Raw genomic sequence first — 128,726 nt, forward strand, 5'->3', positions numbered from 1 at the left:
TTGCGAATTCTGTGGCCCCTTTCCGCTAGCGCTCATATTTTGTTCATTTTCACGACATTTTCAGAAGGTAATATGTTAATTAAGATGTTCTTCAACAAATATGCATTTTTCTGTTTTCATTACGACGACGTGCAATGTAATATTAAATCGTGTTTCAGTAAGCGATTTCAAATTGATAATGTGTGTATGCACTTGCTTACATCTCCCGCCGCTTAGAATATATTAATTTAAATTAACAGGGAACATCAATAAGAAAGAAGTTGCAACTGAATCGCCCTAAGGTCGAGGCATCGATGGTGACACTGGCTCGGTGCAAATTTTAAAGAGATATCACTCGGCACCGCGGACACTTGCTGTCAAAGGCTCAAGTTTTCCACATGCTTGTGATCATACACAAAGACACGGCCGTGAGGGCAACAGCTGTAACAGATAGTAGTAAAAACGGACCGTTCGTTACATATCCTGAACACGAATGGTCCACGAACGGTATGTTTAAACAGCAAGCACTGGAAATACAATTGAAGAATCGCTCAGAAGCGGCCTCCCCACTAAGAAGTTGCTTTTTCGTTCAGGCACTGCCGTGAAGGCCAAACCCCATATACGCGAAAATGCACACGACAGCGACGAGCGACGCGACGTAGATGGTCTTCGCGCAAGCGGTCGCTTGGATGGGCAAACCCCATTCACGCGACGGCCTCGGCGAGCGATCTCCACTGTTGCTGGCATGAGGGCGTTTACTCGTACCAAAAGTGGCCCGTTCTCAGCGGTATGCAATGTAAAATACGATGTTTTGTTGCATAATGGTACATAAAATGTTTATCATTGTCTTGCAGCATTTTTTTCGATCCCATCACTGCTGCAACGTGCTGCCAAGCCGCGTCACAGACGGCGCGGGTCCTAGCATTCGCGTTCAACAACGTCAACATTGCGCTCGTCGCCGTTGGTCATGTTGATGAACGTTGTTGTTGATGTGCGTCGATAAGAAAGTGGCGGCAATCAGCAATACGTCACTGATGCATCTTATTCCGGTGTTTTGCTATTGGCTGCTTGAGCACAGCACTTCCGGGCGACGAGCGACGGACATGCGACGGATTCTAGATATGAAAAACCGAGCGATCGCGCGAAATCGACCACGCAACACGTCGCGCGAACGGCTCGTTTCGTCGCTCACAGCAAGGCGCGCGAGCGAACACGATAAGGAAGGGGAGAAAAGCGAGAACCGGTGCGGCAAACGAACGGAAGAGGGCGCGCAGCTGCAACTCAGTTTCAGATCGCTCGCTGAGCGAGAGCCAATCAGTTCAAACCAGGGGGCGCGCAGGCGCACTGACGTTTAAGCCGTTCAGGCAGTTGACGCATTTGAGGGTCGTTATAAAAGTTCTTGCAGCGCAGTGTGTAATGCCGAAATAAGTTTGTTGCGCGCATGTATTTTCACCACGTTGATTAATATTACGTGCCGGTATCGTCGCTGGAAGTCGCGGAATGGACACGTACTTACACAGCGTGTTGGGACGGACGCATCGTTGTTTGACATGGAATCGTTGACGGCCATGTGTTGTCGTAGCCCCAACGAGCGCGAAGCTTTGAACAAGATCACAAGCGCGCGCCTTTTGACGAGACAGACGCCACAGCGAATATCGCTCTTCGGTGAGTTCAAGAACGTTGCCAAATCGCGTGACTGTGCATGACGACTTTCTGTAGGTAAGATTGCCCGAGCGGCGAGCTGCCATAAGAGAGATGGTGTGCAAGAGGAAGTGTTTGATACGAAAGTATGCGTTGTACTAGTGTCTCTGCCTTCTGTGGTGTTCGTTATACGCTTCCGCGGAGCCGTTGCCGTGTGCGTCGATTAGAGATAAAAACAGCCTGAAGAATACGCGTTGCATTGCGCGATGCTATGCTTGTGTTATGCAGGCCTTGTGTTGTTTCGCCCTTCCTTGACTGTATGCAATGCGGCATCCTTGCATGAAATGACGTGCACATGCCTTGTCACTATTCGCAATGCCCATATACTGTCGCGCCGCCAAGCGGAATTCAGGAGCGTCCTCTCGAGGAGGGTTAGTAGACGACAAAATGGCAGCACTACGCAGTCGCTCCCTTGTTCGGCTGTGCTAGCCTCAGTGTTAACGCGTTGACAAGAAAAGAACACTACGACTTTGCATGCTCCCTGCATCACTGAACAAATCGAGCCCTCCGTGACACGATAGATCTGATTCGTTCTTGCGAGACGCGAAGTTTTCGTGAAAATACGTGGCAACTCGCGCTTTCAATGCTAGCCCACAGCGTACACGTACTATCAGCTTCGCGAGGCTTTCTGTAGCCAGGTAGGTTAGTTAAATGTTATCGTCCGACATATTCAGTTGAAGCTCACGCTGTTTTACTTGCATATAGCATTGGTCAGTGTTTCTTGTAGTGCATGAATCCCATAACAACGTACGCGGGAGGTCGCGCGGGCACGCGATATGCTTTTGTATAACTGAGCGATCTCAAGTTGGCGATACATTAAAACAGGGCCTCTATCCTTTGTCAGCAAAGCGCTGTTACGAATCGTGCGAGCGACGTTTCAATCATTCGAGGACGCGTCTGATCGACACCTTTCGTGGAGCGAACGCTTTCCACGCCGTCCTTCGCCAGTGTGTTGGTTTCATAGCCAGCGCTGCGCCGCTTGTTTTTGTACGTTTGTTGATAGGTGGCAGCACACTGCAAGCGATTTGCTTGTTGACCGGTCTGAGAGCAAAATATTTTTCGCGCCCAGACGTCTCCCTGATTGTAAACGTGGTGACGCGGAGTAGTCGAAGTCGTTCGGCGGAGGAAATTCTTCAGATTGCTTTCAGCAGTGATGTTGAAAGAAACCATCTTGAGGACGAGGATTTTTCACTGGACGTAGAAGACTGTGAAAGCACCGAGAGTGACAGCGACGATGAACGATCAGCTGCTAACTCACGAGGAGCGAGTTGCACTTCACGTCCCCCCGTGCGTTAATGTTCTTTCACGCTCGTAGGTCACTTTGATTGTATTTAATGTATAATGTCCCTGAGCGAGATCGAAATAAAAGCATAGTTCCTCTTGTGCATTGCATGTATTACAATTATTGTGGATATATGGAGCGCCGCATGCCGCCAACACGCTCGAGCTCGACCAGCGAAGAGAAATGGTTAGAGCGATAGAACGTGCAGTCACGGCCACAATGCATGCCTCTCGCTCTCAGCTAACTTCTTTTTTCATTCTTTTCGATATTCATGTTTCGGTCGTGCTGATCGAACCTGCAACACGCGAGTGAAGTGAATTGCACACGGCTAGAGTCTCAGCATGGCTGTGACACAAGCGCTACTGAATGGGATGCGAAATGCTTGTGTTCCGTTGAAGAACTCCGCGTTCCCGACTGCGCAAGTAATGACGACGGCGTATTATGTTTGCAAACCATCACCACGTTAAACGTGCGGTCCCGTGCAGCAGATAGGCTGCCAGCGGACTCGCTGGCAGCCTATCTGCGGCATATCCGTCAGGCAGGCTCGGTACGTACTACCTCGGAGTGCCGTTCAGCTTATACGTCAATTCTAGTTCATGCAGTTTTATGTAGCACGCACAGGATTTCGCAAAGCATCGTTATGCACGGTAACGGAGCCGAAATATAACCTTTCACACCGCACCAAATAATTAGGTGGCGAGTACTTAGCACTTTCCATGATTTCGGAAAGCATTTTAGTCTCATATCCATTTCAGCGCAGCTCATGACTTCATCCGGTGAAAGTGGCACGGGCCGTACGTCCGCACGTCCTATGTTTTTCTATGCTAACAAACGGGTTGACCCTACTCCTGGCGCCATCTTGAAAAGCACGGCGCGCCACCTATAGTTCGTGGGCATTGCGAATAAAATTGAGTCTGCTTTTAAACATTACTGGTCGCCCCGTACCTTTTCTATGGTGGAAATGCAACAGACGTTATCGTTCAATAAGCATAGTTGGTCTAAATATATAGTTGTTAAGGTGCTCGACTGCTGACCCACAGGTCGCGGAGATCGAATCCCGGCCGCGGCGGTCGCTTTGCTTGAGGGCTCGCGAAGTGCTTGAGGCCCGTGTTCTTAGATTTAGGTGCACGTATAAAGAACCCCGGGTGGTCAAAATTTCTGGAGCTCTCCACTACGGCGTCGCTCATAATCGTGGTTTTTGGATGTTAAACCACATCAATTATTGTTATAAGCATGGTTATAATTAACTAACGTGCAAATCAACTTGATAAAAGTAGACGGGTGTGCAGATAGAGACACATGTACACACACGGCGCGGTCATGCATACGCCATGCTGCTCAGAGGCTATGCGTTTGTAGCTGCGTCGCCGCCTACGGTGCCGCGCTCGTTTTTGCAAAGAATGGACGTAATTGTTCTATATTAAAGATTTTAGTCTGTCTGTCGCGGATAGTAGCTCTTGGGTCCCTTGGCTAATCAATCGATTAGCCAAAGGAAAGCATGGCGGACTTTAATTGTTGGCTTTAACTGTAGTGTAGTAATAATGGCCTAAATTGAAATGGAATAAAGTGAACGGAAAATCGCCCTTTGCGTTGATGGTATTTAAACGCCCGATGCTCAACCGATTGAGCTACGACGGAAAGCGCTTCGCCGTACGCTTTGCTGGTTATTTAGGTATGTGTAGTCCCTTGCAGTGTTAGCCAGTGCCACTCGTACTCAAGGCGGTGAGTACGAGTGGCACTCTTCTTTGCCAGAGTTTGTCACGTGACACGCGATCTTTCCATGAGGCGGCAGCTGACCGATAAAACGTCGCATGCGAACTTGAGGCATAAGTCAGCCGGGGCAAGGACTTCGCGGTGAATGAAAGAAAAAAAGGGGAATTTTGGAGGGCCTCGTTTCTTTTTTATACACAACCAAAACGATCGAAAAGATCCCCTTCTTTCGTAGATTCAGCGAGGGCGTCGCCCCGGTAGACTTAAAGCATCAAGTTAGCATGCGAGGGTTTATTGGTCAGCTGCTATGTGGTGCTAAGACCCCGTCGCGGTGGTCTAGTGGTTATGGCGCTCGACTGCTGATCCGAAGGTCGCGGGATCGAATCTCGGCCGCGGCGGCTGCATTTTCGATGGAGGCGAAAATGTTTGAGGCCCGAGTACTTAGATTTAGGTGCACGTCAAAGAATCCCAGGTGGTCCAAATTTCCGGAGCCCTCCAGTACGGCGTCTCAATCATATCGTGGTTTTGGGACGTTAAACCCCAGATATTATTATTATTACGTGGTGCTAAAATCAAGTGCCACGTGGTGTCCTCTGTCAAAAATGAATGTTCCAAACTCGCCACCTGGGCTACGTGCGGTGCTGGCTGAGACTCTTAGGGATAACAAATACATAAGTACCCAACGAAGTAAACGGGGAAGCGCCAGACGCGTAACTAGAAGGTTGTGGATTCAGATCCCACCGACGGAAAGGGTGAGTTTTCGTCCACTGTAATCAATTTCAACGTACGCCATTATTACTACACTACAATTAAAGGGACACTAAAGAGAAACAATGAATCGGTTTAGATCGATAAATTGGGCTCTGAGAACTCTAATGTCGTTAATTTCGCCACCATAGGTTTATTAACAGAGGAGAAAACCAAGGTCAAAATTTCATTTTTAAATTTCGCGCCGAAATCTTCCCGCGTGACGTCACTGATTTCAAAGTGTATTTATCTTATTTTGGCGTCATTTGCTCAGTAAAATTACCCCAAACTTGGTATGTCAAGTCTCTGGCCCCCTCAGAGGACAGTGTACTTAATTTTTACCGATTAGGAACTACGTAGTCTCTAGTAGGCGCCGTCAAAACATGCAACGTCATGGCGAATGGTGTGGAAGCTTCAAGGTGGCGTCGCCACCCACATTTTGTTTTTGCGTATTTTTCGTGCTTACTAAGCATCTTCTCGCAGCAAGCGTGGTGGTTTTGGTGTCGTGAAAGAGTACTTTACTAATATGAGAAAAATCGTTTTGCTTTTCAGTGCCCCTTTAAAGACGACAATTAATGTCCGCTATGCTTTCCCTGGCTTAATTGTCTGTTCGATTAATTTGGTTGTGTCTAACAAAGAAACGAGGCCCTCGAAAAAATTCCCATTCGCTCGTTCATTAGGTTTGTACACGAGGCTCACTGTAAGGCAATTCATTTGTCTGAAACACGTTTTTGAACTGGTAGTAACAGTAAGTACACACATACAACTACAAACTTAATTCATTCGAAGTATAGCACACCACGTATATGTAAATCATCGTTGGTGGATGTGAGCTTCAGTTCAATTAAACTTGTTAAGCGAGTGCATGCTCTCCTTGTTGCTGTATCTGTGTGAGAAAAATTGGGGCAAATATTGGTCCTGCCACTCCATATTTTCTTTGTTTGATGAACCATACATCTTCTGTCTAGTAAAAGTTCTGTTAACGGAGAAGTAGCTTCGTTACATTGTATGCAAAAATGGGTCTGCATTTGTTTTTCGCACATGCTTTGTCGTAAGTTTTTATATTTTTGTATCTTTTTCTGATTAAAGCTCTGTTGTAAGTCAGCGCTTGTGCTTGTCATTCTTTTCTGTGTGCTTTGCCTCGTTTTCTTTTCCAGAATTTATTGGGATAAATTTATACATCACTAATCTACAGGAACTGCCTCTAGGCAATCTGTAGACCACAGTATATTTGTGAGGTAATAAGTCCGTAGACACTTTATATACTGGGTCATAGGAATAGCCTATGGATAATCTACAGACATTTGTCTGTGGATATTTTATAGACAAAAGTAAACCAAAGTAAATTTATATGAGCCTATAGACTTTTGTTTATAGACATTCTGCAGACATCGGTTTAAACGCATGAATTTTTATTAATCTACATACCTTCTATAGCCAATCTATACACTTAGACTTTCTTGTGGACTGGTCTATAAAAACTAGTGTGGTCACTATTCCATAGACTGTCTATAGACCAGTCTAAAGGACTCAGCTATAGAACGTCAATTGATTTTATAGACAGATGTCTACAAACTTTATATAGACTATCTAAACATATTTTTGTAAGGGTTCGACCTTCGCATAACGCGTCCGATGCTCTACCACTGAGCTACGGCGGCGGTCAGGTTCGGTCTCTGCTCGCGGCAAGTTATCTTTCGTCCACTTTACTTTCTTCACTTTATATCCTAATTACAACAATTAACACCCCCTGTACTTTCCTTAGCGTTATTGTCTGTTAGTTTTCATTAATATTGCGTCTAACAAAGAAAAACGAGCCCTAAAAGTCACCTTCTTTCCTTCATACAAGGCTATGTTATGATTTACTCTTTGCCGGCTCTACTCCTCACTCTTTGCCTCCCCCTCACCTTCACGTCGCTCCTCCTCACGCTCACTTCCATTTCCCACTCCATTGCTATGCTACAGTATACTATAAAAGGCAACGCTATGCTTTCTTCTCTCTTTTTCTGTTTGGTTCGCTTTCTTTGTCTCTATCTCTATTTGTTTATGTTTGTTTGGTTGTCTGTGGTTTTTTTCTCCCTCTCTGCTCCTGTTTCCATTCCTTCGGACCGTGGATAGGGAGGTTCGAATCCCACCTCGCCAAGAAATATTTTGTTATTAATTTCTTCCCCTACTCTCCACTTCTCCTCTTCCCCACCTCTCCTTCCTCCAACGCGCTGCTAGGCGGCGCACTCGGGGAAGCCAGGCGCAGCTGTGCAAAGGGGTTGCTCGGCAGCGCGCAGTTGCGTCAGAGCTAGGCGTATTTTCTGCGAACGATTTTCAGCGTCGGACCTCGAGCTTAAACAGCTCCGCTGGTGAAAAATTAAAGTTTGCTATAAATAATACATTTTGCCGCTCAGAGTTGTGGGTACTCATTTCTATGGAAGGTGGCCTCTCCCTTTCTCTCTTCTTTCACTTCCTTTTTCCCAACGGCGCTGACCCTCATTGGTTGCAGATACACGTGTCTGTTATCCTCAAACCACCACAACAGCCGCGAAAAAGGGTGGTGGTTCGCGGTCGTTCAATGAGGTGTGCTTACGTTAGCCAGTGCACGTGTGGCACCACGCGAATTCATTAGGTAAGCGAACGTTAACTGCGATACAGAGGTAATAAAACATATGTAGCCTACTTGACTTATTGACTGCATTCCTATCAATGCCCGAATTTTTACGTAGACTACTAGATTGGTATTTTGCATGCATATAACAGCAAAGTGATCTGACCAAAAAGTAAGCAGCCACCAGAATTTGATGTGGACGAACACCTTTATTTGTACTTCGCAGCGTCGTAAAAACCTAAAAATACATTTGAAAGCTGTAACTTCAAAAATTATTCACAACATGTTGAATCGTTTCTTTGGTGACTATGTGTGGAGTGTTAACGGTGTCCTGGATGTGTTTTGAAGCGTAAATACAGTGCTTACCAGCGACAACTGTAGGACAGCCCAGGTAGCGTCGCATACCAGGTTAGTGCACTTCCCGCATGCACATTAAAGCATGTCATAAAGAACAGGTATACTCTGGCATTCGTTTCTAACATAGCTTTTTCTCCAAATTTTTATGCTTGTTCGCGCATTATCTTTATTACATCCTAACCTGTGATTTGCTGAGGCATTCGGGAACATAAAAAGTTATGCACTTCTCACCACAGTAGAACGAAATACGTACGCTTAATTTTTTATTTCTTCTGCCTGCATCTGCGTACGGTCGAATTACTTGCGTAGTTGCGTATCGTGATGGATAGTTCCAACATCGCAGTTGCTTATAGACACCAGAGACGCTGCTGATAAGGCTCCCATGGGGTTCATAAAACACCACTATACAAAGGACAAAATGGTATCGGAGCATTTGGAACATTACCACAGAATATTTACGCAGATATTTACGCAGATATTTACTTTGTCAAGACATGACTTAAATAAACTGACTACTGCCTACACGTTGTCACATGCTGAAATGAAGTGTCACGGACACTCATGGTACAGGATGATAAGTATCTCAGCTGCGTGACTTACAATCCTGAGAAAATAAAAGAAAGATGAAGCGCCCACAGCCGCTTTTTTATAAACAAATACATACGCTTTGCTAATACTGCTCAAGAACTTATGCAAGGTTGTTTTTTACACTACTTGTGACTCAATTCTTAATTCTGTACACAGCGCACTCCGATTTTCTGGTTTCTAGATAAAGCTGGAAACAATAAGAGCTCTAGATGAACATTTGATCGTGTGTTTCTGCCCTGCTACACGAACAAGACGACTAGCTTGCCACGGCTCCATGAATGAACGAATATGTTCATGTGTACGTACATTAGAAATCCTTATTCAGCGACATCCTACAATGAAATGCGACATCAGTGGCTGCGTCAGAATATCACGCGGAAAGAATACGTCTGAAAATGGCAGCTATTTACGGTAGTATTGGGTGACCTTTTAGTTTAGGATAGACCGTGAAATCAAGGTTTCATTGTTTTTTAAGACATGAACCGTAGTGGCCCGACACCACCACCGAGAGAGGTGGTAAACAAATAAGCACTGCCGTTAGACAAGCACGCCATAAACTTTACGCGACGGTCTCTCTTCCCCTCTACCTCCAATTTTCCATAAAGTCTGAAATCACAAGACGGAGCATACAAGATTATCGCTTTAAAGCAATGAGATTTTTGCGGCCAGTCATGCGCCTCGATTTGTCTGCACCGTTCCCAATAGTTGCGTGCTGCGTTTCTCGCTCACGCAGACTGTCCTTTTTTTCGCATCGCCATAGTCCAGCACGATCATCACAGCGACTTTGAGCGCTCATCGTGGCAAGATGCCAAGTGGCCCGCGCGAATGCATCACTAGAGGAACAGCTTTCCCGGGTTCATGATGCCCTTCGGGTCAACGGCGTTCTTGAGCGTGCGCATAAGCTGGATGCCGCTCTCGCCAAGCTCTCGGACCAGCAGACCGCGCTTGCCGATCCCGATACCGTGTTCACCCGTTGACGTGCCGTTCAGGTCCAGAGCCCTGCGCAAGAGAAAAAGTTGAAAGCCCACGTACAGAACGCCCAACGACGCAGTGCATCTTGTAAGACGCGCAAATGGAACAGAAGGATACGCCATGTCGGGTGTTTCGTTAATTTTTCGTTGCGATACACCATTTAGCCAGCACACTGTTTCATAAGTGAACATTAAGTAGACCGAAAAAAAAGGCAACCCTCGCGAATGGTGAGAAATGCAGAAAACATTAGGTCATTACCGATAGATCTGGAGAACTATAACATACCTGTTAGTTGTTTTGCTAAGACATTCCTAAGGCTGCCAGATGCCCGAAAAGGCAAAAAATTTTGATTCGCAAATAATGATTATTGAACATTTCTTAATTCCACAGAAAACTTTAAAACACTCGCTGAGATGGTTTGATTGAATCAAGTTTCTTCTCGAAATATGCTCACTGCGTAGTGTCTAACACTGATTTCGAGATATACATCATAAGATTAATAAAAAGCACATGACTGCTCCACATGACCATGCCTAACTCTTTTTGAAAAAAAAAATATGTTGCAAACCCCGGCGTGTTACTCACGAAAGCAACGTAATCCTCACCAAGTGTAGGAGCACATTCCTACAGTCTGACAGTCGGGCGAAGCTCGAGCACTGTCAATATTCAAATCTTTAACCTCAGCTTGAGTTTAAATTAAAATTAAAAATAAATATTACCATGTTGTATACTCTGTTGGCAACTCTGACAATACATTAGTGGGTCGCCGCTAATTTTACGTTGTCAAAGGGCATCATATCTCTCCTGAACAGCACTAAAAGTACTGTAGTTGGGTGAGATGCGTGGCAATTTCTAGCTAATGTTTGCTCACGCAAATGTCGGACGGATCGCGCAAGCTTCGCCATGTGCGCATTGCATACTGTGGGCTGTTTTGCTTAATGACAAGTGAGACGCACGCACCGGAAGTGTTGCTGACATTCAAGACGCTTGGATTATCCCTCTGTTATTGGCGGTCATGTATCAGCCACCTTGTGCTTCTCCAAAAGCACCCAGAGCTATATCGAAGACAATGTGATGGGCTCAATTTCGTGCTAGTCATGTCTAACATCGATGCATGACGCTTATTCTATGTTGAATAATAAGTCCAGAACAGTATGCAGATTTGCATATTGTAACGCAAGATTAGGTTTGCATGAGCTGCCTGTTAGAGAAAGAAATCTGTGCGATGACAGGTTATTAGGACCAATGACGAAACTAGACAACGTGTCGATGCGTACGAAGTGATTTCCGTTCCTCTGATTTGTGGTCTCGTTACTCTCTCTGCTCTGAACTCAAGCTGGTTTTTGTTTATGAAAACAATTACACCATTTCCCGCTAAAGGGGACCATGAGGCGATGTGAAGCCGGAGCACTTGCACGATCGCGTTCCGTTGGCGTTCTTTGGGCATGCTACCGACCTCGCGTCGTCGAATGCGAAGAGGAACGCTACGCGCGTCTGTCTTCCCTCTAGCCTGGCCGTTAATTCTCACAGATCGAGCGGGGAACGCGGGGGGCAGGCGTGCGAGAGGGGAGCAGCGTAGGAGAGGAGAGAGAGGGGGAGGGGACGCGCATGCCCTGGTGGTCATCGCGGCGTTGCGCAGGAGAGAATTTCGGCATGTCTAGCCCGCCTTTCAGAGGAAGAGTGGAGAGGGGGAGGGGAGAGGGAAAGTGGAGAGGGAGAAAATGGGAGAGGGTGAGTGGAGAGGGTATGCGCATGCGCAGTAAGGGTGGTCACGCCACACACCACCACCACCACCACCACCACCGGATTGAACGCCGCCATAAGATACTTCGCATCTAAAAGGTTTGCGTACACAGCATAAGCTAGGTGCGTCATACGGAATGACAAAATGATTAAGAGAGCCGCTGGGCCGAAGGCTGATGCAGACGCACCTGCTGGCCAGTTTGTGAGCTACGTCGAAGATGTTGGCGGTATCCTTTGGGTCCTGCGGGTCGAACAGCATCATTGTGTGGAAGTTGCCGTCACCCACGTGACCAACCACGGTGGCCAGGATGCCGTGCTGCTCGATGTCCTCCTTGGCGACCGCCACCAGCGCCGGCAGCCGCGAAATGGGCACGCACACGTCGGTGACATAGCACCGCGTGTTTGGGCGCAGGGCGCACGTGGCGTAGAAGATGGCGTGCCGCGCCTTCCAGAGCTTGCTGCGCTCCTCAGGCTCGCGCGCCCACTGCAGCTCCGATGCGCCGTTACTATGCGCAATCTCGGTCACGATGTCCACCTGAAAAACAGAAGGCAAGTTGAGCATTTCAGAGAGGAGTATATATATATAATCTAAAGACCTCCCCCACTAACGTCACCACCGACGTAAAAACGAAAAATAGCGTCACGCTTACAAGTTCTCAACCATTCCTATATCATGCTTGCGATCTCAATTTTCTGATTGTGCAGTTGTGCTCGTCGCTGAGTGAAAAGTGGCGAACAAAATAGCGCCTATACCTGAGCATGAAGGACATGGCCTAAGATGTAGATTGCTTACAAAAACCTGCAGCATTTGAGCGGAGTTATGAGAGCGTAGCTATTACAGACCTGAAACCACATGCTGGCTAACTGAAGGCAAGTGTTGGCAGAAGTGTTGGTTGGCTAATTTTGAAAAACGACAAATTCCCTTACGCATTTGCCTAAGGTGGCTCGAAGGCGAAAACATGAATTTTCTTCTCATTCGAGTGTGCTGTTCAACCCGCACCCCACACCCACCCCGGAAAGGTTTCTGCATCCAACGTGGCGTTGCACTGCCTCCGGGAGCGGAGGCATTTCAAGCTTTCTGCACCTCACGTGGTTTTACAGTGCCTCAGAGATCGGCCTACCTTCGACCAAGCGAGGATATCATACGACGTCAGCATGTGACGTCAGCATGACGTCACACAACGTGACGTCATGATGACGTCATAATTTTTCCGACCTCTGACGCAATGACGACGTCATAAGGGGGGCGTTATGGATGATGATTTTTCACATCACTCGTGTTGACGCTGCAGCCGACGCTGACGGCCGCCTTTCGCGTTTGATAGGCCGTAATAATTCATGTATTCATCGTTCGAACTAACGCTCCCTTCACCAACCTGCTCTCTGACGGCTTGGTCCGAGGAACCGTGGAACTCGAGGAACAGGGTAGGCGTCACCTTGTAGTTGGTCTTGCTGTACTTGTTGCAAGCCGTGATGGTGTTCTCATCTAGGAACTCGATGCGGGCCACGGGGACGTTGCACTGCAGCGTCTGAACCACGGCCTCGACGGCCGCCGTCGTGGTCGGGAAGGGACACACGGCCGCCACGATCACCTGCGCACGAAAAGCGTACAACGTGGCACCTGTAGTGATGTCATACCTGTGCTCTGCTGTCGTCACTCAAGTAATGTTTAGGTGTGACGTGAAAAATGTATGCTGAAGCTATCAAAAGTTATTGCGAATAATCCAACTGGCGAGCACAAGAGAGCTATTCACTTTACTAGAGGAGTGGTACGCTTGAATGCGGTATACGTGTTGCGTTGATGATAGTTTTGTGGGATTTGATGCTTTATTAGACGCCAAATAAACAGCATATTTATAGCGGCACAGTATGTAGGACTATAGCTAGCTGCACATATGCGATGTGTAACAAATGACGCCCAGTACAACGGGATTTATTAATGTTATTTATGGTAGCTTACAAAACAAAACTGACGTAAATTTGACATGGGCCGTTGTTGTGTCATTACAGACGACTGAAAAAAACAAGACAACGACGAAATGTTTTTTGAATGACACCAAATCCAGGATGCAGCGTTCACATAGTACCCACCACACGATGTGGTATGTTGACCTGGTGCGTTTAGACGAAGAAATGCAGTTTTTAGAATATCAGAAATGTGACGGAAATTACATTGCCCACGTTGTGCGTAGAGCCTGCAGCTGCTGGCATTTTCTTAACAATACCACAATAAAAACGTGGCTGAGGGAGCATTCATAGCTCTGAAATATAAGAACCACATTGAAGATCAATTGAGTCCGTGAGCTGCAGTGTGGTTGCAATGGACAGAAGCATGCTCCGATTGCCGTTGATGGCCCAGTGCGCAGCTTTCCGCGCGATTTTCAGAAATTAGAACCAAGTGGCTCGTTCATACGAGAATCTGCCTGCAGATAGCTACCTACGGGATGTAGCTGCAATCAAATGTCATTTGAGGATATTAAAGGGACGCTAAAAGCAAATAATAATTTATGTCAGAGTAAAAGATCAATGTATGACAACGTATAAAACGACAATATTAGATAGTTTTAGTTTAGCGCGCGCAACGGCCTTGCGCACGCAACGGGTGAGAGAGACCAAGACTGCGTATGCGCTGAACCTAAGAGATGCGTGCGTTTGCGCGCGCAAGAGATGCGCACGCTAGATCTCGGCGCTTACGTTGCGCCCGCTACGGCCGTTGCGTACCTTACGGGCGCTTCTCTCGCGAGATCTCGACCGGTCGAGACAAGCAAAATGGCTGCGTCCGACACAAGCGGCACGGCGTTCATGGAAGCGAATAAATCCCTCGTCCATTTCGGAATTGCCCTCGGTTTGGAGCTCCTTCCTACGTGAGTAGCTTGAATCCGTTCGCGGACCCAGTGCAGTGTACAGTGATCGCTGCAAAGATGCAGGATATATTCGATGTCGTCGAGACTGCAGTCGCCCTTCAAAAGCCACCGCTCTCGGTTTGTGAGCATCAAATCGTCTATCTCTTCCCATAAAAGAGTGGCCAAAAGGCGCTGATTCGAAAGGATGCTGGGAGGCATTTTTCCTCCCTCGCTGCTGCTCGCCTCGTAGAAGTCGTACCAACCGTCACCGTTCACCACAGATCACCTCAACAAAATTTGCGCCATCGTAAAATATTGCCTTGTCTCGTGCCTTGACTTGAGTCAACTATGATCGGCTATTGTAGTTTATTTCTTAGCCACTAGATGGCGCAGAAAAACACGCCGAAGAACGCGTAGTATAACTACGCGTTCTTCGATTCAGTAACGAAGAACAATGTACATGCTGCGGGGGAACTAAGGAAACGATGAAATATGTACTGATTGAATGTGGCGATATTCACCCAGGTATACTTGTGGGCACGAGTCTACAGGAAGCCTTGGGTTTTAGGGACAACATCCGCGATAGAAATATGGAAGAGACGGTTAGAGTATTGGTGGCAGAAAAGTAGAGATAAAGTACAAAAATAAATAATGGGGGGAAAAAGAGAGGTCATTCTGCCTTAAGAGGCAGAGAGATGGACCGTGAATTTATATTTTTTTGGTATAATAACATAGATTTAATCAATGTAGATAAGGTATTAGGCCAACATGAAACAAGGAAGCTTTTGTTTTCCTTTTTTTCTTTTTTCTTCGAGCCTGGTGGCAGACATGTCACCGCCGCGTTTTAAAGGGGACGCTCATAGCATCCATCCATCCATCCATCCAGAAGAAGGTGCTGACGCCTAGAGGCAGTCCACGTTTCGGTTGTTGCGTACGGTAAACTAAAAATGTAGGAGACAGCCTCAACTCTAACGTACGTAGCGCACAGGCCTTTGCGTACGTACAGGTTTGCGCGCGCTAAACTAAAACTCTCTGTTATCAACAGCAGTGCCCTACTTATCGAGAAATTAAGCGAAATGTATCACACGACAAGCGCCACGAGTGGGACATTTTGGAAATGATCCCAATGACGTGAGAGCGTCCGACAACAATTAATCACTAGTAAACTAGCTGCAATAAAAAAAGAACCTTCCGTGCATCAAGAGACGTAATAAAATGCTGCTTGTTCTTTTCTGTTTGATTCATGGAAAAAAGAACCTCTTTGGCGTTGCCATGGAGAACGGCGCACATGGTTCATAGGTTCCGTTTTCGCCGAACTGCGCTTCGCCCGGCTTCGCTCACGCGGTCGCGTCTCAGGGGTATTTTCGATATCGCGTACTGCTGCGTGTGCTTTGCACGCTCGTGAAAGTCGCTTTGGCAGAATGTTCGACAAAATGCCGCATGCATGTGATGTTGCCAGATGCCCGAATGGTGCACGCCGCCAGTACTGCAGCAAAGAAACCGATGTGTCTTTTCACGGGTGCCGCAGAATGAACCCTTACGCTCGAAGTGGCTGAGTGTCATGCCATTGCGCCAGTGTGCTAAACAGTCAAAAACTCTGCGTGTGTGCTCGCTGCACTTTCGTGCTGAGGATGACGAGACCAACCACAACTTGGGCAAGGCTTTCAATGTGCCCTTCCGAGCAAGGCTTTGCTCCAGCGCCGTTTCATCCGTATTTCTCTAGTCCGAGAGTCATGCAGCTCGACACCCTGTCCGAGTTCTGCAGGAGGACGACGCGGCGAGTTCGACATTTGCTCCTCTTGATAAAAGAAGCTGCAAGAGGATGTATGTATGCTGCTGCTACTCTGTTGCTACTAGTGTCGGCGGCCGCGCAAGTTTCTGAAAGAAGGATTTTTGTTTTACTAATTATGGAGATGGGGGTGTTCCTTTTATTACATCCCCTGAGTACATGCATGGTTGAGAGTTGCCCTGTCACGTTGGGCACAGCAACAGTGACGTCAGAAAGACCGCTTTCAGGCAGGTGATTTGAAGTGTGGTAACGCGATGCGGACCACTAAAACGTGATTTTATGTCAAAACTAGCACTACGAGGTTTCTGGACCGCTATTTCAACAATCAACGTCGACTTAATATTTTAGTGTCCCCATAAACGAGAAAGTGAGAGATTAATACAGGTAACCTTTGTTTAGTTGCGCTGAATCGGGTTATATTGTCCTCCATAGTAGAATGGCAGCGCAACCACACACGTACACGGCAAAGAAGGACCACGAAAACACAGCGCTGATGTAGGCTTACTAGATGCCACTATACTACTAGCTGCCTCTTGTAGGATGTCACTATATGTCGCTACTAGATGCCGTACTAGATTCCTATTATATTATTTATTTATTTAATATTTATTTATTTTATTTCACAATACCGCCATTATCTTCAGAGATTATAGCAGGGAAGGCACATGAAAAATATATGTTTACACAAAATCATATGTGGTTAAAATCACAAAAAGTCAAAATGACATACAAAATCATGCATTATACATTGCGATAGAAGACCACAAAATAAAACAATTTTAGTAACAAAATCATGGGCGAGGTTATCGCTAAAAGCAACTGAAAAAAGGTAAGGTATACATTTGTAACATGGTGTAGGTTCAGCAAGTACACATTACTATTGAACACATTATTCAAACAGTTTTATGAACAACAAGTAAATCGAAGAAAATGTCACCTAAAGTAATACCTTCATAGAAATAGTAAAGAAAAACTATGTATTAGTAACATGACACAGACTCATCGCTTAGCAGGTTTATGGATGATTCGATGGTTAGGGTAGGTTTCAATGAGTTCCAATCTTTGATGGTAAGAGAGAAAAATGAATATTTGAAGCAATTAGTGTTGGAAGAGTATTCGGCAAGAGTATGGGAATGCTTATGACGGGTTGGTCTGCCATGAAAATAAGATATATACCTTGAAGTATCTATTTTTATTATGTTCTGTAGTAGTTGAAACATTACTTTTAGCCTTGTTAGTTTTGTTCGGTTTTGTAGTGTTAAGATGCCAGCGTTATTAAGTAGATGTGTCGGTGAGTCTGTCAGTCTATACTAGTTAAAAAAAACAAAAAAAAAAACGCCAGGCCTGCGCTGAAACCGCAGCACAGTCACAGCGAAAGCTGGAAGAGCGGCGTTTCTAGAGGCCGTTGTAAGCTCTCTTGGGGCTACAATACAAGTACACTAGAAAGGTACCCACTACGCCATAAATCACAATTTTTGTGAACTTGGGAAGCACCTACTAAGCCATTATTCGTCATTCTGCGGAGAAACGAGGCACCAGCTACACGTCTGTAAGGCATTATGTGCACTTTGTTGACGCGACGACTGATGACGATGAAGAATTATGGCTCAGCCCTTTGTAATGGGTTGGAAGCTTTAAACGGCCCACCAGTTATGTAATTTGCATTGGGTGACGCCCGATCGCTATTTCCCTCTCCCGTCATGCTGTATAACATACGTTGACGTGGGAGAGAGACGGGGGGGAGGGCGGCGAAGAACTTTACTGAGACCCCGAGGAAATGGATCATGCGCTCATGGGCTTCCTTGCCAACCAATACAAGTGCACTTGCGAGGAACCCACTATGCTATAAATCATTGTAATTTTACTGAGACCCCGAGGAAATGGATCATGCGCTTATGGGCTTCCTTGGCAACCAATACAAGTGCACTTGCGAGGAACGCACTACGCTATAAATCATTCTAATTTTTTAGAAGTAGGGCAGCAGGCACTGTGCAATTTTTGTCATTCTACGGAGAGCCGTCGTACCTGCTAAATGCATGTAAGACATTATGCGCACTTTGTTGATGCTGTGCCTGATGACGATGAAGAATTATAGCAGAGCCCTTTGTAATGGGTTGGAGGTATTCAACAACCTACTCGTTGCGCAATTCGCATTGTGTGATGCCTTGTGACAGAATTCGCGTTGTGCGACGTTTGGTGCTTATTTTACTCTTCTATCACGCTATACTGCTTATGCTAATGTGGTTCCTTCCCGACATGAAGCCTGTATAGGACCTTTTTGCAAGGCAGTTTCAAGCACCGGCATGGCTCAGATGTTGAATACTGGGCTCCCACGCAGAGGGCCCAGGTTCGAATTTCGTTCCATCCTGGAATTTTTTTCTTGTTTCGTTTTTTTTCTTATTTCGAGCGATAGTGGTTATGGACACCGGCGGCGGCGGACAACTACGGCGCCAAAAACGGCCAGTGAAATGATTTCATAACAGCTTTCGCTGTAAAATAAACCTGACTGCTTTTCTTTAAACCGCTTCTATTTTAATATTCTGTTGGTTGGTAAACGGGAACCAGACAGGGCTGGCATATTCTATACAGATCGGATGAGGGTTGTATAAGCTATTAGCTTGGTATTCGGTGGTGCGTGCTCGAGACGTCTTTTCAGTAAGTATAGTCTTTTCAGGGCTGTACTAGTAATGCTATCAATGTGAGTATCCCATCTAAAATCGTTTCGCTATTAGATGGCCAGCAGGTCAAGCCTACTGGCTACTTCGTAGGCGCGACTGAAGATACAGTCTTATGTCCGGATCCTAGATGCGCAGCAGGGTGTCCAAGTCTTCTCAAACAAGATTTTTTTTTACTAATTATGGAGATGGGGGTATTCCTTATATACCTTGAGTACATGGTTGAGGGTAGCCCTGTAACCGCAATGTGTGTACACGGGAAAAATTCTGTCGGAACGTGTGGGACAGAACTACAGCGTTGGAAAAAGAGTCTGTTCGAAACACATCAAACATATTCAAGCGAATTGAAAGCTTCTGTTGACTGACCTGCGAAGCTGGTGTTGGTGGTGTTATAAAAAAAACCCTCCTCACTGCGGCAGCTGGCGTGCACCAAAGAAATAATGAACTAATTTTTTTTTCGGGGCTGGCGTTTGAGCCCGGGTCCTTCCGGTCCGAGAGCGAGTGCCTTGAGCAGTGGGCCACGCGCCCATGCTTGCCCAATGAGAACTGAACTGAATCATAGGAATGAGTTCTACCAATGATGCAAAAAACAATTGAGAAGCAGTACACTTGACATGGGTGCTTCATTGAAATATTACGTGTTGGCGGACTAAAAGCGATCTGCTGGACAACGCGTAAGGTCGTATCAGGAATGCCACATTTCAGGAAAATTCTGACTTGGAGAAAATTGAATTCGTAACCCGCGTTTCCATCGTTTCGACGACCGCGTGACGGTCCTTTCGTTGGGCCGTTCTAGATGCTGACGAATGCTGGAAAGAACGTGAAGAGCCATTGCCGATTCCGCGTGAAAACAGCGTTCCGGTGACGGCCGCTACCTATAATAAAACTGAACGCTTACGTTAGGAAGGAGCATGGCGCAATGCGAAAGAAATAACGAAATAAACAACGAAAGAATGAACAAAAGAAAGAACGAAAGGAAGAAAGAAAGAAGGAAAGAAAGAAACAGAAGGAGCTTGATGTGGGCGAGTTGGTGTAGCATATTGGAAAATTTAACGCTTTGCAAAACACACGAGGACTAGAAAGGAACACTTAAAACAGACAAGAGCAAACTAACAACAAGTTTATTTCAGGAAACACTGATATTTATACATGTAAAAAACACACGTCACATCACATGCTCACGCTCTATCGCGACAAGAAGGTAATCTTTTTCTTGGAGTGCTACTGACGCACGACTGATGCAAGTGTCTCCGGCACGCGCCATCTAAAACGCTTCGAGAATCTCTCTCTCTAATCTATCACCGGATCGTGCCAAGAGTTTTGTCTGGTCAAGAACTGGACGGCAGTTGCAGCGCTGACAGTGCTCCTCGGACGAAAGAAAGAAAGAGAGAAAGGAAGAAAAAAGAAAGAAAGAAAAAAGAAAGGAAGAAGAAAGAAAGAAAGAGAAAGAAAGAAGGAAAGGAAGAAAAAAAAAAGCTGTAGGCTGGGTACGCCAAGCTTCGCTTCCCCCATTTTTCCGCCAGGGAAAGGGATCCTAACTTTTTTTTTTCATGAAATCACACGAGACTGGACATGTCGGTATTCCATTTCAGTATCTATCACACAAAACAAGACATGCACTGAGTGACAACCGACGAAGACAGGTGCCATCTTCGTCGGTTGTCACTCGGCCCTTGTCTTGTGTTGTGCGCTAGGATATTTCACTGGCGACATGCTCTGTGGGCGCGCTGCTTCAATCGCTACGGCGGCAGGCTGTTGAGCACGAGGCGGCTCGTTCGGTGCGGAATGCTCCAGCGGCGTTCCGCTTGTGAGATAGAGCGCCCATGTGTTGTGCATTTATGAACGCCACTCGAACGCTGAGTGGCGTTCATAAATGCTGAGAATCAATATGCTGTTTACCCCTATCGGGTGCTCATATCACGCAGACAAACTATCTGCGTAGCTTCGTTGTAGCGTGGAAAAGGCCGTGGACAACACACAGAGACGTAAGACGCACATCGCTGCAAGGTTTGGGGTCACAGTCAGGGGAAAAAATTTTCCGAGTTCAATTTGCAGTCATGTGAAGTATAGGACATACCAACTTTCCAGCAATTCTATAGCCAAGACCAAATGCCTATTAAAGCATTGTTTCATTATGAGAAAAGCGTGAAATTTGCTTGAAGCCGGCCATATCTACTCGTGCAATACGAGCACTCACTGATGCGAGCAGCCCCGCTGATGCAGCTTTTATCTCTGGCTGCTCCGTATATCAATAAGAAGGTCTGCTAACTTGCATAGCTTCCTGTCCTAACGCTGTCATCAGCGCACGTCATTCAAGTGACGTTCACGCTGCGTTTACGCCTCACCTGGGGTGCCGAGTGAAGTCGAAGTGTGGCCTGCGTGATGATGCCCAGCGTGCCTTCAGAGCCGACGAACAGGTTGGTCAAGTTGTAACCCGCGGATGTCTTGCGCGTGCGACGCCCCTTGCCCGCCGTGTTAACCACCGTACCGTCCGGAAGCACAACCTGTAGGATGAGCAGATGCAATACTGTAAGCTGAGAACAAGCTCAAGTACGAGACCGAATTTAGCATTACTTTGTCACAAACTTTTGCTCCGTGAAAACGGTGCGACGTTGGTTTGAAGGGAGTAATGTAATCGCCGTAATTTGGCTCTTCATGTACTTCGACGTTAGGCTTGGGTTGGCCGTTATGTTATCTTTCAATCGAATATATCGAGCGTGTATCAAGAGCACGCAGTATCATGGAAATAAGTTGCGGCAATGTTTTCTAAACGGAACTGCTGTAAGTGCTGCAGTTCGTAAAAATTTGTAACCTCTGTGATAGGCCGAGGTATGTTTAATTTTTACAGTTCACGAAAATGTTAAATACGAAGCATATCTTGGCGAACCAAAGAGACTTCGAGCGTACTTATCTAGCTGCTACGTCGTCGTGCTATCGCGGTCGTTTCACTGGCATGATGTATACAAAATCGACATAGGCTTCACACATGTGTGTACGACGAACATAAATGATAGGTTATGACATTACTATCATGTTATGCATGTCATGTACGTCATGACATCCGTGGCAAGGTCTTATTGCTCTCGTGATCGTTCCATTAACCTGCTATATGCCAAAATTGGCATGACGTGAAATTAGTGCATGACTTAACATAGATTGTTGGTCATGACACGAACAGCACGATATTCATGCAACTTGCGTCACGACATACATAAGAAGGCACTCTCGTGATGTCATGGTGGTGGTTTCATTAACTTGCTATATACCAATACGTTTATGAAACGTCGTGAGCGTATGACGAACATGAACGACATGTATGTTTGTGGCACGCATGTCATCTGCATCATGACATCAATAACACAAAGGACGTCATGCAAGCGTCGCGAAGCCCTTGCAGTCGCTTCATTAGCATGGTACATACTAGAACGTACATGCATGCATGACAAACATGAGATAACGAATTACACGCGATGGCACGTCTTAAAACCAATGAATTCGGCGTAAGCAGATTCTCGCTGACTGCTTTGCATAACATCGATTCCTAAAGTGCGTGGAATATGCTGGTTGTTTTTTTCCCCTTTGTCTCAACATGTGCGCATATAGGCGTTACTGTTGTTCTTGACAATTATGGCGCATAGGCTGTTATTCGGTGTCCTAGTCGGTGTTCGTCATTGCTTCCATAAAGCGCTGCTGATGGAAGCATATTAGTCATTCAGCGAGTACCGGCTTATTGGGATGCAGTCTGTTATAGTCCGATATATACAGTGAAACCTCGGTGATACGAATGTCGCGGGGTTACCAAAAATATGCGTATCATCCGAAATTCGTATCACCAGAAAACATGAAAAATTAGTATGCGACAAAATAAAGTTGGCATACGTTTTGATTCTGTGTTCCCCAGGGCCGCAGCGACGTCATAAACAGCTCTGAATGATTGACAGTAAAGTTTTTAAACGTCAACGATCACACTTGTACTTGTAAATATACGGTGCATGCGCGCGTGTGTAAATAATGAACCAGATGTGTTGTGCCCCGTGCCCGCCAGTAGCCCCTTCCTAATCTTACTACGATTTTCTGCATCCCACCAGAGTACTGCGGCGAAAGTGACTTAAGAAGCGCTTCGTACGCGATAGATGCCAAGCTCTTTCGCCAAGACCGTCCGCTTTGTCTCTTGGAGTCTTCGTGCACGTTTCATGGGACTTCATGGCGGACGCGCAGCCTAAGTTTCAGTCTTGTTTTATAGAACGTCTGATTCGGGAACATGGCTTGCATCGACGTGACAGGCACGTGTTAACACAGTACAAGGACGCTGCTGCCTCGAGCACATGAGCACGCGTCAACACGTTAAAAAAAAAGGAGACGTCAACGTCATCTGTAATCTAAACGCGAAGGCGCATAAAGGCCTACAAGATTCGCGCGCACTATCTCGGAGGCAACGGCGCACCACTGATGGTCGCGCAGCGCGCATGCCCGCGCCCGCGCGTGACTGCCGCGTCTTCCGCGACAGCGCGGGCAGCACATATTCCTACCTGTGCGCTAGCGTACGTTCGTATCCAACGTCGCGGGGTGCAAATCGGTTCGCAACAACCGTACTCGAATACATTGCAAGCCAATTGGCCTTGGTCGGGACCACAGAAAAATTCGTATCACCCCGCAATTCGCACGAGCCGTGATCGTATCACCGAGGTTTTACTGTATTGACATTGAAATTTAATACCATGCAGCGCTTTACGAGTAATTTGAAGCCTGTCATTCAAAGCTGCGATTATTTTTCCATGTTTCTGAAAAGCGGCGCACACATAGGCCTTTGCGATTCCTGGGATCGCAACGTGACCTTGGACTCACAAGAAACGCATGGAGTGGCACACACGTAAGCGTGACAGTGTGCTTAAAACATTGCTTATGAAAAATTCTTGCATGAATATTATGAGAGCTTTTAGTGTTCCTAGAACATCTGTGTATCTGACAGCTTTTTTGTGCTTTCTAGTTCCGATTTCTTGTATTGTCATCCACGGAGCATAACAGTCGCCTGACGGAGACAAAATCTCTGCAGTCAAACGTTTTTGTATGCGTACAAATTGCATGTGTCTTCATATTGCGGCTTTTAACTGCTAAAATGTGTCGCGCAAAATATTGTTCCATACATACAATACCTGCATTAACTCGATACATGTAGATTCATCATCATCTTGCTGAAGTATTTCTACACTGCACTGTAAATATGTTTTGTGAAGTGCTTGTTCAAAGCAGAAATGAATTGCGTTAGTAGGTGTTAATAGTTTCTTCTTGCACTGTATCCTTGAAGTGACCGGGTCGAGAAAAAATGCAACGAATGGTGCGCAATGTCTCCTCCAGCACGGGCAAACAGACACACGTGCAAGGGGACGTGCGCACGAAACAGTTTCCCCTGAAAAGGTCAGCGCCGCTTGCACTGCACATACTCTGACTGTGCGGCGAAGTCAAACCCAAACGTTCACGCACCTCCAAGTTGAGAACGTTCTCCCGCATCGTCCCGTACCGCACAGCGTTGGTGCCCGACGCGCTGGTGGCGCACATGCCGCCGAGCGAGGCGTCGGCGCCCGGGTCGACGGGGAACCAGAGACCCGTGTCGCGGATCTGCTGGTTCAGGTTGCGCCACGTGAGGCCCGGCTCGACGACCACGTCGAAGTCGCTGGCGTTCAGTTCGACCATCTTGTCCATCTGGGAGACGTCGATGCAGACGCCGCCCTTCACGGCATTCACGCCGCCTTCAAGGCCGGAGCCGCTGCCGAACGGCATCATGGGAATCCCCTTCTGGTAGCACAGCTTGGCCGTCCGGCTCACCTGCACCAGAAGCCGATAATGCATACACTCTAAATATTTTCACGCGTAGTAAGCGTGAAACGCGCCCCTCGGCCTCCTAAAATTCGTTTTATGTACCACGTGACTCAAAATACGCGTTGTTTTCCTCCACCCAAGCGTGACGCCGGTCGAGGACACGCACATTCGCTGTATTTTACGCGTGATGCGGGATTCTACGCGTGAGAACCGGAAAACTCGCGCTGAGGAAAAGTTTGCGACGCCGATCGCGCTTTTCCTAATCACGCGTATATATATCCTGATACAATCGCCAAGACAGCCGTGCGACGTCGCCGTTACTCGCCTCTGATTTGCTGCTGCGATTTGCGCCTGCTTTCATTTATTTTTGTTTTTCACGCGAATGCCTTGAAAGGTGGCGCTTGCTTCGATATATGCTTCTGGCGGGAAAACGGGGTTAGAGTCGTTGGAGTCATTGACTTAGCAAGCTCTTTGTGCATCGTCTCTGCCTGCCCTTCGAGCGTGTACTGTGCGGAGGGTTCGCTTTACGGTGTTGAAAAGTGGTGAAGTCATGAATAACTTGACATCGATTGACCTGCGTGGTGTGCCGCGCGGAAGATGCAAGAACACCGAATGCGACTGCCCGGAGTTCTCGCGCGACACGGCGCCACTCACTGCGAACTCTGCTATTCCGGTCGGATGGTGTGCATACTGCGGGCACTCGCCTGCCATTCACGGCCGCTTGGAATACCTGGGTAAGCAAATATTTCGAAATGTGTTTGCTCATTATATATTTTACAACTGTTTTCCCAACAGTGACGTTTCTTCCTATTGACCTCTGAACTTGACATTAGTATCAGGCCAAGTTCTCTGTGTACAGTATGACGGACAGAAACGCGAAAATTTAGGGCTATGTAATTCACGTACTTTCATTTTGAACATCTCCATTTCGTGTCATAGCGGCGTAGTTTTGGCTCGAACACTTACATCAGAGCCAACATTAACTTTAGATGCCGGATTCGTAGCGACGTGACGTGGTTACCTTGAGTAATTGCTCATGAAAGTATTTGTAGTAAAGAAAGTGATGTCGCATTCAGTCCGAGAGTTTCTGTTTCACTCGGGTCGTGCGATCGACCGGGAAGGATGACAAGAAAGAAGGAAGGAGTGTTGCTCTCGGTGCCGTGGCTGTGAGCCGTTTCTCCTTCGCCGTCGGGTATCCACCGGTCCCCGCGTCTAGCGCTCGTTAGCTTAGGCTTGTCGGCGCCAAATTTCGTGGCCGCGTCGCGGTTCGCGGCGGTGGCCATTTTCGGGCCAGGAGGGGGAACGCCGGTAAAGGGGCCGCCTGGCGCCTCGTGCGGTGAATAAACAGCGCCTGCTTCCCCCGTCCTCCGCAAAGCGCCTCGAAAATGACCAAAAATATATTGTATGCCGTAAATTCATGTAGTCGATGCGTACATTACGAAGCGTTAAAGTTGTGCCATATCCTGCAAAACAGGCGCGTTAAGGCCACAGTAAAATTGTGTGTTTTTGGTGCACATCAAGGCTGAAGTTCGTTTTTTTTATGTGAGTGCCCAACGCATGAGTCCATAAGTATTATTTGAAGCCGCTATTGCCAAGAGACCGCTCTGGTTACAGGCGAACTATTTATGCCGCAACCTCGCCTTTTATAGTAAGATACGATTGCGTCACCTTCAGGGTGAGGCTACTGGGTGAAGTCGCACTTGTGTGCATGTAATAGGGAGTTTTCGAATAGTGGCCCCAAACGTTTGGGGCCCCAAGGCCTCTTGCGTGGGCTCGCTTTGGGTCAAGCAGGAGTTATAGAGTTTTCGAATAGTGTCTGCGGCAATTTGGGCACTCCCCCTATTCTAGGTCACTGTGGTTTTGGCCGAGAGCCGTCGCTTCGAAGTGAGTGCCGTCATGCTTGTTTGACGCAAAGCTTTTGGGGCAGGCTTTGGGGCTCCGCTAAATTGGCGAAATAGCGTGCCCAACCTCAAAACCCGAGGCTGTTTCGGTCTCGCGCATGCGCAGCGGCCTCGACGCTATTTCTTTGGGGCCCCTATTCGAAAACTCCCTAATATTTGCGTTACCGTAAGGTAGCATAAACAGTTTACCTTACCGTCCACTACGTGTAGCCAGTGCCTCGGCGGTCGGTAATGCTAGCTGTCGCGGCAGCAAGAATTGCGCTCTGCTGCAGTCATGTTGTGATCTTATAGCAAAATTATACGGAATTACAGAAAAGCTGTTTTTGTAAGCGCCTCAGGTAGAGCATACGTGTCAAAACAGTCAATTCGAGCTTGCACCGTTTACTGTAAAAGCCCAAAATTGTCGCGAGTACAAAAAATGAAGTGCTTCGTATGGTACTCAGTGGTGTAACTAATAGCTGATATTTTTGAATGCCATTTCTGAAATTCGCAGTGAAATGTGGTCAGTATACGATCCCCAGGTTAACGGTTTTCTTCCTAATGGATGAATATGTCTGAGATACCACGCTGAGTGCACGTGTTCACAATCGAGTTGAGTTCTACTTCCACAAACACTATAATTGCGGAAGAGTGTTAGCTCACCCGGCTGCCAACCGACAAGACAGCGGTTCGATTCCCACCGCGGGCACAAATGTTTTTTTTTTTTCCTGCAGCTGTTCCTCTCTATGGACGAACGGTTGCACCACAATGTTCCTTCTTTGGGGCTTACAGTTGCGCCATACGGGATGTCAAACATACGGTTAACCTCTCTCCATTTAGTCTCGAGAAGGACTAACGGTTCTGCCAACGCAGTTCGTTTGTCAAGGGAACAACTTTTGATTGAAAAACTCGCAAGATCTTTTGGAGTGTACGGAAAGAGGCACTCGTCTCACTTCCGCAATTATATTTATCGCTGTGAAATTTATATTTGTTGATCTGTGCAGACAATAGATGAAGAAGGACATTCTGAAAGCGGAATAGATGCACCTTGCGTGAAGGCACTTTCAAAAGCATCCTTTATCCTGAGGACCACGTCACCAGTGGCGGTATTACCGGCTTATCTCCTAAACGAAGAACTGGTAAGACAGTCCTGTACCTTCTTATGTCCCTCTTTATTTCTTCAGATTGCCATATTTCAGAAGATTTTATTGGCGCCCAGTGTAATCTGAAGCACTCACGTTTTTTTTTCTTTTTCATTCGTGCTCAAACAGATTGCCGGTGTACGAACTATACTTGACTTTACGACATCAAAACCCATTTGTTCTGTTCTTGCTCACCCCCAATGCCACAATAATTAAATCAACAAAGAGCCACGAAGTTTTGCTGATTGTGCGCTGTATTCTGTGTTCATGAAGTTTAACTCCACGTTCTCTCTTTCAGCTTGCCTTTGAAAGTGAACTGATATTTTTAAGCACTATCAAGGAGAATGTCAAAAGCCTCAGCAAAATTCTGCCTGCAGTGGCGACAGTGTCATCCTTAGCGGACCCATCGTACACAGAGGTGGATGCGTACCTGAGGCCAAGGCTCGCGAAAATGGCCCTAATTTCAGAGGTGAGTAAAATAGTTTTTTAAGAGCCAAAGTTTCAGAAGCAATTCATAACGTCATCATTCTTCTGACACTATACTCAATTTTCAGCAGTATCAGAAGATTTAACGCCGCAGTCGCAATGTGAGCTTTGTCGACAAAATCATTTTCATGAATTTGTAGTTCTGCACCAAGTGAAATTGGACAACGGTTCATTCCATCAGGTACCAATTTAATTTCTCCTTTTTATCTTTGCCAGGTTTCACCCGTAGACATTATTGGCCCGTGCATTGTGCGGGGCGACGTGAAGGTGCTTGTATGCGGCTAAGAGCCCAGCGAAACCACGAAGCTACAGCCGAACACGTCGCTGGAAAAAGCACTGGTGCTTTGTTTGTGTGTGTACTACGTCAAGGACCTTGCGTATCCGGCTGCTTTTGGCTAGTTGCTTGGCTTCGTTCAAGCAGTCGTTAAACGTGCCGGCATCGACAAAATTCCATGGGCGCAGAAAAGGCTACGGTATTTGTTCACGAAACTACACTTCGTTTGAGTTAAGTACACAAAGTTTATGTGCTGCTTAAAGAGACATCCAATATTCATCTAGCGCCTATTTTACAGTTCCTGTGTGTTTTTTTCTTGTATTGCTCTTCCATAAAAAGAAGTGTTTTTGTAAGTTATGGTCACTAAAAGTTTTACTCAAATTTAAATTCTTGTAAATATTTCGTTCTACTTAACCCCTTATCTTTGATTCAAAATGTAAAGTGTCAGAGCACTCCGCGCAAGATTCCTCACTCAAATTTGTGGTCTACCGTATATATAAGTAATCGCCTCGAAAGAATGCATGCACATCAGAGGCTTAATTGTAGGATTCGCCAGATGCACCTGTGGAACATGCTTTATGAAAGTTTGAGACAATCGAGAACGCCTTCATTCTGCTAACACTACTAAATTCTGAACGGTGTATAACGAAGATCTAACGCCGCAATCGCGATGTGAGGCTTGTCGATCCGTGACGGGAGGCCTTCCTAATGCTTAGTTAAGGTGTAACAGAGGATTTTTACTTACTTGATGCGGGATTCTCCTGCCCTATAAAATGTGTTTCTGACTGTCAGAAAGTGTTTAAAAATAAATTTGAGAGAAGATAATATTTGTTGTGCTGTATTTGTTGATGCTTGGCGGCTCTTTGGCGCGTATATATGCTAATTGCCCGGCATTACATGGCTAATTTCAAAAATCAAGTTTCAATTTTCATATTGGGCACGGGAACATTCTATTGGTTCTGCAGAACACGAGCTTGCTAGCTGCACCGTAAATACAGACCGCACTGCCGATGTTGAGCTGTGCGTATATATGTACCGTTGGGTATAACATGGAAAGAGTAGCCAGTGAAATAATGAAAGCTTGTCTCTTATTTCTAGCCTACTCTCTGTACTATAAACCGAAATCCATATTTATGTTTCAGCCAGCAAGCTCATTTTACCCTCTCGCAGTGTCGCGTTCTACAGTTTGCACATGTGCAAGATGAAAAGGAAAAATTAATTTTTGTAATGCGCTAATTAATGCCGGGCATCAGTATGTATACTCTTCAAGAAGCCGCCAAGCCCAGACAGTACAACAAATATTATCTTCTTTCAGCTTTCTTTTTGGATGATTTCTGACAGTCAGAAAGGGATTTCAAGGAGCGGGAGAATGCCCCATTAAGTAAGTAAAACTCCTCTCTTACACCTTCTCTAAGCGTGAAAAAGGTTGGCAGTCATGGTTGGCAAGCGTGGTGCGCTTAGCGTGAAAGCGCACCACGCTTAGTACAAGCGTGCAAAAAATCGCCCCCACTCATGCTTCGCAAGCGTTATGCATCCCGCAAGTCACGCTCAGGAAGCGTGATTTTTTCAGCGTGAAAGCACACCACGCATAGAACAAGCGTGCAAAAACACGCCCCCCTCTCACGCTTGCTACGCGTGAAAATATTTAGAGTGTACACACGTTTAAGACATTTTCAAGCGCAGCTGCTCAAAGATGAACGCTTACAGTCCAGAAGGGAGGACAGCGATTCACGTACAAGTGAAAGTTACGGAGATACATTGAGGCATGGACCTGAGACAAAGACCGCATTTAGACGCTGCTTGAATAACTTCATTGCACTTTTTCTTAAAGGGCTATGTGCGGGAAAGGGGGGGGGTTCATCGAAGGTTGTTTTCTTTGTTAGAAGGATCGTATATTTTACTCAATTGATAGAGCATCGGACGCGTTATCCGAAGGTTGTAGGTTCGGTCTCTACCTGCGAGAAGTTGATTTTTCATCCACTTCAGTTCGTTTCCATTTATGTCACAGTTATAGTTAAACATACAGGTAATGTCTCCTATACCTTTCTTAGTTTCATTGTCTGTTGGTTTCATTAGGTTGTGGGGAGAAGTGTTGCACAACAGAAACATTCCAAATTGGTTTGAACGTCGCTACTTACCGACGCACCAAGTTTGTGGTCACTGGGATTTATACACGGTGCCGCCACATAAGCACATGGCGAAAGAGGCGCGTTGTGCAACTCCCCGATAGCTATATCGCTCAACGAATCGCTATAAATGCCTAAATAATTGCAATAATCATTGTAATAGCACAGGGGAGAAACATAGTGCTGGGTGCTGGGTTGGAAAACAAACACGCTTGTTCAAGAGCCCATTCTGACCAAGTAACACGCGTTTTATATAATACGCTGGTTTCTAGTAAAAATGGAAAATGGCAACCAGTAGCCGAATTTGTTAGCTATTCTGCTTGCACACGCTCCTGTAAGAGTCTTTGGTAATTTTCGACCACCGTAGACATTCATCGCCATGCTTTTGAACACGGCTCATACAAACATGAAATACACATTGATTAGGTTGTGTGAACTTAAAAAAGCAGGTCTGCGCACTCTGGCTGCTATGGTACTGCTTAGACACCTGAAACTTGATGACATAAAATGGAGGTCGTATCACACAGCTACCGTATAGACGATTTTCCGCAGATGGTTTGCACAAGTAGAATGAGATGGCGCCACCGGCACATGGTCTTTCAGCCCCAGAACGTGGCCTTTGGCAACGCTGCTCAATAGGTCTCCATCTACGCCGCCTCGTCTGCTCGACGTCCCCATTCTGTGCGCACGCGTTGGGAAGGTAAAAACTAGCAGACGGCAGCGGCGGAAAAAGTTAACAAGGCGGTATCTGTGGATGCGGTTTCCTTCCGTCTCGAATTTATCACGTCGTCGTGCGCTGTGGTGCCCGTAAGTTCGAAACTTTCGCTTGCATTTGCTTTATATTTGTGTCCTGAAGCATCGAGAGCAATGCATTAGTCATTATTTTGCTCTGTTTCCAAGGTGTACTCTCAGAACCTCGGAGACAAGGCTTAGCAGGCGTGGCTAAATAAATACAGCTGATCGCAATAATAAAGATACCGGATGCTTTGTCCCCAGCACGAGATGACACAAAGCGATAGCCGATTTCACCATTTATTTATTGTTGTCGGGACAGTGGGCGAATAGCAAGCACGAGTATGGATCGAAGTGGGCGGTCGCGTCTGCATAGGTACTGTCATGGTGGCTTGTAACTACAACTACTGGTGGCTTCTGATACAGCAATTGATTCAGACGCCACCTATGGAGAACTGTCCAAGTACAGGCCACAAATATGGCTGTTTTTGCGCGAGGAAAAAAAATTGGCCGCGTATCTGCGTGCTTCGCTGCAAATGTCGTGTAAAGACGATAGAAGAGGCGCTGTGTGAGATATGGACGCCATCTGGCAATACGTCGGGAAACATGAATGCTGTGTTGCGTGCTGGTAGTCCCGGCGCAGCAGCAGGCGAAGACCGGCGGTGACCAACGCGACCGGCGGGGACGCCAGCCAGCCCGAAAACGCGGTTTGGCGCGAAGCGCTGAAGCAGAGAAACGTCCGCACTCAACGAGTACTCTCCACACACTCTTTTATTTACACGTCGCCTGGGTAAAACAGGAACGCCAGAGCGGCGCCCACAACCGGCAGCCTGAAGGCCGCCCACAACGCTGCTTTTTCATTTTTTAAATATTTTTTTTCACCTTCTTGGCCTTCTCAAAACTAAAGTTTTTCAACACCAACCCATGGCATTCGTACAGTGCAATACAGAACCGAAACCGAAACACAACAATGAGCTCGTGCGAAGGGCACGGAGGAAGGCAAATTTCAGCGCAGTCGCATTTTCAGCTTTGTTGAAACAGCGCTCACTAGACAACGACGAAGTAAAAGAAGGCACAGGACAGGCAGCGCCTGTCCTGTGCCTTCTTTTACTTCGTCGTCGTCTAGTGAGCGCTGTTTCAACAAAGATGAACGCATACCAACTCGCTTAAGCTTCCATTCTTATGCATTTTCAGCGCAGCTTAAGAAACTAGGGTCCTTAAAATTACGTATGTATGCATTTTCTATTAAAGGAACACGCCACCTAATACTTACCTAGTGATGTTGCACCTCAGATATGCATGATATTTACTTTTTGATCGACAACGTTCACAAGTATGAACAGCCGTACCAGTTCAAGACGGCTGGCCCTTGGGCAAGTGGTTCAACTTTGGCCGAGTGGCTGAATCGAGGGACGTGCCGACAAACAGAAAGACAGACAGACAGAAAGACAGACCAAAATTTCTGCGTTTAAGTTCCCCAAGAAAGACTATCGTCTTTATTAACGAGGGAAGGGGTCCAGGGGAGCGCAAACCTTCGACTGTTGCGCTCCCCTGGACCCCTTCCCTCGTTATTTCCTCGCGCAAAAACAGCCATATTTGTGGCCTGTACTTGGACATGAACCGACTAGCCCAGCAACGTGTACTTCTAGACTATGAAGAACTGTCTGCAAATGCATCAAATTGACACAATATTTCAAGGCACTCGATATTGTATTGCAGCAAAAATAATATCATATTACATTGATTCGTGTGTTTTATAGTAACTAATCAAAATAAGTTCTCATTAAATATCTATTTATCCCGAAGCCATTCATTCTGCGTTTTTGCATATATAGAACCAAATCTCAAGCTTGAAATATAGTGCAAATTCGTTTTTGGTTTTGTTCATTTTGCGAAAAGAAAAATCATACATTTGACATGGCTCGAGGGAAGTGCCACGTCGAACGACTCTTCGACCATGGTAGTGCCTTCAGAAAAGTGATAATGTGCAACAGTACACCGCGAAATGAAGTTATATGCAGACAGATTTATTAGGCAGGAGGTTCAATTCATCCAAACTTCAGTGTATCTTGCTCTTTCTTGGCTAATAGTCGACTATCAAAAACAAGTGATATACACAATTGCGTACAAAACGTCTGAAAAGGTTAAATGCATACGCCATAAATGCGAAGTAGATTAAACATATCACTTATCGCTGTGGCGTAGTACGTGCATAACAAACGCAAATGTCTCAACCTTGTCATCTTTCAGGCGAATTAATAATCGGACTGTCTTGCTGCGCAAGCATGTGAGTTGCTTACACGCTGCTGCAACCAGCTTCTGTGGTACGGCCACGACCGCTTTGCTGGCTGAAGGCGAGTTGCGATCACGTGATCAAACATGGCCGCGTCCACGCGCTACTGCGGGAATTTATCTATATTATTTAGGTTATCGGAGCTCCACATATTCGTCTGTGCATGCTCTGATAAGACTACGGATGCTGCTTGATGAAGTTTTATGGCGCAACGCCATCGGAAGCCAAAGTGCTCTAGAGACCAACGTTATCGCTGAAGGTTTCTTTAGGAAAACGACCCGCAATCTATCGTGACCTGCTTAAACACATGAATCGCACCTTGCCGCTAATAGAATGTATGAAGGCATTACGACGCCGTACACTGCACAACCGCAGTGCAAAGAAATTTGTGTGTTGCACTCAATATGGTACACCTTTTTTCGTGGGAGGAAAGGTGCTTTTAAAAATTTTACCGTACGATGTGCAAGCCGTACGCCACTTCTGAAATTACAGTGAACAGAATGCGCTGGACAGACTGGCAGCTTTGTTAAGAAAGTTCTCTCGGACGCCTAGAGAAGCCACCGCAGATGTGAACATTTTCCTTCAAAAGTTCTGATGCCTAAACAGACAAGCTTCCTCTGCTTGATCACCACAACTGCGGTGCCGCAAAAGGTGTGGCACGAAAGAAGCGCGATCGACAGGCGCGTCATGGTTTGCTGTCGTGCGGCTTTCGTCCTCTCTCGTATGATGATGCGTCGCAGTTTCAGTAAATAACCATACAGCGCTAAGAGTTTCTTGTGCAGAACGACAACTTCTGAACGTACTGGACAGGAGAAAAAAAAAACGTCCATAAAATTGTTTTAAATATTTCAATAAAATCAACCAAAATGAGGTTTAGAAAAGACCAATAATTAAAATCCCCGAGGTGGCGCAAATTGCAGGCACTTGATCACACCGGGTGAAGTGCTTGGAATCTACCGAATAAAGAGCATGACAATCGCTTTGTCAATGCATTTGATAGTCTTTTACATCATTATCAAAGCCGGCTTTAGCCCACCTGGCTGGTGTCCTGGGCGAAGACGACGACGTCCGGTGGTGAGGGCGAGTGTGGCCCTTCGTCGCGGCTGTGCTGCTCCTTGATAGCTTCGGTGGTGCTGACGTTCTTGGGGCCGAAGATAGCCTCGAGCTCCTTGATCACGTCTTGGGAGAACCACCGACGGCCAGACACTGCCGGGCCGCTACCTGCCCCGGTAGCCCGCCGCAGTGCCCCCCGGCACAGCGAGCACCACGGCACCCGCGACACCAGCATGGCGGCTGCGTGGTAAGCAGCACTATTATTCAAATGCTGTGCGCGTGCATCTTGCGACTATGTTTCGCTGCAAAACGAGCCACATTAATGTGATTAAAAGACCAAACTGGTGTTTCGGACCCCATACCGGACATGATGTATACGCTGCTGAGCACGAGCTCCAAGTGTTGAATGTGTTCGAAGCGCTTGTGTTCGTCTTGTACTTCTTCTTTGTCCTTGTGTGCTGCCGCGCTATGCTACTAGCCAGTTTACGATGAACCAACAAGCCCATATTGGTACCCTTGTCCAAGTTTTGACGACGGTGGCGCTATGATAACAGCAAAATTGATAACAAAATCGCTCGTGTACAGAGCAATGGGAGCGCTTTAAAGGGGTACTGACACCTTTTTTTAGAAGGAGAGTTTACTCTGCCATACAAATCTCCTGTATGCAGAGACGGCTCTGAGTAAGTGTGAAGCTCAGCAAATGCTGATAAGATATTTTAATTTGATATTAAAGTCAATTTTTCCATGGCGCACCTACTGACATCAACACCAGCTTGACATCAGGCTACACAGTACAAATTCTGGTCACTTCACGCAGCAGTCTGGCTAGTTGTGATGATGTCAGGTACCAGAACTCCCAGAATGGCCGCTTGTGCATCATCAAAACTTCCAAAATGGCCGCTTGTGCATCACCAACGGAGCCACGGTGCGGAGCGGCCGTGGAAGCGTCACTATATAGTGTGCGATCACGTGACGAGAAGTTCATACCGTGTTGTGACGTCAGGGTACAGTAGGAACCGAAACTAGCTTTTAAAAACATGCTGTAATTACTTTTTCAGGGCACACTCACGCTTAGCACTACCTTTTCTAGGCTCTTGAGGGCCTGACCTTTCATTTGACACAAAAAAACGACAATTGAAAATATTCGTGTCAGTAGCCCTTTAAGGAAATCCAGATGGCCATATTAACACGTGTTCCCTCCTACTACGCTGTGCTTCTTAATCAGACGGCGGTTTTCACACGCGAAACTAGCGAATCTAAATTGCAGCCGTTAAGTGTAGAGGATGTCGGTGCAAGAGAACGGGCGAAGTTCTCAGACCATAGTGTATTGCGCTGCTAAATACGAGGGCGCGAGGTGGATTTCCGGCCACAGCGGCCGCCTTTCGATGGGGCCGAAATGCAAGAACGCCCGTGTGCTTAGATTTCGAACCGCAGACGATTAAAGATAAGTCGTAGAACGTCAGTGCGACGTGTGTGACGTATCTCATGACCGCACGATGGCTTCGGCAGTTTAAACTCACCAATTTCTTTTCAGAACAAAAATTGAACTCCACGCAGAGGAAAAACTGCGAGAAGAGTCCAGTGTTAGAGCACACTGGCTTAAGCAAAGTACCTGCTTTCATAAAACAGTTATGAAAGCAGCACCATTGTTTTTTTTAGCATGAAATCAGCACACTGCACACCTATCGAATGATTGAATGATTAGGGAAGCCGTTGGAAAAGAATAAAAAAATGACCAGGCGAGAAAATAAAATCCAATGTGCAACGACATAGCCTATTTACTAAAGGATCGGGATATCGTCACAAACAGGTATGGCGATAAATTTTACCGGAACAACTTCAAAATGGTGGCAGGGAAAGACCTATAAATATTTCAGCTATGACGACGATTCCAGTTAAACTGATTGCCCTTCAGGAATACCTAAATATGACGCAACAATAAAAGAGAAGACAAGCTTCTAGGGTTATCAGCCGTTTTGTCAAAATAAGACGTGATCATTACTCTGTAAATGTATTGACAACCTCGGATGTGGAAGTTGTGCTATTAGCCCCGAGAACGAACACTGTCGGCGCGGCAATAGCGGCGATGTGACGTCACGGCAAGGACTCGCTTGCTCCGCGGCCGAGGATCGCCTTTTACAGCGAAAGCTGTTATGAGATCATTTCACCGGCCGTTTTTGGCGCCGTAGTTGTCCGCCGCCGCCGCCGCTGCCGCCGCCGGTGTCCGTAACCAGTATTGCTCTAAATAAGAAAAAAAAACTAAATAAGAAAAAAGTTCCAGGATGGAACGAGCTTCGAACCTGGGCCCTCTGCGTGGGAGCCCAGTATTCAACCTCTGAGCCATGCCGGTGCTTGAAACTGCTTTGCAAAAAGGTCCTATACAGGCTTTATGTCGGGAAGGAACCACATTAGCATATGCAATATAGCGTGGTAGAAGAGTAAAATAAGCACCAAGCGTCGCACAACGCGAATTCTGTAACCAGGCGTCACACAATGCGAATTGCGCAACGAGTAGGTTGTTGAATGCTTCCAACCCATTACAAAGGGCTCTGCCATAATTCTTCATCGTCATCAGGTACAGCATCAACAAAGTGGCATATTGCTTTATATGCGTTTAGCAGGTACCAAAGCTCTCCGTAGAATGACGAAAAATGGCACAGTGCCTGCTGCCCTACTTCTCAAAAATTACAATGATTTATAGCGTGGTTTGTTCCTCGCAAGTGCACTTGTATTGGTTGCCAAGGAAGCCCATAAGCGCATGAACCATTTCCTCGGGGTCTCAGTAAAGTTCTTCGCCCCCCCCCCCCGTCTCTCTCCCACGTCAACGTATGTTATACAGCATGACGGGAGAGGGAAATAGCGACCGGGCGTCACGCAATGGAAATTACGTAACTGGTGGGCCGTTTAAAGCTTCCAACCCATTACAAGGGCTGAGCCATAATTCTTCATCGTCATCAGTCGTCGCGTCAACAAAGTGCACATAATTCCTTACAGACGTGTAGCTGGTGCCTCGCTTCTCCGCAGAATGACGAATAATGGCTTAGTAGGTGCTTCCCAACTTCACAAAAATTGTGATTTATGGCGTAGTGGGTACCTTTCTAGAGTACTTGTATTGTAGTCCCAAGAGAGCTTACAACGGGCTCTCGAAACGCCGCTCTTCCAGCTTTCGCTGTGACTGTGCTGCGGTTTCAGCGCAGGCCTGGCGTTTTTTCTGTGCCCGTCGCGTAACCCCTCTTTCGCGATACGGTGGTGATTACTGCTCATTCTTGCGATGCATACTCCCAAGGTAGAAGGTGGAAGTTTGCACTACTATCGAAAGTTAAGTAAGCTGTACAAAGTTTGGATAGTATAGCTTATAATGGGCAAATTCTCGTCCTAACGGAAAACATCGGTGCTAAAAAAATTACGCTAATGGTACCAACTTCATTACAACTTGTCGCAGACTACACGGTTAGAACATGCGTCCTGAAGAATTACAAATGAAATTAGGACGCTTTCAATTCACTAAGTACAATGTGGTTTATCGTGAAAGGTATGTCTGCCTTTGCAGATTATTTATATATTTATTTATTTACAATACCTCAAAGGCCCCAGTGAAGGTGTTTTACATGAGGGGTGTGCTTTTACAACGGATTGAGTGAGTAGATGCTCAATCGCTGCTTTGAAGGTGATGATACTGGAGTGGTGCGCAACGTCAGGAGGAAGGCCATTCCAATCTTGTGCTGTCTTGGCAAAAAAGGATGAAAGGTTCGCAGTGGTGTGAGCAGGTGGCGGGTACACAGCTTTCCCGTCGTTGATGCGGTCTGAATGACGACGAGTTGGCTTGATAGCGGGAGTACGAAGTGATGCATGATAGAACTTGAAAAACAGGCAGAGACGAGCGATACGGCGGCGTAATATTAATGAAAGGATAGCGAGGTTAGCGCGAGATTTAAGTTCGGTTACGCTTGACTGGTATGAATAATCTGAACAGATAAACCTTGCTGCCCGGTTTTGCACAGTTTCAACTGTTTTAATGTTGTTTGTTTGGTGAGGGTCCCAAACAGCGCATGCGTATTCAAGCTTGGGTCTGATTAGTGTCTGATATGCTAGTAGTTTCACAGGGGTAGGAGCTAGATGAAGGTTTCGACGTAGGCAGCAAAGAGCGCGGTTAGCTTCGTTAGTGACGTGCGACCATGTTAAGTCAGAAGACAAATGAACACCTAAATACTTGTATGAAGTTGCAGATGAAATTTCCGTGTTGTTAATAAGGTATCTTGGAGCTGGGTAGTACTGGCGGCGATGAAAAGAGACTAGTGATGTTTTGTTTGTGTTTAGGGACATTAACCATTTCTTACACCATATTTCGATTTTATGAAGGTCGGATGGATGTTTGATGCGTTGTTAATCGGGCGATAAATGACGCAATCATCTGCGAAAAGCCTGACGTTAGAAGAAAGGTTATTTGGCAAGTCGTTTATATATATTAGGAAAAGCAGTGCACCTAGAACCGTGCCCTGAGGCACGCCTGAAATAACAGGACGTAAAGTAGAAGAGAGATTATTGGCGTAAACGAACTGCTGGCGTTTAGTTAAAAAGTCACAAATCCAATTAAAAACTAACGGGTCAAGGTTAAGGATGAAAAGTTTTAAAAACAACAAGCGTTTATGAGGAATTTTGTCAAATGCTTTCTCGAAATAAAAAAAAAAGTGCGTCTACCGGTATATTTACATCAATGCTACCGCTGACGTCGTTAGTAAACAGAGCTAGTTGCTTGTAGCAAGGAACATCTTTCTGAAAACCATGTTGGTTTTTATTAAAAAATGAGAGGTACGAGGAAGTTAATTATCTAGGTGATTTGACAGAATTGCACTTTTTGCTACAGGAGCCTTTAGATGAATCTCTCTATCTCAAACAATCACTTAATACATCCGGGACATTAAACAAAATAATACTGCCACACACACAATTGTTTCGGAAATGCTGAGGTGTTAGTACACTTGGATTATGTAAACATTTCTTCGCAACACTCGTCTGGGATTATGTGGCCGTATAGCCCGATTTGCATGAACTGCTGGTCCGATCAACCGCCGGGTCACAAGCGGTAACGTTAAATTCACGTGGGGGCACTGTTGATAGCAATCGTCTGCAAAACAAACGCCTGAAAATTGAAATGAGCGTTCTGAACTATTTCGATGGCGTTCTCAGCGATGTGGCCCACGTATTAAACGTCCTTCGCCTCAGTGAGTCAATGAATGGTCTGGCACGTCACGTCCGCATAAAGGTTGATGATGCTCAGGAGTATATCAAAAGCCAATAAAAATAGCTGGATCTAAACTAGTACTTATACAAGTTTAACAGCGCCGTTGCTGCGATGCTACATGAAGACACAATCTAACAGCAATAAGAAGTTTCCACAATTAACCTCAACTTGTAGTGAAATGAAGCCCTGAAATTCTTGCGAGGAAAACGTGAAACTAAACAACATGATGACTGAGCGAGTACGCAAGCAAAACAAACACAACAACTGATATTTTGCGAAACTCAGCACTGCATGCATGCGTTTTTGTAATCGTGCGCGGAGCTTGGCACACCGGCAAAAACGCTGTCCGCAGAGCGCGGATCCGTGCGATGCAAATAATACTTGTGGAGGCGAAGCCATCATATTTTTTTTAAGGAATCGCCCGTGAAAACGCAACCTAATAATGTGAATAAGGCATCTTGCATGCCAAGATCACATGATTGTGAGGCACGTTACAGATCAATTTTGACGGCTTCGAATTTTTTATCGTGCTCCTGTATCTAAGCAGAGGGGTGTTGCTTTTCACACCCATCGGAATGAGGCTGCTGTGGTCGGGAATCAGACCCATCCCCGAGGTTAGCAGCGCGACACAACAACAAACCTGATCACCCCTTTCAAAGTGTGCACGACAAAGTGTGCACGACGCAAGCACCGTTGGCGACTGTTAAAAAAAGTATAGCTTTTTGTCGTTTCACTAGGAACATTCTCGATGCTGTTTTCGTCATTCATCTCAAGCTTGAGACAGGCAAAAAGCAAGCGCAAACAGCGGAACAGCGCACGAAGCAAGCGCATGATATGCCGGCGCGTCACGGCGGGCGTCGAAAAGTCCTTGCCGTGACGTCATCCAGGCCACCCGCCAGGCGGCGCCACACCAACTTCTCGGGGCTAATAGGTTAGGCACATACGCACATTTTCTACAGTAAACTTCCGGGTGCCCTGAAGTTCATTACTAATGGCCAAGCTACGCCCAAGCGCCCTTTCCTAGTACCACTGCCTTGCACGCGCTATCCAATCACTGTCATGTAAGAGGAATTGATACAATATTCCTCAAAAATATTACTTTGATAAGCGCGCCGAGATTTGTGCGCGAAATTTTCTGATATATCTCATCTGGAGCGAATACTGCGGACGTATTACAGTAAGGACGCCGCATGTTGCTCATCGCATTTTGTTTTTATTTATGGGTTCAAGAATGATTACGATTTGCATATGGTATGTCATTGATCTCTGCATCAATCCTGCGAGCAACCGCAAAGCATGGGAAAAAGAAAAAGCAAGAACGTTTATGGAGCTCGCTAAACGAGGACGAAAAAAGATTTCTTCATAGCACATACATAAGCCTAAAAAATAAGCGTAAAGGCTTAGGCGCCAATATAAAAAAATATTAGGCACGTTGTACGAGGGAAACTACGTATTATCATTGGTCACCTGAGGCTGTTTACTTGCAAGAAAATTTAAGTACATGGTAATATTCACAATGCGGATACTGGTATCGACCCAGTATGACTAGATTTGATGTGACTCGTGTCGATCCCGCGACGGTACTGTACATGTAAATTTCCTAATGCATGGAGAAGTAGCTAAGAACAGAACTTGAGCTAATTTGGAAATTCATGTTCCGTAGACGCTTCCTGTTCTATGTAATACATGTGCACAAGGTCAGCGGTTAACTTGCGCTTTTCAGGACAACCGTACAAAAAGCATTGCGGAAACTCCAAATTCTCTGTAAACAAATTTAAACACGCCGCAAGTTCAACCATTTATGAAATGCTCAGAATAGCATACGACTGGAAAACAGACACTTATCGCGTGTACTGGCTAAGGACGTCATATCTGCAAAGAACGCGAGAAGTGTCACAGAGAAATGGTAAGCATAGTACGGATGAAACACGTTGCAAGTGTACTGCTATTCGTCGTGTATTGTACATGAGCAGCTTCAAAGGTTTCCCCCCGCTCTACAGTGAGAACTTGAAAAGAATGAGGAAGCAAGTTTCAATGAGGCACAGTGGTCAACAGTGGTCAGCGTAGTTGGTCACTCTTGGAACTCTGCATAGTTCTGAGCGTTTTGGTGGTTAAGAATCGGGTAGCTTAATATCTTTTGCTTCTATCGAGTATTTACTTTCACGTGTGTTAGTTCTGTTTTCAGGGATCGTCCAGTGATTGCAACAATGTCCAGGAACTCTCCTGGGCAAGGAAGTTCGGCATGGTCAGCCTCTCTTCGAATGGATGATATACCCCTTGATCTCTTTCTACGCAGCGGGGTGAGCAGCATTCCCGTTGCGCTGGTGCCCTTGGGTAGTGGTTCAATCCGGTTGAACAACCCTAAGGCGATTCAGGAGCAACTTCGTGCGGTAACTTTACAGTATCAGATCATCACCGATGTGCGACAGTTCGGCCGCGGAGGTATTGTATGCAGATCACCGGACAAAGGTTGTGTAGCGGATCTACTGAAATGCTCGTCATTTGCCTCTATCCCGGTGAGTGCATACATTCCACCTCATCTCGCATGCACCAAAGGTGTAGTACGCGGAATTGACTCACAACTAAGCCCTTCTGAGACGCTCGAGAAACTCTCCATGGCCGGAGTAATAGCTATCTACCGGTGCAATCGCGTGGTAGACAACGTGAGAGTAGCCACAGTGTCGGTGATTCCAACCTTCGCTGGTACATCATGCCCATCGGAAATAAAAGCTTGGCCTCTAATCTTCAGGGTTGAACCGTTAGCATCGCGTCCCCTACAGTGTAGAAAGTGTTGGCGTTTTGGCCATAGTGCGGGTGGGTGTAAATCTGGAATACGGCGTTGCATATGTGGCGAGGGTCACACACACTATGACTGTACTACCCAATATGAGAAGTGCTGCCTATGTGAGGGCGCTCATAGAGCGGACTATTCTAGCTGTCCCGTTCATTTTCAAGAGAAGCAACTACTGGAAGTAATGGACAGAAGACGATGTTCTAGGAGAGAAGCAATGGCAGTTATTAAGGAAAGGACACAAGGTTATGCTGGTATTACCGCTCGGCAAAATACAATGGCAGATGCAAATATCGCACAAACAATTGAGGCCGCAGTGGAAAAGGTAATGTCTAAAGCAATGGATAGGTTATTTACCAGCCTATCGGAATGCTTGTATCAGATAATGAATACTCAACTAACTCAGCTGATAAATAACACAACAGCTCCTCCCCAGAAAAGGTCTTCGCTTTCCGCTCAGCAGGAAACCAGATGTGGCATGAATGAAGATAGGCGGCCTCTCAATGACTTCCGGGAGAGAGAGAAGAAATAGCAGAGAAGGAAAGGCAGGGAGGTTAACCAGTATAGGACAACCGGTTTGCTACCCTACACATGGGGACAGGGTGGGGGAGATTTAAAGATGGAGAGGAAAGAGAGAGAGAGAGAGAGAGAAAGATAGCACATGACACAGCACACCTAGAATCAGTCGGTCACTCTTGCGTGGTAGCATAGCACACATAGAATCAGTCGGTCACTCTTGCGTGGTAGTTGGTCACTTTTGCGTGGTACGCGACATTTCTGTCACAGGCGCTTGGCCAAGTTCGTCGCTCTCAAAAACCTCAGCAGTGCCTTCGTCGCCTTCAGTTGTGATGTCTTCTGTTGACAACATGCAAGTTTTGTTTGAACACACATTTGTCTACTGTCAAGGCGCGCTAGAACGGACGCCAATGACTGTCTCTGAGCATTATATACCGGACAGTCGCACAGGACGTGGTGTAGCGTCTCCTCGCAACGACAGGCATCACAGAGAGCGTTGTCGGCCATTCCATTTCGAAAGGAACAGGATTTCGTAAATGCCACCCCTAGCCACAAGCGATAAAGCAGTGTGGCCTCTCTTCGCCGGAGTCCAGTCGGCATACAGATATGCATCAAAGAGGACAGGTGGCGTTGACGATTAGTCCGATTGGTTTGGCTGAATGACTTCCGGGAGATTACTAACTCTAACTCTACAGGGAGTGAGGGCAGTCCCCACACCCTAGATCTGAGTGTTAATACTGACGTTGAAATAGATTCGCGGGCCCAGAAACGTAGCCGATCCCCCATAAACCCATCGTCTTCCTTGTCGCCTGAGATTAAAACGAAGAAGGCTCCGCCTAGTAAGGTCATAAAGGAAAGTATCCTAGAGAAGATTGTCTCTACGGTTGGCATATCCAATCATTGAGCCTTTGAAAGTTTTACAGTGGAATTGTCGTTCAATTTTTTCAGCTTCCACAGATTTATCGTGTCTCATTGTTGACAAAAATCCAGATATAATATTATTATAAGAAACTTGGTTAGGTCCAGATCAGCATTACCATTTAAAAAACTATCGATCATTTCGTCTTGACCGAAGGTCAAGAGGGGGTGGGTTACTTACGTTAATTTCAAACAGATTTTGCCACAAAGCGCAAATAGCACTTCAGCTTCTGTCGTCGGAGCACGAAATTCTTGTAATTGCATTGAGCCTTCCTTCATGTAGAACATTTTACATAGCAAATGTATTTTATCCGTAAGGGGTTAACGACACAAACCCTTTGGATAGTGTGATCTCTGTTAGCGGTAATAATGTCCTATTGGCGGGTGACTTCAACTCCCATCATATAACATGGGGCATAAGGACAGACTCATGTGGAACTAGGTTATGGGATTGGTCTCAGGGTAATAGTCTGACTTGTCGCAACTCAGGCATCCCTACTTTTATCAGAGGGATGGCTGCCCCTTCTCTAGATTTGACTTTCTCGGGATCAGGCATTCGTATTTCATCTTGGTCGACCGTTGATTCTGCTACTAATAGTGATCCCATTCCGGTGATATTTAAGATTATATGTCCGGTAATATCAGTAACTTCTGGAAGACTCACGTGCATAAATTACAGTACGTTTAAAAAGAGCTTGCGATGCTCCATGGCATCTCTGTCAGAAGCAACGTCAAAACAAAAAGCATTGAGCATGTGTTCTCTTTTACAAGAGTCGCGTAGAAAAGCGGAATTTGATGTTCACTCTGTTGAACAAAAATCGATGTCGCGTTGGTGGAATGATGACTGCACTCGAGATTACAGGCGTAGAAAAGCCGCCTCGAAGAAGGTACTACACAATCAGTGTCCTAAAAACTGGTCAGATTATAAATCCATTGCAGGTACATTTAAACGTACAGTCGCGAAAGCGAAGATGGTGTATGACGAAAAGCATTTTGAATTTCTTTCGAAATCAAATAACAAAAGAGCATTATTTGGCTTTCTCAGACATAAGAAACTAATTCCTCAATCAGTAAATATTGAATCCATAATTTTATCGCCACAGGAATTGACGCAATCATTGGAGAGAATAGCGCAAGGATTGGAAAAGCGCTTTGCGGCTAACGTTCATCCCCCTACATTAATACCGAAATCAGGTGATAGTTTTACTGAAATATCTATGGCGGAACTATCAGAGGTGATAAGGAAACTTCCCGCTGCTGCTCCAGGCCCCGATGGAGTCACGTCGGCATTGTTAAAAATTTTATTCAAAGAATCACGGGAAGATGTTCCTAATATAATAAATTATTCCATAAAAGAAGCTTGGATTCCAACTGAATGAAAAATCGCCAAAATTATACCTGTGCTTAAAAAACCAGGAGAAGGATATGTTTTAGACAACATCAGGCCAATTGCATTAACGTCAAATTTTGTCAAGTTAATAGAAAGAACATTGCTCATTCGTATAGTGAAGTTTGTGGACGGAGAAATGATCCTTCGTCCATGTCAAATCGAATTCAGGCAGGGACGTTCAATATGGCAAGCACATATTGACCTCGAAAGTCGGATACATCTGGCACGGCGACAAGGACAGTATGCAGCTTTAGTTACTCTGGACATTGCAAAAGCGTACGATAGTGTTGAACACAGCGTATTAATTAGTCGTCTGAGAGAAATCAACTTCCCACATTATTTAGAAGCGTGGATTACGGAATTTCTAGGTAATAGGAAATTTTATTGTTCTCAGAACGGAGTTTCATCAAGTAATTATAAACAGGCAAAAGGAGTACCCCGAGGGGCTGTTCCGTCACCGGTCTTATTCAATATTTTATTAAGCTCGATTCCATGTAACGACAACGTACACACGTACGTCTATGCTGATGACATAGCGTTCTTCTCATCAGCTAATGACATTCACGCTCTCTATCGAAACCTGCAAATGTACTTATCTGAAATAGAACATTGGCTTGACGCTATTCATCTCTCTCTAAACGTGAACAAGTGTGCGATACTAGTTTTCCCTATAAAAGACCCAGTGCATTTATCTCTATCATACAAACTTGAGATCATTCCACAAGTTCAAAACATCAAATATTTGGGAGTGATATATGACAGCTCTCTCTTATGGCGAAACCACATAGAATATATCGCAGCGAAGGGTGTTCGGGCATTTGGTATCCTACGGAGAATAAGCAACAGGAGATCAGGAATGCGTAGAGCCACGTTATTATCAATATACCGCATGTATATACGACAGGTTCTAGAATTTGGGACTGTTTTATACTCCGGGGCACCTGCCTATAAGCTTCGTCCCCTTGTTCTTCTGGAAAAGCAAGCACTGCGCATGTGCTTAGGGCTACCTTAATTTGTAGCGAATAATGTTTTGTATATGGAAGCTAGAATTCCCGCACTTGTCACTAGATTTAGAATATTGGCGGTACAAACATATTTGAGGGCATTTGGAATCCACTATTAGGCGTAACCAAACAGTTTTCATTGCGCAACCGGGTTTATTTATTGATTGTTATTGGCCTAGATTTCACACACTTCAAGTAAAATTTGTACAATCTCTCCTCGATCCATTGTCCATCCAAATAAGGCAGGTTATTCCAATTAGTAATGCGACAAATTCTCTTCAAATCTACTTTGATGACATTTTTCCTAACACTGCAAAACACCTACCGAGTAACATGTTAAGAGCTACCCTATAGGACTGCCTGGACAGAATGCAAGCAAACGTAGTCATTGCGACGGACGCGTCGCAGAGAGAGGAAAAGTGTGGCATCGGTATATACTGCCCTGTTCTCGACTGCTCCTTTTCGCTCCGAATTCCAGATTACACACTCATCTTTATTGCAGAATTTTTAGCGATAGTCTTGGCCCTTCGTAAGCTGCCCACATCAATAAATTCCGCAGTAATAATAACGGACTCTTTATCAGTGTGCAGTGCGCTCACGGCATCCGGTGATATGAAAACATTGAAAGAATTCAAATCCCTAACACCTGAGCACTTAACGTATGTTCGTTTAGTATGGGTACCTGGGCATAGAGGTATAGTTCTAAATGAAACAGCCGATACATTAGCGAAAGCGGCGTTAGACGGACCAGCTATTAATATTACCCCTACACCAGCTTTTATAGTAGCGGCTAGATTTCGGAGGCAAATGATGATGCGAGAATTCAGTATATCATCTCTAAGAAATTCCCCGGACTTTAATCATCTAATGACACCCTGGAGAATGTCAACATGTCATAACAGAGATCTGGAAGTTATAATTACGAAGTTGCGTTGCCGTATTCCATCATTAAATTTTTATTTATATAGAGCCGGTTTGGCACCATCACCCCTTTGTTCTTATTGTAGGGAAGACGAAACAATAGAACACTTTCTGATCTCATGTCAGAAGTTTTCTACATTACGAAAGACATCTCTAGAAACGCCTTTACGCATCATGGGATTAGATCTGGGAACCTCAAATTTACTATCTCTAGGTGCAATTACCCTTGGGCACAGCAGCGGGAAAGTATGCGAGGCCATGCAAGATTTCATAGAACAGTCAAAGAGATTTAAGCAATAACCACAGTTCAAAAGTTCCATAGTTAACCAGAAGCAAAGTACAGCAAGATTCGTTTCTATTTTATGTATTTCTTATTTGATGAAAATTAATTCCACCCACCTTTTTCCATTTTTTATTTCAATTATTGAAATTTAAATTTTTAATTAATTTCCTAAAGTTAGATTTGAAAAATTTGTAAATTCTCACAAAATTAACTTGTAAAAAAACTTTTTGTTATACAAAATGGGAAATTATTCTCATTACCAGTTTTTAAATAATTTTTTCTAAGCTACCCGACTCTTGGCCAATCCCCCTGAGTGGGTGTGAGCCAGCAGTACAGGATCTACATCTACATCTACATCTACAAATGAGGCGGTGGTTTCACGTGTTAATGAACTTCAGAATGTCATTGACACTGTACGATTTAGCACTGACCAATGGGAAAATAACTACAAAGGTAGCACATTCAATTTTCATACGATAAATAATGGCTCCTTTCCGTTCCGGCGACACGACTACGACTCGAATGAAGCCACTGCTGACAGTGTCAGCTTGAACGAAAGAAACAAAAAAACAAGAATGAGAGAGACAGCTGTATATTCGACTCCGCGGCTACCCAGTTTACCGACGTGCAAATTTATCGTCACTTACATATCTTTCAAAATAACGTCGATCGCAAAACGATGTCTTCTGCGCACGTCGATTGAGCTGTCAAACCGTAATAAAGGAGGCATTGAACAGATTGAAGCTTGTCGTGCGGATTCTTTCCAGGAAAAAGAGAGAGAGAGATGCAGTTTATGTGCGCACGTTATCGTATGCCCCTGTCGTTATAACGACAGGCTTACGATAATGCCGAGCACGGCCTCTTAAACACGTGGCCTCTCTGGTTACGTGCTTCCGGGTGAGTTGCGATAGCGCGTCGTCCCGTGCATATCATTGTCTTTGCGCGGCTGATAAGAAAGGGTAATTGTTCGCGGGGCTCTCCTGTTCCCGCCACGCTCGCTCTGTCACAGCAGCGGCTAGAAACATCTTCCACTTTGCGAAGTTCTACTACGAAGCATGTGGTTCCAGCGTGAAGGGAGCAGGGAGTCGTTAGTATATCAAGGAAGAATTTTGAATTAGCGCCATTTCTTCAAAAACTCGTTTTGTTCAGAACAGACGGTTAAAAAAAGGGGGAAAATTGCAAAGGGGAGCGCGAAAGCTGTGCGAAAAAAAAAAGACTAACTCTTTAGCGCAACGCTTCTGCGTTACCGTTTGCAAGGTATCAAGTCAACTAGCTCAATAATCAGCTATACTGGCACAAAGTCGTTTAGTAGTGTTCAAGAGAAAAGGTAAGTTTTGAGGTTGTACGTGAAAAACCAAGATATGATTGCGAGGCGAGCCGTAGGGGGGGGGGGGATCCGGGCTAATTCTGGCCACCTGAAGTTATTTAACGTGCACTTAAATAATTTAAAAGCGGTGTTCATGAGCTCGCTTTGCGAGACGTCGAACGCGCGCGTCCTAGAGCTCAGCAATGCAACATTTTAGCCGGGAAGCTACGACGGAAGGCGAGACGTACCTAAATACTGAATCGCACGAATGTTCTGAGCTGGCCTAGCTATGCAGAAACAGGCAGACGACATGACACTTATGCCAGGACGTCGGAGCGAAATGTTTTGCGCTTTGGTGTTAGCCTCGTCTCACCAAAAACTTCCGTTCCGTTTATGCGTCGTACCGGTTTTTATTTGCATACAAAAAATAAAGTAACAATAGAGGCATAGTATTATTTGTGCTCATAAGCGAATTATCAATTCCCTGAGCAGGCTGAATGCTTTGCGTCAAAGGAGTGAGCGTTATCTTAGAAGCAGCACGCCGTCGAGCGCACTCTCTGTTATGCGAGACCGCTATTCTTATAAAAACGAACTTCATCCCCGAGAATGTCGTTTCTTTGCTGGCCTGTGCGGCTGCCACACCAAGACCCACTTAATATTTACAGCTCCGGTTGCTGCTGTTTCCATTCTTCCCAAAATTTCAACTCATTTATTTGCAATTTCTGCCTAAGAAACGCTCTAATACTGTACCCTGAGATATGCATTAACGCTCACATTGCATGACCTCGGTTATTCCGGATTGCCAAATTTTCATTTGCGCCAAAAGCCAATAAAGAATATTTCGGTTTCACTCCGGAACGAAATAATAGATAAAGTTCCGGTTACGTCTTTGTCCCGGTCAAAATTATCGCTCCAGTCGCTTTTTCTTTTCATTCCGACGCACGGGGGAACACAGATTGTCTTGTCTGCTAATTTGTCTCCCCTTCTGCGCTGGCTCACAATATTATGCTAATGAGATCTACATCTCGATATGCTCAAGATCGAGCATCTCGAAATGCTCAAAATTGACAGCTCAATTGAAGCATGCATGGAAACATTTGCCAAATACTTGGTAAGTAAAACTGCAGTGAAAGAAAACTTACAAAATGTTGGGAAAAAAAAACAGAGATTACAAGACACGCCACGGTAGAGAAACGCTAACTCCTAGCGTATGTGCCTCGAATAGTGTGATAAATGAACGATCCAGGAACTTGAGGAAAGCAACCTCGTTTCGTTAGTAGCCATATGTGGACAATCCGAAGAAAGCGATGAGCAGCAAAATCATTTCACCCGCCGTGGTAGCTTTGCGGCTAAGCCGTGGCGCTGCTGTAAGCACGAAGACGCGGGTTCGACTCCCGGCCCCGGTGGCCGCTATGCGACAGGGGCGACATGCAAGAGCACCCGTGTTCTTAAACGTATCTTCTTAAAAACTTAACTTGAACTTAAAAAAAAAAGAAGCGCAAGTGTCAAGAAACTAAGATACTATGATGGGCTAGTTGATTACTGGCTTGATGAAACATGGTTAAGTCGGCGAGAACTCAAAAAGAAAACACTCAAAATACAAACGTTAAAGATTGAAGGAAAGATTACTTTTAAAGGCTCGTTTTTCTTTGTTATACACAATATTAATGAGAACTAACAGACAGCAATGCCAAGGAAAGTATAGGGGGTGTTATTTGTAGTAATTAGAATATAAATGTGAAGAAAGTAAAGTGGACGAAAAGATAACTTGCTGCCGGCAGGGACCGAAATGCGACCTTCGAATAACGCGTCCGATGCTCTACAACTGAGCTACGGCGGCGGTCATCTCCCCGTCCACTTTATAGGGTATATATGTGGATTTAAACTTAGGAGTGTTAGTCAGCGCCAGTCGTAGCCATGGCGGCGAGTGTGGAACTTGCCGCCCTGCCGGCGGCAAGTTATCTTTTCGTCCACTTTACTTTCTTCACATTTATATTCTAATTACTACAAATAACACCCCCTATACCTTCCTTGGCATTGCTGTCTGTTAGCTCTCATTAATATTGTGTATAACAAAGAAAAACGAGCCCTTAAAAGTAATGTTTCCGTCATTCATAGCGAGGGTCTCGTCCTGGCAGACATGATGCCTTCAGGTAGTATGCGAGGGATTATTGGTCAGCTGCCTGCTCGTAAATAGATCACGTGCTACGTGACGCCAAAATAGGCAGAAAAAAGAGTGTTCCACACTCGCCGCCATGGCTGCGACTGGCGCTGACTAACACTCCTAAGTTTAAATCCATATATATATACCCTATAAAGTGGACGGGGAGATGACCGCCGCCGTAGCTCAGTGGTAGAGCATCGGACGTGTTATTCGAAGGTCGGAGGTTCGGTCCCTGCCAGCGGCAAGTTATCTTTTCGTCCACTTTACTTTTTTCACATTTATATTCTAATTACTACAAGTAACACCCCCTATACTATCCTTGGCACTGCTGTCCGTTAGTTCTCATTAAACGCTAAAGATTGGCATTCGTCTCGTGTGTATACTCTTTCTCTATACCGTTGTTATAAGCACCGATTTAACAATCTTTCATCAGGTCAGAAATTAACCCGGAAACGTGCTTCAAAGAAATTGTGGCTTTATCGCGCAAAATGTTTAAAGATCGCCTTAATCGTCCGTACAGTGCCACCCGTGCGCTCTCATCAAAATCAAAGCGCCCCTCAAGGCTAAACTCACTCCGTTATGCCGTCTCCCCTGGCTCTGTTGGCAGCGTACGGGTAATAAAAGAAGGCCGAGTGTTCTTCGGGGGTATTCCCACGCACGCAGCGTCAGCGGTGCATCTCCGACAGACAGCTGCCGAGAGCAAAGCCAATGCGGTCTCGCTTTTTCTTCTTCGTTTCATTCCGGCGAAACAAAGTCTGGGCACGTTCCAGCTCTAATGACGTCACCTTTAGCGTAGATCCACGCGCTGTTCGCCGGTTTCGCAGCAGACGGAATAAGCGAGCAGTGCTTACGTCACCGTATCGCGCGGTCGCTTGTATCGGATGCAATGATGCAATCGGGCGAACGTCAGCTTCATGCGGCTAAAGCGACACCGCGTTTCCGCCTGAGGCTGCATCTGGGCACCAGAGGACGCGCAGTTGTCGCCGCCTTCGCAGCACCGCAATTCGCAGAGTTTCTTGTTGAATCGGATGAACGAGTTTGAGTGAACGCCTCTTAGGTATACATAGAGTGGATTGGCTAACACAATTCCTGGTTTGCCGCCTGCATGTTCCCATTATTCGCATTTCAGTTCTAGCTTTCAAGTGTAGTTCGTGATCAAAATTATAAGAACAAATTCTTTCGCAGATGTGAGCGTTCATACGTGCGACAGCGTGGCGTACGATAAAGGTCATCGTTCCGAACCAAACGGCGCTGTAAGAGCTGCGATTTCATCGACAGGTTTCAAGTAGTGTACGTCGGCAGGCATACGCAGAAGTTTCGGTCGTCACGCTCGAACGCTCTTGTCACAAGGCGTGCAGGCACGGACACAACTGTTTGCACTCTTTACATTATCTCACGATGACTCAACGTACGACACACGAGTTGACATTTCGCACTATGGATATACATTACCGGAAGCTATCAAGTATCTTCATTCACCGACAAAGTTACCTGCCTATACGCAGCAAACGTGCATTAGCAGCTCCTCTGCGAAAATACGAGGTAACTATTGTTGTCCTACAGGCGCATCGCCAGGAAGAAAGTTAAAGGAGTAGTGAAGCGATTTTCGGGCATCGCAAAATGAACATCATTCATTTCCCTGGCATGCAGTGTTCACACCGTCCACACACCGGAGCCAGGAAGCACGTGAAAAATAATTTTACTTCGATTTTAGAAGTTTTGACTGGCCAGGATCCGCAAGCCAGCGCCACCGCAATGGATATTGTCATGACCAGTCAACACACTTCGATTGGGCTGCGGACTCTTCATTCTTTATTCTTTATTCATACATAACCCCGCTTTGCCCGGAGGCGTTACAGCAGGGGGGTTACAAACATGAAAAAAACACATCTTCATTTTTACTGCACACTTGCTCAGACATCAAACCATTCCACTCGTTAATGGTTTTCACAAAAAATGAATTCGCGTACAGGTTCGTCCTGGCCCGGTATGGCCTTATTTTGTGTATATGATCCGTACGTTCTGATATGTACTCTGGCTGTTTTAGGTAAGTGTCTCTCTCAATTCCTGTTTTATTATGAAATATCTGATATAACAACTTCAAACGTAGTTTTTTTACGTCGTGATGAAAGTAACTCCCAGTTTAATTCTTTTTTCATTTCGGTGCAACTGTGATTTCTTCCATACCGACTCAGGACAAACCTGGCTGCTCTGTTTTGAATTTTTTCTAATTTATTAATCAAGCCTACTTGTGACCGGTCCCAAAGAGTACAAGCATATTCTAAAATTGGTCGAATACAGGTGAGGTAAGCCGTGTTCCTAAGCTGATAATCTGCACATCTCAAGTTCCTTTGGATATAGTTCAAAGCCACCGCAGCCTTAGCAACCACATAATCCACATGTGCATTCCAGGAACAATCGTGCGACAATAATACACCCAAATATTTGTACCTACATTTTCTATCTAAAGTGTTTCCCCTTAAATAATAGTTAAATAGCATTAATTATTTTTTTCTTCTTTGAAAAACACACATGGACGCACTTGTTAGTGTTTAAATTCATTTGCCACTTAAGACACCATTGATAAATACGTTCAAGGTCAGCCTGTAATTCACTGACATCATGTTCATTTCGAATTTTTCTGTAAATAACGCAATCATCTGCAAATAGCCGAATATTGGAGCCTATGCCCACATTAATGTCATTAATAAAAATGATAAATAATAGAGGCCCCAGCACAGACCCCTGGGGGACGCCGGATGTGACTTCAAGAAAACCCGATTTAATGCCATTTAAAACAACACATTGGCGGCGTTGAAACAAGTAATTTTCAATCCAATTAAGAATATTTTGTCTATATTTAGCGCTCGTACTTTTCCAAGAAGCAGAGGATGGGAAACAGTGTCAAAGGCCTTGCTGTAATCGAGAAAAATGCAGTCTGTTTGCCCACCCAAGTCTATTTCTGATGCTAGGTCGTTAAAAAACTCAAGAAGCTGCGTTGTACATGAAAAACCTTTACGAAAACCGTGTTGTTTCTTTGTTAATAAATTGTGCTCTAATAAATGCTTCATTATAGCCTTGTATATTATATGTTCAATAATCTTGCAGGATATCGATGTAAGCGAAATAGGTCTATAATTCGCGACGTCTTTCTTTGAACCTCCTTTGTGAATTGGGACTACATTTGCTACTTTCCAATCTTGTGGCAACCGACCAGTACCTAACGATTTTTCAAAGAGAAAATAAAGGTAAAGTGAAATTGGATGAGCACACTGTTTTAGAACTCTTGGAGAAACGCCATCAGGACCCGTAGCTTTACTTTCATCGAGGTTCTCGAGCAAGGCCTCAATGCCACTAACACTAATTTCGAGTGGTTGCATAAAAGGAACACTACTACTTGGCAAAAGTGAGCCTAATGTGGACTTCGGAAGAAAGACTGATTGGAAGTAATTATTTAAGCACGTGGCTTTTTCTACATCCTCAGAAAGAGTGTGTCCATTGAAAATAAGTTCATTTATTCCAACAGGATCGGACCCACATCCCTTTAAATATTGCCAAAAAGGTTTAGGATTTGTTCTCATATTTTCATTTAGTCGTTTCAAGAATTGCTTCTTTGCATCTTCTGATACCTCTTTGTACTCGCGCGTCAGTTCTTGTAGCTTTTCGTAATGAACTTCTCGTTTTGTTTTTTTGTACCTTTTAAATGCCCGCCTTCGTTTCTTAATTATTTTCAGAATACTGTTAGTCACCCATGGTTTTTTACGCTTCTTAAGCCTAGCCGAGTCAATACTTGGTATGAACTGCTCTGAAAATTCAAGTACCTTATTTTTAAATACGTTCCACAAGTATTCTACATCGTGCTCTTCCGCCAAGCACTCAAAAACAGGCAAATAATCGAGAAGTCGTGCGGAAATTGATGTATAGTCGCCTTTATCAAAAAAGAACACTTTTCTACTAGTAAACTTTTTCACTCGTGGAGTTTTTGTTTTAATTTCTGCTACAACAACCTGATGGTCGCTAATACCTGGAATTATATCAACATTACTTACCATATTAGGCGAGTTACAAAAGATAAGATCGAGGGTATGATTAAGTCTCGTGGGCTCCAAGACGTACTGTTTCAACCCGAAAGTATCAATGTTTTTCATTTCAAGATTACTACGGCTGGCATGCAACACCTCGCATGAATCATCTTTCCAGTTAAGATCGGGTAAATTAAAATCACCAGCTAACAATATGGTGTGGTCACATAACTCAGAAATGATATCGCCTAATGTTTCTAATACACTCAAATTTGCGCTGGGCGGCCGATAAAATGTCCCAGCCACGAAAGAAAACCGGTTACCTAGTGTAACAGTACACCAAACTGACTCGTACACCAGTACGCCAAAAATACTCTGCGACCTGCATGCGGCCGACATCGTAGTCAGAATCGCTCGATGACAATTCATTCACCATTGTCTACGTGCACCACGCGGAAAGGACAGCAGACGACCGAACTGCTGCTAGCACGTCCCCGCGTGACCTAGACCTATGTCATACTGCGTTGACACGACACTGTGAAACTAACCCCTCGATATAGAAAGCTGGAGTGTTTTTTTAAGGCAGCGGTGTTATGTCTATGTCCAATGCGTTACAAGGCACCACGATACTATTTTTAGGGTTTTCGACACCAGTGTTTTTTTTTTATTCAGAGCAACAATACGTAGATTTCTAAACCTCGCGTCAGTATTCATACAAATATGCCGTAATGTGTATTGGCAGCGCAGAGTATGGTACAGCAGCCTTTAAGCCCTGGCCCATTGCTCATATGCTCAGTGCCGAGAAAATGCAAAGCGTTGCAGTTGGCTACCTGCTGAATAAATACGACGGTGCAATTTTGTTAAAAAAACAACGAGATCAAAGAAATAATTTTTCTAGGCGTCCTCCGCAGCGACATTGGTGATGTTTGTCGTGCTTCGAGATACTTTTAAAATGAATTGATTGTACGAAGCGAATTGTTAAGATTCAGGACACCAATTGAAAAGAAAAGGAAAATCAGTATATTTCCAAAAAACAGAAGCATCAGGTATCAACTCTAGGTAAACAAAGAACGTCGTTATAATTATCCGAAGCGTTCCTTTAGGAATATATGAAGTGGGAAACACTTTTGTACCAGACGCACTGTAGAGTATACCATTATTTATGACCTTTTCACAGAGTCTCGCAAGCACTGTAAATTATTAAGTAAGCAGGAAACTCACATATATACAATTTGCCCATTTCGGATGGTCAATAGAAGCAGTTCAGAAAACGCGATGCCCATTTTAGGGGAGCGTTACAGATTAGTTGATTTTGTGCACTGATTTTTTATTTTTTGATGTGACAGCATTTGGCAATTGGAATAAAAAGATATAGCCTTTAAATGAAAACTGTGTTGGCTGCACTGCGTAGAATGTAACGTTCTTAACTGCGCCAAAGTTTCTTTGTTCTAATTTCCGCAGCTATGCTTACATTAAAAGCGTTGTCTGCGTTTCACATATATCAGGAATCTTAAATCTACGATGCCTTCGGGCGAAAGCTTCTATTTAAAAATATTAGGCTGTGCACTGTATGTAACAGGTGTAAATGTTTTCCTTAAAAGTGAGCAATAATAAAGTAACCCGGTGATGGCGTATACCTAAAAATAATAGCTAAAGATGTCAAATGTTGCATTGTCGAGGCAAAAAGTGCGTGTCATGGTCTGCTTGTTACTAGCTTTTCTGTGTGTGTGGTGGTTCAAACAATAATGTATATAGTTTCACCCCCTCAGTTTCAACGCACTGGGAACAAAATACGAATGGCAATAAATAAAATAATAATAATAATATCTGGTGTTTAACGTCCCAAAACTACGATATAATTACGAGGGACGCCGTAGTGGAGGGCTCCGGAAATATCGACCACCTGGGCTTCTTTAACGTGCACCTAAATCTAAGCACAAAGGTCTCAAACATTTTCGCCTCCATCGAAAATGCAGCCGCCGCGGCCGGGATTCGATCCCGCCACTTTCGGGTGAGCAGTCGAGTGGCATCACCGCTTAACCACCGTGGCGGGGCAATAAATAAAATAAAATAAACGAATAAGCTCACCGTTCTACAAGAAGTCCTGGCAAATTGCAGCATCAGCTTCGATATATTGCAGTATATATTGCAGCATGAGCTTCGAAAGCCGAGTCAGGCTGATGTGAAAAATTTATGCAATGTGGAAATGCCCCACAATAATTGAAACTCGCTAATGTCGTTAATTCAGCAACCGAGAAAGACAAAATGAATACATGGAGGTCAATTACAGGAGGCGATCTCTCGTTGGGTACCTGTACACGGCAAAGGGGAAGCGAGCTTGGGTGAGCTGAAGAGTGTATGACGTCGCCAGAATGGCGCTGCCACCGTGTAAGACCAATAAAGGAAGGAGGCACTGACAACGTTTATATGTCGGTAAGTTACTGACGCTTCCCTTGTGGTTCTTCATGCCTTTCTCCGAGGGATTGCAACAACGGTTCCGTTTATTTGTTTCCTATTCGAACAGGTTTTGACACGGAAGAAAGACTGAAAACTTGCACGGCCTCATTCTTACTTTATTCAATAAAGAAAACCTGGGTATCCCAAGTTGTCTCGGTTGCTTTATTTAGACCACCGCGGTCAAGAACGGAACCCGCGGCGTTGTAAATGAGTAACAGAACTCGTCATCATACGACAGAACCACAGCGGCTGACTTAGTATTGTCTTGACGTTCAGCGTAAATAAACGACGCAGGGCGAGAGAAGACACGAGGACACAGCGCTGTATCGCCTCGTCTTCGTTTCGCCTGCATCGTTTTTTTTTTCGCTAAACGTCAAGATATGCAGCACCGACTAGCCCATCGGTTCGTTATGTTGTGTGTAGTTCTACGCAGGTGGAACACGGAGGCGATCAAAAGAGTCTGCTTTAATGGCCGACTACAAGGAAGCAGGAATTGCAGACAACGAACTTCGTCGTCCGTTTCAGCACCGATCAACAGAGCGTGTGGCTGGCTAAGGTAATTAGTTATCATTCATAGCGCCGACTTTTTCGCGTATCTTCCTGCGGTGTGAACACCAACATCCTGGTGTCAATATTGAATTTAGCTAAGACTACAGTACCTGATGAATTAAATTAAATTAAATATCAGATTAATTGTCTAAGCGACTAATTGAGCGGCGCTAAGCGAGAAATGCTTTATTTTAGTGTGAATACTTGTAAGGGATGCACTTATTCCGAAACGTAAGTTCGTAGCGGATTTGATTAAAATGTTTTCTAAAGCAATATTATGATGTGGACAAAATAGGAGAAATGTATTATTAATGTCGTAAATATGCAAAGAAGTACATTTTGTTCGGTTCACTGAGTGCCAGCCTTGTGAACAGAGGAAAATGAGCAAATTATTAATGCCACTATAATATATACGTTTTTGTAACAAAGCTTACAGGCGGCATATAAATTTTTATCTCATTTATCTTTCATTCACACTTTAAAAAGACGTTACCACAAACAACTCATTCCATGCATTTTCATAAGGGCAGAACCAACGCTAACATATATATTCGTAGCTCTAAAAATTATACGCGCGAGTTAAAAACAAAGAACGTACCCAGTTGAGTTATATTGTGATGATGATGTGATATTCGATATGTACGTATAGAGCATATCTGACTACTCACCAGAGAGGGGATATACTTGTTCTAAGTCCAATAATATTTCCACACTGTTCTGTTCGACGACGCCAGTTTACAGATCCAACAGAGCGCTGCTCAAACCCGCCGAGAGATTTCCACTCTTTCTCAAAGTGACGCACCTACGCGCGACTATGCAAAGAGACCTAGCTTAGTGTGCCATTCGAGAACCTTTGGGCGCGCTCCAGCTGATGGGCGGACACCGCGCACGCACGCTGCCCTTTATTAGGCGCTTGCAGTACCGAAAGAAACATAAAACGACATCGTTTTTAAATGGGCACTGCGCTTGCAGCATGTATGACTAGAGTGGAGTGCTGGAAACTTGAAACAATGAATTAATGGAGGACTGTATTTGTCTGCAATAAATGCCGGCTGGACCTTTGGGGCTTGGAGACGACAAAGCACCTGCGTGCGGCATGCAGCTCCATTACCTCCACGGCTCAGCGAAGGACGTCATCCTAAAGACCATGCTCTGAGGTACACAGCTTCACACTTCTGAGAGACAGGGGTCACCATAGTTCGTATAAGGCGCTGCGCCACGATAACAGCCGCAGTCGCGAAATATGTTGCGCATAATTTATTCAGGAGTGACGGATTATAATTAGTGATAGCGTGTGTCGTGTCTGCGTTTGTGTCAATAGCATTTCCAATGGACCGTTTCCGATTACAGCACGGAGAGACGGGGCACTATCGAGGCCCTCACAATTGCAAAAACATGCAGCGCCGGCGGAACATCACTTCCAGAGCATCACGCTCTGGAACTCTCTGACAACATGGAGTCAGCCGCCTGAAGGGCCTCTCTTTCAAAAATAGTCATCGGGCCGGAGTCATATTTGAAAGCTCCAGTACTCCGCCATTTCGTCCCACCAAACCATGGCGGGACCAAAAAAACTGGTGGGACCAAATCGTCCCACCATTTCTAAAATCTGTTTTTCACGGTATTTTTTCCTCTGCAACTCCATTGGGGCAGCTAGGATTTCACTTGCGCCTTGAAGGGGCCATGACACGGTCACCCAACAATTTGCAATTTTCAGCGAAAACTAGAAGTAGAGAGTCTATTGTACCTATACATATATGAAAAATGCCCACCGCCGGCGACCGCTATTTCGCCATGGTGTGTGTGACGTCATGTGCTGCGTGGAGTGAAGCCGTCGTCTTCTACCAAAGTTTCAGCCGCTGCCAATCGTTCAATTTCAATGCCAAGCTGAAGAAAGCTGAAATGGCTCGATATCACGCGCAGCTGACCAGGGAACAAAATCGTTCACCGGAATGCAGACGCTCGCGCAGCAAGCAACTCGTTACGTCATGGCTCGAGGGTGCGCCAGTGTTGCTCGACTCTCAGGCCTCTGGCGACTTTGTAAAATATTCAGCTATAAATTAAGTGCTCGACCGAATGCGCTGAAATTTCGCCACCTTGTTTATGAACGCGGATGGATTAACCCACATAACGCAGATTATGATCGAAAATTGGGTGTCATGTCCCCTTTGACTGACCTTGGGCTCGTCAACAAAAGCTGACAGTTTGTTTGCGATAACGGCCACCGCACTCATCGCGAAAGCAACTGACATTTTTATCATTTTTTTCTTCGTTAATGCCGACTTGATTCCTTGCGAGCATCGCTGGAGCACCAGTCTGCTATGTGTGCCTTCATAAGGAAATGGACAAGGATGTCAAAGCTCATCCGAATATTCTGATAGGGTGAGCGCAGGTTACAGCGTTCGACACATCGCGACCATTTAGACTTCGTTCGTCTTATTCAGGCGAAAGCCTTAGATGCCTCATCAAGCGCGAAAATTGACCGTCGGCGTTGGCGGCGTCAACGCGAGTGTTGAAAAAAATCATCTTCACGTGATGACGTCACCACATGACGTCATCATGACGTCAGATATCGTGACGTCACATGATGACGTCATCACATGACGTCGTCGATTGCTCAAAGGTCACGGACGCAGGGCAAAACCAGCTGAGGTGCAGATAGCTTTCGCAGGGGGAACGATTATACATCGACTAAAACGAAACAGAAGATGGCCGTCACCTTCGAGTCGTCCTAGGCGAATACATAAGGGACCCTGGGAATGGGGCAGATGATCCCCGACAGTAGTAGTAGTAGTGGTAGTGGTAGTAATAGTAGTAGTAGAAAAAATCTTTGTTTTTTCGCTTGAGCGGTTACATAGGGTGGAGTCCTCAGTTTAGGGCCCGATTTGCTGCTGCACTCTGGCTGCCCCAGTCAATGATCAGCCACTGTTCTCCGGTGCTCACACACGATCCAGCATATTGTGCAGAATTTGTAGCGGACCGCAGCTTTTTTAGCCGGGCAAAAGCGCCATGTTCATTTTATTCTGTGTCGGACTTCCCCGTCTCCGCTGCAGCTCCTCCTCGCTCACTATGCTCCATTACAAAATACATTAAGAAAATGAGGGACAACGGAAAGCGCACCACTGACGGCATACATAAATATATACTACAACGTCTGAAACACCACGATGCGTGGATCCTTTGGCTTTCAGAGTTGTGCACGCAATAAGTGAAAAACGACACGGGTTGTATATTCGTGCTGCTCGCATTTGTCACCAAGCCCGGCGGGAGAGTTGGATGCCGCGGAGCCAGGCGGAGAGATATCGGTGTCGTGACGAAAATGCCTGTCGCGCCGGCCGGATACTTGGCCATTTTCCAGCACGCTCTACATATCCTCCTCACAATGACCGCTCACCTATTTGACCTGTGCAAGATCAGTGCAGTAACCTACACCGACTTCGCAACTCTTACATACCGCGCGACGAAAGGTCAGCCGTCGATCTGAACCGATAGCGAGAACGCGTTAATGGTGGCTCGCACGGAGAGCACTTAATACATGCGGGAGAGAAAATTTACGATGAGCATGCGAAAAATATTGTGAACATTTTACCAACAGGAGATTCGCCCAGCAAAAAAAAAAAGGATAAAAACGCACGGTAAGTGGTGATTGAAAGCAGCTGCTGCGAAACAAAAAAACCGAAAGAAAAAAACGTAAAGTAGGAGAGACACGTATACGGCTCAATATTCCTGGACACAAGGTTATGGTAACCAGTACTTGACAAGAGTCGCAGTGATTGCTCAGTAAACGTGTCGCTTTCGTTTCGTGATACTGATGAAGATAACTCAGTGTACAGGCGTTGTGAAAAACTGCGTGAACAAAATAAAGCATCACTTATGGAGGGCGTTTGTTCATGGACTAGCGCTTGCCTTTGTCATTAATAAAAAAAAAAGGTTGTACACGCGCACACACACACACAACCAAACGTTAATAAAGCCACATTTCGTACGGGTATCCTTCTTTTCAATCATTATATATATATATATATATATATATATATATATATATATATATATATATATATATATATATATATATATATATATATTATATGCGACTCTAAGGGCAAATGTGGTGTACTTTAAGAATACTAATGCTTCACAGCTGAAGTGCACAGCTGTGAAGAAAGCTTTGTCGCATTGCTCGCCTGAAGAATGAAATATTTCCACCTGCTTGTTCTCCATCTCAGTTATGAATAGTTGTATATACTAAGCATAATAATCGCGTCGCTAGGAATCACCGTGATCACGATGTGACCACCATATCTTAAATTTCTACAGCTTTGCCTATTAATCACTGCCTTGGGTGCACAAAGCAAATGACATTATGTATTAAAATTTGACAGCTTTCGTGCTTTATCTAGTGAAAGATTGTGCTTACAAATACATTCCACATTATAAAGATAATATTAAAAATGCCAGCATGCGGCCTCTTGCAGCCATAAAAATAACAACCCGTTTTTTTCGTTTTCTTAGCAGCACTTGCTGCAAGAATTCCAGGTGCCTTAAATCATTTCGAGTATGTGACTAGCTCGCTTGAAACCTCGCCGCATAGAAAGCGTTCGACTTAGCAGGTATTCCATTCTGCAGTGATGTGACTGCGCCTGAAGAACGCCCATAAGTTTGGGGTGGGCGCCTCCGCATTGGAGAAGGGAGAGTGCAATTCAACATATTTGTCTGATTTTCTTAAACTGTGCTGAGTAGTAAACGCACAGAAAAATAAATCGAACTTACAAAGCTTGCTAACGCGCATGGTCTCGATAGAACAAACGTTACAGTAAGGATGGGCATGAAATTGTGTGAGTATGGGGCAATAGTTGAATGCACAGCCAATTATTAACACACATTTGTCATGCGAGCAACGCTTATTTAACCGTTCAACGGTTGCAATTCAGCGTTAATTTAATAAGTAAGTTGATTAGCTTAGGGGGAACTCTTTCTGGAGCGAACTAAAGCTTCTGAAAAACAAAAATGCAGTCATGCCGTCAAGCTATACATTCACTCTAATCAATTTATGTCCACTCTTTTCATTCGTATCCCGCAACGTCGATATTAGCTACGAAACGCCATTCTTTATCACGTATATGTCAAATATTCATCTTCGTAAACAATACTCATAAACAGGATAAGCACTGAGGAAAGTTATGAGGTGGACTAGTTGGTGTTCATTCACCTTTACAGGTGCGCTTGTTAATACAGACACAGGACGAATATTATACAGTGGACACAATGCGACGAGCGCAATTACCGCTCGTCGTATTGCGTCCTGTATATTATTAGTCGTGTGTCTGTATTAACTAAGCGCACCTTTGAAGAAGGATAAGCTTGTCTCGCCGGAAAGCAAATGTCCATCTTTGCAGTGGGAACGTGCTTTTCCCGAATTTTGAAGTAACAGGCCTACAGAATTAGCTCGTCTTTTCCTTTTTGTGACATACGCACACAAACATACGCACGTGCAAGTCCATGACCCCACGTGGCCACACACTTCAGTACAGCGTTTCATACGCATGCGTACACCAAGAATCGGGACTGCAGCACCAGGAACATAAATTGGTACGAATGGAAACAGAATGAAACAAAGCCCGACGGTGGCGACAGCACCTGTGACTATTGAAACATGTGCTCATCGAGCAAACCAGTGTTCATAGGCACATTTTTTATGCAGGTGGCTCTAAAATAGGCGCCGCATAGTACATATGCGTGACACTGCGAAAAGTTCTTTGGGCTCGTTTAAAACATTTCGAATCAAAGAAATAAACGAATAAACTACAGAAACACAATATTTCGTGGAGTGAGTGGCGTGGCGCTGTTTGTGAAAATTTTGCAGAGATAAGGAAAATGAGCAGAGAAAGACAAATTCATGACTTTTGTGTTTATGTCATCGCCTGTCCCAGCGAATGTTACATGCTCTCTTTATGAGGCGTGTTGCTTCATTCTGGGCCACTTCTATGAGCAGTGGCGCTGTTGCGATGAGATATGGAGCTAGTATATAGTACGTCGAAGCATTCTTGAGCGCGAAAACACGGGCGTGAACGTGGAGCTCAGAAGCAATACAGCGGCGCTGCGCACTTTAGTTGGACGCTGTTGCTTTACGACAAAGATAAGAAGCCAGCTTCCATAAAAAGTAACCCTTGGCGCGCTGTATAGCCACCAGCGCAGTGATGCTTTATGGCAGCATGCAAAGAATGCCGACATCACAGACGCCTACGTCGAACGACGACGCGTGACCTGAACAACCGAGCACAGGCCGCTAAGTCGCACAGTTTTCGAGCACTATCCTCGGGGCAACCAGTTTGCTGCCCTGCAAGGCACCGTCATCGAGCAAAGACATTGGGAATGACGCGTTATAGCATTAGGAGTGCTGAAGTTGAAAGCTCACAGGTTCCATTATGCTTTCGCCTAAGACCACTTGAAGGCGAAAGTCACCAGGTCCTTTATGCATTTGTCTGAAACAACTGGAATGCGAAAGCCATCTTTGTTTCCTTCTTTTTCATCTGAGTCCATAAAATTATGGACTCAGATATATTATAGATTATAGACGCCGACTGCACACGCCCATTCACACACTCACTTGAGTATCACGTGACTTCTGACCTACTCTTATTAACTATGTTTTCCCATCGCTATAGTGTTGTCATCGACGCCAGTCTTGCGAAGTATCGTCAGGTCTCGCCAAATCTCGAAAACGTCTCGACTCGTGAGACGCATAAGGCTTTTTCGCCTTCAGCTGTACGTACGCCATCGCTGCGAGGATGGTACGAGTTAGTGGTATAGAGGTGATGTGCGTAAGAAACATAAATTGGCTTTTCGTAATCACCTACGGCAACGAATACGAAGAGTGAAACAGAAATAGACGGGCGCTGAGTGAGGCAAAAAACGCCAGACCCGTGCTGAAACCGCAGCACAGTCACAGCGAAAGCTGGAAGAGCGGCGCTGTAAGCACTCTTAGGGCTACAATACAAGTACACTAGAAAGGTACCCACTACGCCATAAATCACAATTTCTGTGAAGTTGGGAAGCACCTACTAAGCCAATATTCGTCATTCTGCGGAAAAGCGAGGCACCAGCTACACGTCTGTAAGGCATTATGTTCACTTTGTTGACGCGACGACTGATGACGATGGAGAATTATGGCTCAGCCCTTTGTAACGGGTTGGAAGCTTTAAACGGCCCACCAGTTATGTAATTTTTATTGGGTGACGCCCGGTCGCTATTTCCCTCTCCCTACATGCTGTATAACATACGTTGACGTGGAAGACAGAGAGAGGGGGGGGGGGGCGAATAACTTTACTGAGACCCCGAGGAAATGGATCATGCGCTTATGGGCTCCCTTGGCAACCAATACAAGTGCACTTGCGAGGAACCCACTACGCTATAAATCATTGTAATTTTTGCGAAGTAGGGAAGCAGGCACTATGCCGTTTTTCGTCATTCTACGGAGAGCCGTGGTACCAGCTAAACGCATGTAAGGCATTATGCGCACTTTGTTGATGCTGTGCCTGATGACGATGAAGAATGATGGCGGACGCCTTTGTAGTGGGTTGGAGACATTCAACAACCATTCAACGTTGCGCAATTCGCATTGTGTGGCGCCTGGTTACAGAAATAGTGCTTATTTTACTCTTCTACCACGCTATATTGCATATGTTAATGTGGTTCCTTGCCGACATGAAGCCTGCATAGGGTCTTTTTGCAAAGCAGTTTCAAGCACCGGCATGGCTCAGAGGTTGAATACTGGGCTCCCACGCAGAGGACCCAGGTTCGAACCTCGTTCCGTCCTGGAATTTTTTTCTTATTTCGTTCTTTTTTTGTCATTTCGAGCGATAGTGGTTACGGACACCGGCGGTAGGGGCGGCGGTGGACAACTATGGCGCCAAAAACGGCCGCTGAAATGATCTCATAACAGCTTTCGCTGTAAAAAAAATCGTTCTGATTAAATTTTAATGTTGACTTACGCAAGGTTGAATACAGTAGGACACTATATACGTCAAGAATCATGTCAGCAGTTCATTCGGAATGTGAAGGCTTCCTGCCGGGGAATTTCGCCACCTTTTCACCCTCACCCTGGATATGTCAGGAAAGAGTGAGTGGTGCGAGCGCATACGTTCCGTCAAACCTCGCCAAGTGCCCGTTCCCGCTCAATACACCAGTAACGCAAGCTAACACTGCACTGAACTCGCAGTGTGCCGATACTGTGACCTCTCCCTCCGCATTTTCTTCCGCCTTGCCTGCGACCTTGACCGCCTATCGTCTGGCAGATGAAGATGACACCTTGCGCTCTCCCATTTCGCTCACACTCCGCGGAGAGTGAAGGATGCATGTGTTGCGCTCCCCCACTTTCACCGGAAGTGCGAACGGGCTGCCGTGCACGTCAAGGAAGCGAGTGCAGCGAAGCTTCTACGCCATCTCCGCCGTCTGCTAAATCTAGGTCAAGCGCGCTCGATAGCGAAAATCAATAAAGACCTGCACGGCTTAAAGAAATGGAGACGGCACTACACCTATTATATGAAAAAAAAAATGACGTGGGAAGTGCCAGTACGGGATGATTGCTGTACATTTAAAATGCAGCGTTTTTCAGTGAGGGACTGCGTAAGGTAAAAAATACAGAGCACGTCCTTTTCTTTTTTTTGCCGACTACCTCTTTTCTAATATCAGCTTACAGATGACAGCTTACCGCAACAACTATGAGCGCTGATTCATTTATGTAGTGCGTTTTCATATTGAACATGACACATTTTTCTCGATCATACCCTATTTGAGTGCAATACTGTCGTCGTACGCAGTGGCTTACTGTTTGCCGTCCGTTCTGCACCGCAGGAACATGCGCCCGCATCACAAAGGAAGCGGGTGAGAAAAAGCATTGGCTCGCATTTATTACGTTAAATCATTGAAGATCTAATCGTGATGATGCTCATACCTACAGCTTCCGCCTGATACTCTGTTCGTCAAAGACAATTCTTGTTAAAAACAATTATCGACACGTTGTAAGTGCCGAATGTGGCGTCACAGCGTGTCTGCAGACCAGCTTTCAGACGAGACGGCTAGTTATACAGAATTTGCGAAGCCTTGCACCTAAACAGAAATGCATGATCGACTGCTCTGTGCTGGAAACATCGCTCCAGTAGTCGTGGAAATATTCCCGAAGATATCAAGCCCTTAGAGGCCGGACACTTCGCTTTGCATTTTTGTTTTGTCCTCGAGAATATTGTGTCGTGTACAGGCTAAAGGAATTCGCGCAAGCGATTCAGGTAAACCATTTTTTAAAACTTACGATTCGCTTTGGACAGTACTTTAACAAACTGGTGGGAGCTAGTTTGATCAGGAATCAGACTGGGACATGTGTCAGCCATCCATCGCGACATTTGTTGAAGGCTGGGCACGCATACCTTCAGGTTAACCCGTAAATTTGAAATGCATTTTTACTGCGGTTAGCACATGTGCTGTGGTCACACTGCTTACTGATATCTGTTCTCACCCAATTAAAGATTGTTTCGTTCGTTTTTTTTTTACGTTCGCTGGGGGCCGCCTGTTTCCATTTCTAAGTGGTGGCGAGCGAGTCGAGAATAAGAAAGGGGATTTCCCCTCGTCCTGCGTCTCATTCTCTGTGTGCTGTCTTCGCGCTACGTTTCAATATGAAGCTACACCAGCTCACTCAGTGCACGACGTTGCTTCAGGATAGGCGTCTTTTTCTTCAGACTACACACACATTCCTATAATATTAGTTTCCTTTGGCACATCGCACAATTATATTCCAGAGACGATTGAAGAGGCCGACATTACTTGGGCAATAAATCGCAACGCTTCAGGGCCTATTCGAACCTTATTTATTATTATCTGTGGTACTTTTATTACACGTATCACATTTTATGTATTGTATGTAGCCAGGTAGCTTTTTAGATCGTTTACCGAGATGATCTTTCACGAAGATGATTTCGGATCTTCTGGAGTGAAACTTATTGTTGTTCCACATATTTTCTATTTAAAAATCATAAGGCACCGCCATATGCATAAAAGTGCGAAATAACTGGAACGCGAATTTATTTCATTGCACGTGTGCTTTTGAAAATTATATAGCAAAACTGCTGCCATTGAAAGAATTGATTGCAAATTGATGTAGCTGACTAACTCATCGGCTGTAATTCGTAAGTTTAAATGTCTGCAGCAATATACTTGATTAATATTGAAGTAATAAAGTGTCTTTATTAGGGTTATTATGCGTTTCAATTTCTTTATTTCATTTGGTGTCGACATACGCGTTTAGCGATGTTTAAATCGAAGTGCAAGAAATGCCTTAACGCCGCATTTTCGACCGACGTAAATATTCGGTGCCGGACGAAATGGGTCGTACTGTATATTGTGCCTCCAGAGATCAGAATTACGTACGCAAAGAAAACGATGTGTACTCTTACACAGGTAAACGACAGAACGTTTGTAGAAAGGTGCAGCCGGCGGGAGAGTTGCCTTCGTGTGTTGAGACAGCACACTTGCATAAGTACAGACGCGGGTACGCAAAAATAGACGAGTACGAGTGCAGTTGATTACAAAAATAAAAAAATAAGCAAAATGAACAATAAAAACAACAACAGAGTAGGGCCCCCGCAGCTGTCGTAATCATGCGCAACTTCCAAAAACCAGATGCTAAATATATGACACGGTTACACAACCAAGCGTTTCAGATACCCGAGGCTGCCGAGAAAACTTTTGAACTACTGTCTTCATGCCAACACTTGCCGCAGTGGGCTGTGAAAATACCAGCTGCACCCACAGGTGATGTTTTAAACTGCTTAAATCGAGAATGCCTATGCGGCTATATTTAAGGTTGCTTCCTGCAAATTAAATCCCCGATATCGATAGAAAAAGAAATAACTGGGAAGCGCTTGCCCTGTCTACTGGTTTAAGCCATGCCTTGTAACAGGCCCGTAGCCCTATCTATCTATCTATCTATCTATCTATCTATCTATCTATCTATCTATCTATCTATCTATCTATCTATCTATCTATCTATCTATCTATCTATCTATCTATCTATCTATCTATCTATCTATCTATCTATCTATCTATCTATCTATCTATCTATCTATCTATCTATCTATCTATCCATCATCCATCATCCATCCATCCATCCATCCATCCATCCATCCATCCATCCATCCATCCATCCATCCATCTATCTATCTATCTATCTATCTATCTATCTATCTATCTATCTATCTATCTATCTATCTATCTATCTATCTATCTATCTATCTATCTATCTATCTATCTATCTATCTATCTATCTATCTATCTATCTATCTATCTATCTATCTATCTATCTATCGCTATCATAAGCTTTGTAAACATGGTAGTTTTCTTTGATTTGCTCATTGTTCCATATGTGCCACCGCGACACAGGAACTACGAGGCACAGAATGTGGCTACACAAGCATCCCTACTTTGCCATAGACAGCTAAGAGGTCATTGTTGGCGGCGTCAACAAGGTATGCACCTTTCACCCCCCGGAGTTTCTCTGCAGGAATTTTACTGCTAATAAATAATTTATACACCACCTATAAACCACCATCATACAGCTTCGATCGTCATGACATAATTGCATGGTCGTTTCACAATGTGCATCCGGCTAATTTAGTGGTCGCATTTCGGCATTGCTTGCAAGCTAAGGCAGAAACAGAGGAATTGCGTGAAATAATAGCTCGGATAAATTTAGTTATTTATTTATTTAACAATACTGTAGGCATTTGTACAGACCCATACAGGAAGTGGTTAGAACAGGTACACTTGAGCATGGGAATAGTAAAACTGTATGAACGAGAAAGTTGGATAACAAAGCAAAAACAAAACCAAACTTAGCAAGTAACCATTCTAGCAATCAACACAAGAAGCGTTGCTGCATTTGTCATACAATGTAAGTAGGGTTATAACAGAATATAGTCAATAAATATCACTACGGAATATTGCAAAAATGTCATCACATCTCGCGAAGCACCATACACTTACACTGATAAATACTGCATGATGCTGGAATGTGGACAGCAAGAAATTTAACGAGATTTTATGAATTGCTGTCGGCCGTAATCTATTTAACCAACTCCCTCGCTAAAGCTAAGTTTCACGCAAATTTAAGCGTTGAATATGCGCTCTTTTATTTTTTATCATTATTTTTGAGCGGTGCGCCTTTATGCCACCTCGGGAGCGAATTTCCACGACTCCTGATACCACACAGTTTTTCACCCTGGCCACAAGTTTTCTGACGTACTCGGTGCTGTCAGTCAGACCAAACGATGATGTTACTCCAGTTTATTGGACACATAATCATCCACGATGTTTCGGGTCTGCATGATATAAAATCCACAGTGGTCTAGTGGTTATGGCGCTCGACTGCTAACACGAAGGTCGCGGGATCGAATCCCGGCCGCGGCGGCTGCATTTTCGATGGAGGCGAAAATGTTTGAGGCCCGTGTACTTAGATTTAGGTGCATGTTTAAGAACCCCAGGTGGCCAAATTTCCGGAGCCCTCCACTACGGCGTCTCTCATAATCATATCTTCATTTTGGGACGTTAAATCCCAAATATTATTACATGATGTAAAATGATATGACGTAGAAGCGAGCGTTACGAGCGGCCGTAATTCACATGTTACCGGAATAAAAACGCGCCTTCTATCGTACTGGCTCTTGCTCAAGAACGCTTCGCAGAAAAAAAATTAAATCGCAATTGTCCCCTACGGCGGCGCTCATAACAAGACGATGCTTTATCTTTTTGAGCCACGTAAGTTAGTCAAATTACCACGCTTGCACTATTGCACATTATGAACGACAAAAGGAAGAAACTGAATGTCCATGCATGTGCCTTTGACAAAGCTGGGAGATTTTATTACGAATAATACAGTAGCGTAGAACAGGCGAACATGATCTACCTTGACGCGATGCTCTTTTTTTTTTTAGCTGAAGAACAGCTAAATTGTTTCCATTCGTGCACAGAAAGTCAGTCAATGACGATTCTACTTTCTTCGATGTCCTGCATTTTGACGCGTAGCTTGTCGCCTTGTCGACTGCTCTTCCCATTTCAATTTTGAAAACATTATTTCTGCATTGCGTTTGCTGGCTCTTCTTTGCGCTTGTTCCACTCATCTAAATGTATTGTTTCAAGACTAAGTTATAGAAATTTAAACAATAGTGCCATGCCCCTTTCTTCCTCGGACCATCCCCCCAATACTGACAAAACCTCGACTACGCAACTGCTACTGCGACAGTGCTCTGTCGTCTATCGCCACATATATGCGGAAAAGATACAGTTATTATCATGCAGACCGGTGCTGTCGTATTTTCGTTCTTTGACTGCACACGCATGAAAACTGCGGCGGTGTTTTGCGAATAACACAAGAAAAACTTTGGGAGAACGTTCCCATCACAGCTCGTTCACATTATGATTTTAAACGTAAGAATTGCGAGCATGTATGGACGCTTTTACATTGCGATTCTTGCAGTGCGTGCTGAGAGAAGAGGCAGAGGAAACGCGTGTAAAAGTGCTGTCAGACATAATATCGGAGAGGATGGAGCATATTAACACGAATATGTTTAGGATTTCTTATATATTGTTCTCGGAAGGGTGTGTAAAAGTAAACGAATGTTTGCCTCAAACGCAGGCAGACATCGCATCGCCAGGCCGTCGAAAAAAAGCCTTAGCGCGTCACATGATTCCTAACCACAATCATAGATAACGAGTAGCTCAATGTAACCATCACTTCCCGAAATTTCAAACAATGTAAGGGAAGAAAAATGACACTTGATATTTTCAGAAATAGTAGCCGTTTTCCGGTGTCAACAGCGTCTCAGGCGGATGGCGCATGCTGCCACAAACCAGTAGAAGAAAAAGTGTGTTGTGCTGAATACGCTTCAATTGTACACGTGCCTGACAGGAACATTCTTGTTGGATACACAGCACTGCTCGCCGTCGTCACCGTACGGTCTTCGCCGAATATGCCACGTACGGCAATTTCAGATTTCGAAGAAAGCGCTCAACCAGCATTGTTATGTCTACTACATCACCGAGTGCTCATATAAACTACTTGAAGAACGACTTTCTTCTTTCTCATGTCCCGTAAATTTGCCGGCTTTTCTTCGAGTAACACGAACCTACTGGCGCAGACTTCGACATTTCTGCATCATTTAAACGAGCTTAGGTGTTACTCCATTGCAGATGGTGAAGAAACAAAAATGATTGCCAACCACAGAGCGGATCTCGGCTCCCGTGTGACCTGGAGGCGCACATGCGCGAAACGACGCAAATGCCCGGCGGCGAAGCCCGACGACTACGCACCTGTACTTGGGTGGTGTTGGCGTCGTGGGTCTCCAAGGGCCGCTGCAGCCGCCGAAAGCCGGGAGGCAGTTCTGTGCGCTGCTCTGGCCACAACCGCTGCGGCGAAATACCTAGTCAGTCAGCGGTAGGAAAACAGTAAGAGGAAAATGGATGCCACATTTCAGCAAGCCGCAGCTGCCAGCGTGGCGCAGCAATCGGTTACGATAGAGAGTAGTAGTAGTAATAGAAGTAGAATAAGTAGTAGTAATAATGAACGAAGAAAGTTGGGCTGGTTGGTTCTATGTTTATATGACATAGTTGCTGGCACGAAAAAAACTTGAAGGAAAGTAAGCGCACTCTCCTGTTCAGAATTTCTTTGCTTTAAGCGTTTCGCGCTAGTAAGAATATGTCCGAGTCGCACTACTTGTTAAGCGTTAGAGATGGAACAAATCAGCCCTGATTAAATCCAAAAATAAGAAAGAGTGAAATTAAAAGAACAACAACGTATGAGCCGTATGTTGACTGTGTTAAGTAATTAGGAAAATGTAGTTGGGGAATTGCCTTCTTCTATGTAGTGCCTTCGTAGTGAGTATAGCCAGTTATTTAAAAAAACAAAAACAAAATAATTTCTTGTCTGTTAGGCAAACAAAGGAAAAAAGGTGCGCTCTGTGGAATAATAAATCAAATAAAAACAAAACGAAAATATTGTATATATAGCAAAAGATAATGTCTATAGAGCAGTCTACAGTTAGCAATAATATAACCTGAAACCCTTTGGAGACGGTTGACCGGAGAAGGTGAAAGGCGCGGCCCCTGTGTTTATCACTGGGTTCATTACGGAGCCATTCCACTCAGTGAGGTGGATATGAGCAGCGAAGCCCCCCTGGTAGCACTCGCCACAGAGGCTACACTTAGTTTTGATGAAAGGTACAGAAAGGCAGATACTTTTCATGAAAGGTGCGCATAACGTTCCTTTTGATTGTAGCGAATGCTTGAGCAGCATGTGCCGTTTCGCCGCGTCGTCTTGTCTGGCTTGCCGCATGCGCTTGGCGTTTCGTGCATGCTCTTGAGGAGCCGTTTCGGCGGCATACGTCTCTCTTTTGCCGCATTCTCCGATTCGCGATACTTCAGTGGACCATCGGTGAGTGGTGGGTTTCGTCCAATGAATGTGGCACATGTTTTCTTACTTGCTTCCCAGTACTGGGATTCTCAGTACTGGTTGACACTCGGTACCCAGTACCGGGATTGGCCAAGGAGCCGGCGGTTATTATAAATATCAAGACGAAGGTAGGGCGAAGGAAAGTTCACATTTTTAGGTGTAGAATATTTCAATTTTAGCCGCACGAGAAAAACAAACAATTGTGTAAACAACAATTTCTTGAATGAACATAATTCCTAATACATGATTAAAATATTGGTGGTTTTACGAAGTAGCGAAGCATTGATGCCGATATCCTCCTTGTGTCACCCAGGAATTCGCAGAATCTTCTCTGGGCCACAGCAACAGGAACGTTTGCTTAGGTGTATGCGAATTTCTTAGGGACACAAGAAGAATTCCTTTTTAATTATTCGCGATCAAAATTTGGTACATCGGACTTCCTAGGCTCATTCATTGCATTCCATATGATTGGCCCATTCCTATTGTTATGGGTACATAAATTAATAATTCTTCAATTTTTATATATACCCTAGACGGCCGATTAGTTCCTTTTCCTTCGTCTAATCTAAGTTTTGCCCACTTATATTAACCGCCGGTCTCATGGCCAATCTCCGTAGTGGGTAAAAGCCAAGAATTAAGGGCCAAGCAAGCAAGCAAGCAAGCAAGCAAGCAAGCAAGCAAGCAAGGTCCCGCAGACGTTGCTGTTTTAACGCGATAGCGTTAAAGAGCTCGTATCGCAGAAATTCCGCCGTCGGCGTCGGCACCGTTGGTTGTGAGCGAAAAATCATCATCTTGTCCGTGACCGAAAAATCGAAAAAGCTGCAAATAAAATAATTATTAAAAATGTTGGGTCCGAGTGAGAATCGAACCCAGGCCGTCTGCGTGGCAAGCAGGCGTTCTACCACACAGCCACGCCTCTGCTTAGAGCTGCACTAAAAGTAACTTTCATGCTTCCCAAAAATACGCGTCCTGTATACAGGTGTCACAGTACGAGATGTAATATCGCAGTAATATTGCGTGGTACAAGCGTACATTGCCATCGGGCGTCACACCATGTCAATATCATAACGACTTGGTGGTTTAGACAGCCACCCATTACAAAAGGCACACACATTACTGCGCGTATTCCCTTAAGGCCACGTAGTGGGTGCATGGCAACTTCGAAAACGTTTCTCGCGCATAATTGCCCCTGGTTTAAAGCATGCTACCCATTACATGAGGCACACACCTTAGTGCGCGCATTCTGTTAAACACTCGTAGTGTTCAAAGTGCGCACTAGGGGCAGGATATCGCTATCGCGCTCAACTCTTAAAGGCGAAGCTTAAGCGTCCCCCAATATTTTCGATATGAATGGGTGCTATGAGCCAGGCTTAGGCCAATGCCATCTCCGTGGGAAACCACGCCAAATGCGTGGAGTCGAAAGAAGGATCTGCCTTTCTTTCTTTTTCATTCTCTCTTTTTGTCTCTCTGTGTACAAAAGCATGGTCGTTTTTGTTTGTTTGTTTCCTCAAAATTGTGGCACATACCCACTATGGGATTTGGCCAAAACGGCGTATCGTAGCTTGTCTCTGATAACTTCAAGAATGCGGATTATAATAACAACAAAAAAACGTAATTAAAGAAAAACGATTGCGAAAGAAAGGAAATGACAGCTAATGTATTAAAAAATTGGGCAATTTCGAGCAGACCAGACAGCCGTATTCCTCTCACCCGAACAATTTGGAAATAATTTGAATTGAGACTGTTAGATTTCAACGGATTTTTAATTACTGTAACAATATTTATTAAAGTAGGGATTAAAATGGGATACGTTTCGTAGCTTGAATAAAATTACGCACCGCATCGAATACATCCCTGCGGCAATGTCCCAAAACGGAGGCACCGAAGCTTAGTACTGTTTCTACAGATAAACTTAAATCTACTTTCGAAAATGGAATAACTGGAAGTCGTTTTTTAAGTAATGAACACCTGTGACATAACAAAAAAAGAATGTTCAACAGTTTCTATTTCTTGACAGAAATGACAAGAGAAGCGATATCGCCAGACCAGCCCTATGCCCGCGGACACTTCTTAATTTTTAGCTAGCAGTGATGGGTATGGCTCTTATCCAATTCCTGTGGCAGATAGCTGCGCTAGGGACAACCTGCCGACGGACATCCGTTTCAACTCGGCACATACGGCTTCGCTATAGAACGCAGTTCTTGAATGGCTGGGCGAACCTTGACGGCACTGTTTACAATTGCAGAGACTCACAGGTGGATACATTCATACGATAGTAAATTGTCCACGAGCGCCACAAATAGACGAAGAGAAGGAAACGTGGAGGCTCGCCATACTATTTGACCTTGAGTGAAATCGCTTTGCGATCCTTCCGCTGTTCACTTCAATTTGATATTTAAGTTGCAATTTCAATTGTATTTCCCTCTTTTTTTACCGCTTTTAAACCACTCGATTCACGGCCAATCTCGTGCAGTGGATATGTCATGGTCGTTTATAAAAAAAAAGTGACAATGATATGTGAAGAAAAAGAACATTGGATTCCCAAATGTAGGTGCTCTGTGAAGATATGAAGACTTTGATGAAACGCCTAATTCGATCGGTTAAAATGCATGTGGATAAATTTCGATTATTATTTCAAAGCTTTCAAAATCAGCGTGGAAGAAGATACAGGCGACGCCTGGGCAAATAAAAACTCCCATGGTGCCTAATGCATCCGACTCAGTCGACTCTAAAGCGAAAGCCATCTTCTTCTTTTTTTTTTTCCAAGTCGACGGATGGATGGACGCTATGAGCGTCATCGTTATAACGGGGCGGCGAAAATGGTGCCACCAGGCTCACATGTCACCTCCAGCGCCCCCTCCGAAAGCTTTCTGTAACTAACGTGCTTTTGCAATGCATCCAGGATCGGACGCATTGTAATTTTCTGCACCTCACTTTGTTTTGCACTGCTTCGGGATCGGCCCACCTTTGACCAAGCACTGATGTCATGCGATTACGTCGCAGTGATGTCATGATGACGCCATGATGACGTCACGAATTTTCGCGATTATGACGTCATGATGACGTCATCACGTGGTGATGATTTTTCGCATCACTCGCGTTGACGCCGCCGACGTGGGACACCGGTCGATTTTCGCATTGATGAGGCATCTAAGGCTTTCCTTAATAATGAAAAATCAATTGCCACCACTGTTAATTTTTACGTACAACTTAAGGATGGCTATACGAACACGTGCATGCTGGAAAGTGGTGAAAATGGCAGGTTGGGCATGGTGAAAAATGGCAGGTTGTGCGCTCTCCTACTTTGCTTTCGAAAAAGATAGCTACGGTTTCGTAAAACCATAGAGTGTAACGTATTCAGAAGGCTCCAACATGTGTTCTCGCGAAAAAAGAACAAACAAACAGAGTGTGATTCTTTTAGATGGACAAGCACGCATATTACGAAAGGCATAAAGCCCCGTATCAGTTTCGCTTACGATTGATGACACTCCTTAGAATAGGCAAAGTATGTCTCCCGCATAACGCGAAAGTTCGGTATCTAGAGAGCGACCACAATATTGATAGTTTTGTGCTGACTTCCCAAAACGTCTTGCAAACACTGCGTTTAGCAGTGTTCGTAAAGTGTTTGGGCACAGACGCCTGGAGACAACACGCTAGTAACTAAATAAAGTAGCAGACAGTTTGACAGAACCTTCCATTGCAGCCCTCGCGTTTTGTGTCATTCTATCGATGTGTCTTGTTACTGCGGTCAGATTTAGAAATCACGCCTTGTTAATGCCCTCATCAAGTCTGCATTCTCATGTGAATTACAGTTTTGACAATTCTCTTGAAACAAATAATTTTCTAAAACGCGAATGATATAGGTAGCACTAACAAGGCAGCGATGTCAACTACCAGCATGCAAACGTGCATGCAGTGAGCACAGGCAGCCTCTTCTTTGCGTTCCTCCTGTAATAAGTGTAGACAGTCGATGAATAATTACTGAACAGCCGGCGTTTTCCTTCTCTTTGGAAAATGTCACCTCCCCCCCCCCCCCCCCCCCAAATTCCAATAAGACAGCTCGGTCTGTCATGTCGTTCTCCTGAATTGCATTCTTTCGGGCCTTTTTGCTTGAACACTCGAACTGGGCTACATATGAAATGCTGTGGAAGAATTCATTGCAGAATCGAATTGTTCGATTTGTTAAATTCATTGATCGTAAGTTTAGAACGCTGTCTTTTCGGAATTGCAGTTTTCGATTGTTTAATCGAGATGGTTGGTTCACAGCAAAGATTTAGGAAAACTAGTCCTTCCTGCGTATTTTAAGCGTTGTAGCGTAAATTCGATTTCAAAAATAATGTAATGTCGGTCTGGATCTTGTGCAGCCACCCTGAGGTAGAAATCATCACCATCATTATGATTACGCTGAAGCCTAAACATTATGAACACTGAAGTATTCAAAACATTAAGAAAACCTGGTCTGTTGTATTTTGTACATTCCTTCTGTTGTCATCGTCGCCGATCACGCTTCCTCTTGTTTACCTCATCCAGTTCTAGCAAAGAGTAGCATGACTTCAAAAATGTGGCTCAGCCTAGCCTTTCATAGCTAGATTTAGTTTTCCTCTTTTGATAAAGCTTTTTCCGCAGCAGCGACCTAACTTTGGCAGGAGGCTGATTGAAGTGGTGAAGGAAGGCACTCCACCAGCGCTGAGCTCATTCCTTCGCACTTCGGCTCGCGCAAAGCTGTAAGAGGCTTTGAGCGTTTTACTGGAAGGGCCTTAATCATACTACATCAACAATAATATTCCACACGCTAGTCCCCGCAAGATCGCTCCCTCGGGATTACACGATTCGCTAAGGGCCTATGGACACCTTAGAGAGTAGCAGAATTGAACGTTATTTGCTCGACCAGGCTGTTTACGCCCAGAGGTAGACGGCCATTTCAGGCCAAGTAGCCGTGAACGTGAGGTGATAGCCTACCTTGAAGAATTTGACTTTTATGCGTAGGCAGACGTCTAATGCTTGCCTTCAAGGGGCCCTGCAACACTTTTGGAACATCCTCAGATAACGCTGCCGATCCGTAGTCAAGGCTCCTTGTGAATGTGAAACAAATATTATTGCACGGTAGGCGGCGGAGATATTAGCATTTCGTGTGAAATGCAGGCGAAAATCGCTTGCTCTCATCTGGTCTAACTCTATAGCAGGTAGGGACCATATATCAGAGGCCACGTGCCACGTCGAGTAGATAGCGCTGGCGCCCGCGCTGTGCAGTAACGGGTCAGTGGCGAGAAAGTCTAGGCCAAAAGGAGTGGTCACTATGATCAAAGTATACAAAGAAGACAAAATGTTTGTAGCGATGACGGACGGCAACACAATTTTTGTTCCGTGCACCACTCCTTTGTCAACCGCCCCCCCCCCCCCCCCCCACACACACACCCTGTATAGCTTCCCGCGCGCCTGTGCCACGAAAGGAGCGAGAAAGCAAACGGCTCCTGCGGTAATATTGCATAACTCCGCTTTTAATTGGCGAGTTCGAGAGGTTTTATCGCTGGCGATTCGTGAAGTGACTGAGATAGATACATAGTATCTACAGCAAAACCTCGGTGATACGAATCTCGCGGGGTTTCGAAAAATATTCGTATCATCCGATATTCGTATCACCAGAAACTATGGAAATTTAGTATGCGACAAAAGAAAGTTGGCATACGTTTTGATTTAGTGTGTCTCAGGGACGCAGCGACATCATGAACAGCTCTCAATGATTGCCAGTAAAGCTTTTAGACGTCAACGATCATACTTGTACTCGTAAATATACGGTGCATGCGCGCGAGTGTAATTATGAACCAGATGTGTTGTGCCCCGCGACCACTTGTGGCTCCTTCCTAATGTTACTATGCTTTTCTGCATGACAGAAGGGTACTGCGGCATAAGTGACTTAAGAAGCGCTTTGCACACGATAGATAGAGGCCAAGCTCCTTCGCCAGACCGTCCGCTTCGTCTCTTGGGGTCTTCGTCCACGTTTCATGGGACTTCATGACGGAATCGCAGCCCAAGTTTCAGTCTTCTTGCATCGACGTGGCAGGCACGTGTTAACACAGTAAAAAGACACTGCTGCCTCGAGCACCGGAGCACGCGTCAACGCGTCGAAAAATAAAAGCGCGACGTCAACGTCATCTCTAATCTCAACGCTAAGGCGCATAAACGCCTCCAAAATTCGCGCGCGCTATCTCGGAGGCAACGACGCACCGTTGATGGTCGCGCCGCGCTCATGTTCCTAGCCCGCGCGTGACTACCGCGTCTACCGCGACAGCGCGGGCCGCACCTGTTCGTACCTGTGCGCCAGCGTACGTTCGTATCAAACGTCGCGGATAGCAAATCGGTTCGCAGCAACCGTACTCCAATACATTGCAGGCTAATGGGCCTTGGCCGAGGCCACAGAAAAATTCGTATCACCCCGAAATTCGTACAAGCCGTGATCGTATCACCGAGGTTTTACTGTAGTAGTGCAGTAAACTGGGCTAGTTGGTACCGGTTTATTTTGTTACAGCGTGACGAGAACGAGGAAAAAAAACTGAGGTACACGAACGACGGCACACAGCGCGGCATCCCGTCGTTTGAGCACCTCAGCTCGTTCTTGTCCCGCTGCAACATAATGGACATAGTAGGATAACTTGAAAAAAAAGCCGGCAGATCCCACGCATTGTGGGAATCGATGTAATGCGAAGCAGCCAGCAAAGAGCTGCATACATCGTCTTGTTTGTCATTGAGGAAAATGCGTGTCATGGTTTTCATGTTAACTCCTATTATTTATGTTCGTCACACAGTGACGTCGCGCAAGACCAGTTCCGGGGTAGATCAAGCTAGCGAAACGGCCACCAGCGCGCCATGAGCGTGGCACGTAAGTCATGCTGTACATGACATGCGAGTCATGATTTTCATGATAACTCGTGTTATTTATGTTCGTCACACGGTCACGTCGCAAGATACCAATTTTGGTGTATATCAATCTATCGAAACGGCCGCCAGCGCCCCATCAGCGTGGCACGTAAGTCATGCTGTACATGACATGCGTGTCATGATTTTCATGATAACTCGTGTTATTTATGTTCGTCACACGGTCACGTCGTAAGAGACCAATATTGGTGTATATCAAGCTAGCGAAACGGCCGCCAGCGCCCCGTGAGCGCGGCACGTAAGTCATGCTGTACATGACATGCGTGTCATGATTTTCATGATAACTCGTGTTATTTATGTTCGTCACACGGTCACGTCACAAGATACCAATTTTGGCGTGTATCAGTCTAGCGAAACGGCCGCCAGCGCCCCGTGAGCGTGGCACGTAGGTCATGTTGTGCATGACATGCGTGTCATGGTTTTCATGATAACTCGTGTTATTTATGTTCGTCACATGGTCACGTCACAAGATACCAATTTCGGTGCATATCAATCTAGCGAAAAGGCCGCCAGCGCCCCATGAGCGTGGCACGTAAGTCATGCTGTACATGACATGCGTGCCATGATTTTCATGATAACTCGTGTTATTTATGTTCTTCACATGGTCACGCCGCAAGATACCAATTTTGGTGCATATCAATCTAGCGAAACGGCCGCCAGCGCACCATGAGCGTGGCACGTAAGTCATGCTGTACATGACATGCGTGTCATGATTTTCATGATAACTCGTGTTATTTATGTTCGTAACATGGTCACGTCACAAGATACCAATTTCGGTGCATATCAATCTAGCGAAACGGCCGCCAGCGCCCCATGAGCGTGGCACGTAAGTCATGCTGTACATGACATGCGTGTCATGATTTTCATGATAACTCGTGTTATTTATGTTCGTCACACGGTCGGGTCGCAATATACCAATTTCGGTGCATATCAATCTGGCAAAACGGCCGCCAGCGCCCCATGAGCGTGGCACGTAAGTCATGCTGTACATGACATGCGTGTCATGATTTTCATGATAACTCTTGTTATTTATGTTCGTCACACGGTCACGTCGCAATATACCAATTTCGGTGCATATCAATCTAGCGAAACGGCCGCCAGCGCCACATGAGCGTGGCACGTAAGTCATGCTGTACAGGACATGCGTGTCATGATTTTCATGATAACTCGTGTTATTTATGTTCGTCACACGGTCACGTCGCAAGATACCAATTTTGGTGTATAAAAGCTAGCGAAACGGCCGCCAGCGCCCCATGAGCGTCGCACGTAAGTCATGCTGTACATGACATGCGTGTCATGATTTTCATGATAACTCGTGTTATTTATGTTCTTCACACGGTCACGTCGCAAGATACCAATTTCGGTGCATATCAATCTAGCAAAACGGCCGCCAGCGCCCCATGAGCGTGGCACGTAAGTCATGCTGTACATGACATGCGTGTCATGATTTTCATGATAACTCGCGTTATTTATGTTCGTCACACGGTCACGTCGCAAGATACAAATTTTGGTGTATATCAAGCTAGCGGAACGGCCGCCAGCGCACCATGAGCGTAGCATGTAAATCATGCTGTACATGACATTCGTGTCATGATTACATGTTATGACTTGTCATTTATATTCGTCATACAGTCATGTTACGCCATAGCAGTTTTGGTGCACATCCGATTAACCAAGCGACCAGGAGAGCACAAAGTCGTAGGCGGCTAGATAGATAGATAGATAGATAGATAGATAGATAGATAGATAGATAGATAGATAGATAGATAGATAGATAGATACGGTCAAAGTCGCAGAAGTTCGCTAAGAAATGCTTCGCATTTAAAAGCCGGCAGATCCCACGCATTGTGGGAATTGATGTAATGCGAAGCAGCCAGCAAAGAGCTGCATACATCGTCTTGTATGTCATTGAGGAAAATGCGTGTCATGGTTTTCATGTTAACTCCGATTATTTACGTTTGTCACACAGTAACGTCGCGCAATACCAACTTCGGGGTCGATCAAGCTAGAGAAACGGCCGCCAGCGCCCCATGAGCGTGGCACGCAAGTCATGCTGTACATGACATACGTGTCATGACTTTCACGTTAACTCGTGTTATTTATGTTCCTCACACGGTCACGTCGCAAGATACCAATTTTGGTGCATATCAAGCTAGCGAAACGGCCGCCAGCACCCCATGAGCGTGGCACGTAAGTCATGCTGTACATGACAAGCGTGTCATGATTTTCATATTAACGCGTGTTTTTATGTTCGTGACGCAGTCACGTCGCGCAAAACCAATTCCCGGGTAGATCAAGCTAGCGAAACGGCCGCCAGCGCGCCATGATCGTGGCACGTAAGTCATGCTGTACATGACATGCGTGTCATTACTTTCATGTTAACTCGTGTTATTATGTTCGTCACATAGTCACGTCGCGCAACACCAATTTCGGGGTAGATCAAGCTAGCGAAACCGCCGCCAGCGCCCCATGAGCGTGGCACGTAAGTAATGCTGTACATGACATGCGTGTCATAATTGTCATGTTAACTCGTGTTTTCATGTTCGTCACACAGTCACGTCACAAGATACCAATTTTGGTGTATATAAATCTAGCGAAAGCGCCGCCAGCGCCCCATGAGCGTGGCACGAAAGTCATGCTGTACATGACATGCGTGTCATGATTTTTATGTTAACTCGTGTTATTTGTGTTCGTTACACAGTCACGTCACGCAATACCAATTTCGGGGTAGGTCAAGCTAGCGAAACCGCCGCCAGCGCCCCATGAGCGTGGCACGTAAGTCATGCTGCACATGACATGCGTGTCATGACTTTCATGTTAACACGTGTTATTTATGTTCGTTACACAGTCACGTCACAAGATACCAATTTTGGTGTATAGAAACCTAGCGAAACCGCCGCCAGTGCCCCATGAGCGTGGCACGTAAGTCATGCTGTACATGACATGCATGTCATGATTGTCATGTTAACTCGTGTTTTTATGTTCGTCACACAGTCACGTCGCGCAATACCAATTTCGTGGTAGATCAAGCTAGCGAAACGGCCGCCAGCGCTCCATGAGCGTGGCACGGAAGTCATGCTGTACATGACATGCGTGTCATGATTTTCATGTTAACTCGAGTTTTTATGTTCGTCACACAGTCACGTCGCGCAATACCAATTTCGGGGTAGATCAAGCTAGCGAAACTGCCGCCAGCGCTCCATGAGCGTGGCACGTAAGTCATGCTGTACATGACATGCGTGTCATGATTTTCATGTGAACTCGTGTGTTTTATGTTCATTACAGAGTCACGTCACAAGATACCAATTTTGGTGTATATCAAGCTAGCGAAACTGCCGCCAGCGCTCCATGAGCGTGGCACGTAAGTCATGCTGTACATGACATGCGTGTCATGATTTTTATGTTATCTCGTGCTATTTATGTTCGTTACACGGTCACGTCGCAAGATACCAATTTTGGTGTATATAAAGCTAGCGAAACTGCCGCCAGCGCTCCATGAGCGTGGCACGTAAGTCATGCTGTACATGACATGCGTGTCATGATTTTCATGTGAACTCGTGTGTTTTATGTTCATTACAGAGTCACGTCACAAGATACCAATTTCGGGGTAGATCAAGCTAGCGAAACTGCCGCCAGCGCTCCATGAGCGTGGCACGTAAGTCATGCTGTACATGACATGCGTGTCATGATTTTCATGTGAACTCGTGTGTTTTATGTTCATTACAGAGTCACGTCACAAGATACCAATTTTGGTGTATATCAAGCTAGCGAAACTGCCGCCAGCGCTCCATGAGCGTGGCACGTAAGTCATGCTGTACATGACATGCGTGTCATGATTTTCATGTTAACTCGAGCTTTTATGTTCGTCATACAGTGGCGTCGCTCAATACCAATTTCGGGGTAGGTCAATCTAGCGAAACTGCCGCCAGCGCCCCATGAGCGTGCCACGTAAGTCATGCTGTACATGACATGCGTGTCATGATTTTTATGTTATCTCGTGCTATTTATGTTCGTTACACGGTCACGTCGCAAGATACCAATTTTGGTGTATATAAAGCTAGCGAAACGGCCGCCAGCGCACCATGAGCGTGGCACGTAAGTCATGCTGTGCATGACATGCGTGTCACGATTTTCATGTTAACTTGTGTTATTTATGTTCGTCACACAGTTACGTCGCAAGATACCAATTTTAGTGTATATCAAACTAGCGAAACGGCCGCCAGCGCACCATGAGCGTAGCATTTAAATCATGCTGTACATGACATGCGTGTCATGATTTTCATGTTATGACTTGTCATTTATGTTCGTCATACTGTCATGTTACGCCATACCAATTTTGGTGCACATTCGATGAATCAAGCGACCAGGAGAGCACAAAGTCGTAGGCGGCTAGATAGATAGATAGATAGATAGATAGATAGATAGATAGATAGATAGATAGATAGATAGATAGATAGATAGATAGATAGATAGATAGATAGATACGCTCAAAGTCGCAGAAGTTCGCTAAGAAATGCTTCGCATTAAAAAAAAAAGTTGCAGGAAGCATTAAAAAGAGAGCCCCTGAAGCAATTTATTAAGCCATAGCCAATGCGTGAAAGAGTGCACTAAAATTAGACATATGGATGTAACCGGCGCTTGGAAGAGCGAAAACAGTGCAGACTATAGTCATCTGAAAAGGGCCGGGGTCATTTCTGAAGTCCTCATTTACGAGCATATCAGCGACAATTAGTCCCACCAGCTGCGATTTTAACCAACCAGGATTACCGATACTCTTCGGTGACACCTCTGAGAAAGGAGTAATACGCTTGGTGAGGAATACCATGCGTCCTTACGTGAGTCGACCACTGCAGTTTCGAGAGATACTTCAATGTTCGCACGTGTTAGTGTTGTTTGTATTGACCTGCACTGTGCAGATATCGATGATTAACTTTCGCCATCAAGCGTTTGACGAACACTCGTCTGGCGAGGGGACATGCTGGTGCAAAAAACATAGTCTCGCCAAGGTAAAAATGAAAAGTGAACAAATCATTGACGTTTCGGGGCCCGTACGGGTCCCTTGATCGCAATGGAGAAGTCATCATGGGCATGCGGCTATTTATGGGTCAGGTGGCGCAGCGTGCGCGTGCATATCTCTGGCAGATTGCCTTTGTCCAGTTTGTCGTGCGGTTGGTCGAATGATTGTGAAATGATTCTAAAAGCACACGGGCAGATGAATGTCTTTTTAGGGGTGTACGAATAGTAAAATTTAATCTCGGATTGAATTGGAATCGAATAGTGTCAAATACAGGCAAAAAATATCGAATAATACAACAGATTTTATTGAAAACTGAAAGAAATAACAAAAAAATGAAATCTGCTCATGTCCTCGAGCACACAACGCGGTGAGTGACTGCTACTGAGACTATTACTCATTTCAAATTGTCTGCGTGTCCTTATCTAACGTGAATCATGATTCATACCATTCCGTTCACCTTTGGAGCGATGCCGTTCCTTTTGACTATAGCCTACTAGCTTTTAATATGAGTGGTTTTATCCGCGTCTATAAGAGTCACTAAGCATGCTCAAACAACCTTTTTTTTTCTTCTGAAGTTAAGGCATCCATGGTTTGCAGTGCATAGCTAAACGTGCAATGCTTTAAGTACGTAGCCTTCGCTACTGCATACTGTTGATTGCGGATGCTGGGATTGAGCTCGCGGATTCACTAACACTGACGTTTCCAGATGTTGCCGTCTGTTTTGTAGATTTCTACTCCTGACACTGCGTTTTCGTACAGACATTTCTGCACTGTGGGTATGTACCACTCATTCAGAACATCAAGAAGAAGAAGATTCTCGAGTGGGTGTGCGCTGATTCCGGAGAAGAAACCATTTGTCACTGCGCTAGGTTGTAGTGCGAGCAGCTCCGTCATCTTAAGGACCTATGGAAAAAGACCAAGAGTCGAAGCCACATTGGAAGAGCCCTTTGCATCATAGGGAAAGGCGTCACGATAAGAAACGTGAAGATGGATGGCATCATCACACAGGCCAGTGCGGGCAGAAGAAGGAGGAGCGTCACGACGAAGTGCGCCCTGCGATTTCGTACGCTCGCGAAGACAATGTTCGGGCCAGCGCCTTCCGTGACCCGATGAACATCAAGAACAGGGTTTTCCGACCGGGAAGCGTCTCTTTCGAAAGCCCTCCCCAGGAAACGGACGCCTCTCGTCCCAGAGTTTCCAAAGGAGAAAAGCCATCGACGAAGCATCCCGCAAAAGATAGACTTCATTCGGTTAAGACAGCAGCTGCGAACGAGTATGGATGTCCAGCGAATGCGGATTTGCAGCCGAGCAAGCCCACTCGCGAAGAGAACAATGCCGCTTCGCCAGCGAATGCCAATGCTCCAACCTCGCCAGCGAGCGGTGCGGGTGCTGTGAACGACGCGTTTAGACAAGCAACATCGAGCAAGGTGCGACCTGTACAGGCTGGCGGAACGACGACTCAGCCGCTGCCGATGGAAGGGATCTCCACTGACCCTGTGGACTCGCTGGAGATGCACATGTGCGACGGGAAGCTCGAAAAGTCGCTGCAGGACTACATCTACTACGATACAAACAGTGCGCGCCGAAGCGCCACGGGAAATACCACCGAGCTGTTCCTCGCCGAAAGCACCGGATACTCGGCCGCTCCATTGGCGATTGAGAGCCTTGGCTTCCCCAAGACGACGACGCCAAGAAGCCAGGCTGGTACGGGTAAGCGCATATTTTTAAATAAGTGCGCTGGCCCTAGTGCTTCAACAAACTATGCGAAACCGCTGTCTAGAACAATATGGCTAGGTGGGCTAGTTGGTATCTCATGACTAAAAAAACTTTGAGTGCAAATAAACGACGTAGGACCAAGAAAGATGTCTACACATTCTAAGCACCCCTTCACCGGCATTTCTGGTGTCACGGCTGACTCTGCCTACGAGATCGAAAGAGGCTACCAGTAAACTTAAACTTATTCTTTGAAGAAGAGAAGCATAACACCACAAACACTATGAAGCAGCATGCGCCCTAGCGTCGTTATCGAAAAGAACAGACACATTATCCCAGGGCTTAAAGTCTCCCTTCATTGAAGGGAGGGCCCGCCCGGATAGGAAGGCGACCCCTCTCTCTCTCTCTCTCTCTCTCTCTCTCTCTATATATATATATATATATATATATATATATATATATATATATATATATATATATATATATATATATATATACTTTGGGTATGAAGATCGATGGGTCCGGTACGATAGATGAGTGAGAAGAAGGACTCACGTACGAAATGTAGTTTTATTAACGTTTCGGCTGGTGGGCCAGCCTTCGTCAGAATTTATAAGTGTGTAGCACAATCAAACGTGCTTAGGTGCAACACAAGAGCAACAGGTGCAATAAAATCAAAACGTGCATCGAAAGAAACATGTGCAACATAGTAAAACGTGTATCGAGTGCAACACAACAGGTGCAACACAAAAAAAATGCCCCCACCTCCCCGAAGGGAATCGTGAGGAAATGCGAATGCATTTCTTGCGCCGAGAGTACACGGCGCAGTAATTTTAATGGCGTAAATTATTGACGAGACGAGGATTTGTACCGTAACCATTTATTTACACATTCATCAGCACCTGTTTGTGTTGTCATTGTACCTGACGGCCATAATCTCAGCCTTGTGGTCGCCGTTGGCGTTTCACAGCGGCGTCTCGAGCACACATTTCTTCTTGAGAGGCGCCCAGCCAGCGGACGGGAGAGTGGGGCGCAGGGAGGAGAGGGAGCGAACGGCGAGAGAAGGAGCGGCGAAGCACTGCACCCAATGCCACCTAGAAGAGCGGTGCGGAGCCGGCGCGCGCCCGCGCAAACCGCGGTGAGGAGGCGGAGCGCGCGCATTCACGTGGGATGTGACGTCGCTGCGCCGTTGCTACAGACGCTCCTCTCCGCTCCTCGCGCCGTTGCTATGGGACGGCGGATTCAGGGTCGCTTATAAAGTGCATTCGCACTTAAAAAACGTTCATCTAGAGCTACAGGTGCAGAAAATTGCATCCAGAGCAACAGGTGCAAAAATGTGTATCCAGATCAGCAGGTACAATGGTGCAACACAATAGAACGTGCATCGAGTGCAACACAAAACAGGTGCAACACAAAAAACGTTTATCGAGACCAACCGGTGCAAAAAAGTGCATCCAGAGTAGCAGGTGCAAAGATACAAAGAACAGGTGCAAAGAACACAACAGGTGCAACACAAAAAACGTTCATCGAGCCCAACCAGTGCAAAAAAGTGCATCCAACAGGTACAAAGAACACAACAGCTGCTCTGGATGCACTTTTTTGCACCGGTTGGTCTCAATGAACGTTTTTTTTGTGTGTGTGTGTTGCACCTGTTGCGTTCTTGAGCATTAATAAGCAAAATTGTGCCGCAAGATTTAATATAGCTGCCTGTTATACGAATGTGCCCCTAGTGTTAGTGCATATTTTTAGGGGCGAAGCTCCTCAAGGCGGCACCCGTTCGTCCCTCGTAGTCGTAGTAGTGCGTAACCAGTCGTAACGCTAGTACCAGATCTTGACCTCCAAGGTGGTGCCGGTGGGAGATTTTTCCTGTGCGTTGTTGAACAATAAAAAAATTCGCAGCGTGCGCGTTAACTAAAAGCCGAATTCTTCTGTCTCTCATTCCCCATTAGCAGCCATTGGCATGTTCCAGTAGGAAACGTTAGTAGAAGTAGAAGTGTAAGTGTTAGCTAAAAGCCGACTTCTTCTGTCTCTCATTCCAATTAGCAGCCATTGTTTACCTCCAAGGTAGTGCCTGGTGAGATTTCTCCTGTGCGTGATTAAACAATAAAAATTTTGTTCAAAACGCCGTTGATTGATGAAATAAACCAACGAAAGACGCCAGATGTTTTCTAAAAGCAAAACGAAAAAACGCCAGATGTTTCTAAAGCAAAACGAAAAGACGCCAGCTGCTTAACGAGAGACGCCAGATGTTTTCTAAAGCAATGGTTTTCTAAACAATGAAAATTCACAGCGTACATGTAAAATTAAAGTGATCTGCAAGTCGTCATAATTCATCGAACCTTTAGTATAAACGCGCCCGATCTCACGTCGGTGATGATGTGTGTACTGGGCAGAATTCACGGAAGATTCACGGTTTACCGATGAACCTCCGCAGCTTCGCCCACTCATCATCATTCACTCCGTGGATATGCTGTGATTTTTTTGGTTTTTAATTACTATGTATTTAATATTCATCTGATCTCATTTGTTATGGCTCATTGCACTCAAAAAAGCTTCATGCCCCTACAAAACATTAGGTTTTTTATTGAGAGGAATTTGAGTTAGGGGTGTTCGCGTAAGGCCCATTTTTAATGAAATTTTCAACTATAAAAAATTAACAAAAAGTAGCACTTGCTTATTTTTAGTACTGGCACGAATGTTCAATATCATTGCGGGCATGAAATCACTGCACATGAAAACCTTGCACTTCCAGAAAGGCGCTGAGTGCAAATGAATTCGCCTTTCTGGACGCGGCAGGGTTTCATGTGCGTTGATTGGGCCTTCTTCTGTCTGCAGATCTACATACACTGTCGCTTCTGACAATAAACACTCAAGTGAAAGTTAGCGCTCGTCCCGTTGTGCCTTTCTCGTCCGTGTCTGGTAGCGCTATGACACCTTTTGAAGCGTTAAAGGAGCATCGTGGTTCCTGGCAATGCACCGAATATATTTTTAATACTGCTACCTTAAAAAAAAAAAAGCTTTCGGTCTGGATATCGAAGGCGTGGTTTCACAGTGACTCGCAAACACAGTCGGACGTCACGGGGAGGCGGCAACTCGCTTCGTACTAGCAGCAGCTTTGCCAAGTTGTTTCTACTACTGCCATTTTCGGTCAGTCGCACGTGGTGCAGGTAAAGTGTGAATGAATCGTCGTCACGCGACTCCTACAAATATTTCTCCGATTTAGGCTGCATTCATGACACAGAGTTCTCTAACTCAGTGGGGCTGTGTTGACTCGACGGGGTAATGTCCATTGCTGTGGGGCTGGCTCGCACATGCTGGGCGAGGAAAAACTTGAAATCGATGTAAAGTACTTTATCCGTGTTGTCCGACTCCGGCGTGTAGAGAGCGTTAACATTGACCATGGAAATGAAAAATATCCCTTCTGCGAAACCTCAAAACCGTATCAGTACTCCTTTAAGATAAGGACCAATTAACTGTCAGAATAAATAATGAAATAATTGAATGAATTCATTGAAAGAGGAGGCGGGTTTATTATGAGGAGCTGGTATCGCTGCGGCACCTGGCAGAGCTGATCTCAACCGCTTGCTTTTTTTTTCTACGTGGCCTCCAAGATACGCTTCGGCAGCGCGAACAAAGTCAAGCCAAGGAATATAGCAGTGCACACGAACGCCGCCGTGCTAGTGCAACTGGTAGACTTCGCATTATTTATTTATCTATTTGTTTATTTATTAACGATGGTCTGTGCACCCAAGGGACAATAATGCAGCAGGAATGCATTCAAATGCAATAGAAAAAGAACACCACGCCAAAAAAAAAAAATCACAGCATATTCACGGGGTGAATGATGATGAGTGGGGCGAAGCTCCGGAAGCAATCATCGGTAGACCGTGAAACTCTTCCGTGCAATTCGCCCCACAATTAGAAGTGAAATACATGAGCAAATGTCCCTCGCGGGCTCGCACATCGGGATTCTGTCTGCGAGCGCGCGCTGCCGCCGCCTTGCGCGCTCGCCGCTCTGCAGCCTTGTCCATCCGGCAACTCCGAGCGCGCGCCAACAGCGAACGGGTTTTATTACACCGCGCCCCCTAGCGTACGTCGCCGAACGATTGTCTTCCACCAATGACACGCGCCATATGTGACATCATTCCTATTATAACATCTCCCATCTTTCATCGTCAACTACAAGTACCGCCATCTATTTTTATAACATCTCGAATCTTTTCATCAACTACAAGTACCGCCATCTAGTGAACACTCCAAGAACTAAACTAGAGGTGGCTACCTACTACTACAACTACATACATCGGGGACGACTGACCCACGCCTTAAGGAGCTTCGCCCCTACCTAAAAATTGGCCGCGTATCTGCGTGCTCCGCTGCAAATGCCGTGTAAAGACGATAGAGGAGGCGCTGCGTGATATATGGACGCCATCTGGCAATACGTCGGGAAACATGAGCCTGTGCAGAGGGTTTCCTTCCTCCGTGGCAGAGGGCGTTCGTCGGCGCGCATAAGCATTTTCAGCGCAGCTTAAGAAAGTAAGGTCTTTAGAATTGCGTATCTATGTATTTTCTATTAAAGGAACACACCACCTAATACTTACCTAGTGATGTTGCGCCTCAGATATGCGTAATATTTACTCTTTCATCGACAACGTTCACAAGCATGAACAGCCGTACCAGTTAAAGATGGCTGGGCCGTAAGCAAGTGGTTCAACTTTGGCCAGGTCGCTGAATCGGGTGACAGACAGGCAAACAGATAGAAAGACAGACCAAAATTTCTGCGTTTAAGTTCCGCGAGAAAGACTATCGTCTTTAAAAAGTAACAGAATTCATTATTCGCAACAGTCGCACGGCACGTGTCCATCAAAAAGGGACACAAGAGGAAACGGCGTAGATTAACATGGATTATTATGCGCATTAGAAGCCGTGTCTATTTCCATGATTCCATGCAAGTGCCACCTAAATTCTGAAGTGTAACGATGCGCTGCACAGATGACACAAAAACGGACGAGGGCCTGTCCGTTTTGTGTTCTTGTGTCACTCGTCTGTGTTCATCATCTATGCAGCGCATCGTTACATCGTTACACTTATGCAGCGCATCGTTACACCAACGAGCCCCAGTGGATGCGCTTCTAATAAGGCAGAATAAGAATTCGCTGGGCATGCTGGTATGATGCATGTTCTACTCACGCACTGTGTAATAAAATTGATGACTGGAGCACTGCAGTGGGGGCTCCATATTCACTATGGAGCTTGGCTGGCTTTCCGCTCACACGCGGGCTTGCGCCAGCCTGTTTCACAGACGCGCCCATGAGATTAATTGGCGCTTGCGGTAATCGCCTGCCGATTGCTTAGAGCACGTAGGCTTCAGTAATGCGCCTGCCGTTAGTCCATACCATGCAAGATATCCTAGGCCCAGCCGCTGATGCCATCTACTCGTAAATACGTTTGAAAGCCGAAATTTCCGGAATATCTTGCTCTGCATCATGCCCACCGGCCATGCCTCACTAGCGCTGTCGGGCTTCAAAATTGGGGCTTTGATTTGGTGCCAGTGATTATAATGCGATAGATGCTAGGACAACTAGTGCCATGAACTAGGAGTTTGTGGAAATTAACGAGGCGCATGGTGAAACATTTTTTTGCATCGAGGCTGTCTTAGTATGCCCTGTGGCATATAGTCATAAAAAAAAAAAACGCTCACCAAAGCGTGCGTTTTAAGTTTTTTTACACGCGTAAGGTATGCGTGATATTTCTCAACGCTTACCGATTGCACCTACTAGGAGTGATCAGCGACACCCTCTTCACGCATGGCAGGCGTGACATACAGGCCACTTTTCCGGTGCGTATTATGACGTGGCGCACGCTTAAAGACGGCGCTGAGGGTCTGCGCCAAAGGAGGATGAGAAGGAGTGGGTTGACCCCACTGCCTCCCACGTCTCTCCTTGGGCGCAGGTTCGTCGGCTTGAAGCCCCGGTCGCTGTCGGCTTGGGTCGCTTCTGTGAGCTTTGCTCACAAACCCCTTCTTTCCTCTCCGTCTTAGCAGCTGGCGGGCGAAGCAGGTGCTGAATGTTCTGCACAGGGATTGCGCAAGACACCCACGCCGTTGACACTCAAGCTAATCCATTAAGAAGCGGTTTGGGTAAGCCCTGCTCAGCAATATAAAGTGTAAACAAGCCCTTCCCTATTTTTTTGCACAAAGGGGCGAATGCCTTCTCAAAAACGCTGGGCAGCGCTTCGCGTTCGAAGATAGAGAATCACGCGCACGATGTACGAGACTATAGGACAGCATTTCCCCCATTAAGAATCCAGTTTTCCAGGCTCTTGTCCAAAATACATTTACAGATTATTTTTTCCTGGCGTTCTATTCAAAGACACGCGAGGATTATAGGCAACATAAAAAATACGACCTATAATATAAATTTTCTTTTATTCGTGTAGTATAAAGACCCTCAAAGTGCGATGCAACGAAACGATGGCTCTAAAGAAGTTACACAGCTGACAGTTGAAATAATGTCATATGCTGAGGAAGCTTAAGTCGGTATACATCGTTTCTTTAAGTCCGCAGCGCAGTAAGCAAGTTCTTCAACCTTATACGGGTCTCGCTTGAAACCGGCTTGATGACTGACTGGACGAAGGAAAGAAAGTGGCCATACGCTGCCGGATAGGTCAGGTCTTTCGTGTAGTACACGCACAAGCACTTCACTAGTGCCTTCTCTGGAGAGGTCTCTTGGCTCATTTCAATGGTTTCCTGCTCGTCACCGCAGATGAGGAGCTTTCTTTCCCCCCAAACAATGCACGGTCCAACATCATCACTCGGGGGCGCCTGTAAAAAGACATACCCCATTCACCAAACCGCAATACTTTGTAGGTGAAAAAGACACCTCAATTACACTGTAAAGGTAACTAATGATCACTTGCTTTTACAGCAGATCTGTTATGGCTAAGGTTTGCCAGGTGTTGTAGATAGAAAATGATCCTCATCATGCAACGGCACGAGCTCAATCACTGCCCAAGCACTCGGTACAGATGGTTAGCATGAGAAGCTGTAACGTGCGGCATCTAATCGCTTTTGGCCGCCCGTGTGTTCCCTTGTTCATTTTTAGTGGACCAGTGTCGTGAGTAGTGAGATTCGTCCCATTTCTGTGGCACGTAAGCGCTATAGGAGCTTTACACAGAGCTGTTACGGTCGAGGTTTGCCTACGGCCCAGAAAAGAAAGAGATAGAAAGAGAGAGACTAAAAAAAGATAAAAGAGCGCAAGCATAGCCATGTATAGTATAGTATAGTATAGTATAGTACAGTATAGTACAGTACAGTACAATATAGCAAGGAGTTAGAGACATCAGTGAAGGTGAAGGCCTAGCCAAGTCAGGACGAGCTAGGTGCCCGCCAGCTCTGCTGTGACCCAGCCTTGCGCGACCTAGTGCAAGCTGTGCTAATTTCTTTTTTACTAATTTGAAGTGGATTGCACTTCTGAAATTTCTGCTGGCAACCACTTTTACAACGTTTCAGTTCGGAAGCTTTTAAAAGTAGCCAGCATGGGAAATGAGGTCAACTCACCGCAGCAATGAGACCATGCTTTGCAAACCTGGGTCGCAGGTGCGTGTCCAAATCCATATATGATGGCTCAGTAAGTTTCAGTACTTTTGTTGCGACCTGAAGGAACATTTTTTCAATTTTTGCTCATTTTCGTAAATCCTGCGTCTAAACATTAGTTCGCTCTCAAACGCAACCTGGAAAACAAAGAAACGGTGTACGAAGCGCGTATAGATGAGACAAAGAGCAGCCGGTGATTTCAATATCGTACTGGTACAGCGCGGCTCAGTTTGAGCATGAAGGAAAGAGGCAACAGCGGAGAAGGAAACACAGGCAACAGGCTGAGCGCTACACCAGCACGATATTGCAATGCACCAACTTGCCCAATCTGCGTCGGTGATTTCAGTTCGTCACGCCGCGTAACAATCACGTGATTTTATGGCACACCGAAAATTTTGAATGGCGAAGAAACAATGGCGAAAAATGTGACGTATTTAAAATGATGTATTCTGTTACGTTTTATGTAGTCGTACATACGTAGTCATTGCGCGATGGACCATAGTGGGGTCATTGGTTGCAACGCGTTACGAGCAGATGCTGTGTAAATGACTAAGAAAATTTCGACCAGTCATAAGCAGCTAACGAGCAATGCGGAAGGAAACAATGTGGGGTATTTCAACGTTATAACGACGCACATTTTATCAAATACATGGCTTCAGAACGGCGCAACAAGGAAGACGAAAGATCACACGAACGATCATTCGTCTTTTCGTCTTCCTTGTTGCGCCGTTCTGAAGCCATGCATCTGTACCAACTCGCCCAATTGTCAGTGCTACTCAACGTGGTTTTATCAAATACTTTGTGCTAACACCGTTTGCATAGACGTATTTAACTGGAGGGGTCGGAGGGCCCTCCAAGCAAAGTTGCAAATACAAATACGATGAGTATAAAGAGTGTACTACGCCCCTAATACCACAAATTCTTACTTTAAAAATTTTTGTCGTTGACAAGTTAACAATGATAGTAATAAAATAATAATGATGCGCTAGGAACACTATTTCGACTAGGAGCAAACAAGACAAAATATAAGATACGCGGAAACCTGAATATGCGCAGGAAAGCGTAGTACTAATTACGGAAAAGAAAATGCGCAGTTACTGCTATCTACATTAAAAAAAACGCAATTAATATTATTGTGCAGCTTCAAGACGGTATAGAAATTTTATTGAATGATACGAATCTATACTACTGGGGAGGCCGCCATCGAGATAATTGTATTTATGCATAAAGCTGTGTGGGTAATGTATAAAAAGTGTTGCTTGCAATACTGTTACGTGCATAACACGTATATGTATGGTTGCGCCAGAGTATGCTACGCAGAACTGACGGAATTTTTTTATAATGTTATTAAACACTGCTAACGAAATGCTGTCTCTGTATATGAACAATCCTGTCAAATTGAATGCGAATGAAGCTCTCTCTTTCTCTCTAGTGGCGTACCAACTTGTTCGCGAGTGTATCGACATTGCAATGGGCACAGTTGAACAGAAGAAATATCGGTATAATTGATACGAAATAACGGTACCTGAGATGTGCGGATCGCAGACAACTGGGTCCAGGTCGAGCAGGATCGTCGTCGAGCGCTCACATGTACACGGACGATACTTGACTCTAACGAACGTGTCAAACTTGGCTTGCAGTTTGAAATGTGCTGTTTAATTCTGTCACAGGTTATTCAGTATTAAATTTTACTGTTCTGGTTTACAACTTCAGAACAGTGATGAAAACTAGCAGACTACATGTGGTAGTGGTCGTTTTGTAGCGCAACGTCGGCTGTGAATTTTATGCGTAGGGTACTAAGCCGGCACGTTTTTCTCTCACAGAGAAAGCTTTTAGACAAAAGTGTTCTAAAAGCTAGCAGAAACACCAGCTTCGCAGCAGCAAACGCCGAGCACGTACAGTTACCAACGGCGGGCGTATGCTGCGATGGCGGTGCGGACGCGCGGGTTGCACACTCGCGAATTGGCGGGCGCCACCATGCGGCGACTGTTGGAAGGCATTACCGCGGCGACCACGCAGGCGCGCGCCCTCAGCACACTAGCCAGTATATTCTAGGCACTATAAATGAGGTTTAAGCGCGTGCACTTCAAATATGATGGCGAAATTACGACACCACGTGATCTCGGTAGTAACCACGTGGCGCGAGGCGTTCGCTGAAGCGCCATTGCCTGAGCCGGCAGGTCACGTGATCTCGCTCTGATCAGTCGCATACACTCACGCGCTTGCGGCCTCGCTGTCCGACGGTCTTCACGGCGAGGAACTGGCGGAATTTTAGTCTTCTGGCCATGTTAAAAAATGATGCAGGGCCACTTTAAGATGTTCCATTTTCTATGGCCATGTGGAATGGGTGCTAAAAACGGACTGTCTTGGATGTAATTATCCAGTGAAAACATTAGAGGACCAAGTGTTACGTAGCAAAATGTATTAGTACTGTGGAGGCCGCTTTTCACACTCTCAAGCCATGCCTCACATCGAGGGAATTAAATTCCGCAGTATTTCGTACCTGCAAGAGTTACCATGTTGTCAGGATTCCTTTGTGCTTCAATGCACCGCTATATACCATACAGCGCGAAGCGAAGGAAGGAAGGAACGTTGCGTGGGCGTTTGGTCGCACACACTGCTTGAGAACGTTGTATAAATTGTAAAATGTATACATCTTTTCCTGAGCACTCGCGATCCCCGTGGCCGTTAAGAGGAGCTGCGTACAGCAGGACGCACAGTACAACGATCACGCTGCAGCTGTCCTCGCTTCGGAACTTTGTATAATTACTACCAGTTGTGAGACAGTATAAATGAGACCTTCATAACGTCTGACAAATTGGGGCATATTTACGGGCACAAAAATTTAACTACGCAAGCGCTTTTGCATCTCACCTCTATGAATCAGAATCGCGGCCGCCGCTGCATTGACCAAACCCAAGATTTACATGTCTGGGCAGAGCGCCAGAGCCACAGTGGCGGGGCAAACCAAGTACCGGTATTTCAGGTTACTGACATTAAATGGGCCCTGCAACACTTTTACAAGTAACCATAGAATGGCTTCATTACAGGAGCTTATTGTCTCATGAATCGACCGCCGCAAAATTTTTTAGAATCCGTCAAGTACGAGCAGTGTTAGAGATTTGTCGGACTCTGTAATTGCTTTCTCCCTTCTCTCGTCCCGACGAGCGCGCTGGAAGCTATACAGAGAGGGCTGGCACGGAAGAAAAATGTTACGTCACGTATGCGTGATGGCCTTGAGCACTTTCTCTTTTCTTTTTTCTTCGGACGCGCGCCTTACTTTCAGTGTGATCGCGAGCGCGCGAGCGGGCACGGGGTGGCCTCCCGCGGCGGCCACCGTAACTACGCGGCCCGCGATGTTCAAATCAGCCAATAGCGCGAAATTTGGGTATATGACGAGGTCATTTGATATACGGCATCCTTTGTAGAAAGAAGAGGGAACGATTTCTAGCTGACATTGAGAATCAAATGTAAATTTCAGGCCGCGTGCGGCGCTTTAATGTTTGGCTCGCGTGTTCTAGGGAGCCTTGACTACCGATCGACAGCTTTTTCTGACCATGCTGAAAACGAGTTGCAGGACGACTTTAATATCAGACACCACTCGCTTGGTGCCCGTTTTGCTTAGAAACTTAAACTTGAAAAAATTAGGGTCTATATGGCGGCATGCAGCGCTGACAGAAGCCCATTTTTTGTGCAAGCTGATGTGAACGTGAACTCTGTTCTATGATCTTAAAAACCGTAACGCTTCGTTATTTGCATAACTTCTCAAGCATTTGTCTTCTACTGTCCTACGAAGAATATTAAATACATTACTTCTCTCTGTGCAGCGGTGCGGCTAGAAGACTCATGCGAATCGAGGAAAGACAAGGAAGGCATCTTCAAGGACATCATCGCCGCGACGCCCATGCTGATAGTCATGGTGATTTTCGCGGTCGTCCTGATGCTGAGGCACTTCCGCTCCTCGAAGCACGGCCAAAGTGAATTAGGCTACGCAGGTGGCCTACGTGTGCGACGGGAATGACTGTGCGAGCGTCCTCGACGTGCTTCTAGGCGCAGCAAACACCACGATCAATCCTTGCGATGATTTCTACTCGCACGTCTGCGGTCAATGGAGCGCCAAAATGCCGAGAGAAGCAGCTACGCAATTGAGAACAGCCGCAAGTTCACAGAACGCTTACACCGCCTGCTGACCGACGTCCTTCGAAGGCCGAGCCTCTGCGCTCAGCGGGAGTACGAGATGGCGCGGTTCTACGACAGCTGTCACGACTTCGTTCGCGGTCGCCGGCCACCCTCTGCCATTGGTACTCTCGCCAAAGCTGATATCGATGCCGATACGTGGCTGAGTTGTGCAACTCTAGAGCAACTTATGAGTATCGTACTTGAGACGTGTTTCCGCACCGGTTTGCCGTCTATAGTCACGGCCTTCGCAACATCCCGCGACGTTCGGCATGGAGCCAGGCACGACGCTTGCAAACAGCCTAAATGACAAGAGCGGAAGCACCGTTGCCGCGTTCATTGAGTGGGCTATGAGAGAGCATGAACTTCCTAATGACGCGGAACTGCGGTTGTTCCTTATGCGTACTGACACGGAACTGAACAGCATACGGCTGACTTTCGAAAGAACCGATGCACCCAAGAACCTAAGCATTAGAGACCTCGAGTCTTTGTTTCCAGAATTTTCGTGGACAGCAGTATTTCGGCATGCTTTCTACAATGGAACTATGCTCACGTCAGAGTCTTTTGTCCGCATATGGGGCCTCGAGCAAGTGAAGGCTACAGTGACTACCTTGCTCGCTGATATGATTATATATGCAAATACTTACACTTTGCTCTTAGCGCTGGCCCAGCTCGCCAAATATGAATACATACTGCCACCGAGTGGCGCCCATGATCACGATATCGCTGTATCGTGTCTTGAAGTAACAGGTCAGTACTTCCCGACCCTATTCGCAGCCTGGGTGGCACAGGCGGTGATTCTACCTTCCTCTGTAGGACTATGCCGAAGACATGATATCTGTGTTCAGGCTCCTAGGACACAAGGCTCCCTCTTTATCGGACAAAATAAATGTCAGCACCCCGGACATCCTACGGCAACGGATCGCAGCAATTGGTAAGCCGCTGAGCATTTAACCAATTTTCTGTCTGATGCCTTAGTTGTGTGTTTTTCGGCAGGGACAGTAAGCTCCGCGGAAAAACGTGATGCAACTTAAAACACGAAGAAATGCTGCTGGGAGGAACCATAAAGATAGAGAAGGAACAACTCGCATACTTATTTTACCTATACAGTTTCTTTCGTGTTGGCAGCTTACCTAGAGAAAGTATTAAACGTAGGAACCACTAAAATGGTTAAGCAATTTGCGAAACGCGCGAGCATTCCTACAGTAGATAATGTCTTTCACCCTTCAAAAGAGTAACTTGGCCTAAGACATTGAAGCGAATAGCACTCACGGTAACAGTAAATAAAAGTTCGCGCTGGAAAGCAAATGCTGACTATATTTACTACGTAAACAGCCACCGCAATCGCTTATGGCCCATGACTCAACGTTTCATGAAGTGCTACAGCCCGAAACTTAAAGCTTGTTTTCTTCCTTTTAAGCTCCCTTGATTTAGAGCATCAGCGCGTAAGCTCTTTTTGCTTACGAGCGTATGATGAAATTAAATTTCTTGGTACGCATTGTTTATTAGATTGTTTTTCAGTTGCAGTCAACCGACAGTGAAGACAATAAAATGAAAAATACTGTTTTTTTTGTTACAAACTTATATGCATTGGGTAAAAAAGGATGAAGGCGCACTAAAGAAGAACCCAATACTCGTGCAAGCATCGTTCATGCCATCTGTAACATTGGCATAGCCAGGAAGGAAGGGGGGGAGGAGTTTGGGGGATTAAACCACCCCCGTCCTCAATTTTTTTTAAATTTTGCATCTGTATATATACACGCAAACATACAAACACGCACAAACGTACAAAATGTACGGCTGAAGCCCCCTCGGAAAAAATTTCTCGCTACGCTACTGATTTCTAGTAAGCGTGCGATGCTCTGTACTTCACATACTGGGCCTTCGCTGATTCTCTCATGTGCTTTTTGGGCACAGCCTATGCATACAGGATGCGATTCTGGGAGCGCTAACAAGTGCTGCTAACGAGAAAATGATTCGCTTTTGTAGTGCCCACTCAATTACATAATCTTATTCCTGAATGGCCACTTCAGCTGCATCATGCATAATATTCACTATAAAGGATTGAACACAAAGTCTTCCGAATTGTGTTTCAAATAAAAAAATATGTTGCACTTCATCGGCAATATTTTATGGGACGTTCCCAAATCAGCACACCAGCGACGGGGCTCTCTCTCTTTCTGTATTAGAATACCGAAACATCTCTAAAGCTTTGCTGTTGCTTATTCTGCGTGCCGAAAATTATTTGGGAGGCAGGAACACGTGACAGATTCTATATTGTGTACACCGTAAATTGCTCAGTCTTCGCAAGAAGACCACGTTTCTTGGTCTAGGTCTTTTAATGTAACGTTTCTCCGTGATGCATACTGCCTTTTGCGAAAGAATAATAAATGCAAGGCTGCCTTTTTTAAGTCTATCGTAATGATCAGGAGAGGCCGCCTATGGGAATCAAATATACGTGCAACAGAAGTGATGTCAGAATCGCATAATTCTTTGTAAATGCCGTTACATATAACCATGAAATAATGTTACCTATCGCATGTCAAGACTTGTACTTTTCAGTGAATCTGCACACTGTACCGCGGGACCTAAAGTTGAAGATATGCTTTGCCCGCTTGAGGACGTAGTCATAGTTCCTACATACTTTCAACAACGCCTGCAATGCCTAGAGAAAGTTTTGTCATGCCTCTATGCTGCTGACTTTCAGGTGAATACGAAAATGGCCCCTTCAGTGGCGAAACGATTAAGGTACACGGCCTGTTTGTTATCTAGGACTAAATTCAGCCCGACCCGTTTGTAACTAGCGCCGTCCCCGGCTTCCCCGAGCCTCAACGCACTCAAGAGCTGACTGCGTAGCTTCCTTGGCCTCGGAAGTATGACTTGATGAGTCGGGAGCTGCATATGGTTAGGCAAATGTCAAGTTGTTTTTGACACCCTTAAGCGAGCCCTCAAGTCTCAACCAGTGCTTTGTCGTTTCCATACCACAACGCCCTCCCTTCTCCATATTGACACGGGATTGGCGCTGTTGTTTTGATGTCGGAGCTGGCTGCTTGGGGAGAACATACAGGAGTCCACAAGAGGAGACATGCGTCCGTTGGACGAAGAAAATCGCTAGATCCCACGCATTGTGGGAATCAAAATCATGCGAGGCACTCGCCGAGTGGCAGCCTGTGCCGGAGTTTCTGCGTTGCGTCAAGCGTTACGACGTGAATCGAAGCCTTTAGGTAAATTTCGTAGTTGGGCGCACATAGTGGGCTTACCAGGCACATCGGCTACACTGACGAATAGCGTGTAATGCATGGTACTCGCGTTGTACGGAGGTGTCAGCTTTATCGCACCGAAGTACACACTGCGACATGATGATGCGCATATCACGAGCAACTCTCGTCGGCGAACTCGAGCAACGATTGAGAATAGCTTGCGGAGTCAATAATGATACCTGGGGTTTTACGTGCCAAAACCACGATACGATTATGAGGCACTCCCTAGTGGAGGGCTCCGCAAACTTTGATCATCTGGTGTTCTTTAACGTGCAGTGACATAGCACGGTACATTTGCCTCTAGCATTTTTCCTCCATCGAAATGCGACCGCCGCGGCCGGGATCTAATCCGCGACCTTCGGGTTAGCAGCCGAGCACCGTAACCCCTTGCGGAGTCAATATATTTGTTACATTGTTATGAAACCGGATGGCCAACACTCCGAAGGTGCGCTTTGTTACGTTAACCTCTATCCGTCTGTCTTCTTCGTTGTGAATATTTCAAACAGCGCACAGTAAAACATTTGAGATGAACCAGCTAGCCCTAGTCCTTACCAACACTGCAACTACAATTTTTGCGCCGACATGACGCTTGTATAAGCTCATTTTCCTAAGCAATTCGAGGCACTGGCGTGGCTCTGTGGTAGAATACTTGACTGCCATGCAGAATGCCTGGGTTAGATGCCGGCTCAAGCCGTGATTTTTACTCGTTGCTTCCATCGGGATGTTTAACCCATTGACAACACCGCCGACCCGGCACCGGATTTTCTGCAACACGGGCTGCTTAAAGCTATCGCGTCAAGGTTTCCAAGGTTATTCTAGCTGACCCTCGACTTGACGGATGGCTTGTTTTTGGTCTTTTTCTACCTGGCTGTGGAGGTGGGATTCGCACGACTCTTCATTCCCATTTGGACCGCTTAGCGCTCGGGCAGGCCCAGAGCATGTGATCTAGGGTCGCTATGCCTTCACAGTTTTTCATTTGGAAGAGTGCACCTCAGCATGCGATTTGCTTAAGACACAGGGGTTTGGGAAGGTACCCGTCTGCAGTTTTCGCCAGATAACTTCTTCCTTCTTTGTGAGATTTTTGGGGCTCAGGGAGGGTTATTCAGCCCATTCTGTAGTGTCCCAGAAATTCTCTGTATGTGGTTCAATCTTGCTTTTTGGACAGGGAGAAGTCTGCCTGCGCAGGGTAAGCCCCGGCCGCCGCCGGAAGCCAACTGGTTCCAGCCGAAAGGGTGGTAGTAGGCAGTGAAAGGGGTGCTGTGTCCCACCCCTATCACCCGTATTCTCTGACGGGTGTAAAAAAGTGATTTCTCTATCTCTATCTCACTGTCCCTGATTTGTTATAGACTAGGAGTCACCTGTGGCCCATACCCGTATGCCACTGGCCGTGTTATGCGGGTATGTGCCACACGTGACTGGTGGAAGGGTTTCACGATGCACGCGACACGCAAGTCACGTTATTCATGTCATGGCCTGTAAATCGTGTTCATCATATAGTCATCTCTTTCTGTGCCAATTTTGGTATATACTAAGCTAAGGATGGGTGTCTGTCGTTAAGGGTAACAGACTGGATTCCAAGAGAAGTCAGACGTGCGAGGGGAAGACAGAAGTTAGGTGGGAAGATGAGATCAAGAAGTTTGCGGGTACAACGTGGTCGCAGCAAGCACAGGACCGGGTTGATTGGCGGAACATGGGAGAGGCCTTTGTCCTGCAGCGGTCGCAGTCAGGCTGATGATGATGAAGCTAAGGATACGACTATAAGAGCGGCAAGACCAAGACGTAGACGGCAAGATAGATAGATAGATAGATAGATAGATAGATAGATAGATAGATAGATAGATAGATAGATAGATAGATAGATAGATAGATAGATAGATAGATAGATAGATAGATAGATAGATAGATAGATTGTGTGTGTGTCCTTCCTAAGTGTTTCGTCTTTTGCGCTGGTAAATCTATCCTAATCATGAACCAACTCGCCCAAGCAGCAGCTTTATCATCGAGTTTTTCAGTGGAGGAAAATTTTAAAATTTGGAGAGAACTGCAATGTGACCCTACCTGCATGTACAAGATATGTTTTGTTCTTATGGCTGTCTAAAATCTGAAGCGTTCTCTAAAACCAGCTCACGAAATTCCGCAGGGACTTCGAAAGGAGATACCATGAGGTGTTCGAGAAACGCACCTGTAATCTACAGGAAGGACTTCTTGTACAACGTTGTTCTCGCGGCCAAGGAAGATGAACCGTCGTCGCCTGACGTTCGATATTCGGCGCGTACCGCCGCCCAGCGTCAGTTGAACGGCTCCTTCACCGTCGACCGCAGCACGGAAACACTGCTGCTGCCAGCCCTGTACCTGACAGGAGATCTCCTGCACCCGGAGGCTAACGAACCCGTTCTGGACTACTCGACGGTCGGCGTGCGTGTCCTGGTGGAGTGGGCGCATATGCTTCTGTCTCACAGACCCGCGTCTCTTGAAGCAGCGGCGTACAAGCAATGTGTTCTGGGGAACGCGCAAGAGTATGGTGCTGGCAATGTATCTGACAGCAGCCTTCGGGAAATGATGTTCATCCCGTGGGCGCTCGATCTCGCGCTGGCAGGGGCTCTGTACCGCCCTCGCGGCCGTTCGCCACAGCAGCTCGAGAGGAAGGCGCGAGCCCAGCTCTTCTTCAGAAGGTTCTGTGAGACGCTTTGTGGAGACTCTGAAGGAGCCAAGGTGTGCACCTACGCGACGCTCCAATCACGCGAGTTTGCCGTGGTCTTCGACTGCCCGCGCACTCTCGATGTTTCGTGTTAAGTTAGAGCACATACCAGTTCGTTTTAAATGGGGGCATAACCGATTATTTGATGTACCGAAACTGTCAGTCCTAATTTTTCTTGCACACTGCTATACGTACACATTCTGTTGGCAGCATGAAATTGTGTGCACGGGTTTTAATCATGCGCAGAATCCAATTTCACTGCTACTCTTCATTTTCCTTATCAACTCCAAGTGTCAGTTAAATAGGCATATTGGAATAAAACTTCGGGTTCTTTAAAAAAATTACATGCAGTTTTTAATTCTGGATTGCGTAAGCATATATATGTATAATGTATTAAGCATGCACCGTGATATATTTCTTACGTTATTTGAAACATACCGCCGCGCCATTGTTGACATTACTGCGGGGGACACAAAAATTCTGGAGGCAAATTTATTGCTCGACTCATGTGCCTGGTAGTGGCACTCGCATGTCGTCGTCCATGTGCCCAGGTGCATTCCTTGGGTGAACATTGTGTTTAGCGCGCTGTCGAGTCGGATCTCAAAGGCCACGTAGGAAAAAGCGCGTGGTCAAGATCTGCTGCGCCAGATGCCGCAACGATACCAGCTGCTCGCAACCCGGCGAATGGCAGCATTAGGTGACGTTTTGTTAAGCCCCTCCCCCTTTTTTTCAACCTTCTTCACTGTCCCGGCCCTTGCGGGACAAAATTTCGTTTTGTCCCGCAATCAGTTTAAGAGAATCAGTTTAAACAAAGCCTTGTTTGGTCTTTGCAAATAATTGTGCTAAAGTCTAGAGGCGACTTGAAATAGAGCACACGTTAAACTTCGAGGCATTTCTTCTGGGTATCAATTTGTTCCACGTAAGCTTGTTCTACTTAAACATGAAAAAAAGATCACAGCATATCCACGGGGTGAATGATGATGAGTGGGGCGAAGCTACGGAGGGAATCATCTGTAAACCGTGAAACTCTTCCGTGAAATGCGCCCAGTACATAATATAAAGAGTATGAAACATCGTGTATATATTAAACATCAAACTTTTATTGTACTGTTGGTTTACGTGGTCCCTTCATTATCACTTGTGATCGGTGAAATGCAGGGAAGAAGTCCGCTCCCGAGCGAAAGAGCGCCAAGAGCGACCGCATTCCCCGCTCGCCCTGTGCGAATTAAAGGCAAGGCTAGAGGGAAGACAGGACGCGCGTTCCACGACGCGAGGTCGGTAGCATGCCCAACGAAAGCCAACAGAACGCGATCGTGCAAGTGCTCCGGCTTCGCATCGCCTCATGGTTCCATTTAGCGTCCCAAAACCAAATATATTGCTCAAGGTGTGCCTTGCGTTTTTCGTAGAAATAATTTCTTTATCACGTACATTAAGACGAAAAGTTGAAAGCTCACTAGAGTGTATCGCCCGCAAAGTATGTCTTTTAGTGTGATTTAACTCTCGTACGGCAGGGTCCTCGCGCCGTTGCCGGTCCACCTCGCCCGTTGACGATCGGGCGAGGTGGCTACATACAACTACTACTACTACACTTTAAGAAAAACATCTGGCGTTCTTTCGTTCTGCTTTTACAAAACATCTGGCGTCTTTCGTTGGTTTATTTCATCAATCAACGGCGTTTTGAACAAAATTTTTATTGTTTAATCACGCACAGGAGAAATCTCACCAGGCACTACCTTGGAGGTAAACAATGGCTGCTAATGGGAATGAGAGACAGAAGAAGTCGGCTTTTAGCTAACACTTACAGTTCTACTTCTACTAACGTTTCCTACTGGAACATGCCAATGGCTGCTAATGGGGAATGAGAGACAGAAGAATTCGGCTTTTAGTTAACGCGCACGCTGCGAATTTTTTATTGTTCAACAACGCACAGGAGAAATCTCCCACCGGCACCACCTTGGAGGTCAAAGCGTAAGACTTGTTACGGACTACTACGATGACGACGATTACGAGGGACGAACGGGTGCCGCCTTAAGGAGCTTCGCCCCTAAAAAATCCGGCAGATCCCACACACTATGGGCACCACTTTCACGCGAAGCATTCAACGAGTAGCAGCCTTCGCCGTATCTTTTTTTTTGCTTTGAGCCAAGCGTTGGCAAGTGGATCGGCGTCTTTGTGTAAAGAAAGTACTTGTGCGCATAGAGTGCGTTTGCCAGGCACGATGACTACACTGGCGTGCGAAAAGTATCTAATGGTGCGACGTAACATCGGTACCCACGTTAGTGCACAGAGGTTAGTATTATAAAACCAAGTGCATACTGCGGTGCGATGATGGCATATCATAAGTAACAGTCGTCAGCGTTATCTAGCAAAGATTAACTACAGCTTGTGGAGTCATAGACGCACATATGTGCTACATCGTGATGGTGGGTGGAGCGCATAGCAGCCAAGACGTACGGCAGACGAAGGCTACCTGAACAAGGACGTTTATTTCAGGCGGCTATCGTTTTTGTAGCGTTAGCTACACTTGTCTAGCCGCAGCCGATTTCGCGTGGAGCGTGATGAGCCGTGCTGCGCATGCGCGAGGATCAGTGATGTTACACAGCTGGGTCGCCGGAGCTGGCATCTCACGCGCTCTCCGACACCGCCGCGCGCGGCTCGCCGCTGCTGGTCTGCGCCGCATTCTAGAGGATAGACGTCGTAGACACAGTGGCGCCAGCGCGCGCGCAGATATTCGCCTTCGCTGTGCAGTCGCCGTCTGACACTGCGCCGGGGCCGCTTGATAGCGCCTATGACTGGCGTTTGCAGGTGGGTAACGCCATGGAAAAGGAGAGCGCAAATGCTGCTCGACGGCGCAGAAGAGCCGAGAAGCTTATCTCATCGGATCCCGAATTGCCTGGCAATTAGCGGTTACTGTGTTGGGGCCATAGAGACGGCAGCGTGTTACTTCTCTGACCACCTTGCGCGTCTTTGTGGGAATAGAGAAGCAACCTGACGTTGAGCAAAAATAAATATGCATGTGCCACGTAATACGTATACCGTGTGTGTGTCATTGGAGCAGCAGTAAGCATGACAATCAAGCTAATCCTAGACAATTTGGAAAGCTAAGAATAATCAGCTGAACCTTTGCTAACGCTACGTATATCCCGGCATAGCCGAGCTAAGCCACTGCAATTTTTTATAGCCACAGTGAAAGATATCATGTACAGTCGCGGCCACTGTTAGAGGGAACACGGAGCGGGTGACTGCGCTCCGCGGAGCGCCACGACGGGCGCCGTGCGAACTATTGCGGCGCAGGCGCAATCAGCGCCACAGGCGGAGTTAGCTGCGCGTCATCTGCCACGGTGCCTCCCACTTCGCCTCGAGCGGCGAAACCTAGATTGCGCGCGTGCTTTGGAATACACAAACCTTGTAGCAATGGCGGGTCAATAGATACTAGTCTAAATCAGTTATGAAAGCGCGGAGGCACGCTGTACGCCTAAAATATTAACTGCGCTTTTTACTTCTAAAAGTTCTCTTTGATCACAGAGGGTGGGTTTCAGAATTGGCATGCTAAGAAAGTAAAAAAAATCATACGACAAACAAGAGATATTGATAAATCTGTGCTTCAGATTTATTATATATACGATGAAGCCAAGACCACGGCTGCAAATGAAGCTTAGATGATGGTCTCCTTCCTTTCGGAGACAATCGAGGCAGCAGGGTGCAATGTCCGAACCAATGACGAAGGCGAATTTTAGTACCTGGTTGCATCTCCCCCGGAGGCAATCGCGGCAGCCATCCTACGTGGCAGGGAACTGTATAACGAATCCACAAGGGTGGCATCCAGCTTAAGGTGTTCCCATTCAGCGTGGACTGCTCTCCAAAGGCTGTCCCTTGACATTCCATGGAGGGGCTTGGATGCGAGTGCCGCTTTCATTGGGCCCCTATTATTTTCAATAATATTGTTATGATGAAAGATGTTTATTTGAAGATGGGCTGATGGGCAAAAGGGGCTGAATGGCTGCCGCCTGGCACCGATACACTCGCAAGACCAGCGCTCTTCGTCCTCCTCTTCTTTTCGTCCTGCCTGTCGCATTAGCGTAGCACTCCTCCCTCCACAGACGAAGCCCGCCGGGCGAGTAACGGCTACGTGAACGCGGAGTCGCGCGGACGACAGCGCATTAGGCGCGCGACGTGAACAAGTTGCGTCTGCCGAGAACGGTAGCCGTGGTTTAGGAGACGAGCTATCGAGTACGTGAGGTCACTGAGGCGATCGACGATGACGAAGGGGCCGGTGTAACGTGCCAGAAACTTTTGACACAGGCCACGCTTGCGAAGCGGCGTCCAGAGCCAAACTATGTCGCCTTTGTCGTAAGATACGTCCTTGTGCCGTGAATCGTAGGCGATCTTGGAACGGTCCTGGGATGCCAGCGTATGAAGCTGAGCTACACGCCGTGCCTCCTCTGCGCGGCAGAGAGTCTGGGCAATAGAAAGGTCCACATGAGTATGAAATGGCAGAATGGTGTCAAGGAAGAGTCGAGGTGGTCGAACGTAAAGAAGATAGAAGGGGCTGTAGGCAGTGGCTTCATGCCTCGCCGTGTTGTAGGCGTACGTAATAAAGGGGAGGATGTCATCCCAATTCTTATGCCTTGAATTGACGTACATAGAAATCATATTGGTGAGCGTTCTGTTCGTGCGCTCGACGAGACCATTTGTCTGCGGGTGATAAGGGGTCGCGTGGCGAAATCGACAATCACAGAGACGCAAGAGTTCTTCGACCACGTCGGCAACGAACTGGCGTCCACGATCACTCACAATAATGCGAGGTGGTCCATGGCGAAGTATGACTGTAGACAGGAGGAAACTCGAAACATCGATTGCCGTGGCTGTTGGTATTGCTGCGGTCTCCGCATAACGCGTCAGGTGGTCAACACAAACGATGACCCAACGGTTGTTGTTTGATGAGCGCGGGAAAGGGCCGACAAGATCCACTCCGACCATTTCGAAAGGTGTTGAGGGTGGTGTCAAAGGGTGAAGGAGTCCGACCGGGGCAGTGTTCGGGCGCTTGAATTGTTGGCATTTGTCACAACTGGCCACATACTTTTCTATAGTCCTTCTCATTCTAGGCCAGTAGAATCTACCTTGAACGCGGTGATACGTTTTGGCGAAACCCATGTGGCCAGCGGTCCCGTCATCGTGCATAGCGCGGAGCACGTCTCGTCGCAACTTTGTGGGGACCACTAATAGTAAGCGTGCACCATCAGCCGCGTAATTCTTTTTATAGAGCAGGTCATCTTGCATAACAAAGCCATTGTTGTTTGTCGGCTGAGCAGCCGAGTCGAAAAGGGCATCCAAGTGCCGGTCGTCACGTTGTTCTTTCCTGAAGGTGGCGAGGTCGGGAAAACGTGTATCGTCAATGGCGGCTAGAAATTCATCAAAATTGTCGGCGTCACAAGCAGTTGTGGGTAGCGGGAGCCGCGAAAGACAGTCGGCGTCGGCATGCTGGCGGCCACTCTTGTAACGGACCGTAAAGTCAAATTCCTGCAAGCGTAGCGCCCACCGAGCAAGGCGACTAGACGGGTCACGGAGACCAACTAACCAACATAGCGAATGATGATCGGTAACAATCGTGAAGTGATGGCCGTAGAGATACGGGCGGAACTTCTGGACAGCAAAAACTACAGCGAGACACTCTTGCTCCGTTACGGTGTAATTCTGTTCGGCCTTGCTCAACGAACGGCTGGCGTAAGCAATGGCATGCTCGGCGTCACCAAAACGCTGGATGAGGACGGCACCGAGGCCAATTCCACTTGCGTCGGTGTGCACTTCCGTTGTGGCAGAAGGGTCAAAATGGTGGAGTATGGGTCCGGAAGAGAGCAGGAACTTTAGCTGCCGAAACGAAGAGTCGCAATCCGTTGTCCAGGTGAAAGGCGTGTCCTTGCGTAGCAGTGAGGTCAGAGGGTACGCAGTTTCGGCAAAATTGGGCACAAAACGTCGAAAGTACGAGCAAAGACCTAAGAAACTTCTTAACTCGCGTTGCGACTGCGGTTGCTTAAAATTGCTCACTGCGGCAACCTTCTGTGGGTCTGGCCGTACGCCGTGCTTGTCCACTAGATGTCCGAGTACTAGCGCCTCTCGTTGGCCAAACTGGCATTTCTTTGAGTTGAGGGTAAGGGCAGCCTGTTCGAGGCACGTCAAAACAACGTCAAGTCGCTGGTTGTGTTCTGCAAAAGTGCGACCGAAAATTACGACGTCATCTAGATAGCATAAACAAATCTCCCATTTTAGGCCGCGCAGAACCGTGTCCATGAACCTTTCGAACGTCGCGGGCGCGTTGCACAAACCAAACGGCATAACGTTGAATTCAAACAAGCCGTCTGGTGTCACAAAAGCTGTTTTCTCTTTGTCAGTGGAATGCATCGGTATTTGCCAATAGCCCGATCGGAGGTCCACAGATGAAAAGTAGGACGCCGAGTGGAGACAGTCAATGACGTCGTCGATACGGGGAAGCGGATACACATCCTTTTTCGTCACGGAATTGAGGCGCCGGTAGTCGACGCAAAACCTCCAGGATCCGTCTTTCTTTCTCACAAGTATGACCGGTGCAGCCCAAGGGCTAGAAGAATCTTGAATGACGCCCTTGGCCAGCATGTCATCCACCTGGTCAGCGATAACCTTACGCTCCGACGCGGACACGCGGTAAGGCTTCTGCCTTATTGGATGCGCTAACCCGGTGTCGATCCTGTGACGAGCCCGTGTGTTGGGAATGCGCACTTCCTTAGCTTCCTGGCTGAAATCAAACAGCGACGCATGCTTCCTGAGGACACTGACCAGCACTTGACGCTTCTCGGAGGTCAGTGACTTGTTAACCATATTCAGGAAAAGTGATGAGTCTTGAGGAACACCAGGGCTAATATCAGTTGCTCGGGCTTCTTCGTGCGATGTGTCATTATTTAAAGCTGCTATATCGATGCTGGTATCCATTTCAAACGATGCAAGCCTCATACCCTTGGGTAGCACAACAGACTCGTCAGATACATTTGACACCCAAAGTGTGGTTGTTCCGCGGGCCAAAGAGATGACGCATCGAGGTATGAACGCACTTTTCTTCGTTATGATCGAAGATACCGGTTCGGCAATAGCAGCAAGTGCATCAATGTCAACACTATCAGCAGCTACTCGAACTCTGGATACGGAATGTGCCGGGAGGACGACATCTTCAAGGACGGCGAGGGTGCGCGAACAGGTAGAAGGTCGGTCGGCAAGAGGGGGCAGGAAAAGCTCGCCGGTCCCACAGTCAAGCGTGGCACCGCACTGCTGTAAGAAGTCGAGGCCAAGAATTACATCATGTGTAGACTGAGCAAGAACTGCAAATTCGGCTTGATATAACTTGTCGGAGAAATAAACGTTCACTGTGCACACACCAAGGGGTCGGAGCAATTGTCCACTTACAGCACGAAATGTGTTAGCGTTGTCCCAGTGAAACATTACTTTACGACCGAGTTTGGTTTTGAAATCCAGACTGATGACAGATACACTCGCTCCCGTATCTACTAAGGCTGACGTAGCAACATTGTCCACTAAAACACTAATCTTGTTGTGATGCATGGTGACTGGCGGAGGCATAGGGGAATGTGGCTGAAGATGACCGGCGACCTCACCTCCATCGGTCGCGCCGCCTAGTTTCCCGGCGGTGGGGACGTGAGACGTCGTAGAGGAGATGGAGACCTGTGTTGCCGTCCAGGCGGTGGCGTCAAGCTCCGCACGGAAGCTGGCGAGTCGCTGCGGTAATTCAGCCGATAGGGCGTCCTGCTATCAGGGCCGGGAGGCCAGTTGGCTCTGTCACCAGGGTGATTGTTGCGCCGATAGAAAGTGCGTGGTCGCTCAGTTGATGGGGCTGACATGCGACGTCGCTGGGGACAAAATCGGGCGACGTGGCCGCGGACGCCACATTGGAAGCAAATGGGGCGCTCACGAGACATGCTGAAATTGCCAGCGGGAGGATACATGGCGCGGCCGTCCCACGTTTGAGAAACTGCAGATTGGCCGCGTACGAAGCCGTCGTGGCCCTCGTAACCGAGATGGGCGTTCACTGCAGGGCTTGGTACCATTGAACGCGGTGTGAAGTTGTATGCATCAACGGAAGCAGCGTTGATGGACGTCACACTCGGATCGCACGAAGGAAGAGGCTCCCGAGCCCGAGGAGATGGAACAGACGCCGCTTCACGTCGGTCGAGCTCTTCCCGCACCACTTGGCGGATAATTGACGCGAGGTCAGACGGGGCTGGAGCGACGTCAACGCTGGCGACAGTCGTTACGTTGGCCAAGCGGCCGAACTTCGGTGTGATGCGCCGAGCTCTCAATGCTTCAAATGTGCGGCAGTGAAGGATGACGTCACTCACGGACTCTAGATTCTCCTTCGCGATGAGGTAGTGATAGACGTCCTCTGCAATTCCTTTCAGAAGGTGACCCACTTTGTCCTCTTCGGTCATCCGAGGGTCTAGGACCTTGCACAACTTGAGCACTTCCTCAATGTACGTTGTGCAGGTTTCCCCAGGAACCTGAGCGCGTTGCATCAGCGTTTGCTCGGCACGCTTCTTTTTGGCCGCTGGATCTCCGAAGCACTTCCTAATCTCGTCGACGAACTTCGGCCACGTTGTCAAGCTCTCCTCGTGGTTTTCATACCACACAGACGCGGTTCCCTTAAGGAAGAGGCCGACATTGGTAAGCTGACCGGTGGCATTCCAACCATTGAACCGACTTGCCCGTTGGTAGAAGCTCAGCCAAGCGTCCACATCCTCACCGGCTTTTCCTGCGAAGGTTCGTGGCTCGATGTAGGGTTGCCATGGGTGACCTGAGGCGGCCGGTGTCGGGAGACCGGAAGCGGGTGCCAGATGCTCGTTGTCCGTTTCGGAATCCATCTCTGGCGGCAGACCAGCAATTCGTCTACTTCGGCGAATCACGACGTACTGCGTCTCTTCAGTCGGTGCGTCGTCGTTCGTAGGGAGCGCCGTTATCGTACCCAGCACCTCTCACCAAACTGTTATGATGAAAGATGTTTATTTGAAGATGGGCTGATGGGCAAAAGGGGCTGAATGGCTGCCGCCTGGCACCGATACACTCGCAAGACCAGCGCTCTTCGTCCTCCTCTTCTTTTCGTCCTGCCTGTCGCATTAGCGTAGCAATATTGAAGTCTGGTGACTGGGGCGGCCACTCTAAAACGGCGATGTTGAGCTGGCGTAGTAGGGCTTCGACTTTCTTCGAAGTGTGCACAGGCGAACGGTCGTGTTGGAATACAGGACCAGCCCCGGAGCAATGCACCTTTGCAAGTTCGCGACGGCCACTGTGGTGAAAATTTCGCAGTACTTCTTCGCTGTGAACTTGCCGTCGATTCTCACAAGAGGTCCGGGACCGTCTTTTGTGATCATGCCCCAGACACTTACAGTTGACCTTCCGCTTTTCGAGACTGTTTGTAAGAACTTTGCCTGGTACCTGCATCAAGCACAAAAAACGCCAGGCCTGCGCTGAAACCGCAGCACAGTCGTAGCGAAAGCTGGAAGAGCGGCGTTTCTAGAGCCCGTTGTAAGCTCTGTTGGGGCTACAATACAAGTACACTAGAAAGGTACCCACTACGCCATAAATCACAATTTTTGTGAAGTTGGGAAGCACCTACTAAACCATTATTCGTCATTCTGCGGAGAAGCGAGGCACCAGCTACACGTCTGTAAGGCATTATGTGCACTTCGTTGACGCGACGACTGATGACGATGAAGAATTATGGCTCAGCCCTTTGTAATGGGTTGGAAGCTTTAAACGGCCCACCAGTTATGTAATTTGCATTGGGTGACGCCCGGTCGCTATGTCCCTTTCCCGTCATGCTGTATAACATACGTTGACGTGGGAGAGAGACGGCAGGGGGGGGCGAAAAACTTTACTGAGACCCCGAGGAAATGGATCATGCGCTTATGGGCTTCCTTGGCAACCAATACAAGTGCAATTGCGAGGAACCCACTACGCTATAAATCATTGTAATTTTCTAGAAGTAGGGCAGCAGGCACTGTGCCAGTTTTCGTCATTCTACGGAGAGCACTGGTACCTGCTAAACGCATGTAAGGCATTATGCACACTTTGTTGATGCTGTGCCTGATGACGGTGAAGAATTATGGCAGAGCCCTTGGTAATGGGTTGGAAGCATTCAACAACCTACTCGTTGCGCAATTCGCATTGTGTGACGCCTGGTTACAGAATTCGCGTTGTGCGACGCTTGGTGCTTATTTTACTCTACTACCACGCTATATTGCATATGGTAATGTGGTTCCTTCCCGACATGAAGCCTGTATAGGACCTTTTTGCCTCAGAGGTTGAATACTGGGCTCCCACGCAGAGGGCCCAGGTTCGAACCTCGTTCCATCCTGGAATTTTTTTCTTATTTCGTTTTTTTTCCTAATTTGAGCGATACTGGTTACGGACGCCGGCGGCGGCGGCGGACAACTACGGCGCCAAAAGCGGCCGGTGAAATGATCTCATAATAGCTTTCGCTGTAAAAGAAAAGAACATTTGGGTGTCTAGACTACCAATTGTGAACGCATAAAGTAAGGAAGCGTACAGATAGCTGAAGCCGTTACGTGCAGTGTTTGAAATGCCTTTACGATTAACCGCAGTCTCATAAGTCGTCATTGCGTTCTTCTAAACTATTTCGGTGCCCGTTAATGATTCCTAAGTGGTCAAAATTAATCCGGAACCCCCCCCCCCTACGACGCGTCGCATCGCCTGTGTAGCGTCGGCCGTTAAATCTCATAGTCAATAGTCGTCATGAAAACGAAAGCATCCGGGAGTCTCGAGATGTATGCATGAAAACGGAATGACACACCCATTTAAACAAATTCACAGTACAAAATTGGAAGCCCATGCTGGAAGCACATTTCTTTCTTACAAAAAGCACGTTTGCAAAAGCACATTCTCGTGTAGCTTACCGGGTGTTCTCAGGGCGCCAAATACGGGCTTGCTGATCGCACGATGTAGTGAACGCGCACTCGTCTGTGAAGACGACTTGCTTCCACTCCTCAGTTGAACGTTGCGCATGCAGTCGAGAAAACTGCAGCCGTTTTTCTTTGTTCTGAGCGCGAAGAAGAGGCTTTTGGGCTGCTATCCTGCTCTTCAGTGCGGGCGAAAATAGGTTCAATTTTATGTTGGCGATCGAGTCGCGAAGATATATGACGAGCTGGCCTGATATTGAAGATATCGTGGGATGACTGATTGAAGTGAAGCTTATGAAAGAAAGACAATAGTGTCAGCAACCTGCGATTTTCTAGAGGAGCTAAATTGAGTGAAGATTTGATTTCATTTACGCTTGATGTTCGTAAGTAGTTTTTTGTGATGAAGCGAGCAGCCTTATTTTGTACCGGCTCCAGTTTCTGTTTGAGGTAAGCCTCATGCGGATTCCAGATGAAGGAGGCATATTCGAGTTTTGAGCGTACTAAGGTTTTATAAGCAAGAAGTTTAGTTTCCGGGTTCGCCGGATGTAAATTTCGCCTTATCGAGCCAAGTGATCTGGATGCTTTACTAACAATTGCGTCTATATGGGCGTTCCATGACAGGTCTGATGACAAATGAACACCAAGGTATTTTATCGTGGATACAGAGTCTATGGGCATGTTGTTCAACGTGTAGTCGTAAAACACGAGGTTAGTCGTTGTCCCGAACGTGATAGCTTTTGTTTTGTTTACGTTATTATGCATTTGCCAATTGTTGCACCATTTACTAAGATTTTCAAGGTCAGACTGAAGGAAGCTGGTGCCCTGAGGGTTACTGTAGAGTAGAGTAGACACTAGAAGCTGTGGCTCATACCCACACTGGGGTATTGGCTAAGAACCGGTCAGTTTTTAAAGGAAAAATTGAAATTGAAGTTCAAACTTCGTTTATTGATACGAAAGAAGTGTAAATGAATTAGAAATAAAATTCTACTATTAATAATAGTATAGAATAGAATTGAGGCAATAAAACCGAGAATTTGGAAAAATAAAATAACATAGAAATAAAATTTGGAAAGGTACATTTTACAACCTAAATCTTTTTGAACCTTTAAGAAACTCCTGCAATGCATCAGCAATCTTCCCTGTGAATGACGCAGTCATCCGCGAATAATCTAACTGTGGAATGCATACCATTACTAATATCGTTAATACAAACTAAAAACAAGATAGGCCCGAGCACGGAACCTTGTGGTACTCCAGATTTCACGTGAATTAACGCAGACGAATGGTCATTAACGAAGACGGATTGGTATAGAGTGGCTAGGAAGTTGGTAATGCACCTAACAACTTTTGTATTTATGTTAAGACCTGTAAGTTTATGAACAAGCCGCAAGTGAGGAAACTTGTCAAAGGCCTTCGCGAAATTAACAAATAGAGCATCAATTTGATGCAAGAAGTGAACAGAGTGATACAAGTCATTAATTAATTCGAACAATTGCATTTCGCAAGAACGACTATGCAAAAAAAAACCGTGAAGAAGAAGTTATGTTCTGTAAGAAACTTCATGAGAGCAGATGAAATTTTATGTTCTAGGAGTTTGCAACAAGTACTAGTTAAAGATATTGATCTGTAATTTGATGGGTTAGACGGGTCAAAAGATTTAAATATAGGAATTACGCGAGCTTCCTTCCAATCATTTGGGACGCATCCCGTGTCGATAACTGCTGGAAAAGTGCGGTCAGAATGTCACATATTGGAGGTTTTGGCATTTTGAAAAGCTTAGGGCAGATGCAGTCAGCACCAGGAGCGGCATTAGTCGGTAGACGATCGATGCAGGAATGTATCCCTTCCGGTGTGATAGTAATGTCGAGCATGCTTGAATGCAAAATGGGGACCTCAAGGTCACTTGGAACAGGGGCCTCATCTGTGAAAACAGACGGAAAAAACTCGTTGAATTTTGCCGCAACACGTGCCGGAGAAAAAATGTTACCGTCTTTGGACAACGACACCGTGGAATTTGTTGCGTAATTAGGCTTAATGACTTTCCAAAACATTTTAGATACGAAGCAGCTTATGAACGAGGCCTGTCCCCCCGGCGTGACCAGTGCCCCGCGTGCCACTAGATGTATGGAAGAAAGAAGAGAACGAAGCGATGGCACGAGAGGAGAGCTCGCGCATGGTGTGCAGAAAGGAATGTCTGCCTGAGAAAACGTGCCACTAGATATATGGAAGAAAGAAGAGAACGCAGTTTTCGCAAGAGCGGAGAGCTCGCGCATGTGCAGAAAGGAATGTCTGCCTGGCATATGGACGTGCGATAGAGCGCTCGCTTCCATGCTCGCTTCACTGCAGCGCGTGCTCTAGTATAAATCATGCAAGGTACCCACTACGCCGTAGATCATGCAAGGTACACACTACGCTTTAAATCATCGTCATTCATGCAAGGTGCCCACTACGCCATAGATCATGCAAGGTACCCACTTCGCCATAAATCATCGTCATTCATGCAAGGTGCCAACTACGCCATAAATCACGCAAGCTACCCACTTCGCCATAAATCATCGTCATTCATGCAAGGTGCCAACTACGCCATAAATCATGCAAGGTACACACTACGCCATAAATCATGCAAGGTACCCTTAGATGCGAAGCAGCTTATGAACGAGGCCTGTCGCCCCGGCGCCGCGCAGGGCTGGGCAAAGATACTTTTAAATTGTATCGCGATACGATACAAGATACTCAGGCAAGAAGTATTTAAGATACAGATAGAAGATACTGCAACACTGATTGTATCCGATACTATACATTGCAATTGTATCTTAAGATGTTTCGATACATTCCCAAATTTGTTGATATATATCTATATAATGCAGCATTAAACGCCTATGCACATAGATGTTCGCTTGAAAGTTTATTAACTGCGACCAATTGTGTTTCATTTGAATGAAAACTCTGTTAGTATCTCAAAAGTTTTGTACTTCTTGTTCAAGGTATATCTGTTTCATTCCGAAACAACTTATTGGCGCTGTTTTAGCTGCTTAACATGACAGCTCTTTATAAATTTCGCTGATAGCGGTTCTTGCTTGTAGCTTTTGTAACTGATGGGAGCTAGTCGCTGCTCTGTTGCTGTCCAGCGAGCGGGTTGTCAAGTAACCATATGAACTTCAATAAGAAGCCTCCGCGCGATGGTGCAAATACCGCTGTGGATTTCTACCTCGCCGGTAAACGTATTACGGTTTTCGCAATAACGGATCACCGGACACGTGTACGTCACCAAGAACATGTGCAGCCCAGAAACGTTTCAGACGTATTGTACAGTTGCGCAAAGCGCTGCAGGACACCGCCATTATTCACGTTATTGACACATACAGATCCGATTACCTGGCGATTAGCAACAGTAAAAGGATTCAGGGAAGCCTAAACAACAAAAATAAATATATCTAAGTAAAATGGAAAAACGGTTCCGTATCAACACAGCGAATAACTGTAGAAACACGATAGAGGAGGCACCTCCAAGAGCTAATAATAATTGTTGCGTTTTACGTCGAAAAACCACGATATGACTATGAAAGACGCTGTATGGAGGGCTCCGGAAATTTTGGCCACTTGGGGTTCTAAAACCTACATATAAGCACACGAGCATCTACCATTTTCCCTCCATCGAAATCCGGCTACCGCGGCCTTCGGGCCAGCAGTCAAGCGCCATAAGCACTGGACCACCGCGGCGGGTAACCCCTAATAGCTACGATAATTGAATTCAGTGCCTATGGAAAATGGCGTAAAACGACTCTTTGGGACGCTCATGAGAAAAACGGAGCATTTGGTATAACAGTGTTTCTTGAATATCTTTGCCAACGTGTTTAAGATGGCGCCTAATAATTTACGTTATTATAAAGCAAACTCAAATTTGCTAATTTACTTAGCAGTAAGGAGAAATAAATATCGTTACTGTATACTCCAGGCGCGCCCGGATTATTATATATTTGTTCTCAACATCACCTTTACATAACAGTAAATTAAAGCGGAATATAAGTATATAAACTTATATTCCACTTGAAGAACAGAAGCAGAAATGACGCAGACATTTAAAAATATGAATAAAGCAGAGAGCTTACATTGACAGCACGTTAAAGGTACATTGAAGTAAGCAGACCGGCAGAAAAAAAACAATATAGAGACATAGATAATGCACGGCATGGAAAAGAAGGACCAGCTAAGAAATAACTTCTGCTAACAATCAAATTATGATTTGAAAAACTCTTTGAATAAAAGAAAAACAGACGTACACTCTTAGAGGAAAGTGAGCGCCCCGACGCCCTTTGTGAGAGTTTTGGCTTGTCCCGCTGGGCACTCCCTTTTCCGGGGTGAAACAACTCCCTCGAGACAGGGAGTGATTCAACGCCTCCTCATGGAGTACAGTACTCCGTCTGCGATAGAGTGAAAGCACTCATCCGAGGGAGTAAAGCTATCACGTTGAAACAGCTTTGAAATAAAATTAATCGAGCACAGAAAATGGCACATTCATACGCGCACACATTCACGCAACCAAAACACGTAGAGCGCTCGCAACCAAAACGCATACATTAGAGGATTTTAGTCTGTCCGGCACACTGGTATACGCAAAATGCTTTGCTTGTACCAGAATACCGGGTGTGAACTGCGCATACGCACGCCCGGTAAACATGGCCGCGTCGCCGAAAGCGATTGCCTGGGTCCACCTCGAATCTATCAAGTGGCCGTCGCGCGCTCTGTCGCTCGTTATCTCCGAACTGATGCTTTTATTTGCTTTAGGTTCACGTCGTTAAGCTTCGACAGCAAGGTATTCGTGTCGATTCGGCACCGTTTTCGAGAGCCATAGTCAAATAATCAACGATGTAGGCTTAGCGAGTGACGATCCCGGAATCTCGAAGGTCATACATTATGTGTCGGTTAGTTGTTTTTATCCTCGATAGCTGGCGCAACTTGACGTGGCGGCAGCTACGGCACACAAACGGGCTGCGAAAAAGAAAAATTTTTGCAGTCGGACAGCGTTTCACAGAATAACTTTTGTAATACATATCTCTAGGGGTAATTAGAAAATGGACATCAATGTAAACACGCACATATGACAGCACGTACAAACCGCACACGACACAGGAATCGAACTCATGACCACAAGCACCGAAAGCAGACACTCTAACCACTACACCACAGAGCCACCGCATGCCTTGTTGACTTTTCACGGCCTTATATATTTACAAAGTGGTTTGCAACGCGAGGGCGGAGCTTGCTACTTCTTTTTTTTGCATCAACGGCGTGTGTTTGCGCGTGGATTAGGTTAGTAAATAGTTAGCGCGGCGCCATGAACTCACGAATGCCACCGTTAGCACCTTCAGCTCTGACTTCTGTTCGTCGTTTGTCGTGCCGCAAGAGAAATGGTAAACGTATGTTTTTTGTGTGTTCACCATACATCGTGGATGTCTCGCTCGCCCAAAAATTTGCTCATACCGACGTGACAAGTACCTTTAGGTAGCGAAACTCACGTACGTGTATTCTACGAGCGTGTGCTGTTGAAGCAGTTTTGGTTATTTTTGCCGCGAGCTGCAAGTGTCTGCAGTGCGTTCTCAGCTGTTCGAAGACCATCATATGTCGCATATTTTTGTTACATACGTCGATGTCAGAGTTCCAAGGGCATTTTAGCGTGCACCTATACAAGCATTTATTGCGCGTGTAGGTGCTGTTGCGAGTTACACGCAGGGTCAGCGGCACATCTGAGCAGTTAAACGAATATTTGCATGATGAGCACTTACGCGCGCTGAAGCACGACATACAGTGCTTCTGCATTAGTCATAGTCAGTATTTAATTGCTTTTATACTCGGAGACTAGCTACCCTTTACTAAATAACCTTTACTCTTTCGTATCACGCCGCCGTCAAAATGTATGTCGAAGGCGTCCACCAAGGTTAAGCACGATGTCCATTAATTCGCGAGTGACATGTCTCCCTTAAAATAGAAAAGATAATACTGTTGCGATTCTGTATTGCGAACGTCCGCGTGTAGTTGGCACTACTCGTGAAGAGATTGTGCAGTACCTATTAAAAAAATGGCATTATTGTATGCCTCAGTGAAACAGCTGTTCTTCAGAAAATAAGGTTTCATTTTAATTGGTAGGATATTTTTGTCACGGCAGGACACAACTTTACTTTTTCGTGATTCAGGATTACACGTGGCACGAACATGAGTGCAGCAGATAAATAAAAACTGAAAAAAGTTGGTGCCATGTGCACTCCTACGACCTCGTGTACCTGTAGTTGATGTCCAAATCTACTATACAAATTATGCGACCATTTATAAATGATCAACCCATCTATGTTCGATCAAAGTTGATATGTTTCCGTTTACTGCCTGTCGCTTATTTGCACGATGTTTTGCAAGAATCATCGGTTCAACCCATCTGGTAGAACGCAAGCATTATCTGTAGCATACAATGGTTCTCAAGGGGGGGGGGGGGGGTCAGGGAAGCTATATCTGGGGGTCCGCGAAACGCATCTTCGAAAAACAAAAAACAAAATACGCCTTTTTTGAAGAAACAATATGTCCAATAACAGCGGCCCCCTCAGTTTTTTTTTTTTGTTGTTTCACCGCATAACGGTTATGCATTGCGGCGGAGCTGACTTGTACCTTCCATGAGATGGCTGTAAAGTTTTTACTACAATTTTCTACCACCTGTGATTTTCCAGGCTTGCAATTTGAAGAGAAAGCGTAGCGAGAAACAGCTGAAATGCGGCGGCAGATAGCACAACTTAGTGACAAGCTGTCGAGATTGAATTGGCGTGGCACTTTAGTTTGACCCTTCTTTGCCACGGAGAAATGCAAGGCACCTATTTCACGCTGCATGTTGTGCTAATTTATAAGCCCCCCCCCCCCTTACCTCTCACTGCAAGGGGTCCCTCATCACTTCCACCGGTCCACAAGGGGTCTCCAAAACATCCATGGCTGAGAACCACGACCTATATGTCAAAGCCTGAACAATTTCTTTCACATGTACAAGGACTTCTTTGTTTGAATGCATTACAAATTCTTAAAACTTCAAATGATGCATTAAATGCTGGTTGTAGTACTTTACTGGAATCAAAACAATAAGATCCACAATGTCAATGTAAATTATACATTTTCATCTACCACAGAACCTATGCTCATTATTGAACAGATCAAACAACATACACAATGCAACTTGAGCACTAAGTCACAGCAGTAAAATATTATGAAAATATAGTTCAAAAATTCATCACAAAGCACGACACATACACTTCGCAATGCCAGTATGCAAGTACAATCCAAAGAGATGGCATGCACAGCAGTGGCGTGGCCAGGGCGGGCCTACACCCCCCCCCCCTGGAAAATTTTTTTTGCTATGGCATACAGAGCCCAAAATGACAGTTGACCACATCTGCCTGCCCAGCTCCCACTACAAATCAAGGAGTCGCCCCCCCCCCCCTCCCGAAAAAAATTTCTGCCTATGCCCCTGATGAACAGACAACTTGGTGTCTGCTTACACATGAAGGCAACTCGATAAGTAATAATGGCTTGCAACACTTAGGCATGTTGGTGTACCATTTTTCTGATATATTGCAGGGTGATTCCACGTAAGATCGAACAAACGATGGCTGGTCGGCCTCTCAAATTTATTTCAAAATTTTATATATTATTGCCTGATGAGTGGAAAGAAGAGATCCGCAATTTGTTTTGCCGCCAAAAATTTTTTCGAACCACAGGAAATCAATAATGACGAAGAGGTGGAGTGGAGCGCTCATCCGTTCTGCTGTTTCGGCCAACTTTCGTTATGAATTGCACAAAATATATTAAAGTTAGGTAGCTGAAATTTATTTACCTAAATATATGCATGTTTTTGCTTCTGCTCAGGTATTTTCAGTTTCTATGTGTAGTGTAGATGTTTTTATAAAAAACCTCAAAAATGGCCCAATCGGCAAAATTTTCTTTACTTTGAAGGTCTTTATATCATAAAAGCCTTGTAGCAGAGCGACAAAAATTCTGCATTACGTTCTTTGCATGCGTATCTACCAAACTGCCAAATCTTGTATTTATATAACTTTTCAGTAAAGGGATATGATCAGGCTAAGTTCAAGAAAACACCGAACAATGAAAACTTCTGACGACGATTAAAAAAAAACCCATTTTTTAAATTTCTTAAACTCTTTCCACTTATTCTCCTCCACATCAGCTTTCACAATCATTAAAAACATGTTGCATAATGTCGTTGCACTAATAGTTACGGCCCCTCCAAAGACACCCTTAGGCAAGGATGGGCCAATCCGACTTCTTGCCCAGCAAGTGTATAAAATGCAGGCAGGATTGAATTTCTTTTTATTAAAAGGCCAGCAGGTACCTAAATAGGTGTCGCCGGCACTGAAGACGTTAAGTTTGAAATTATTTGGTCACTGCAGCGGCCACGAGCCTGGAGCTACCGAGTAGGCGCGCGCGCACCCGAGATGCTCGTTGTAAGAGACGGCGCAGTGAGAGCTCGTTCTCGCGTCCTCAGACCGATTGAGTTCGAAACAGCAACACCTCTCGGGTGACTTGAACGCACGTGCACTGGAGCTTCGCTATTCTATCCGCCCTCTGTTCGCATCTCAGCTAGGCGCTGATAACACGGCGGAGATGGAAGCAAGATGAAAACTCTGTAAGGGAGTTACGTATGAGCGCTCGCTTCACGCACGCTGCTGCCACAGAAACTGCGCAGCGCCAGTTGCGATCAGTGGAGAGCATGAACGTGGCGCTCCAGTGGCAAAGCAAAATATGGATTGTCAAAGGAAAGAAAAGCAAAACTATCGGTAACCGGATGCGCTTCTCTATATTAGATGCCGGCAGCAGACGGCGTGAACTGGCCGCGTGTTCGTTGCGCTGTTCACACTTCATTCAGCGCGGATAGTTCTTGTGCTTTGCTCTTACTCTACTCCTCCTGTGCGTCTCATGACGAGAATAGCTCTGAATGAGTCTATTGTGGAGACTACCTTTCGAAGCACAAGAAGCGTAAAGGAGTACTGACACGAATTTTAAAAAATTTCGGATTGTTGCTCTAAATAAAAATACTGGTGTCGAGAAACCTAAAACGACTATTGTGGCGCCTGGGAATGCATCCTATATTTTATTTAGCGCCACCTTAAATAGACACTTTTGGTTTCGATATCGAGGGGGTGGCTTCTCAGTGTCGTTTCATAGCAGTGTGACGTCACGGAGATACAGAAATTCGCGACGTACTAGCGGGAAATCCGTCATCTGCTCGTGGTGCAATAGACAACGATGAGTGAATTGTCGTCCAGTGACCCTGACAGTGATTTCTACGATTTAGGCTGCATGCAGGACGCAGAACTCGCGAACTCGGAGGAACTGTCTTGACTTGTCGGGATAATGTCCTTGCAGTGTGGCTGGCTTGCAAATGCTCAGCGACGAAAACTTCAAAGTCAAATTAAAATATTTTATACGTGTTCTCCGACTCCAGTGTGTGGGCAGCGTGGACACTGCATACCAACGAAGCAAAAAATGTCATTTTTGCGATGTCTGAAAATCGTGTCAGTACTCCATTAATTAATGCAAAGAAGCCAAAATTTCGCAGAGTTACCTACCCAGACATAAATGCTTTGAAGGAACGTTTAACGCCCGAAAGATCAGTGAGTGTCAGTGAGACGGACTACTTGTGCTACGCGTGCTTTTGCTACCACTGCAATAAAAGATCTTCACGGAACGCACTGTATAACGATGACATTCTTATGGCCCCTGAAAAAGAAATCGACGCAATTAACCAGATCACTGCGACTACCGGTGCACGTGCGTTCAAGTCACCCGAGAGCTGTTGCTGTTTCGAACTCAATAGGTCTGACGACGCGAAAACGAGCTCTCACTGCGCCGTCTCTTACAACGAGCATCTCGGGTGCGCGCGCACCTGATCGGCAGCCCCGCGCTCGTGGCCGCTGCAGTGACCAAATATTTTCAAAATTAACGTCTTCAGTGCCGACAACACCTTTTTAGGTACCTGCTGGCCTTTTAATAAAAAGAAAGTCAATCCTGCCTGCATTTTATACACTTGCTGGGCAAGAAGTCGGAATTGCCCATCCTTGCCTAAGGGTCTTATTGGAGGGGCCGTAACTATTAGTGCAACGACATTATGCAACATGTTTTTAATGATTGTGAAAGATGATGTGGAGGAGAATAAGTGGACAAAGTTTAAGAAATTAAAAAAATGGGATTTTTTTTTAATTGTCGTCAGAATTTTCCATTGTTCGGTGTTTTCTTGAACTTAGCCCGATCATATCTCATTACTGAAAAATTATATAAATACAAGATTTGGCAGTTTGGTAGATACGCATGTGAAGAACGTAATGCAAAATTTTTGTCGCTATGCTACAAGGATTTTTTGAGATAAAGACCTTCAAAGTAAAGAAAATTTTGCCGATTGGGCCATTTTTGAGGTTTTTTATAAAAACATCTACACTACACATAAAAACTAAAAATACCTGAACAGAAGCAAAAACATGCATAAATTTAGGTAAATAAATTTAAGCTACCTAACTTTAATATATTTTGTGCAAATCATAACGAAAGTTGGCCAAAACAGCAGAGCGGATGAGCGCTCCACTCCACCTCTTCGTCATTATTAATTTCCTGTGGTTCGAAAAAATTTTTGGCGGCAAAACAAATTGCGGATCTCTTCTTTCCACTCATCAGGCAATAATATATAAAATTTTGAAATAAATTTGAGAGGTCGACCAGCCATCGTTTGTTCGATCTTACGTGGAATCACCCTGCATTAGTTTGCCCTCAGGCATGAAAACATGTTACACATGATTGTGCAGTTCAATTTTTCGTATAAAGACCTGTGGTGTCGACCATAGATCCACCTGCCAAGGTTTGTAAACACAGTCGCCTTTATTCACATATTTTTAAGAAATAATGTAAATTTATAAAGTTAAGCTTGGGAACATGGCATTATTTCGCAACCCTATTCACCGTATTATTATGCATAGGTAGTAGACCAATGGTTACAATATTTAAACGCCAGCTAGTGCCATCCAATTCGACTGGAAAATTGGTTCTTCGTCACCTTCAACAGCTCAATTTATGGCTCGTGCAGAAGTACCACATTGAAAATGAATCCGAATACCGTGACAGGAAAGTTACCTCGGAGTTAGGTAATAGCATGCTTTGAATTAAAAATTGCCCATCAATACTGGTGGTGGCTTGGCACATTAGAGCCAAGGACTGGACATGCCATGAGGTTGAATAAAAATTGAACAGGGAATAAATAATGGCTGTAAAACAGTCAAGAACCATGCTTAGTAAATGAAATGAGTTAACATTCAGCATCTTTTCAAGCCTTGTAAAATTGTCAAATGCACACTGTTATTGGAAAGTTTGGAATCAGCACCGTGCATAACACAGCGCAGCAGTCCAAGTGGTGACAATCCTAAATACTGAGAGATGTACAAGATCATCAGTATAGTATACTGTAAGGCACAGGAGTGTTCACGGAAGAGACCGTCTTGTAGACAAACAGGTAGGCCAGAACTGTTGCTGCTTTGCCAAAAGTGTTCAGTCTTCCTGAAAAAGATATCAAGCAAAGAAGTCCATTAAGCTTTCTGCATCCATACAAAATACCCACTTGACTTCTCTTACTGCAGACTTTTCCGAAAGAAACACAAAAATACAAAATTAAGAAGCTGCCAAGTATTTTCTTGCGAGATATTCAATGATTTCGCAGCTCACTTTCATTCTTGTAATATCTAGAAAGACGCAGCATTATAATAAAGACGAGGCTCATTTGCTTGTCCATGTTTTGCTGCCATGTTTTTATACACATAGCAAAAGAACAAGGTAAAATAGCTAGTGTGCAGTGTTGCTTGTTGTTTTGTGGAGGCAACTCCTATTACAAAAATAATTCATTTATCCTCAAAACTTAGTGCAAGTCCTCCCAAATAAATTATTTAAAATCCTAGGCTAGACGGGACAAAATATAGATATATAGTACTTATGAGGCATGCCACAGTGGACAGCCTCGATTTTTCAATTTACATTTAAATATCAAACTCTCTTTATGCCAAAGCAGCATCTAGATGTCTTTCTTACAGCACTTCGGACTAAACCAGCGGTGCACATAGCACCTGCCTATAAGCACTGCACCATCCTGCTTCTGCCAACTATGAAATGCGTGCACACTGAAAATTTTCTATGCTGCTTACTGCTTGCTATTACTTTAAATCTCCCCTAGCCAACACAAACTAGACAACCAATTAATATAACTATCAAGTGGAAATGAATGTAAAAATTTTCCTAACAGTGATAACTTAAATCACAAGGCGCATGCAGCCCATCCTATGTTAGTCCTGTTGTGACTCACAAGAGGACTAACATTTGTGTCGCACATTTGTGAACGGTTTTGCAACTACCGAACAAAAAAATAAAGTTAAACACCATAATAACAATGCGCTGGTGAGCTTCAATGTATATCGATGTACATGCCACTTGATTGTTAAGGTAATTCATCCAATACTGAC

General features: G+C 45.7%; 1 protein-coding gene across 3 annotated transcripts; it reads right to left on the bottom strand.

The window, feature by feature from the left end:
- Positions 1–8,204: 8,204 nt before the first annotated feature.
- LOC119384023 (probable D-lactate dehydrogenase, mitochondrial) lies at positions 8,205–72,789 on the bottom strand. 3 transcript variants are annotated; one of them, XM_037652309.2, is made up of 7 exons: positions 72,701–72,789; positions 34,769–35,025; positions 24,464–24,805; positions 21,328–21,486; positions 13,052–13,267; positions 11,864–12,210; positions 8,205–9,959 (listed from the first exon to the last, which is right to left on the bottom strand). In XM_037652309.2, exons 2-7 carry the CDS (start codon positions 35,018–35,020, stop codon positions 9,794–9,796), a joined length of 1,482 nt encoding a protein of 493 aa, XP_037508237.1. In that variant the 5' UTR covers positions 35,021–35,025; positions 72,701–72,789; the 3' UTR covers positions 8,205–9,793. The 3 variants fall into 3 exon arrangements, with proteins under 3 accessions (XP_037508237.1, XP_037508239.1, XP_049268695.1); XM_037652311.2 differs by lacking the exon at positions 72,701–72,789 and adding an exon at positions 51,894–51,983; XM_049412738.1 differs by lacking the exons at positions 21,328–21,486; positions 72,701–72,789 and adding an exon at positions 51,894–51,986.
- Between the last annotated feature and the right edge of the window lie 55,937 nt (positions 72,790–128,726).

The sequence above is a fragment of the Rhipicephalus sanguineus genome, chromosome 2, assembly GCF_013339695.2.
Source record: "Rhipicephalus sanguineus isolate Rsan-2018 chromosome 2, BIME_Rsan_1.4, whole genome shotgun sequence".
Lineage (NCBI taxonomy): Eukaryota > Metazoa > Arthropoda > Arachnida > Ixodida > Ixodidae > Rhipicephalus > Rhipicephalus sanguineus.

Bases quoted from the DNA above. Each gene is read 5' to 3' on its own strand.
- LOC119384023 (XM_037652309.2), bottom strand. From the start codon at position 35,020: ATGCTGGTGTCGCGGGTGCCGTGGTGCTCGCTGTGCCGGGGGGCACTG. The intron at 13,268-21,327 runs GTGAGGCGTAAA...TTTCGTGCGCAG, and splicing joins GACTTCACTCGGCACCCCAG to GTGATCGTGGCGGCCGTGTG. The intron at 9,960-11,863 runs GTGCGTCTGCAT...TCTCTTGCGCAG, and splicing joins GCTCACAAACTGGCCAGCAG to GGCTCTGGACCTGAACGGCA.